The sequence below is a fragment of the Nyctereutes procyonoides genome, unplaced genomic scaffold (assembly GCF_905146905.1).
Source record: "Nyctereutes procyonoides isolate TBG_1078 unplaced genomic scaffold, NYPRO_anot_genome, whole genome shotgun sequence".
Taxonomy (NCBI): domain Eukaryota; kingdom Metazoa; phylum Chordata; class Mammalia; order Carnivora; family Canidae; genus Nyctereutes; species Nyctereutes procyonoides.
In genome coordinates, this window is record NW_026575139.1 from 3,065,321 (window position 1) to 3,208,837 (window position 143,517).

Consider the following 143,517-nt stretch of genomic DNA (forward strand, 5'->3'; position numbering starts at 1 on the left):
CCCACTCTCCTGAGTTATGTGAGGACACAATTTATCTTTAGCCCGAAGCCACCTGCTTGGTAATCTGTTTCTGTGTACCCGATTGATCCCACCATCCTTACATGAGCTGGAGAATCGGCTGACTTTATTTAAAGCAATCAGCTCACAGGGATAAATCGGCCGGGGCGGCCGGGCGCACCTGTCTGGGCAGCCACAGGCTTCAGGTGCCCCTGCCCCTCTCTGAACTGTGGGACCTGGACGATCTGACGGGGGCAGGATGGCCAGGGACACAGCGCCCACAGGCAATGCCCAGTGGGAGGGCGTTTCGGGCAGCCCACCATGAGTTGGGACTTTCCCCCGCTGGCCATCATTTTGACACCTTGATCCCGTCTCCTAGACCAACGTTTATGTTGGTGAACAAAAATCTGGAAGCGTTTATTCCCAACGTTGCGCGGTGTTGGGTACATTGGGAAATACACATTGTCTCGATGTGTTACTGGTCCCCCCGGGAATACGAGCCCCGGGAAGAACAGAGTCACCCTGTGTCCTGTGTTTGCTGGATCATTGTCCAGACCTGCCTCCCTGGCTCCCCGGTGACCGAGCAGCCACACAAGTGCACAGACACTCACCCCCCCCCGCCCCCGCTGGAATTCTTTTGCTTCCAGGTCCATTACGTATTTGGAGCCGTCTTCCAACTCCCCCACAGAAGTCAGGATGTGCCCCAAGACACGTCCCTGCATGGGCTGAATTACAAAGATAAACAAACACGAGTGATAATCCAGTAATGTGACGTGGGCGGGCAGCGGAATGTCAGTGAGGGGCTTGGTGGGCTTCCCCCAGGTGACACTGGCGGGACGTGGGGACGGGGAGCACTGGCTCTCGGCAGGCCACCTGGCCTTTTACACTCCTCCAAGATAAGGGTGCTGGCTCTACCTTGCAGGTGAGACATGAGGGTGGCTGACACGCAGGTGTGTGCACCTGCCGCTGAACCCCAAGGCTCTGCAGGGCCCCCTCGGTGCAGTGAGGATAGAACTAACCAAAAGCCTTAAAGACAGGTGCACATTGTTTTACTGACTTTTATTGTGGTAACTATACATAACATAGAATTTACCATTTTAGCCATTTTTTTAAAGATCCATTTATTTATTTGAGAGAGAGAGAGAGAGAGAGAGAGAGAGAGAGAGCGCGCACATGCACGTGCACGCAGGGGAAGGGGCAGAGGGAGAAGGAGAAGCAGGCTCCCCCATGAGCAGGGAGCCCCGATGTGGGACTCGATTCCCAAGACCCCGAGATCATGACCTGAGCTGAAATCAAGAGTGGAGCCTTAACAGACTTAGGACCCCCTCGGGGCCCCCCGGTTTAGCCATTTTAAAGTGCACACTTTAGTGGCATTAAATACATTCACATGGTTGTGCAGCGTCGGCACCGTCTGGTTCCAAAAACAGCAGCCCCGAGGCAGATGCCTGTGGTGGTTCTCTACGTGTCCGCGTGGCCCGCTGAGCATGGTCTGGGGAAGAGCTGAGCCCGTGAATCCGTAGCCCCAGCCCAGGGGGAGCCCTCGCCCGCCCGCGGGGCCCGAGTGGAACAGGCGGAGGAAGAAGAGCCCTCTCTGCCGAGCTGCACCTCCACTGTCTCCTGCCCCCCGACAGGTGGCTTCTCCTGGCTCTCCGGCCTGAGACGGCAGACGAGGGTCCTCTCCGCCTCCATCATCACGTGCGCCTTGTCCTTCTGGATTTCTGCCTACGTCCTACTGGTCCTACTGGTCCTACTGGTTCTGCTGCTGTAAGGAACCCGGCTGAGCTCAGCCCGCACCTGTGTGCCCAGGTCGAGGGTCGTTCCCACCCTCTGTCCCCAGCCCCCTGCAACCACTCCTCTAGGCATTTGCCTCTTCTGGACATTTCACCCATGATGCGCACACGAGCATCAGGCTGTCGAAGGGCACCCTCGTCGTCACGTGTGTCCACGCCCCTTCCTCTTTCACTCCAGTGGGGTATTCCGCTGTGTCAGAGGCCACATCTGGGGTGTCCATCCATCCTTTGAGGCTGCCTGGAGCATCTGGGCCCCTCGGGGGACTGACCGTCCCCTGGGAGGACTTCGTGAGAGGGAGCGGCAGGGCAGGACTTTGTGGGACCCGCGTGGTTGTACCCCAGAGCCCGGGACGGCCTCTGGTGGCAGGTGGACACGCGGCACACATATGCCCAAGAATGAATGAATGAGCACGTCTGTTGGGGGTGACGATGGCAGCGTGCGTGCTCCGTGCTCCCCGAGGGAAGTGGGCCATGGCAGCTGTCCTGACCACCGTATGTAGCCACCTTTGGGGAGAGAAAAGACGCAGAGCCCTGGAGGACAAGCACTGGACGGACGGAGAGCCAGGAACCGGTGGTGGCATCTGGGCTCTGCTGGCACGTGGACTCGGTCACTGCTGCCACAACAGATCACCGCACGCTCCGTGGCTTAAAACAGCACAGGTTCATTACCTAGTAGTTCTGGAGGTCAGGAGCCTGACGGGGTTTCCCTGGGCTGAAGTCAAGGTGTTGGCAGGTTGGTGTCCCTTCTGGAGGCTTCCGGGCTTCTCCAGCTTCCGGATGCCTCCTGTGCTCCTTGGCTCGTGGCCCCTTCCTCGGCCTGCAAACCGGCAGAACGTGTTGTCTCTGATTCTGCTGCCTCTTTGTGACTACGCGCAAGGCGGCCCCTCCTGTGTACGGGCTCCTGCGGCTGCATCGAGACCACCTGCCCGACCCCAGGAGAGCACCCCCTCTCAAGACCCTCAACTTAACCACCTCTGCAAAGTCTCCTTTCCATGTAAGGGAACACTTTCATGGATTCCTATTATTAGGATGTGGACTTCGGGGGAAGGAGGTGCACGATTCTGTTGACCACAGGAGCCCCTTGGCCTCTCTGAAACTCGGTTTCCCCATTTGCAAAGGCAGCCAAGACAGTCCCCAGCTCTAGGGAGTCGGGTACTTGAAGCAGGAGAGAATAGCAGGCTGTTGTCATCATGACAATTTCTTTCGTCCTGGAGCAGGTGAGGTGCCTGAAGTACACCCCTGTCTGACCAGATGCCCCGGGGGACCTTTCCACCCAGTGTCCCCTTGATCCTGAGTGTGGCCTCTGAGAGCCTCATCCTCCTGTCTTCACAGGTGAGGGACCCGAGCTTCAGAGGGGCCAGGTGATGTTCCCAACACGACGTGTCTCAAAAGTGGGGTGCACGCCTCCCCCCAGAATTCCTCTGACTCTAGAGCTGATGGCACCCTCCACTGCCTGCACAGACGATTTGGGTGAAATGCAAACGCTTCAGGGAATTTATAAATCCAATACATTTTGCATATTTTAAATCTCTCCTTTTAAGGAAGATGGAATGTGCAATTAATTTAGTATTAATTTAAAAGTTTTTGAAATGAAATTTCTCTGTAAAAAAAAAAAGGTGAAGCATAAAAAGGGAGAGGATCTGTTGATGTGACTGAAATGGCCCAGTTGTTTGCTTCCTCAAGTCCTTTTTGGGGAGGAGCGAGCTGCAGAAAGAGAAACTACAGGATGATAGGCAACATCTGGAGCTGCTAGAAGAAAAACATCTGTGTCTGCGTGTCCCCCACCCGAACCCGTGCACTCTCTTTCTGCAGCTGGCACACACGGACCCTGGCACGTGGCCGGGAAGATACACACGCGTGTGCTTCGACTCGGTGAAGGTCTGGGCTGACACAGCTCTCCTGGGACATTGGCCAGCCCTGAGCTGCAGGAAAGAGGTTTTCATCCCAACCAAGTCCTCCCCCCACCTGGGGCTCCCCTGGGAGTCTTTCAAACCAGCCGGAAAGCCTGAAGGTCCTGGGAGGGGACGGTGAGCACAACCACTCCTCTTTTGCTTGGAAATCACCCTTTCAGTAGTTCAAAGGGATGGTGTGTCAGCGGCCTGAGCTCTGAGCACAGGGCAGGACCACTCCAGGGGCTCGGTGGCACTTTCCTCCTGCAGAGGGGCCCAGTGGCACCCCGCAGGGCTTCCTGGCACCCACCACAGTGGGGTCGTCCTTATGGGGCCCATCGTTGCCGCTTTGCAGGTGTCCCTTGGGACCTTGGTGACCTAACCCATAGAACAGGGCGCACCTATTTCTACAGCTGGGTCTTCATTCACTCCCTCATTCGAGAAATAGGTGCTTCACCCCCTGGAAGCTCCAGGGGATGAAAGATAACTAGGAAGTGCTTCCTACCCTCCAGGGGCTCACAGTCTAGGGACAGGACCGGACCGACAGGCAGGCTGCTCCAGGAGAGCCCGGGATAAGCACCTTTGTTGATAGACTCATTCATTCTTGCAGAAACCGCGGGTGCTCCCCAGTGAGCAGTCCACGCCTGACCGTGGAAACGTCCGTGAAAATGTCAAACATCACTTGTTGAGTGCTTCGCAGCCAAAAACTTTTTTTCTTTTTAAAGATTTTATTTATTTATTTATTCATGAGAGACACACAGAGAAATAGGCAGAGTCAGAGGCAGAGGGAGAAGCAGGCTCCTTGCAGGGAGCCCGATGCGGGACTCGATCCCGGGTCTCTAGGATCATGACCCGAGCCAAAGGCAGATGCTCGACTGCTGAGCCACCCAGGGGTCCCAGCCAAAAACTTTGTGAATAGTCATGAACACGTTTCCTTGAGAATCACGGTTGAGCAAAGACACGCCGCGGCCGCTCCGGCCTGACTCGATCACGAGAAACGTGCGTGTTTGAAAGCCACGCTGCCGGTACAGCAAGTGGCGGGTCGCCTTTGCTTATCGCTGACTTCACTGACCACTCACGGCCAAGTGACCGTGAGGCACCGGTAGCTGGGCCCCCTGCCCTGGGAATGTGGGCATGAAGGAGACACAGCCCTGGGTCTCGGGAGCCCGCAGATGGCTGGGGAGAAGGAAGGCCAGAGCCCGGGCTTGGGGACGCCATCACCTGCCCACCCAGGCACCCAGCGCGTGCCCAGAGCGTCAGCCTCTTCGGGTACCACCGTCCATCTGCCTGATCATCCAGTGACTTTGGCTGCTCCCCAGGGTCCCCTCGCCTTTCAGGGCTACAGAGAAGGCTTCCTTTTGTGGCGTGGGGGACCCCAGTCAGACCCACGTCCCAGGGGGCACTCCTGGAAACCCGCTTTTAACCGGGTGGCACAGCCCAAGGGTCAAGAGGAAACCAGCCAATTTCTGCTCTTTGAACAGAATCAGCAGCTTCGTTCCAGGCACTGTCTCCTCAGGCTTGGCTCTCGCTCCAAAAGCACCATCTTCTCCATTTGGAGACTCGGCTCTTTTAGGAAGCTGGAACGTGCAATTAATTTATTCATTAATTTAAAGGTTTTTGAAACAGACTTTCTCAGTTAAAAAAAAAAAAGTGGAGGCGGAGAGGGGTGGATCAGGAGGGTGTTATGGGTTGATTGTGTCTCCCTAAAAAGATATGTTGAAGTCCTAATTCCCCATACTCCCCGACGTGACCCGATTTGGAAATAGGGTCATGGCAGATAGAATCTGTTAAATTAAGAGGAGCTCACGCTGCAGTTGGGTGGACCCCTCGTGTAACGTGGCTGGTGTCCTTGTAAGCAAAGAAGCCACAGAGGCAGGGGCGGAGAGTGCGACACGGGGGACGAATGCTCTGGGGGGCAGAGCGAGGTTGGAGTGACCAGCTGCAAGCCCAGGGATCAGTGGTGGCCGAGGACCGCCGGCTACCACCAGAGCCGGAGGAGCCAAGGAAGCGTCCCAGCATCCTGTGCTAGAGGTGCCGGAGGAAGCACAGCCCACCCACACCTGGATTTCAGACATCTGACCTCTAGGACCGGGACACAGTGGACTTCTGCTGCTTTCAGCTACCCAGTCTCTGGCCCTTTGTTACGGCAGCCCCAGGACGTTAGCACAGAGGGGCCCTGACCGTGCCCACCAGGGGCCTGGCAGCCTTGCGGGGCCACTGCAGGGTTCACGGTGGTTTCTTCTCACTTTGCACTAGGGGGTAAGAGGTGTGCGTGCTCCTTTGCACACAGGGGGACTCTCTGGCCAGTCTGGGACCTGGGGTCTGGGGCACACAGCTCTTCTCAAAGCCAAGCTGGTCTCTATTACTCATTCACCCACAAGCTCCGCCCCCTGCCCCCCACCGCGGGTGACAGGGCTTCACAAGGCTCCGGGGATCCCAACAGTGACGCCGAAGTTCCTCAGCTCTCAGGCATCTGCTATTGATCTTTCCTACCTGTTTGCCAAAGAAGGGGCGCGAAGCTGCACCCAGGCTTGCGGGGTCCGTGCTCGGGCACCACGGCTCTCCACCTGGCCTCCCTCCTGTGCACCTGCTCCGCGCCCCCTGAGGGCCATGGCTTCCTGTGCCCCTCCACTGGCCTCGAGGTGCTTCTCTCCTCTTTTCCTGACAGCATCTGCCCACCCCACCCCCCTTGCCCGAGATCAAAGCCTCACCTCTGGGACCTACTTCCTGCTTCGGTCCCAGGCCAGATGACACCCACTCGTTTCCAGAAATGTGCCTCTTAGCTGTTTTCCTGTTAAGACACCTGGCAGCTTGACTTGGCAGCTGCTGTCTCATGCAATCCTGTGCGAAGGGGTAAGAGTGGGGCGGTGTCTGGAGCCTCTTGGGGCAAGGGGTTCACAACCCAGTTCGCAGACCCTGTCCTTCCCAAGGGTCTTCTCTCCTCCCTTGGAAGGGGCAAGGACAGCTCAACGTGTCATTCATCTCCTACAAAATCTTCCAACAGAATCACGATTGAATTATCTAACTTTATTAGAGGAATTTTTATTTTTTTTAAGATTTTAGTTATTTATTTATTCATGAGAGACTCAGAGAGAGAGGCAGAGACACAGGCAGAGGGAGAAGCAGGCTCCCTGCGGGGAGCCCAATGCGGGACTCGATCCCAGGACCTTCATAACCTGAGCCGAAGGCAGATGCTCAACCACAGAGCCACCCAGGTGTCCCGATAGAGTAATTTTTATTTATTTTTATTTTTATTATTTTTTAAAAAAATTTTTTTCCAATAGAGTAATTTTTAATTAATATGCAGTCTATATGCACATTTACCCAACTACTCCCCCCAAATCCTTTATTTTTATGTATATACTTTTTACATAGAAATATGTATTATATGGTATTATGCATAATTTTAATATAATAAATTACATTAAGTTTAAATGGATAGGATATACATTATATTTTCCATGTATATAACATAAAGATACCGTATATAATATAAAACATCAGATATTATAAATAACAACATGAATACATATATAATATGAAAACAGAACCAAATCTGTGAAAATATAGAAATCTATTTTATTCATATTCCCAAGGGCTGTCACAGGAGGGGTCGGTGCCCAGGGTGGTGGACGCCAGAGGTGTTCTGTGCAATCAGGGAAGGCTTTCTGGGGGAGGTGATGTCTGAGCTAAGTCTCAGAGTGCACAGGCTTCTCCAGTGGGAAGCTGCCTGGGATGGAGGCTTTCCAGGCAGGGGCCAGGGAGGTGTTTACTGCTCAGTGTCAGGCCTCATGCTTGTCACTGGAGTCACGGAGGGAACCAGACCCTGGCCCCAGGGTGCTGACAGCACAGGGTGAGGAGGCTGTGTCCTGTGGAGAACTGGCACCTCTTCACGTTGGAGCAGGGAAAAGTGTGCAGGCCTGAGGACCTCTTGGTGGCAGCGGGGCTGGACAGGCCCCGCCCTTAGCTCTGAGTCTGGGCAGGGGGGCCCCCTCTCTCTGAGCCCTGTAAGTCGGGCCAAATTTTCCAAAAATGGATCTCACCTCTGCCTCAGAAACCGGGGAGAGGCTGCGAGCTAGGACCCATGGCTCCTCGGGCTGTCCAGGGGCCCAGGGGGCTGAATCAGCACTCTTGGGAGAGGACGTCCTGAGGATCAGGGCCGCGTCCCCCCAGCCCCCTGGACTCCCTTCGAGGTCGAGGAGTGAGAAGCACCGCGACCCAGCCGTCACCTCTGCAGTGCTTGCCTGCTGGGGCTCTCGGTCGTCAGGATGGCCTGTTTCCAGGCCAGGCCTCCGTCTGGAGAGCTGGCCAGGCTGGACAATGTCCTTGACCTTTTCTCTGTGGCCCAGAGAGCTTAGGCTTGGAGCCAAGAATCTCCTTCTGTCCCATTTTTCAGACCCCCAGCCTTCCGGCCTCCCTCCCTCTCTGGCTCCCGCCGGGCCGCCTGGGGTCCCCCCGGGGGGCTCCTGTGCCCGGATGGACTCCACCTGCGTCCCTGCCGACCCCTCCACCAGACACAGGCTTCCCCTTGCCCTCTTTCTCACTCCTTCTCCAAATGCTGGAGCAAGCCACCCTGGAGGGAGAGGGGGCCCTGGAAATGGGGACGAGGTCCCATCCCGGGCTCAGTTCACCTGTGAGTCCTGTGCCGCCCAGCCTTGGGTGTTCCAGAAGCCCGCCCGCGAGGTCGAGCAGTCTCCCCTCCCTCCCTGCTCCCTGACCTCGGGCCCCTGGCTCCCTCCCCATCATCTCCAGTCTCCCCCAGCCGTTGCCAAACCGTGGCTTGCAGGCCACCTCCGCCTGCCCTCTGGGTCTGTGAGTAAAGTTTTATGGGCACACAGCTACGCTCCTCTGCACCGGTGACTGGGCTCAATGCAGAGCTGAGTGGCTTCCACAGAGACCCCACCGCCCTCCGTGCCTGGCATTACCGCCTGGTCACCTACAGGAAAAGCCTGGGACCCCTGCTCTCCCCAGAGGCCCCCTCGCCTCCAGCTGCGTCTCTTGCCTCCCACCTGGATCTGGCCGGTCCCTCCAGCTTTGCCCTGTTCCGCTGGGAGTCCCTGGTTTCCTGGGCCGGGCCCGGCTGCCGTCTGGGGGCTGCCTCTGCGCTGGGGCTTGGGCTCCCCCGTGCCCGGTGGGGGGGTCCCCATGCCACCCGCTCTGTGCTGGAGGGCGGCAGGTGTGGTGAGGGCTGGCAGGTGGAGGGAGCTCCCACGGTCCTGGGGGGGTAGGGGGGCACGGGGTGGTGGGGAGAGGTGGCTCAAAGGCATCCGTGTCCGTGGGACAGACCCCGATCTACCCCAGACTCTGCGCAGGATGAGCCCCTCTCCCTTCTAGGGGTGCCCTGCCCACACCCCAGCGCCCCGGGGAGTACACCCTGTCACCTGATCCCATGTGATTAACCCTGAGGGCACAGAAGATAAAGTCCACAAAGGGCCATGGAGCAGGCAGGAGGGTCCTGGGCCCCTCCTCAGTGTCCCCTCTGCTCCGTGGGTTCAGGCCCCGTCGGCTCCAGCGAGGAGGAGGTGAGAAGCCGAGAAGGATCTAGTGACCACAGCTGAGTGGGGCCGGGCTGGGGCTGTTGCACGCTGCTGCTCCCCGGGTGCTTGGGCCCCGCTGGCCTGGGGCGCCCTGCCTGCCCGAGACCCAGGGTCGGGGTCCTCTGCGCCACTAGAGAGAGCCCCCCGAGGTGAGCCCGTGGGATGGGGCCTGTCCCGTTGCCAGACGAGCAAATGAACCGACGGGACGCCCGGTAACGATTGAAATCCCAGTGAACAGTGTCGGCGTCCGTGGGTCCCCAACCCGGCACGTTTCTCGCAGATGCAAGCGGGCTCCTGGCGCATCATCTGGCAACCCCACGCGGCAGGCCGGGCTCTGTGCTGGGGGGACCTTCGGGGCTGGCAAAGACCCCGGCCCCTGGCTGCCGACTTCCCCACCCTGTCCTGTCGCCTGGGCCCGGGAGGCCACTTGTCCTCTTATTCACAAGCCCTCGGGCCTCCCAGCTCCCTCCCTGTCCTAAAATAGCAGCTCTTGAGAACATGCTGCCCAGCCCCCCGCGGGCTTTCTGGGGGCCTGAGAGCCCCTCGGCCCAGGGCGGGGCTCCTTCCCCTCGCTTTTCGCTTTTCTTCCTCTGAAGCAGGCGCCTGAGTGGGCTGGCTCTGGTCCCTTCCCCGGGACTGCGACTGCGGAGTGGCCACGCCGTTCAGCCCTGAAGGGGCCTCGGGGCCGGCGGGGGGGGCTCCCCGTGGGGGCAGTTCGAGGGCTACAGGCCCTGGGAGCCCCCAGACCTTTGTGACCACACCTCGATGTCCCAGACTCCTAGGTGTGTCTTGAGGACGCCCGTCTGTGCTCGCCCAGGTGTGGCAACAGAGGTCCGGGGCGCGGATGTGACCTGGCTGAGGTCACGGGGAGCCCCTGGCAGACAGGACGGGTGTCTGGGTGAGTCCCCGGAGCGGTGAAGGTGCCTGAAGGCTCCGGGTCCTCCCTACAAGGGAAGGCTGGCCGGAAGCCACAGGGACCACCTTGGCGGGTCCAGGGCTCTCGGGCCAGAGTAGCTCCCATTCTCCCGGAGGGGCCACAGGCCACGGTCCCTGCCCGGCGGGCACCGCAGTCCTGGTGGCTCTGCGGCCCTGTCGCCAGCCCTGGCCACTCCAGCCCCGGGCCCTTGGGCACCCAGGATGGCCACTGGGGGGCAGTGCGAGCCAGGACACCTGGCAGGGATCCACCCAGAGGTGCCAGGCCCTCCAGCCCAGCCAGAGAAGGAGGCAGCCTGGAGGGGAGACAGGCCTCGCATGGGGCAGCACGGGCAGCCAGGACCCCAGAGGTCCCCGCCCTGGGGCTCTGGGGCCACGCTCCGCCTGGGCACCGGGGTGTCCCCAGTGTCCACCTCACAGCCTCTCCTCTGACGCACTCTCACACACGCACACTCACGCATCTGCTCGTGCACCCCCAGCACCCATGCTGTGCACGCCCACCCGGACCCGGGTACCCAGTACCCTCCTGGGAACGTAGGGACCGTGGGTTTTCCTTTTGTTTCTCTTCTTCCAGGCCGCCCAGGGGGCTCTCGGAGCAGGCCCTACAGCCTGATGGAGGAGCGAGCCCTGGCCAGGGCCCTGCGCTGGCTCCCCCTTTCTTGGGAGCCCCTTCTCCAGCCAGGCTGTGTCCTCTGGGTCCCTGGACCCCCACCCCCTTGCAGCTTGAAGCCTGCAGGGCCAGCATGCCCTCTGCAGGGCGGTGTCCCACCATCTCGAAGCTTCTCTCAGGGTCGGGGCCTGCTCAGGAGGAGGGTCTGCTCCCTACAGGCCTCCCCAACCCCAGCCTGGACTCTGCTGACTTCATTTTCTTCTCGAAGTTAATTCCCTTAGTGTACGGGGGCCTGGGGAAGCCGCTCACAGGCATCCCAAGCTGGTGGGCAGTGCAGAGGTTGGAAGCCGTGGATTTTGCCGCTGGAGGCCGGTGCTACCCGCCCCTCGGTCTCCTCTCCCTGCCTCTCCCCTCCATCCTTGCTCTGCACCACCCTCTCACACTCTCCCCCCCCCCCAGGCTTACAATGGCAAAACTGAACCCAGAGACGGGGAATCACTTGCCCAGGGTCACACAGCAAAGGAGGTAGCACCCTTCAGGTATTGTCTACAGACCTGCAGAGGAGGGTAGAGGGTGCAGCTCCCCTCCTGGGGACCTTGGAGAGCACCTCTTTGGGGTGGAGGTGAAGGTGGGGGTAGGTGGGTGGGAGCAGGCGCCCCCGAGCCCCTTCCCTTGCAGACTGCCGATTGCTCTGTTTTCATCTAGTTCTCTGACTATTCAAGTAAACCAACCCACCCCCAGCTCCTTCTTTGCTGGATTTTCTGCTGGATTTGGGGAGAGTTGTCTGCACTCCTCCACCCCAAGAGGGGGAGATGGGAGGCCCCAGCCCGGGGGTGCATCTGCGGCAGGTGCCTGGGCCACGTGGCAGGCATTTTCATACCCTTGCTCTTGTATCCATCTAAGCAGGTCCCATTGACCCAAGAGCCTTTGTTCATGGAGGAAAGTCTATGTCCAAGGCCCAGTCCTCCCAGTTGCCGGGCATCACCGGACAGGCCATCACCATCCTGATGTGGGGTGTTGTTTAGCTTTGAGGCCTGACAAGTGAAGTCACAGCTTCCACACCCGAGTGTGCCTCATGGGCCTTTATTTGGGGCTGGGGTCCAGGGGGCGAGGGGTGGGGGCTGGTCCCTGTTCTGATCTTTCCAGGCGAGTAGCCACAGGGAGTCCCTGCTCTTTCTCTTGCGTTCCGCGGGGAGGTGCCACCCACCCAGCCCGGGGTCACCGTTCATATCCAGTGGCCCTGTTTCCTGGTTCACCTGGGGGAAGGGGAGGCAAGGTCCCGGGGGACCCTCCTGCTCTCAGAGCCCCCAGCCCCCTCTTCCCTGCCACCCCCGGGGCCTGGAGTTAATACCATAGCCCAGACTGAGGTTCTGGCTCTGCCCCTCCGAGCTCCTCCATCCTGAGACGCTGCTGACGTGATGTTTTCAATTTCCCCAGGCCTCCGCCTGGCGGGAGCCTCCCCAGGGCTCTGATCCTTTGCCATCAATCTTTTTCACCAAGATTCGGTCTCCGTTCTGGGTGGGCTCACAGAGGAGGGGTGCCCCATGGTTTGGCACAGCGAGGGGACGGGGGGATGGGGGGAGGCCCCAGGGCCTTTCTCCAGCAAACACCCACCCGGCCCCCTTTATAACCAGCAGCCCCCCCCCCCCCGGGGAGGGGCAGGAGCAGAAGGTGCTGGAAGGAGCATAGACTGTGGGGAGGGGCTAGAAGCACGTCTGTGTGGGCTCTGGGGTCCTCACCCCCCCGGGTGGGCGGCTGTGCAGGAAGCCTTGGGGACGCCAGGACAGGGCCGCATTGCGGCTCTCCTTCTGCGCAGCTCTGAGAAGTGCTACAGCTCTCCGGGGCTTTGCAAGCTCTGCTCTCCAGCTGCCAACAGAGTTTGACAGTGAGGCACGGCTTCTACCAGACTCTGGCTCCTGGGGCCGAGAATCCTGCTTCACACGGGCTTCGGGCAGCGCCCCAGCTCGGAGCGCACCCGTTACAGCGTCCACATTACTCACGGGGACGGCTGGGGGGTGCTGGGGCTGCCATCAGACGGCGCTCCCATGCTCTGTGTGCGCTTGTGATTGCACGTCTGTTTGCATGGGTTCACATGTGTGTGTTTGTGTATTTGCACGCATGGGCGGTGTGTGCACATGTGGGAGTGGGTGAGTGTGTACACGCGTGTGTGCATGTGATTGCGTGTCTGTTTCTATGGGTTCACACGTGCATGCACATGCATGGCCGGTACGTGCACATGTGTGGGAGTGGGTAAGTGCATGTATACAAGTGTGTGCATATGATTGCGTGTCTGTTTCCATGGGTTCACACGTGTGTACACGCATGGGCGGTGCGTGCACACGTGTGGGAGTGGGTGAGTGCGTGCACACGTGTGTGAGCATGCGTGCATAGGTGCATTCCGCACTGTGTAGAGGGCACAAGGGGAAGAAGGCCGATGGGTTCCAACCAGCAGTGCTTTGGAAGTTGGTTTCTCTTTCCTTCTCACAGCCTGAGCCGTCCTCTCTGCGGACTGGGCCACTTCGGCTCCCTGGTGGCCCCGGCAGTGGTGTTTACCAGCCCCGTGGGGGGGCCCTGGCTGGGTTCGGGGTGGTGCTTCCCACATTGCTGAAAGGCTTGGTGGACAGAAGCATCCAGCTGTCTACAGCTTTCCTCCTCGTCCCAAAACCTCTAGCCAAGGCAACCGCCCCTTAACCATGACGCTGCCTCAATCTCACGGTTACAGGAGTCTGCACCCGAGAATCCATTACCTTGTTGGAAGCCGAAGGTGGATGAACTGGTGCATGTCCCGTGTGGGTGAAAGCCAGGAGGCCACCATCATGTCACCTGGGACCCGCCACCCACCCTCTCTTGGCTTCCATGTCACCCAGAATGAAGGGCCAGGGCCAGGCATCCCTTTGGATTCAAAATTCCATGAGTCAGAAACTCCCCCTGGACTATGGGTCCGTATATCCTCCCTCAGAGGGTGGTGCTGTCCAAAGACAGATGCAGCACAGGTGCTGGACGCGCATACCCTCGGGGCGGAAAAGGTGGGAGGAGAAGGTGTAGGGTCAGCTCCTGGAGCTAGCGGGGCCCCTTGGGGTTTGGGGTTACATGCCTGACACATGTAACTATTCAAACCCCGCCATACTTCGTGAAAGATGACCTCGGACTACAGGCAAGATGCAGTGAAAATGAGCGAAAGGCAAAACACTGAAGTTTCCAGGCTACAGCAAATCTAAACGACAATAGGAACTGAGCACCAAGAGGAAAGTGGGACACGTGCAGGCCAGTAGGTCCTGGGTGGCGGTTTTGATGGGATTCTCAAATTTGGCCCTGAGATTCCTGGCAGCCAAAGCGAAAAGGGAAATAGGATCAGTTCAGTTGTCCTCACTGCCCTCCGGGATAGGGCTTCCCAGCTCTCTTCGCATCAGGGCGCCCAGGAAATGTGTAAGACCCCCGGGGAAGGCAGACAAGGCTGCTCCCATCAGCCTGGCAATGACCGTCCCGAGGGCTGAATGCAGCAGTGTCTCCGCACACCTGTGTGGGGAAAAAGGCTCCCTTCACGGCAGTGGTCATTCGGTGCCCTGGAAAGCACAAGGATTTTTCCGGCCTTGGCTCTGAAAGTTGCTTTTCCTGAGAAGTGCCATCTAGGTGGCCCCGAAATGAAAAATGGGCGATGTCCCCAACAGCATCTAGACAGCAAACGCTGGGACAGGTTCCGTAAAGCTGCTCCTCGTAACCACCCCTGGCGAAAGCTCAGGGCACATTTCCAGACCACGGAGTCTGCAAGCAGACAGCGAGCTGTAGACTGTCATGCCTGTAGATCCATCTGGGATGCAGCAGGATGACTGTGCCGTTACTGAGCACCTACTGTGTGCAAGCCCTGGGGAGGAGATCTGTGTGCACCGTCCCCTTGCACTGGCCCGCTTTAAGGGCGAGGACCCCAAGCTCTCAGCACATCGCAGCATCGTCAGTGGCAGGACGAGGCTCATGCGGGCTCTGTGGCCCCACTCTCCCCCACTGTGCCCCAGACTCAGGGGTCACCCGGGGTGCGCCCCTCAGGCTGCGGTCCCAGGGCTCTATGACTCGCTGAGGACAGCGGACAAGGCAGTTCTGCTCACTACCGGCCACCCGCGGGCGCCTCCACAGCCCAGGCCTAGGTGTGGCCTTAGGGGGGAGGCGGGTGGCTCCCACGCGGGCAGAGCACACGGCCTGTCGTGGGGGTGGGGGCGCGTCTAGGGCGGGGTGGGGGCAGTGACAGAGCTCCACTGGTCAGCTTGGCCTCAGAAAACGGGGAACACACACGCAGTGAAGCGTGCCCAGGACAGCTGCCCAGGTAGGCACAAGGCAAAGAGCTCCCGGGGTGGCGAGCTCGCATATTGGCACCCTCAGGTTGGGTCCAGCGGGGGTAGACGGACCATGGATGGCTCACGGCAGACAAGAAGAGCAAGTAAGAGGCAGAGAACGTTCTGGAAACAGGGGAGCATGAGAGGGCCTGTGGGGGGCTCCTGGTGGCGGCACAGCAGAGGAGTGGGGGGCCGAGGGGAGCCGCAGAAGGAGGTGGGGCTGGGGGGCCTCCTGCTAAGGGGCTCCCAGGCCCCAGTCCTGGACCCTGGGGTCCACGCGTGTGTTCTTGGAGGGCCCTGAGGCCCCAAGGGAGAGAAACAGTCCCGGCCTCAAGTCAGCAGCTGCTGACTCACCAAGTCACTTGGAACAAGGTGGGTAATTTTATTTACCAGAAATGCTTCATGGATTTTTTTTTTTTTTTTTTTAAGAGGAGAGAGAAACCAATGCAGTGGAAGGGGATTCATGGTCTGGCCTGGGCCTCGGCCTGGCCTCCGGGTGGCGGGCTGTGCTGGGTGAGGGGACAGGAAGCCATGAGGCCAGGCTGGGGGAGCAGGAGGCCTGAGCGGAGGGCTTCGGGGCTGCTGGTGGGGGGACTGGGAGGCCCTGGGAAAGCCAGTGGGCTGGAGGGGACAGACCATTGTCTGAAGGGGCCCAGGCAGGCTGTGAGGGGGTCTGTGTAGACCCCTCCAGGCACGGGGTGCAGTCCTGAGCTCCTCTGTCACTCTTTGTCTACTTGGAGGGACCCTCAGGCTGAGCCTGATCACCTGGGCTTACAGGAACTCCTACCTGGGGGGACCCTTTTGTAGGCCATCAGCCGCCCTTTGTGATGCGACTTCATTGCTGGAAGAGATTGTCCTCACAGTGTTTTCCACCAGCTTCCTGGACCCCTTGGTGCTGGCACTCTAACCCCAGGGATCCCTAGGTGCTTGAGTTTGAGAAACGCCACTGTCTACAACACAAGCGGGCCGTGGGTCTGGAATATTCCTCCCACCTGGGTTCATCTTGTCTTCGCCTCGAGCCACCATGGGTCAGCTTCCTAGGCCTGGTTTCTCTCCAGGGCCTTCTCCCCTCCCAACCCGCACCCCTCGTTCTGGCCTCTGGAAAATGTTCTTGAATCGAGCACTGAGTATCCCCTCATCCAACATCCAGCTCGTGTGTGGCACCATCTGTGTCCCTGAAGGATGGCCCCCACCTGCCCCTGCCCTGGGGGTGTCCAGGGAGTGGTGACAGGTATCAGGCTAGAGGTGATTGCTCCAACCCGGTTCTCCCTGGACTCCGCCTCCTGGAACACCTCCCTCTTGACACCTCTTCCCCTCTAGGCTGGCTTCTTTCTTCTAGAAAACATGTTTCCATGTCTCTGTGGTTCTTCCTTAGTGGTTCCTGTGGTCAGATCTTCCTGCTTGCCTGTCCCAGGCCTGCAGAAAGGATTCAGAGCTGCTGGTCTGTAGCTGGGGAGGGTGAGAAATCTCACCCTGTCCTCGACCACCTGCACACCTGCTCCCCTCATCCCCATCTCCCCCTGCCCAGGTAGCTGAAGCATGGGCGGTGGTCTCACATCAGCACCAGCACTTTGTCTTTAATCACGTCCACGTGCAAGTGTGCACATGCTTGTGTGAAGGTGTGTTGTCCATACCCAGAGCGTGTACCCTTTTGTCTCCCTGCGTGTCCACAGGGAGGACCTGTGAGGGTCAAAGTGCCTGTGTGGTGTCTCTCCTTCGATCCTGGGTGTGCCTGTCCATGGGTCTGTCTGTGAGTGGCCTCCGGAGCCTGGTCTCAGCTCTACCCCCATTCTCTTCTTGGACAACAGAGATTACTAGAAAGCTAGGCCCTATGCTGGGATGGAACCGGCCTCCTCTTAGCTCTGGCCACATACTGTGCTTTGTGGCCTTGAGCTCATCCCCACAGCAAGGGGCTGGCTTGGCTTGGAATCCACTTGTGGCCTCGAGGCTCATCAAGGCATGGAGCAGCCGGAAGGGGCACATCTCATTGTTCTCAGCAGAAAGCAGCTGTGTGTACCTCAAACATGGCCAGGGTGGCAGCTCCCTGCCCTGTCCCTGGCCCCAAATGGGCCTCGTTGTGGGGTCCCCTGCTGCTGCTGGGTTCCCTGGGCAAGTCCGACCCAGCCTTCCCCAGCACAGTCTAGGGCTGTGGAAGGATCTCGGTCCCTTTGGGGACTCCTGCAGCACCATGTCCACCTTCTGCAGGGAATGCACCTGAGTGCACCCCTAAGCCCTTTGGCAGCCCTGAGATCAGGAGCCCAGGAGAATGGTCTGCTCTCTCACCTCTGCTGTGCACCTTCCTCCCCTCTCCTTCCCTCTGCACCAGGAGCCTCCCCATCCTGCCTGCATTCCCTGCTCTGGGTGCACACACTGCTCACAGAGCTCTGTTATGGCCCACGTGAGGTCCCTCCCTCCAAGTAGGGAAGGTGAGTCCCAGCTCCCAACCCCCAGCCCCACACGGGTAGGCAAGAGGGGCTCAAGAAGCAAGCACGCATAGTATCCGAGATCTATAGAGAACATATCAAGCTCAACACCCAAACAACAAATCCAGTCAAGAAGTGGGCAGAAGACATATGAACAGACATTTCTCCAAAGAAGACATACACGTGGCCAACAGACACATGACAAAATGTTCCACATCCCTCGGCATCAGGGAAATACACATCAAAACCACGGGGAGATACCACCTTACACCGGTCAGAGTGACAAAAAACTAGCAAGTCAGGAAAACAACAGGTGTTGGCAAGGATGTGGAGAAAGGGGAACCCTCTGATGTCGGTGGGAATGCAAGCTGGTGCAGCCACTCTGGAAACAGTGTGGAGGGTCCTCCAGAAGTTAAAAAGGGAGCTACCCTATGACCCAGCAATTGCACTGCTGGGGATTTACCCCAAAGACACCGATGTATTAATCTGAAGGGGCACCTGCGCCCCAGTGTTCACAGCAGCAACATCCACAACAGCCCAACTGTGGAAGGAGCCGAGCGGCCTATCAACAGATGAGGGGATAAAGAGGATGCGGTGTACATATACAATAGGATATGACTCAGCCGTCAAGAAAAATGAAATCTTACCATTTGCAATAATGTGGGTGGAACTGGAGGGTATTATGCTGAGCGAAATAAGTCAGTCTGAGAAAGACAATTATCATATGATTTCACTCATATGTAGAATTTAAGAAACAGCACAGAGGATCACAGGGGAAGGGAGGGAAGACTGAAGGGGAAGTCATCAGAGAAGGAGACAAACCGTGAGAGACTCTTAACTATAAAGAACAAACTGAGGGTCGCTGGAGGGGAGGGGGGGACGGGTAACTGGGTGATGGGCATTAAGGAGGGCACGCGATGTGATGAGCACTGGGGGTTACACACAACTGATGAGTTATTGAACTCTAGCTCTGAAACTAATGATGTGCTATATGTTGGCTAATTGAATTTAAATTAAAAAAAAGAATTAAAAAAAAAAAAGAAGAAGCAAGCGTGCCAGCGGCAGACCAGCCCTTCCGCGGGAACACCCAGCCCCCGAGAGAGCAGGGCCAAGGTGGGGAGGTGCTGCAGGTGTGGGGCTCGGGGACAGGCAGGAGGTGGGGCACCCCACACAGATGCGCAGGCTCCCAGGCCCTGGGCTCACCTGGCCAGGTACCCCCAGGAGGCAAAGGAGGGCCCTCCCCTGCTGCCCACCCATTCCCTGGAAGGCCAGTTCCAGGAACCATGGCCCTCGGGCATGGCCAGACCATTCTCGACATGCAGAAGGCTGAGGTGCTGGTTCCTGGAAGACAGGGGCCCACGGGGGCCTGCGCAGAGCTGGCTCACAGCTGGCAGGGGGCCAGGAACTGGCAGGGGTGGAGCGGGTCAGGATCCTGGCCTGGCACAGCTGGGGGGCAGCAGAGGGGGCCAGAGGGGGTCACAGGGGTCAGAGGAGCAGCAGGGCCACCGAGAAGCAGCCTGCCTCACTGAACGCCCACTGGGGTCCTGGCGGGGATTTGGAGGGATCCCAAGACCCCCACAATGACTTCAGGCAGGCCGCACTGAGGGGGCTGGGCACCCCAGCTCCTTGGTCCCTGTCCTGGGCACCCGAGCAGGTGTCTGCGAGGGGCACAGGCTGGAGTGTGACCCCTTCACACTGATGTGGAAAGCGAGCTGAGAGCTGAGACTGCACAGCCAGCCCCTGAGCTGGGACTGGTGTAGAGGCCCCACGGCCTCCAGTCCTCCCAGTGACCTGGCTGGAGCCGCCCCCCCCCCCCCCCCCCCCCCCCGCCAACCCCTGCGGCCAAGGCCTGCACAGAGGAGACCCGGCAAGTCTGCCCGGAGAAGGATGGTGGCGGGGCGGGCAGCCCCGGGGCAGGACTCAGGAGCCCAGGCCTGGAGGCAGGAGCCCCCTGGAACCCCCAGTGTGTCTGGGTGCGGGTCAGGAGGGGGCAGTGTGAGGGGAGGCAGCCAGCAGCCGCAGGTCTTGGCCACCTTCCCGGGAGTCTGCGCTTTATCCCGCAGGCAGCTGGAAGGTACCAGCAAGGATTAACATGCCCGGGCTGACCCTTCTGGTGTTCTCCTCCCAACACCAAGGCTCCTGTTGGGTCCGCTCTAATTGGTTTATGTGTTGCTGTAGCAAAGAACAAACTGATTCCCCTCCAGCTGTTTCTGCGTTGGCCTCCCCCAGCCAGGGGCCACCTGCTGTGTCCCTCAAAGCTTGCCGGGAGCAGTGGGGATGGTCCCTGTAGGTTCAGGGTCCCTTCCCCGGCCTGAGGTCTCAGAGCCGGTGCACACGTGCACACACACACGCACACATGCACACGCATACGTGCACACACGTGCCTGACCCGGGGGAGGTAGCAGCAGGTAAGGAACCTCCCCTTTATGCAGCCAGGTGGGCTCTCCACCCCCCCACCCCCCCACCCCCCCCCCCCACCCCGCCCCGTGGCCTTCGTTCTTCCTCCTGAAGAACTTGACCTTCCCGAGATCCCTGGACTTAAATCCTTCCGTTCAGTCCTTTTGGGTAAAATCCAAACTCCCTTCATCTGCCTCCCTATCACGTTAAAGTCAGAGCCTCTGCAATGCCTGAGTCCTTGTGTGCTCTTGCCCCTGGGCCTTTGCACGTGCCCTCTCCCACCCTCCTCCCCTTGCTAACCAGCAGGCAGCGTGTCCTCGTCCTTCTGGGATTCAGCCCTCCAGATGTCCTCCCCTTGCCCCTCCCACGGCACCTGCCTATTCCCTGGCTCTGAGGCCACCACCCTGGAGCAGCAGCCACGGAGCTGGAGCTGTGGCAGGTGCTCAGCAGGTGAGGAGAAGGGGCTGCAGCCTGGGTCCTCCCCCACCCCCCACCCCAGGCCCCGCGGGTCCCCTGCCCCCGCCGAGCTGCAGACACAGCAGCCCAGTAAACACAGAATCTAAAAGGGATCCCAGTCCTCGCTGGAGATTTGGAAACAACCTTAGGGGGTGCGGTTGAGAGCCTCCGGAGGTGTATATGAATCCCCCCTCCCCAGTCCTCATCCCAGCACCTGCCCGGGAGCCCCCTCCCCACAGCACCCACACCCCCGGCTCTGCTCTCCAGCAGCCCCCATGCTTGCTCGGGGCTCTTCTGGGTGAGCTAGGCTCGGCCTCCGGCTCCTGGTTTGTTTTCTTTTGGCTTTGCCCATTCCCCATATTTCTCTACAACAAAGGGGAGCCCTGGAGCTCACCCAGCCAATAATACTCACCCCTCACCCCCACCCCCGCCTCCTCCTCCCCCCCCCTCCAACCCCCCAGCTCCTTCCCTCCTGAGACCTCCCTCTTTGTGCCCTTTGGCCCAAATCTGCATCATAAAAAAAGCTTGAAACCCAGCTGTCAAATAGAGAACTTTCTCTTTGTTGGGGGGGATAGGGGGGTGGGGGTGGGGAAGACCGAAGGGGGAGGGAGCCCCCAAGGTCAAAATTCTCTTTATTCCATAGGGACACAGGGCGCGCAGGAAACATTCACATGTTAATAAATCATATTCCCATCGGGAATCCCTGAAACCCTTTACAAACCGCAGCTTAACCTTACACAACCCCCTGTGGACACGTCTACAAATAAGGAAACTGAGGGATGTGGTGGGGGTGGCGCACGACTCCAGAGGAGGCTACGGGTAGAGGCTTGTCACCGAGATGTCCACACGGCCTGTCCCCTACCCCAGGCTGCTTCCATACAGCCCCGCACTAAAGCCGGGCCGGTGCACATCCCGCGGACTCGTGGTCACGCAGAGTTCCTGCCTGGAGCACCCGGGGCGTTTCTAAGAGGCCGCCGTGCTGGCTCCCTGAAGCAGAGCAGGCGCCGCCTGTATACAACATGCCCTGGTCGATGGATCAAATTGTTTGAAAGTCCAGTCTCTGGGCTGTTGAAAGGAACCAACCTGGAGGGAGGCCCGGCCTCACGCTCCAGAAGCTTCCCATGTGTCCAGGCAAAAGCAGGTGCCGCAGGCAAGGGCAGCTCTGCCCACGCAAAGCTGGGTGGGCCAGGCCCCATCAGTAGAAGGGCCTGCTGGGCCGGCGGCTTTGTAAGGCCTATGGCTGCTGAGTTTCAAAGGCGAAGTCTGTTGGGGGTTTTGTTTTTGTTTGGTTTCGGTTTTGCCTCCTTCTGGATTTGTGGGTTGGATCCAAAGAAGAGGGCAGTTTTTAAAGGTTTGACAAAAGTTTTAAGAAATTGTTTCTGTGCAACTACAAAGCTGGGAGATTGGGAAGAAATCCACGGGCTGGGGCTGAAACACCCGCACCAAGACTTGGTCACTTCCTCTTTCCCTCCGACCATTCCCTTGTCTCTGCTCCGTGTCTCACGGCACCCACAGCATCTTAGGGGGCCCCGGGGCTCTTGGGGCCCCCCAGCCTGTCAGATGACCGGAAGGTGGGGGCAGGAAGGAAGGCACACTGTCATATTGGGCCTCCGTGCATCTTTGCGCAGTGCCCCCGGCTGGTCCCCGGGCCTGCAGGCGCTGGTCGTCACCCTTGCTAAGAGCCATGCCCTGGGATGATGCCAGCCTCTGGGGTGTCATGTCTAGATGGCAGGGATCCAGCCCAGGAGGGCGCACAGCCTGCCATAGAAGGTTCCAGGGCCAGGAGCCCCTACAGTAGGGGCCGGGAGAAGGACAGTCACAGGGCTGGGGGTGGGTTCAGGGCAGTCGCAGGCGGGAAGGAAGCCAAAGTGCATTGGTCAGGCTAAGTGTGGGACCGGGTGTGTCTGCGAGGCTGGTGTGGCGGCAGGAGCTGGGGACAGTGTTGTGACGAGAGCAGGGAGTCCACACGTTGGGGAGGTGGGCTGTGGCTGGGGAAGAAAGTTCTCCACACTTCACGGTGCGGGGCCCTGTGTTGGGCAGAAGCACCCCGCAAGGGTGAGCCCGGGCACGGCTGTCATCGGGGAAGGGGCTTATGTCTGGGGTGCCGTGCGCCCCGTCCAGGAGGAGGGGCCCGCCTCCCGTGGACACGACTGTGGATGCGGCACTTTTCAAACACAGATGACCGCCTTCCAGATGCTTCGTCTTGACCGGTGTGAGCTGCTCAGCTCAGCTGCGCTCAGTCACAAGAGCTGATCAGACCCAGACACTCACCAGGAAAAATGCATTTTCTCATTGGATCTGGGTCCTAGATTTTGTAGAATAAACATTTGTAAACTCTGAGAGCATGTGTCCCAATTAATTATGGCCTGGGCGGGCCTCGGGGCCATGTGCCTCTGAGAGCCCTGCTCATGGTCAGTTTTTCCTTTCTGCGTCCCTCCCAGCCTTGGCGGGGAGCAGCAGGCGCTTCTTGGGTGGGGGGTGGCGGGGGCTTTCAGCAATCCAAGACTTGGAATGAGCCCTCTCCAAGGACGCTGCTCTGGCTTCCAGGTGGCTCTGAGACCCTTCCGAGCACACTAGGGTTTGGGTGGGAGCAGAGGGGACAGGGAGCAGAATGTCAGCTTTCCAGTAAGACCCTACTTCAAATGTGCCCCATGTGGCACTCTGATCCCCCCAAACCTACTCCGCTTTCCCCCCCCTTTTTTTTTTCTACAGTACTTACTACCTTCCAACATGCTTTTTTATGGGCTCAGTGGTGCCCTCCCCCCCACCCCCACCGCCCGCCGCAAAAGCATATGTTGAAGTGCTAATTCCTGGTACCTTAAAATGTGACTGTATTTGGAAATAGAACCTTCACGGAGGTGATTAAGACTAAATGAGGTCACTAGGATGAGCCCTGATCCATGTGACTGGCATTCTATAAGAAGGGGAGATCAGGACACAGATGTGTACGGAGGGAAGACCATGTGAGGACACGGAGAGGACGAGGCTGTCTACAAGCCAAAGAGAGAGGCCTCACGAGAAACCAACCTGCCGACAGCTTGATTTGGGCTTGTAGCCTCCAGAACCGTGAAAAAGTAAATTTCTCTTGCTTAAGCCACCCAGTCTATGGTATTTGTCGAAGCGTCCCAAGCAAACTCATATAACACTATATATAATTTATTGATTTCTTAAGTTTATTTTTGATTTCCTGACCACTGCTGTTCCCCTCCCGTCCCCGGGGTAGAGATGTTGGATTTTGTCCTTGATGCATCCCAAATGTACAGAAGTTTGCCTGACATTCAACAATCTTTGGCACTTAGTAAATATTTGACATTCAGCAAATATTTGATGAACTTTTACCTCTGGCCAAGACGGAATAACAGGGACTAGATTTACCCTCCTGCCTGAAACAATTAGAAGTCTGGACAAAATATATGCAATCAACAGTTTTCAGACACTGGACGTCAAACAGTTCAAGAAAGCGATCCCTGAGGGGCGGGAGAAAATCCTGTGAGCCCTGGTACTGCTCCAACTTACTGCCTGGAGAGACCTTCCAGGCCACGGTGGGGAGGGGGCCCAGGCACAGGGATCTTCTTGAGTGGAGGAGATGAGCCGGGAGGTGAGGGGCAACGGGGGTCCATAGGCCGAGCGTGAAGAGAGGGATGCATCTAGACTCTATGGAGGGGTCCCTTGGGGCATTCAGTGGGGGAGGATCAGCACAGATGTGTGAGCAAACTACCCCAGGCAGGAAAAGAACCATCTGGATGGATTAGAGATAACAGTATCCACGTTCCTGCACGGTGGGGAATGGTCCTGGTCCTGTGCTGGATTGGAAATTCTCGTGGCTCATGAGCATTGGGTGGAGGACTCAGAGGGTACTGGCGCAGGACTGGGGTAAACAATGCTAGACGAAAACCTACCCAACAGATCTTAAAACCAAGCCTCAAAGGATCAGACTGCTTCCAAGTCACTATGCCTGAGAGCAAAGCTCAGCAATAGTTATAGGGACGCAGACTTACCCAGCGCCTGCCAAGGTAAAATTTACAACGTATAGGATCCAACAAAAATTACCGAGGTATGTAGAGATATAGGAAAATATGGCCATAATGGGGAGAAGACTCAATCAGAGATGATAGAGCCAGTAGAAAGGATTAAAAACAAGTATTATAACTCTATTCTTTGTTCTAGAAGCAAAAGAAAACACTGAATGTGTTAAGTGAGCACATGAAAGATAAAAGAAATGTAAGACAAACAAACGTCAAGGAACAAAGATACAATGTCTGAGATGAAAAATACACGGGATGGGATTGACCAACAATTAAACACTGTAGAAGAAAAGATTAGTTACCTTGAGGACTTGGGAATAGAAACCATCCAAAATAAAATATAGAGAGAAACAAAAATGTAAAAAAAAACCCCAACAATCCAGAGCATCAGGTAGCTATGGGGTAATTTCTTTTTCTTTCTTTCTTTTTTTTTTTCCTATGGGGTAATTTCTAGTAGCCCTAAAGGCAGGAAAAAATGTTTGAAAAAAAATAATGGGAGAAAATTTTACAAAGTTGATGGTTAAGCACAGAGACCCAAGGGACTGCAAGCACAGACACAATGAAGAGAGCCACACCAAGGAACCTCCTCACCTAACTGCTTATGACCAACGAGAAAGAGAAAATCTTAGAAGTAGCAAGGAAAAAAAAAAAAGCACACCATGAGCAGAGAGGAACAGAGGCAAAGATGGAGATGGGCTTCTCATCAGAGCAGCACACACAAGGAGGCCACAGGAAAACACCTGCCAGCACTGAAAAGAGGGAAACGGCCAGCTTTCTCTTCGATACAGTGCCAAAAAATAAATTTCAAAATTGAAGGCAAAATAAAGACATATTTAGACACACAAAGCTGAGAGGATTCAGGATCATCTGACCTGCACACACACGCAAAAATAATAATAATTAAAAGAAGTTCTTGTGGCAGAAGGACACGGATACCAGATGGATACCGGAACCTTCGCAATGGGATGAAGAACACTAGGAATGGTAACTGTGTAGATATATACATACATCATTTTTTTTCTAATTTGGAAATATGTCTTTCAAAGATAATTTTGAGCCACTTGGTTCTGGGTGGTGTCTTGGCACAGTGGCTCAGGTCATGGCACTGACAGCGTTCAGGAGCTCAGGGCCCTTCGTGGAAGGCACAGGATGCTGCCCACACCGGCCGTCCAGTGACCTGAAAGCTGAGGATGGAGAAGTCTGATAGTCTGGACCATTGCTGGGTTTTTTTTGTTTTTGTTTTTGTTTTTTGGTTTGTTTGGAGTATATTTTAAACCCATTCTAGAACACTCTAGGAGCTTCATACTCAAATGGCCCAAGGGTAAAGAGAAGACATTAAGAGGACATGAAAATGAGTCCTCCACCCTGTTCCAAGAATCCGCTGTCTCGTAGTCCCAAAAGTGCTTTGCTCAATACCGAGGCTGCATCTCCGCCACTATGGCACAGTCAACATGGAGCACCCATTCTTCTACAGGACCTTGTCGCCGGGAGAGTGGCTTCTTGCAGAGCCTACCTTAGCGGTGGGGCAGAAGTCATCCAGCACCTGTGTGCACCACCCTATGGTTCATCATCCATGAGGTTCAAGGCGGTATTTGTACAGTGTGGACTTCAGCAAGATGATACGTTTGAGTTTACGGTACCTGTCCCTGAAGACTGCTGAGGTGGTGACTGTCCATGCTTGGTATTTGATGTTCCTGTCTTTCCCTCCTCATGGATTCCATCTCTGGTGAACTGGTCGCGTAGAGCACATACAAAATGGAAGTGGAACCATAATCACATTTGGCAAGTATTAATGTACGCGAGGAGAGTTTTCTACAAGATAGAGCCAGCCCTCCCTGCCAAATCTAGAGGCTACACTGGTGTATACATAAAAGATGTTCAGCTTTTTAAAAATAAAGCGGTTGATGGTATTAAGATGCATGCTGCTTGTTTGTTTGACCGACCTAAAATAGCGGAGCCATATGCAATTAGCTTTTCGCCACCAGATCCATCTGTACATCACGAAGGCAGAGGGAAGAGGCTGAGTCAGAAGAAGAAGGCTAATGAACTGCATAATAATAGTGTTCATGTTGCTGGACTGTGATGGCTAAAGGCTGACTCAGGGAAGCAAAGAAAACAGCAGCTCCTGACCAGGTGCTGGGTGTGGTGCACCTGCTGGACATGGGCCCCAGTAGAGCCAACCCATGGTGGGGCCTGCCCGAAGAGTAGACTGGGTGACGTGGGGCACTGCTCAGCCACAGAAAGGGGCCAGCCCTTGCTCGACACTAACTCGGATCTCAAGGGCAGTGTGCGCGTGAGAGGAGCCAGTGTCTCAGAGGCAGGTGAGTGGTTGGCAAGCACCGAGGGAATTGGCTGGGGCTGTGTAGGAAACGGCACCATCACCATCTTCAGCCTGTGGGCGCTTGTTGAGCTTATGGGGCCTTTGGGTCATTCTGCATCCCAGGCCAAGGTAGCCTGTAACCGTGTTTTGTGCAGGTGACCTCTCCACAAGGCAGGGTGCTTGCCTCCACTTCCAGATGTCCTCCCTGAGATTCCCATGACCCTCTGGCTGGATGGCAAGGTGATGAGGAGGGTCACAGCCCCCCACTGCCACTGCATGTTGGGGAAATAGGAAACACCTGCCCACAGAAGACTCTTCAGTCCCAGAATCAAGGGAAGAAGGCGGTTTAATCTGAGGTAAGTGTGATCAGGGTCACATGCATGCAAGGTAGCATGAAAGCGAGTACAAATTCTGGGCAGAATTTCAACAAATTCATACCTTAGTGCAAGAGAGAACACAAGAAACTTCTTGTATCTCATAGATAGACAGGAGGATATATCCATGTGGGCCTTCCAAAGTAACCTGGTGCTTTCAGGTTCAAGGGTCAGGGGCTCACGACCTTGCAAAGTAAAACCGAAAGTTCGGCCCCTTAGCAGACCTATTATGCTTTCAAGGAGATACCCCAAAGGGCAGAGGTGGGCAGGCAGTTGCCTCCTTCTCCTTATTTACAAAAAAATGCTTGGTCATCTTATGATCCTCAGGTTCCTCAGACGTAAAATGGGCTCCTACCAAAATGGGAACCCTCTTACACTGCTGGTGGGAATGCAAGCTGGTGCAGCCACTCTGGAAAATAGTATGGAGGTTCCTCAAGAAGATAAAAATAGAGCTATCCTATGACCCAGCAATTGCACTATTGGATATTTACCCAAAGGATACAAACAGTGATCTGAAAGGGCACCTGAACCCCAGTGTTCATAGTAGTGATGTCAACAACAGAACTGTGGAAAGAGCCTGGATGTCCACCAACAGATGAATGGATAGGGGATCCCTGGGTGGCTCAGCGGTTGAGTGTCTGCCTCTGGCCCAGGGCGTGATCCTGGAGTCCCGGGATCAAGTCCCACATCGGGCTCCCTGCATGGAGCCTGCTTCTCCCTCTGCCTGTGTCTCTGCCTCTCCCTCCCTCTCTCTGTGTATCTCATGAATAAATAAATAAAATATTTAAAAAAAACCAGATGAATGGATAGAAAAGATGGGGTGTATATATACAATGGAATATTACTTATCCGTCAAAAAGAATGAAATCCTGCCATTCGCAATGGCATGGATGGAACTAGAGGGTATCATGCTAAGTGAAATAAGTCAATCGGAGAAAGATGATGATCATATGATTTCACTCATATGTGGATTTTAAGAAACAAAACAGAGGATCATAGGGGAAGGAAAACTAAAATGATAAAATCAGAGAGGGAGGCAAATAATAAGAGACTCTTAACTCTAGGAAACAAACTGGGTCACTGGAGGGGAGGTGGATGGGGGACAGGGTAACTGGGTGATGGGCATTAAGGAGGGCACATGATGTGATGAGCCCTGGGTGTTGTATGCAACTGATGAGTCATTGAATTCTACCTCTGAAACTAATAATGCACTGTATGTTAATTAACTGAATTGAAATAAAATACATTTTTTTTTAAATGGACTCCTACCGTTGTCCTCAGAGTGTGTTGTTGAGGGATTAAACGGTCTACCCAGAGTGGCTCCTCTGGCCATCCCACCTCCCTATTTGCGCTCCACATAGATGTCTGGGTGGGGACTGGGAGGGTCAACCAGCCTGGCCCAGTCCAGGGCCCCCTGCTCCACTACTGCTCACTGGCCCGGCCCCACTGGTGTCCTGGTCTGCTCTGCTCTGCATCACATGCAACCCTTGGACACGCTGCCCATTGATGAGGATGATGTGTTAGGTAATAAGACGTCTTCCAAATGCTCCAGGGGAGCGCGGCCTCCCGGCTCATGAGTGCTGGAGCCAGCTGTGATTGCCACTGATTGAGATTTCATACATTTAGTTTTTCCCTTGGAAAGCTAGACTCCCATAGAGATCACGGAACCTTCTACTAAGAGTTCTGCTGTCAATTTAAAATTTTTCTTGTTTGAGGGAGGGATGGCATCATTTCCACGTGCTAAGAAGCTGAAGCAAACATTTAGTGCAGATGTTTCTGTAATAGCCTGTGTTTCATTCGGATTGTGTTTCTGATCCAAGCTCTGTTGATCTGAGACCAGTGAGGGAGCTGGGGTCCTCTCTGAGTGACACCCACTGTGGCCCAGCCACTGGTGCTGACTTCCTGCAGGGGTGACATGGGGCCAGGCTCTTCCAGAAGAACCCCTCCATCATGCCTGTCTGTCCCTATCTACCAAAATGGAGGAGCCCATGCCTGGGGGTGTCCTCACATGAAACAAGCCATGGAGAGGTGAGCCCTCCTCTCACTGGGCCAGAAGCACCTCAGGGCTGAACAGCTGGTTCCTGTTCATTGAGTTTAACAACAGCAACCATCGTCTATTTATGTCAAGTTTCCTTTAACACATTCAAAGACAGCTCGTCTCATCTAGGAATCCAAAAAGAAAAACAAGTAGGCCTGTCCTCAGAAGTAGCGTCTGGACCCCACCTGGAGTGACACTGATCCACAGCCCTGAGATCTGAGGACTGTCCATACTGGCCTGAAGATCATTCAATCAGGCCTTTATGGAAGGGCATGTGTGTGCACATGGGTCTGGGGGTGGCAGCATGGTGTGCGAGTATGTGTGTCTGTGGAATTGTGATGTGTGGGTGTGTGCATGGTTAGTGAGTGAGTGTATGTCCATCTGTCTATGGCTGTGGGGTGTGCATGCATGTGACATGTGTATGTGTGTGTAGTACGTGCATAATGTGGGTGAATGGTTGTGCATAGGGGATGTGTACATGGTACATGTAGGGTATGTGTTTGTGTAGACAATATGTTTATGTATGTGCGAGTGTATGTATGAGTGTGGTGTGCGTGACTATTTCCATGCATATATACATGTGTGTATTAGTCAGGATTCTCCAGAGAAACAGAACTAACAAGATGTTGGTGGTGGCAGGGGGCAGGTAGGGAGAGAAAGAGAGAGATTTATTTTAAGAAATTGTCTTGGGGCGCCTGGGTGGCTCAGTGGTTGAGCATCTACCTTGGCCTCCGGGCCTGATCCCAGGGTCCTAAGATTGAGTCCTATATCGGGCTCCCCACAGGGAGCCTGCTTCTCCCTCTGCCTGTGTCTCTGCCTCTCTCTGTATCTCTCATGAATGAATAAATAAAATCTTTTAAAAAGAAAGAAAAGAGGAAAGAAGAAAGAAAAGGAAAGAAAGAAGAAAGAAAGAAAGAAAGAAAGAAAGAAAGAAAGAAAGAAGAAAAAATTGTCTCATGCAATTGTGGAGGGGCTTGGGAAGCCGGGACTCTCAGGCTGGGCCAGCAGGGAAGAGCTGCGCTCAGGTCCAAAGGCTGGCTGCTAGCAGAATTCCTTCTTGCTCGAGGGTGGTCAGGCTTCATTTTGGTCAGGCCTTCAACAGATTGGATGGGGCCCACCCACATTACAGGCCCAATCTGCTTTGCTCAAAGTCCACTGATTTAAATGCTAATCTCAGCCAAAGAACACCCTCCATGTGACAATCAGAGCAAGGCTTGGACAGGTGTCTGCCCACTGTGGCCTAGCCGTGCCGACACGTAAAATTAGCCATCACAGTGTGTTTGTATGTGCGTGGTGTGTATGCGCGCCTGCCTGTGGCTAATTGTGTGTACATGTAGGTTTATGCATAGATGAGTGTGTGTGTGTTGTGTGTAGGGCTGTATGAACAGGTGTTTGGTGCGATATGTGCATGAGTTTGTGTGTGCGTGTGCATATAAGTGGATGCGATGTGTGTGTGGTGGGTGAGTGTGTGTGTTTGCAGGGTGTGTAGGTGTGTGTGAATGTGTGTGCTGGGCTATTTGGGTCTTACTTCTTGCAGCTGGATGACGACGTAGGGGGCCCTGTAATTCCCCGGCCTAGAATAGGCTCTTTTCCCAGCGCCACCCTAGAAGCAAACATGGTACCCTTGGCCAAGACACATCAACTCTGTCCCCCGTTTCTTCATGGGCGTTGTAGGTCTTACTTCACAGGATTGCCAGGATTCCCTGTGTGAGTCCCTGGGAGCTTTCATTTTCTGTTTCGGGCCTGTAGGGAGCGCTGGATAATGGCCCCTACTATTGCTTTTATTAACATTATCAGGCCTGAGACAGCAAGGTGTTTGGGGAGGAGCCCTCAAGGTGAGGAAGGGGGGAATGGCATTTGCTGAGCACCCACTCTGTGTCAGGGGCCCATCTGGACCCTTCTAGTCTCACTGATGAGGTTAAAGATAAAGGTGGTGCCAACAATACAGATGATGAAGACGGAAGTGATGGCACAGACAGCTGCCTTGCTGACAGCAGGTGTTGCCCCAGGGTGGGCGTAGAAGGGGCTGGCCGGGATGGCAGGGTCCTCAGGGCTTTCCCATGGGCTGGGTAGCCCCTCCCAGACAGGCAAGCCGCAGTGGCACCATATGAAAAGAGTGTGGGACTCTGGGTGGTGAGCTCAGCACTTCTATGTCGTGCAGTTTCTCACAGAGACTTCTCTCCAGTCAATCGGAAATGATGCCTGAAACACCTGCCCCTCACCTCTCAGATGTCTGGCTTTACAAGAAAAAGATGTTTCCTACATGTACCTGTCCTGGGGGCAGGGAAAGTCTCCTCTGCCATGTGTTCCCCAGGGGCTAGCACATAGGGGTGACTTTGATGAATGGTCTAGATGACTCCCTGGGGTCTGGGTGCAAGTCTGAATGCAGTGTCTGGGGATTTACAATCGGATGTGTGTGTTTCCTTGGCTTGCTAGAACAAGATCCACAGACTGGGGGGCTTACATAGCAGAAATGTATTCCTCACAGGTCTGGAGTCAGGAAGTCCCAGATCAGGGTGCTGGTCAACCTGGTTTCTGGTGAGGGCTTTCTTCCTGGCTTGCACATGGTCATCTTCTTGCTGTGTGGGGGTTGGGAGGAGATCTCTCAGTCTCATCATAAAGGCACTAATCTCATGACTGGAACTGCAGTCTTATGACCTAATTACACCTCCTGCCACACACACACACACACACACACACACACACACACAAGCCTCATCTCCAGACACCATAACATTGGGGTTAGGACATCAGCATGGGAATTTTCAGGAGACAAAATTCAATCTACAGCAGAGGGAAAAGTAGATCACGTAGCTCGCATGTAAGATTTGCCTACAAGAGACACACAAGGAAGAGTCTTTTGTGCCCTACCAGGGCCATCTGCCCAGAGCTCCTAATGCCCAGTGTCCTAATTCCATAACCTCCCACTCTTTTGGACCCTTAAATGAACACTCTCTTAAAAACCCAAACTTTTCAGCCATAGCTTAAGACCTGCCTCCCACATGCCTACCTGCTCTCCTATAGAGGGCCCATTCTCCCACTCAGCTCAGGGGCAGCTGGCACCCGAACTGGGTGACTTTAGGGCTACAGTTTTCAGCTTGTGGGTGATGATGCATGAGTCATCAGGAAAGTCATTTCAGTGGGCCGTGACCAACACATTTTTTAATTTTATTTATTTTTTTATTTAAATGCAATTTGCCAACATATAGCGTAACACTGACACATTTTTTTTTTTAGAAATAAAACAGAATAGAAAAATCAGAGTACATCCCTGAAGCAGTAGTTATTGTGTGTTAGGGTTTTTGTCCTAAATGCAAAGCACATGTCTGCACAGGTGCATGGACTGTGTCACAATCTCTGAGTGTAGAAAAGAAAAGCTGATGCTTTGGGGGATGCTGAGATTAAAAAGATCCCCTTTCTGTTTTCCAATTGCCTCTAGGCAAGGCACAAAGATGGGGCATTTGAGGCAAGATCACCCTCTGGGACTACCTCTGTTGAACATCTCTTTTTACAACTCTGGAAAATGAGGCTGAGAGGAATACAGAGAGTTTCCCCGGGCCTTCCATTGGGTTCCTGACTCGGGCCTCCTCAAAGCCTCCTCCTGGGGATATAGAAAGGAATCCCTGGAAGAGGTAGACAGTGAACGTGGACCTCCAACAATTTTCTCCAGCAAAAATTAGCAGAACCAACATTTTCAGAACTCTGGAAATTGACCAAAGCTTGCAACAGTCCAAACAGCATTTTCAAGAAAAATGGCAGGAACTTAAAAAGAAGAACAAGGTTTGTAGCATTTTAACTGACCCTATGCCTGTCTCCTCTCTCCAGCTTTGTGGTAGTCTTGAAAATCAACAACTCCGGATGAGGATGAAGACTGGCAGCTTGGTAGCCAGTGGAAGGGACAAATGGAGTCGTAGTTACTTCAAAGCCCCATTACCAGAGAATTGTCATTACTTCACCAGTCTGATGATTTGTTAAAAGACCCCATTTGCAAGGCTGTATTTGTCTGACCAGACTGGGAACTCTCCTGGTAAAAGGAGACTATTTGTTGAAAGCATTTATAGGCAAATGTTTACCTTCATGGCTTCCAGAGGCAGTGAGTAACAGGTAACAGTTGGGGCAAACAGGCTAACCAGAAAACTTGAAAGGAAACGCTGGGAAATGAAATGTTCCTAGGAGCTTTTAGGTTTTATTTTAATATATATTAAAATATAATATATATGTTTATTTGTTTTATTTTAAAATATATTTATATTAAATATATATTTGTATATTTAATTCTTATAAACAAACAAATACACAGCAGCTGCAGCAGCAAACCCTGGGGTGGGGGGCATCTGATTTTCAGCGTCAGCACATTATATGATTTTAAATGTCTAGTTTTCAAATAAAAAAACTAGAACATGAAAAAGAGAGGAAGAATAAAAGACTACTTCATCAAACAACAGCAGAACACACATTCCTCATATGTTCACATGGAACATTCTGGATGGATCACATTCTGGGCCATAAAAACACATCCTGACTAATTTAAAGAATAGATCTCATTCAGTATTTGCTCTCAGACTACAACAGCATCAAACTAGAAATTGTTAACAGAAAGACAGCTGGATAATGGCTGAATACTTGGAGATTAAACAACACAATTCCACATAGCACGAGTCAAAGAAGAAATCTCAAGATAAATTTAAAAATATTTTTAACTCAATGACGTTGAAATCATGATTTATCAATATTTATAGAATGTAGAGAGAGCAGTGTACCTAGAGGGAAATGAATAGCATTGAATGCATATATAGAGAAGAACCATCTAAAATCAATCACGTAAGCTTTTACCTTAGGGAACTAGAAAAAGAGAGCAAGTTAATTTCAAAGTTAGCAGAAGAGAAGAAATAATAAAAATTAGAGCAGAATTCGGGGAAATTGAAAACAGGAAATCAATAGAGAAAATCAGTGAAACCAAAAGCTGGTTCTTTGAAAAGTTCAATTAAGTCAATAAGCCTCTATCCAGGCTAATTAAAAAAAAAACACAGAGTGGATATAGGTTATTAATGTCAGAAATGAAAGAGGGGAGGGACATCACCACAGATCCCATGGACATTGAAAGGATAATCAAGGAACACTAGGGGCAACTCTGCCCACATGTTTGACAACATGGATGAAATGGATCTATTCCTTGAAAGACACAGTCTGCCATTTCCCAACACAGTAAATGTGAGAAAATATAATAGCAAATGCAATGCATGGAATTATTTCACTGATAATATTAATAAAGGAGAGAAAATAAACCTAGAAAAAAGACACAAACTGCCAAAACTCATATAAGATATACAATATAAATAGGCCTATATCTATTAAAGAAATTGAATCAATATTTAATATCCTTCCCAAATAGAAAGCACCAGGCCCAAATGGGTTCCCTGGTGAGTTCTACCAAACATTTAAGGAAGCATTTAATCAGTTCTCTACAATCTCTTCTAGAAGATTGGAACAGAGGGAATATTTCCTAATTCATTTTATGAGTCCAGTATTATCCTAATATCAAAACTAGATGAAGATAGGGGTACCTGGGTTGCTCAGTGGTTGAGCATCTACCTTTGGCTCAGTCATGATCCTGGGGTTAAGTCCTGTATCAGGCTTCCCATAGGAAGCCTGCTTCTCCCTCTACCCATTTCTCTGTCTCTTTCTCTGTGTCTCTCATAGATAGATAGATAGATAAATAGATGATAGATAGATGATAGATAGATAGATGATAGATAGATAGATAGATGATTGATAGATAGATAGATAGATAGATAGATAGATAGATAATTACCTGATGAAGATATAAGAAAACTACAGGCCAATATTTCTCATGAACATAGATACTATAATCTTTGACAAAATATTAGCAAATCAAATCCAACAATGTATAGGAAAAGAATTATACACCACATCCCAGTGGAATTTGTCCCAGGTATACAAGACTGGCTCAGCATTCAAAAAGTCAGTTAATGTAATCCATCACATCAACAAACCAAAGAAGAAAAACCACACAATCAAATCAATGTTTGCAAGAAAAACACTGGAAGAAATGCAACATCAATTCATGATAAAAAAAAAAAACTTCCAATAAACTAGGGAGAGATGGAGAATTCCTCAACTTAAAGACTTTCTACAATTAAAAAAAAAAACAAACATACAGCTGGGACACCTGGGTGGCTCAGTGAATGAGCATCTGCCTTTGGCTCAGGTCATGATCCCAGAGTCCTGGGATCAAGTCCCACATTAGGCTCCTTGCAGGGAGCCTGCTTCTCCCTCTGCCTATGTCTCTGCCTCTCTCTCTGTGTTTCTCATGAGTAAATAAATTAAAAAATCTTAAAAAAAAGAAACCCTACAGCCAACATCATACATATTGGTGAGAAACTCCAAGATTTCACACTTTTATCAGGAATAAGGCAAAGATGTCCCCTCTCACCACTCCTTTTCAACATTGTACTAGAAGCTCTAGCTAATGTAATAAGACAAGAAAAGACCCCGAATAGCCAGGGGAATATTAAAAAAGAAAACCATAGCTGGGGGCATCACAATGCCAGATTTCAGGTTGTACTACAAAGCTGTGTTCATCAAGACAGTGTGATACTGGCACAAAAACAGACACATAGATCAATGGAACAAAATAGAGAATCCAGAAGTGGACCCTCAACTTTATGGTCAACTAATATTCAACAAAGTAGGAAAGACCATCCACTGGAAAAAAGACAGTCTCTTCAATAAATGGTGCTGGGAAAATTGGACATCCACATGCAGAAGAATGAAACTAGACCATTCTCTTACACCATACACAAAGATAAACTCAAAATGGATAAAGATCTAAATGTGAGACAAGATTCCATCAAAATCCTAGAGGAGAACACAGGCAACACCCTTTTTGAACTTGGCCACAGTAACTTCTTGCAGGATACATCCACGAAGGCAAGAGAAACAAAAACAAAAATGAACTATTGGGACTTCATCAAGATAAGAAGCTTTTGCACAGCAAAAGAAACAGTCAAGAAAACTAAAAGACAACCTACAGAATGGGAGAAGATATTTGCAAATAACATATCAGATAAAGGGCTAGTATCCAAGATCTTTAAAGAACTTATTAGACTCAACAGCAAAGAAACAAACAATCCAATCATGAAATGGGCAAAAGACATGAACAGAAATCTCACAGAGGGAGACATAGACATGGCCAACAAGCACATGAGAAAATGCTCCGCATCACTGGCCATCAGGGAAATACAAATCAAAACCACAATGAGATCCCACCTCACACCAGTGAGAATGGGGGAGTTAACAAGGCAGGAAACAGCCAATGTTGGAGAGGATGTGGAGAAAGGGGAACCCTCTTGCACTGTTGGTGGGAATGTGACCTGGCGCAGCCACTCTGGAAAAATGTGTGGAGGTTCCTCAAAGAGTTTAAAATAGATCTTCCCTATGACCCAGCAATTGCACTGCTGGGGATTTACCCCAAAGATACAGATGCAGGGAAATGCCAGGACACCTGCACCTCGATGTTTATAGCAGCAATGTCCACAATAGCTAAACTGTGGAGGAGCCTCGGTGTACATCGAAAGATGAATGGATAAAGAAGATGTGGTTTATGTATACAATGGAAGATTCCTCAGCCATTAGAAATTACAAATACCCACCATCTGCTTTGATGTGGATGGAACTGGAGGGTATTATGCTGAGTGAAATAAGTCAATCGGAGGACAAACATTATATGGTCTCATTCATTTGGGGAATATAAAAAATAGTGAAAGGGAAAAAAGGGGAAAGGAGAAAAAAGAGTGGGAAATATCAGAAAGGGAGACAGAACATGAGAGACTCCTAACTCTGGGAAACAAACTAGGGGTGCTGGAAGGGAGGTGGGCGGGAGGTGGGGGTGACTGGGTGATGGGCACTGAGGGGGGCACTTGATGGGATGAGCACTAGGTGTTATTCTATATTTTGGCAAATTGAACACCAATAAAAAATAAATTTATAAAAAAATAAGACAAGAAAAGGAAAGAAGATGTACAGATTGGCAAAGAATAAACAAAAGGATCTTTGCTCACAGATGACATGATTATCTATGTAGAAAATCCAAAAGGGTCAATAAAAAGATTTGGAATAAGTGATTATAGCAAGCATACAGGATACAATGTTAATATACAAAAGTCCATTGCTTTCCTATATACCAGAAATGAGCAAGTGGAATTTGTAATAAAAAAAAACAAATATTGGGATCCCTGGGTGGTGCAGCGGTTTGGCGCCTGCCTTTGGCCCAGGGCGCGATTCTGGAGACCCGGGATCGAATCCCATATCGGGCTCCCGGTGCATGGAGCCTGCTTCTCCCTCTGCCTGTGTCTCTGCCTCTCTCTCTCTCTCTCTCTCTCTGTGACTATCATAAATAAATGAATTAAAAAAATTTTTTTAAAAAACTAATATTATTTACATTAACTCCACAAAAATGAAATACTTGGTATAAATATAGCAAAATATGTACAAGATTTATCTAAGGAAAACTATTGAACTGAGTTAAAAAAATCAAAGAAAAACAAAATAGATGGAGAAGTACTCCATGTTCAAGGATGGGAAAATCAACATTATTAATTTGTCAGTTTCTCAAATTGATCTGTAGATTCGATGAAATCCCAACCCAAATCCCAGCAAGTTATTTTGTGGATATAGACAAAGTAGTTTAAGAGTTTATCTGGAGTGTTAAAAGACCCAGAATAGATATCTTCCTAGTTTTCTGTGACTGCTATAATAAAATACCACAGAGTGAATGGCTTATAAAAAAAAACCAAACTTATGCTCATAGTTCTGGAGGCTGGAGTATGAGAGCAGGGTGCCAGCATAGTCAAGAGAAGACCCCTTTCTGAATTACTGACTTCTTGATGTATTCTTGCATGGTAGAGGGGGCTAAAGAAGTATGTGGGGTATTTTTTTAAAATAAGAGCACTAAACCCATTTATAAGGGCTTCATTCTCATGACTTAATTACCTCCTAAATGCCTTATCTTCTAACACCATCACATTAGATATTAGACTTACAATATGTAAATTGGGGGGGGGGAGGCACAAACATTCAGACCATGGCAATAGCCAACACAATATTGAAGGAGAGGAACAAATTGGGGGACTGATACCTGATTTCAAGACTTACTATAAAGTTACAGTAGGTTAACTCGGAATGGATTATAGACATAAATGTAACATGCAAAACTATAAAACTCCTAGAAGATAGTACAGGATAAAATTTAATAACCTTGGGTTTGGTTTACAGGACTTTTTAGGTAAAATGCCAAAGGCACAATTTGTGAAAGAATTGATTAGTTAGACTTTATTAAAATTGAAAACTTCTGCTCTATGAGAGACAGTATCAAGAGAATGGAAAGGCAAGCCACAAGCTAAAAGAAAACATTTTCAAAGATCTGATAAAGCACTGTTATCCAAGACATACAAAGAACACTTACAGCTCAACAATCAGAGGCCAAACATTCCAATTTAAAAATGGGTCAAAAACCTTAAAAGATACCTCACCAAACAAGATACACAGGTGGAAAGTAACATATGAAAAGATGCTCCATGTAATGTATCGTTAGGGAAATGCAATTTAAAGTAACAATGTGATATCTCTACACTTTTAGAATGGCCAAAATTTGGAACACTGACAGTACCAAATGCTGGTCAGGATGTGGAGCAACATGAACTCTCAATCATTGCTGGTGGGAATGCGAAATGGTGCAGCCACTTTGGAAGACAATTTGGTGGTTTCTTACATAACTGAACATATTCTTATCATACGATCCAGCAATAATACTTCTTGGTATTTACCCAAAGGAATCGAAAACATATATTCACACAAAAACCTGTACCCCGATGTTTACAGCAGCTTTATTCATAATTGCTAAAACTTGGAAGCAACCAACATGTCCTCCAGTGGGTGAATGGATAAAAATAAACTGGTACATCCAGATATACTGTGTGATTCCAACTACGTGGCATTCTTAGAAAAGGCAAAACTTTTGGAGACAGTGAAGAGGTCAATGGTTGCCAGGGGTTGGGAGTGGGGAGAAGAGGGAATGACTAGACAGGGCACAGGGCTGTGAAACCACTCTGTATGAATAGTTTCTTCCTATCGAATCAAAAAGACAACCACTTAAAGCAAGAGTTAGAAATCTAAGTTGATGGACATACAGTGTACATTAATGTAATTTTTATGATAATAATAGCACAAAGCAAAGAGGAGGAAATGGGGTGGAGAGAAGCAAAGTTTTTATATACTGTTGAAATTAAATTAGTATTAATGTGATCTATATTGTTATAAGTAAAGATGCTAGTAATCCCAGAACAAAACCTCAAAGATACAGAGTAAAAGAAAAAAAGGGGGGGTGGGAATTAAAATTTTATACTGGAAAACATCTAGTTAACACAAAAGAAGCAGCAATGGAGGAACACAGGAACAAAAAATGACATGGAAAGCAAATAGCAAAATAGCAGATACATATACTACCATGCATTAAATGTAGGTAGATTAAACTTTCCAAGTCAAAGACATGCATTGACAGAATGGATTTAAAATATGATCTGATTAGTTTTAGTCTACAAGAGTCATACTTTGGTTTTTAAAAAATGGAAAGTAAAAGGATGGAAAAAAGATATGTCATGCAATCAAATGAGAGCTTGTGGGTATAAAAGCTGTACTTAAATCAGACATAATAGACTCTAGGACAAAAGTTGTTACTGGAGACAAGATTTTGTAATGATGAAAGGGTCAATCTATGAAGAAGACACAGCAGTCATAATCACATGCAACAAAAATGAAGAGATCAAAAATAATAGCTAGAGATCTCAACATTCCACTTTTTAAAAAAGATTTTACTTATTTATTCATGAGAGACACACAGAGAGAGACAGAAACATAGGCAGAGGGAGAAGCAGGCTCCCCACAAGGAGCCCAATGTGGGACTTGATCCCAGGACCTCAGGATCATGCCCTGAGCCGAAGGTAGATGCTCAACCGCTGAGCCACCTGGGCATCCCAACACTCCACTTTTATTGTGGGTGGAACAATAGAAAGAACAAGGAAATCAAACAAAAATATGAATGAATCAACTGGACCTAACAGATACCTACAGATAGATAGAATGTCTCACCCAACACCACCAGAAAATTCATCCTTCGCAAGTGTGTGTGAAATACTCTCCCGAATAGGCTATGAATTAGACTGTAAGACAAATTTTAATGAATTTACAACTTAAATCAAACAAAGCATGTTTTCCGACCACAAGGGAATCAAATTAGAAATCAACCACACAGGAAATGTGAGAAATTCACAAATACGTAGAAATTAAACAACATACTCCTATTTAACCACCAGGTCAAAGAAGAAATCACAAGGGAATTAAAAAAACACTCTGAGAAAAGTGAAAGTAAATGGAGGAAAATGAAAAGAACAATACTCAAAAACATGGGATGCAATTAAAGCAGTGCCCAGAGGGAAATTTATGATTATTGATGCTGACACTTAAAAAAGAAGGATCAGATCAATAACCTGTCTACCCTAAGAAACTAGAAAAAGAATAAACACAAAAGTAAATGTAAGGAAGCATATAATAAAAATTAGATTTAAAATTAATGAGAGAATAGAAAAATAGGAAAAAAATCAGGAAAGCCAAAAATGTGGGTTTTTTTTTTTTTTAACAGCCAACAAAATTGACAAACCTTTGGTTAGACTGAGCATGAAAAAAGAGAAAAGACTCAAATTACTAAAGGCATGAACGCAAGAGGGGAGTAACTACTGGTCTTTCAGAAATAAAAAATATGATAAGGGAATACAGTAAACAATTGTATCCCAATAAATTAGATAGCCTCGATGAAATGTACAGATTCCCAAAAAGACATAAACTACTGAAACTGACTCAAGAAGAAGTAGAAAATCTGAATAGATCTGTAACAAACAAGGAGATTAAAATAATTAATAATATTAATAATAATAATTAGACTTCTCACGAAGAAAAGCCCAGGACCAGATGGTATCTCTGATTAATTCTACCAAAAGCTTAAAGAAAAATTAATACAAATCATTCACAAAATTTTCTTTTTTCTTTTTAATTTTCTAAAAACATAGAAGAGCAAACACCTCCTAACTCATTCTGTGAGGCCACTTTTACCCTGATACCAAAGCCTAATGAAGACATCACAAGAAAACTACAAATTGATATCTTTTATTAATAGAGACACAAAGAATCTCCACGAAATACTAGCAAACCCAGCAACCCATAAAGAGGATTACCTAGGAAAGCAAGGCTGCTTTAGCATTCAAAAATCAATCAGTGTAACACACCATATTAATAGAAGGGTAAAAACAACATAATCATCTCAATAGATACAAAAGCAAGTTTGAAAAAATGAATACCATTTTATTATAACCCCTCTCTGTGTGGTTTCACTCAACACATTTGAAGTAGAAGAGAATTTTCCCAAGCTAATGAGCAGTACCCATGAAAACACACAGGTACCATTCTGCTTAATGGTGAAAATCTGAAAGCTTTCCCCCGAAGTTCAGGAACAAGACAAGAGTGCCCGTTCTCTTTACTTCTACTCAGCATTGTACTGGAGGTTTTAGCCAGAAAAATTAAGCAAGAACTAGAAATAAAGGCACTCCCATTGTAAAGAAAGAAATAAAATCATCTTTATTCACAAATGACATAATCCTGTATGTAGAAAATCATAAGGAATACACCACACACACACACACACACACACTATTAGATGTAGTAAATGAGTTCAGCAAGGTTCCAGGATACAAAAATCAATATACAAAATCCAATTGTAATTTTATACACTATTATTGAACAAATCAAAAATGAAATTAAGAAAACAATTCTAACTGTAGTAGTACCAAAAAGGATTAAATAATTAGGGATAAATTTAACAAAAGAAGTCGAAGGCTTTGTCCACTGAAAATTGCAAAACATCACTGAAAGAAATTAAACAAGCGCTAAATGAGAGACGTTGCATGCTCACAAATTGAAGGAGTTAACACTGTTAAGATGGCAATGCTCCCCTAATTGATAGAGAATAAGCACATTCTCTGTCAAAATCCTAGCTGGCTTTTCTCAGATGTAGACAAGCTCATCCTAAAAGTCATTTGGAAATTCAAGAGCCCAGAATAACCAAAGCAATCTTGAAAGAGTCAAAAAAAAAAAAAAAGTTGGAGGGCTCATACACCCTGATTGGAAAACTTACCACGAAGTTACAGGAATCACGAGGGTGATACTGGTATCAGGGTAGGTATATAGATCAATACGGTAGATCTGAAATCCAGAAATTAACCCCTCCGTGTATGCTTATGACTTTTGAGAATGACGCCAAGAAAATTCAATGGTCAGAGAATAATCTTCAATGAATGGTGCTGCTAGAACTGGATGTTCATGTGCAAAGAAAAAAAAAAAACCAAGTTGAGACCCTACCTCACACCATACACAAGATAAACTTAAAGAGATCAAGACCTCAATTTAAGAGGGTCTTAAGTTTTAAAAGCCTTAGAAAAAAAACACAAGTGGATGTCTTTCTGACCTAGAATTAGGTCATGGTTTCTTAGCTATAACATCTACAGCACAAGCAACCAAAGAAAAAGTATGGCATTTCATCAAAATTAAAGACTATTGTGTTTGTTTCAAGGACACTATCAAGACATCCTATCCAATGGGAGAAAGTGTTTGCACATTATACATCTGATTATATCCAGAATATATAAAGAACTCAGACAACTGAATTATGAAAAGACAACCCAATGAAAAATGTGCAAATATTTGAACAGACTTGTCTCCAAAGAAGATATACAAATGGCCAACAAGCACATGGAAAGATGCTCACCATCATTAGTCACTAGGGAAATGCAAATCAAAACCACGAGATGCCACCTTACACCCACTGTGGAGACCGTAATCAAAAAGACATAAAATAACTCATCTTAGTGGGGGTGTGGGGAAACTGGAACCCCCATACTTTGCCAGTGGGAATGTAAAATGGTGCCACTACTTTGGAAAACACCTCCTCAGAGACTTCATCGTGGAGTTGATATGTGACTCCGCTCTTTCACCCCTAGGTATATGCTTAAGAGATCTAAAAACATATATTCACACAAAACTTCTACTCAGTGTTCGTAGCGGCCTCATTCATAATAGCCAAGGGTGGAAAGAGCCCCCAAGTCTGTCAACTGATTCTGGGCCCCCAGGATATCAGGGCGGCTGCCCCCCTAGTCTGGGGACTATACCCTTCCTGCTCCAAGACCTATGTCTCTTGCTTCCCTTCCAACAGAGAGATCGCTCCTCTCGATCCTGCAGTCCTCAAGAATGTGGCACAGAGGAAGAGAGGACACTCAGGATATCCATGTTGAGTGGGAACATCATTCAAAGCAAAGTGGCAGAGGCTGGCTGGAAGAGCTGGGTGACAGAGTGGGTGCCCCGCAGGCTCCGGGGCCTGTAACTGCACAGCCCCATAATCCTGCTCAGCCTCGTGGACCTGGAGAGTTTCAGTGGCCCCTTCTCCTTGAAGACGAGGACATGGCCAGCCTAGGGCTCAGCCAGCACTGGGGCCATTCTGTTGCTGCAGCCAGTCTGCAAACGCACGCTGGGCACCCCCTCGTAGCCAGGCCTTCTGGGCCCTGCGAGGCGGGGGGAGGCTGAGTGCCCAGCCTGCAAGAGCTCAGGTCCGATCCGGCAGGCAGAGCAAAGATGTCTGGGGTTATCAGAGGCTAAGGAGGAGATCAGGGGACCCGAAGCTCCCAGGAGACCCCTGGAGGAAATGAGCCGTGGCCCTATTATGAGGCCACATGTCAACAGTGTGCGAGATGGGCGACAGAAGTCATCCCAGAGCTAACACGGGCCTGTACGTGCCTATATAAATGCTTTCTAGGCTGCGCGCTCAGGCTGGGACTTGCCTGTGGCCAGCTAAAGCACGCTGGCAGGACTGCAGCCTGGGCCGGCCTGGGCAGCGTGCCTGCAGCGCGAGATGTCCAATTAGAGGTCCAGCCACCCCGGGGGATGCTGATTTCCAGGTGTTGGGACCAGAAGGCGCAGATTTGATTTATGTGAAAGGCTAATGGGAGTCAGAGGAAGCCCAGATCACTGCAGGGAGGAGCTGCCCCTGTGGTCAGGGATGGGCGGGGGTGCCAGGGCCCGCAGTTCCCGGCAGGCCAGCAGGTGGCTTGGGGGTCCGCTTGGCTGCTTCACGCCAGGAGACAGGGCTGTGGCCAGCCACATAGACTAGAACTTTCTATCACCTGGCCTCTCTCTGCCCTCAGGGAGAGCCGCTTGGCCATGACAGTGGGCCTCTGGCCAGCCCAGCTCCCATGCCAGCACTGTCCCTGACATGCAGGGTGAGCAGGGCAGAGTCACCAGTGCCCCAGAGCAGGCCCTCTTCAGATCCTTCTAGGCCTCTGCTTCCTGAGTCAGCAGAATAGCAGCTCCAGGCCCTATTCCCCGGGAACTGTGACCCTACATGGCAACAGGACCTTGCCCACAGGCTTCAGTTAAGGTCCCTGAGATGAGGAGGTGACCCTGGGCTCAGTGTCATCATGGTGAAGAGGGAGTCAAGAGGTCAGGGTCTGGGGTTTGGGTATAAGAAGGATCCCACCAGCCACTGCCACATGAAGGTGGAAACCAACACGCAGACCAGACCTGAGCATCCACCCGGCTTGCACGCACTTCAGCCAGGAGCGCCAGGGAAGCCACTGAGGATGAGGCCCAGAAGTCAGTGACTCTGTCCCTGCAGCATCCACCGGGGCCCCGAGGTCCTGAGGGCACGTGGTCACCATCGCGGTCCCCAGGGCTGGAGCCAGCCTCACTGGCAGCCCCTGCCCAGCCCTATAGCTTCCCCAAATCAAGGCCACAGGAGGCACAAGTGGGGCAACAGTGCACTGACCTCTTACCCCACTTATGCGTCTTCTCGTCTTCTCCATTTGGGCTCCTTGACAGGCTTCCTTTGTCATGGGAAGCAGGGACAAGTTGCCGGTCCCCAGGCTCAGGAGGACACAGACTGCCCGATACCCAAGAAAGGAGCACACTGCTTGGGGCTGGCTCTGAAGGCCAGGGGGGCAAGAGTCACAGGACACGTGGAGGGAGACAGTGGCAAGAAGGCACGGCTGCTTCACACCAGCATGCACTTGTCACAGCCTTGTGTGGACACACCCTGGGCTGGGTGTCCTTGGGGATCCAGAGGGAGACTTTCCAGCAGGGGATGGAGAGGTCAGTGCGTGAAGAGGACAGTGCGGACAGGCAGTGGGACCCGGGGGCTGGGGGGGGTGCACAGGAAAGGCCCTGATCAAGTGCAAGGTCAGTGTCTGGCTGAATGGGAGCCCAGGGCAGGGAGTGGCAGGGGCTGCAGGTGGAAGAGGGTCAGAGGGGAGTCCCCTGGACTGGAGGCTGAGCAGCAGGGGCGGGGGGGGGGGGGGTGGGGGGGGGGGTGGGTGGGAGCTGAGGCCAGCCCCTGCAGGACTCCGTGCGAGGCTGAGCATGGGCTCATCTTATGGGGAGCCAGGAGGGTTCTAGACGGTTCTCTCTGAGTGGACAGGGAAGGGGCAGGGCTGAGGCTGGAGATTGAGGCGGGGAGGAGGCCCAAGCCCTGCCTATCCGAGAGGCGATGGCTCGGCCCACGGGCAGCGGGAGGCGTGCGTGGGGCCTGCTTTTCCCAGAAAAGCTAACGAATGATGGAGCTTTGGGAGAAGGCGCTGGACCCCACGTCCCGGAGGCCCGGCCCCAGCCCCGTCCTCCCGCAGGCCTCCCTCGGAGGGGGCCCCGCACTGGCCGCGGCCCTCGTGGCCTCCTGCTTCTTGGGCAGGTCGGCCGCGGTCCTCCGTGGAGCGGAGAGCGCCGCCTGCACGTCTCCCGGGGCCGCTGCGCCTCCTTCCGCCCCGGGCTCCCAGATTTCATTACCTCTAATGAGCCCGTCTGAGGCCCGGCAAGGCAATTAGGAGAGCCAGGCCTTCCCGTAAGCGCTGCAGAGCCAGGCAGGCAAGCGGCCCCAGCCGCCGCCCACCGCCTCGTAATGAGAGGGCGAAATCCGGGAATTAATGAGGACAGGAAAATTAATCACAGGCTGCCAGGCTGTGCTGCGCCCCGGGAGGCATTCTGTAGGTTTGGGGCCTCAGACCCCCGCTCCGGATCTGGGGGTGGGCTCCAGGATCGTGCCGGAAACACATCCGGAGCCTTCCTGGCCTGGCCCGCATCCCCGGGGGTGGTGGGGAGGGGGGCGCCCGGGCAGAGCTGGGCCAGGGCCGGAGCCTGGAGGACGGAGGCTGAGATCGGGGCCTGCCGTGTGCTGTGTGACCTGCGGCGGGGTGCTTAACCTCTCTGAGCTCCACTGTCCTCCATCTCTTAGAGGAGGAGAATAATCCGGCTCAGGTGTGGTGCTGATGAGACGTGGGGAGTCTCTCGCCAACCCCACAGCCGATCACCAGAGACGGGGCTCCCTCCCTCTGCCCGGGGGCTCCTGTTCCACCCACCCAAAGGATTTGTAAAGTACCCACGTGATGACGACCCGAGGCGGCATCCTTGGGTGTAGGGATGATGTGACTCCCCTAAATTAGCTCTGAGGATAGGGGAGGGCTGGAACGGAGAGAAGCGCCTGCTAAAAACATGGGGGTGGGGGCGGGGGCACAGCCTGTGCAAATGCCCGGAGGTTGGAAAGGGCAGGTGCATTCGCTTGCCCGGCGGGGCGGTGCTACCTGGAGCAGAGTGGGAGACACACGGTGGGGTTCTGGGTCGGGCCCAATAAAGGTAGGCACCGATGCCAGGCCGGGGACCTGGCTGTGTGGCCCGCGTGCATGGGGGGGGCTCCTCCCTCCGTGCCCCGCACCAGTCTCAGCCCCAGCCCGTGGTCAGCCTGGGGCTCACTGTGGAGGTCACGAGGTCTGTGTTTGGGTTGTCATCAGAAGGCAGTCACAAACAACAGCGCATCCAAGAAAGTGACTGGGGCGTTTTTTACTGGGGACAGTATTACAAATGTGTTTTCAATCCCCTTCCAAGAAAAAACGTTTACCTAAAAGACATTTTGCCTTCCAGGCTCCCTCCCCTAGAAGGGATTCTTTGTTCACCGCCCCGTAGGTTGGGTGCGTGAGAAGGGAGCGGCTCTGGCCTGCAGTGGGCACAGGTGAGGGTAGGGGTGCGGGTCGGCTCAGGTGTGCACAGGTGAGCACAGCTGGACCCAGCTCAGGGGTAGCGTGAGGGAAATGCCAGAGGTGTTGGGCTTGAAGGAAGAGGGGACGAGGAGCAGAGGGCCTCCGAGGCTTCCCTGGTACGTGGGAGCCACGGTCTGGGCAGGCAATGCCTAGGGTTCTCTGAGAACCTACATCAGGCTGGCCCTCCCAGGGGAGCAGCAGGAGTAGGGAAGGAAACCCCTCTGGGAGCCAGGAGGCTTCTAAACAGCCGGCTGTGTCTTGAAGGCCCTGCAGACTCCCTGGGCAGGGGCAGACAGAGGCTTCCGGGGGACGAGCATCCTGACTGCCGGGTGAGGAGGGCGTGGTGGTTGGGTGCAGGGTCCTCCAGAGCTAAGGGGGAGAGGCCGGGGGCTGAGCTGGGCTGATTCCAGAACCAGGCCTTCTTGCTGTGAGGCTGCTCTTGGTATCAACCCAGGAAAACCCCAACAGATGTGCTGTGCCCCAGACCCCCACCTTGCTGACCCTCTGCCCACAGAGGCCCTCCCAGGGGGCTTGCTGTCTTGTCTTGTGGCTGGGTGCCTGGGGTCTGCTGCTCCGGGCTGCTTGATCTCAAGCCCTGGGTGCCCTGCTGGGCTGAGGCCAAGATTCAGCAGGACCAGCCTGCACCCCACACGCACAGCCTGGGTGTGCAGAAAGTGATACCCAAAGGACAAGCATGGGGGACCCAGGAAGCGAGGCATCTCGAGGAAGCCTTCTGGGCATCCTCCAGAAGTGATGGGTGAACTAGTTCACAAGTGGCAACTCTGGCTTCCAGGAGTTTCCAGCTAACTCCTCCACAAAGAGGCAGCTCCTACCATGTCCTCTCCAGGAAGACTTTCTTGAGCCCCCAGCTGTGCTAGGTACCCCTGGCTCACGGAGATTCCTCACCGCATGCCCACCCCAGCCCCCATCTGCCTGGCACCTCTCCGGGGCGAGGGCCAGGGCCCAGCCTGGGGAGCAGACCACGGGAGGTGGAGCGGTCAGAGAAAAACAAACCTCCTCAGAGTTCTGCATTCACACGGGGCCCTTCCCTGCTGGAGAGGCTGCGGTTTGGGCCAGGCCTCTGCTGGCTTCTGGAAGTGGGGGTGGGCGGCCCAGAGAGGACAGGGGTGGGGGAGTGGGGGGGGTCCATGCTCATGCTAATTGAGAAAGCCTGTTGGCTGTGCCTCCATAAGGGTTTTCCCGATTGTTTAATAATGAAATGTTTTATGACATCAAATATTTCTCCTTATTAGCCCAGAAAGGTCAGGGCACTGAGCCTTCTGCATTTCCTGGGGCAATTGGATCTGAGCTAGTTCGTGATGGAGGCCTGCTACTGTCCCCAGTGGCTGGCAAGGGGACCTTGCACCTGGCTTGGCCCTTCGGCTCCTGCGTTTGGCAACTTGGTTGCCTTGGGGATGGCCGGCCTCAGTTTCCCCATCCCTATACGGAGTTGGACCCGTTGAGCTGGGCGGGGAGAGGTCGCTTTAGGTTCACTTTCTTGGAAGTGTGAATGAAGACTCATTCTGGTCAGAGAAGCCTCTTGGCGAAGGGTGGGCGGGGGTCCTCGCTCCTCACCCCGCCCTGGCCTAGAAGCCTCCATCCAGCCCTGGGCCCTCTGGGAGGCGGGCAGCAGAGGGGACGCCTTTACCGACCGCACTCTGGGAGGGAAGCTACAGCTCACCAGAGGTGGGTGCATCTCCTAATCCCCTGGACGTGACCCTTGTAACCCCTCCTCCCTAGAGACGCGCACCCCCCGATACACCCAGGTGTGCGGTATGGCCCCTTCCACGGGTAGAAATGAGTCCGGGTGGACGAGCATAGCAGGCAGCTTCACGCAGAGCAATCATAGCTGCCTTTGCAGAATGCACGCTCGGCGCCAGACGCCGCTCATCGAATGAGGCGGTGCTGCTGTGACAAAGCGGAGGCTGGGTGACGTGTCCACTCAGGGGAGCCGGGCCTGGAACCCTCTCACGCCTTCACTTTCGCCGCAACCCCTTGCTGGAAAGTGGAGCTCCCGGGGAATGGCAGCCTAAAGTCCTGTCTACACTGGATGCGGTGGGAAGAATTCGCTTGGAGCATGCACCGCGGAGGCTGGAGGCTGGTGGCAGCCGTGGGGAGGGAGCAGGGGGCCCAGGGCTCAGGAGACAGGCCTCGGGTAGGAAGCTGGGGGCCTGCCCTCCCCAGGATGAATGGGGTGACTTGCGGATGGCCGTCAACACGGACGAGAGAAACCTGACGAGCTCAAGAAACACCCTTTGCCCAAAAATCTATGGAAAATTCAACGGGAAGCCGAAGCTGCCAGAGACTCGGGCTCGTCCCACTTGCTTCTTCTGAGCTCCTTGGGCCCAGTTATTTGAGAACAACCACCCAAGATCAACTTTAGAGGCACTTCTCCCCGCGAAGAGAAGGCAGAGAGCTCAAGGAACACGGGCAGGGGAAAAACACGGAACCTTCTTTGACTTGCCAGGTTTACACTTTGAAATGAGAAGCAAATGTTGGGAAAACATGTCAGACGTTCCAGGCTCCGAAACCAGTGAGCGGCTTGGAGAGAAACAGGGAGGGCGTGATGACAGCCTGTGTGGGGCCGGCGGGGCTCCTGTCAGACGGGAGAGGGCCCCCCAATGAGTCGTGACACCGTCGGGCCACACGGGAGGGACCCAGCTTGCCCACAGGGAGGTGGCCAGGCTGTCATAGGGGAGCCTATGGGAGGACAGGTATTTTGCCCAAAGACAGGGTGTGTGGGGGGGCAGATGCAGATATGAGAATTGCTCCACTGTGACCACAAAGCTCTCAGGAGCAGAAGGAGCCAGAGAAAGTTCTGGAATTAGGGGATGCTTCCTTTGTGCCCCAGCCCCATGCCCATTTGAGCTCAGCTCTGACTACCTCAGAAGCGAGGTCCCAGGAGCAAGGACAATCTCTTGCTGTCCCCTGGGAGCAGGGGAAGGGCCACCTTCCCTTCTGTGGTTCCTGGGTTTGCAGGGAGCAGGGTACAGTGTCCCGGGGGCCCTGGTGCCATCTCCTTCTCGAGGGATCCTCTCGGGCCCTTGCACTTGCTCACGTCTGTATGTGGTCATCCTTCCTTGAGCTAATATCCCATGGGCCTCATGCCCACCGTCTACGGAAGGCTCCCCTGGGCGGCCCCAGACAGCCGGGCACATGCTTAGGGCCTACGGGGTTGGTTTTCACCTCACCTCCAGAAGTTTCTTACATTTAGAGCCAACGGGCCTGGGCGTGAGCTGCGCGTCCTGAGGGACTCTCATCTTGCAGGGATGTAGGAGGAGGCTCCCAGGAGGGGCTGATTCCCCGCAGCTCAGAAAGCTGCCCTGTTCGGGCCAGGGGTGGGCTGGGGGGAGAAAAAGCAGAGCTGGCTTGGCCTCCCGGCGCTGCCACCGTCCACCTGGGTGGACTTGGGCGGGACCTCTCGGGGCTCCAGAGTTCACGGGCACCAGAGGGGCCCCGCATCCCACTGGGGGTCTGTCCCCAAGGCCGTGGGCCCTCGCCTCTCACGGTTCTCCAGAAAGGCTGGCCCGGGCCCGGGGCCTTGGCTGGCTCACCGACTGGCCCCCCGGTCTCACCCTCATCAGGCAGATGTGATCGCTCCCGCCCGCTCGGGGCACCCAGGGCGCGTGACAGCAGATGCCACACTGATTGTGGCCGCTCTGGGGCAGGGGGCTGGACACATCGCGGGAGCACTGTTGGCAGCAGGACGCCGAGGGGCGGGTGCTTATGTCACGGGCACCCAGCAGGCCGCGTGGCCCTGGGCTGATAATTACTTATTATGCCAGCAAGAGCCCCCAGCCCTCCTAACGAGCCTCTCGGGGCTCCCTCTTGCAACAAGCCGAGTGTTTTTCTCTGCTTCGGTGGAGATGAATACAAGAAATATGTGCGTGTCTGGGGCGAGATGAAGCAGACTTCAGATAAACCAGACTTTGTAAGCCGTAATCGGAGGTACCTGAACACCCCTCCCCGTGCCAGAAACTTGAGGGGAGTGAGGGCTGCTGAGCGATCCAGGCATGGGGTGGCCAGGCCGGGCAGTGCCCAAAGATCCCTTTGCTTGCTGCAAGCTGAGCACGGGCCTCTTAGGGACCTGTGTTTCTATTAAGTGAGCCCGGCCTGAGAGAGCTAAGTAAGAAACTGAGGCATGAGCCATCTACAGATTTGGAAGTGCCCCCCATGACCCCAAAAGGACATGGTGATTCCCACCACAGAAGAGTCTGTCCAGGCTCCCAACTCCTCCAGCGTGTGTACAGTGTGAGCCTGGGAACAAAAAACCTGATGCTCCGGTGAAGAAACCAAACATTGTGGCCACACAGCATCCCGGTTCTTTGTCCTGGCAGCCTGGAGGGCCGGTCTAGGTAGCCCCACGGGACAGGTAAGAACAGACATGCAGACCAGTTAGCTGACTGGCAATTATCCAGTTAGCCAGCATGGGAACCTGGGGCCATCTGACCCCAAACCTTCCTACTGCCCCCCACAGCCTCTCCTGAGACTAGACATTTCTTTGGGAGGATCCTCTCCATCATACATGGAGGCCTTTGGAAATATGATGAAATTATGGCTCCCAGAAAAAATGTGCACATGCACACTTGGGTATCAGAGGGGCTTGTGAACACCATCACGTTTGGGTTGCAGAGGATCTAGGGACCCACCACTCTGGGTGTCACACAACTAAGGCTGAAGTTTGCAAATAGGAATCCTTACAGATCCCAGGAGGTCGATCTGGCTCCTTGGTGGCTCCCAATCAAATTCCAAGGGAGACGTTACAACAGATGGCCTGAGAACATCTAGGCCCCCCAAAATGGTTCTGGGATCAAAACATGGATTCACCAAGAATCAACCATTTTCTGCTTTAATTTCATTGCTAACCTGGTAGCCAGTGGACAGACAAACATCTCTGGATTTGGGTGAGGGTTTTAACTGACAGTCCCTCAGGCACCCACAGGAACGAGGAGACATCAGGTCTTTCCATAAAATCATAGAAAGGAATTCCTGATCCATGATCGTGTTGAAGGATGCAGGGACCCCGGACAGAGGGGCAGCCACTGAGCCTGCCCTGCCTTCCTCTGCCCAGCAGTGTCCTCACTCACTCATCAAGAGATGGGAGACAGCCCCCAGAGCTGGGGGGGAACTTGATCTCATGGGTGATTGGCCAACTGTGTCCACGGGAGTGGTGGACGGAGCAGGTTCTGCGTTGATGAGACTGGAATCTGCATCTTCATACGCTGGGGTGAGAGCACCGCTCTGACACTGCGCAAGGTGAGGGCAACGGCACTGCTGGAGGAAAGGTGACCTGCTGGGACCCCACACCAGAAGTGGACATCCCTGTTCCTACAGGGATGCCCGCCCAGAGGCCACCGTGGTCTCACGGACTGACTCACAGCCTACTTAGTAGCTTGGGGATGGTTTCACTTTGCAGTTAAGTAATCTTTAATAAGTTTGTTTAGAAAAGAAAAAGACAAAAAGCAAAGGGGATAACTACTTGTTGTGGCAGCGTTCTCAGGGAGGGGCCGGCCAGAGACGATGGTGTTCCTTCCAGGTTTCGCCACAACATCCACTAAGCTGCTTCCAAGATGTTTCTGGTTGGCGCCATCCCAGAGCCTATTCATGCTGGGGTCTGTGGGCTTCCTGCCACAGAAGTTGCCAGGGTCCTGGGTGAGCAGGAGAAGCGGTCAGGTCCGGAAGGGAAGGCAGATCCCAAGGTCATGGCTGTGCTTCGGGCCTGGGCGGTTGGGTGGGGAAGGGGGTGGATTCACAAAGGTAGGCTCTGGGGCTTGGTGAGGGTCCTGAGCCCCTTCTGTGTGGGGGGACCCTTATAGCTCAATGGTGACCAACCATATCCGCATTCATCCCATGCCCACAGTGGCTTCAGGGTGTAGACAGTATCAGCTCCACGTTCAGGAGTGGGAAATGTAGGCCAAGGGAAGTAAGGTGACTCTCCAAGGCACATCTGGCAGAGAGGATGTAGTGAGGGCTTTCCGGGCCTCCACCTCTGCTACTTTGCACCGTGATGCCTTCTGGGCCATATTCTGGGGCCGCACATTTTCCCATCTAGCAGTGCTTATGAAGAAAATTCAAGACAAAGATTTCCACTTCTGGAAGCAGGTCTCTACCTTCTTCTCCCAGCCCACTATGTCCTGGATCCTTCCTCAGCACCCAGCAACCCATACCCAGCACCCAGCACGATGCCAGGTACCTCAGCTGCTTCACCCCCTCTTTTTTAAATTGTAATTTTAAAATTGTTCTGAAACTTTCTCCCAGTGTCGTTTCAACTGGCTCCTCATCAGAGCTTGTCTTTCCATGTTTCCCAGTCCTTGACCGGAATATCAGAAAGTCTGGAAGAATCCATGGAGCACAGGAAAGATGAGTTCTAGATCTTTCCACCAACCAAAAGCATTATCTTTAACAATGAAAATAATCATAGGTTTGGGGATGGTTTCACAGAAAACTGTAGTCTTCCAAACCTGGACCCAGGCTTTGGGAGCTCCGCTCACTCTCTCACGGGCTGTGTCATGCTGCCTGTAGCACATTGTTCCTCTGAGACTCTATCTTCTCACATAAAATCAATAGAGTTGCTATAAAGACTGAGGAAGATAATGTGATAGTGGACTCAATGCTTGGCAAGTGTCAGGTACTTTGTCAAGATGAACACATGTCCTTCCCTTATTATAGGCAGTCAGGACCCAAAACTTCCATCCATCCATCCACCCATCCATTCACCCATCCATCCATCCATCCATCATCCATCCATCCTTCCATCCATCCAATCACTCATCCATCCATTCACTCATCCATCCACTCATCCATCCATCCATCCATCCATCCATCCATCCATCCATTCAACCACTCGTCCATCCATCCACTCATCCATCCATTGATCCATCCATCCAATCACTCGTCCATCCATCCACCCATCATCCATCCATCCATCCATACAGTCCTGGGCCCTGGATGGTTTCATAGCACTGGGTTTCTGGTGTCTGAACCCAGTGTTCTTACAACTCCCCACAGCTGCCTCTCAAATTCCACTTCCTGCTCCAAAACTGAGACTTTTCTAAGGACTCATTGGAAGGCCCTTTGCATTGCTCTTTGGCAAAGACTTTCCATGAGACCTTTATAGAAGGCTTCCCAGTATGGTTTGTCCCTCCTGCCCCCTCCCACCTTGCACACCCCCATTCCTTAGTGTGTTGCATTATGGAGCCTAAAGATGGAAACAGAACGGTTACCCTTTTCAAGTTGATGCCCAAAAGAAAACTGAACGAGGAAACCCACTGTCGCGTGACCCCTGTCACAGCTACAAAAGCTCTGGAGGCCTGGAGAGCTGGGCATCAGATGTTTATTCACTTGGTGCCAATCCTTAGTGAGGAGGACAAATTTAAGTGAAGAAATGAGCAAAACAACCCAAGATGAGCTGAGAGTGCTTCCTTTTCTCTTTTCTTCTTTTTTTTTTTAAGTGGTATCCAAGACTGAGGTTCTTTTCGATATGTCAGGCTTTTCAAAAAAAAAAAAAAAAGATTAAAACGCACCAGATTATTAAATAGAGCTGTTTCAGACTTAATTTAGCAAACTGTAACATTTTTATCATTTTTATAAAGCCCTTTTTAATGAAAACCGTCTGCAAGGAGACCAAATATCGAGGCTGAAATCATGTTTTCTCTGTATTTGTTATCCGTGAAGACGTCGTTACCAGATTTTACAGCAAGAATAAATTTCATTTCGGAGTTTGGGCCTCCGCAGCAGTGCCACACATCTCTGGACTTTCCAATTTACAACACAAGAAGCTAATCCCACTATAATTTTTCATCCTTGCCAGCTCCTGACCACAATCTCATACCTTCCTCGCCTCTTTGTAAGTGGAGCACTTGTAGCAACATTCGACTCAATGTGTTTATTTTATATGAGCCCAAAAAATGTTGTTCTAATAAGCATAAACATATTTTCTCGGTGACAAAACATTTTCATCCCCTTGGTCCTGATTTCACAGGTCACCACTGGCTGCCAGTTCCCACGAGCAGTGTCCCCAGTCCGCTGGGTGGTAGGCAGGAGGCGTCAGAGGTGGCTTTCCACGGCACCACGCGGGGTCTGTTTGGGAGCTGTGCCTGCCCGTCCGGCATCCCGGCCTGCCCTGGACACCTTTCCAGTGACACCTCGTTAACAGAGGTGAGACTTCCAGCCCCGGAAATCATGGCTGGGCCAATACCCTAATACTCCCTCGGAAGTGATTGCTCAGGTCCAAGACCCCCTGACCTGGCCGAGTGGCCGCCCCATGACTGCGGGCTTTGCTCCTTGTTGGAAGTTGAGTCAACTGGAGGATGCAGAGTTGCATGAGGTGGGCCAGGCCCTGAGGCTCCAGCCAAGTAAGGTCATGACTGGCACACATCGGGCTGGAATTAAGCTCTGCCTCGAGGGGGCCACTCACCTGGTTTGGTCCCTCTGGCTTTCCTCGCTTGGCTGCAAAAGTCAGCTGGGGCCATGAGGCCAGGTAGCCATTCCTTGGGTCCTTCTGGAGGGCATGCTCTGAACTCAGGGATCTCTGGCAAGAAGAGGATTTGACGAGGGTAATGGAGCCCAGAGCCTAGAAGGGGGACCTGTCCACCTGAGGTATGGTAGCCAGCATCCCAGCAATAGGCAGAGACTAGGGGACTGTCCCTTTCCGCCCAGCAAGCCAGCTTTGACTGGATTCTGAGAGAAGCATCAGTCCCCCTTCTGTGAGGATGGGATGGGAGGGGTCACCGTGACCAGGGCCGTCAAGAGGGCAGTCTCGGCTCTGGGTCGGGTCCCCACGTGCTGCTGGATGGGGGGGAAGGGTCTGGGTCACCCACATGGATGCCCCCTGCAGGGGCAGTTGGTAGCAGTTTGCTTTGAGGGCTGAGCTGTCACCCGAGACTGGAAGTGGGTGACGACCATCCTGGTCTGCCAAGGCCTGGGCTTTCCTGGGATGTGGGGCTTTCGGGGCTAACACCAGGAGAGTCCCAGACAAGGCAGGATGAGCTGGTCACCCCACCCGGGAGGGAGGCAGGTGGTGTCTATACCACTGCCTCTGGGGGCAAGTCACTTTCTGTAGGGGTCCGTGTTGGACGGGGCTCCCCTCTGCCATGGTGCGACACCCTTTGCATCCCCCAGCAGCATGGGGGTGTCCTCCCCACTACCCCTGTCCCCTGTAGTTAGGTGGAAGAGCATGTTACTGCCCATGGTCATGCTCAGGCCTCAACACCACAGGCCGGGCCACCCAGACACCTGATTCCCTGAGTAACTGGCCTCCCCAGGAGGCCAACCGTCCCACCTGACATGGGGAGACACAGAAGCCAGAGTGGGGTGGGACTTACCGAGGTCACCCAGTGAGCAAGTGATGTGGCGAGGACTAGATCCTCCCTAGGTCCCTGATCCCGGCCCGAGGCTGTCTCCACCCCAGGCCATGCCCGGGCCTGGCCCCAGCCAACCTCCCCACACGTTCTTCCAAGAAGTTAGGCCAACTTCCAGTTCAGCTGAGGTCACCTAGAACCCCGCGCTGCTTATGTCACATCCAGCCTCACGCTCCCCATCAATGCAAATACCCCCAACTGGCCCTACCGCCAAACTAGCAATCTTCCGAACCCCATGCTGCGAGAAACAAAGGTCCAATTCAGCCTCCCGGGTGGGAAAGGGGATCTCATTAAGGCCCTGGCAGCCAACGTGGGGGCCGAGGTATTGTTTTTAATGGAAAAACAAGAATTTGCTGTTATGTGTTAGATTAAAGGCTTTATCCAGGGGAATTAATCGGATTGCTACTGGCCTTGGGTCGCATAGCCTTTGACTTCACATCCTGGGAGAAGGCACAGACCGGGGCCGCGAAATTGGTTCATTTCTCTTTCTGATATTTAATGAAGCCCCAGACAGCTCGAGCACGGCTTCTCCTCCCCGGGGCGGCTGCGAATTACCTCTCACCTGCGCTCCCCACCGTCTCGGAGCAGACGCCAGCCGACCCCCTCTCCCCCCCGCCAGCCCATCTCACACGCCCTGCCAGATTCATCATCCAAAACCAGCTCTGGTCACGAACTGCCGCTGCTCAGAGGCCTGCTGGGCCTGCCCACTGCCTCCAGAATCGTGTTCAAACTCTCTCGTCCCCTGAGCTCCTGTTTCAACAAATTTTAACTTTTTACTGGAGTATGATGCACCAGCGGAAAAGTACATGGGTCGAAGGGGTACACATTACATTTCCATAAAGTGAGAGGCACACGCCTTCAGCCAGCCTCCTCCAGAGGAAGAAACACAAACACAGTCTGGCCAGTGCCCGCCCCCCACACCCCGAAACCCACCACCACGCCTCCCATCAGGTTAGCAGCCCTCCAGCCCACGGGTGATCATTACCCTGATTTCTGCACTTTTTCTTTTTCTGCTTATTGAGTTTTTACACTCGAAATCCAACATCTCGTCGTGGACTTCTCCGTGAGGTATTCAACAAGCTTTGCAAGTGTTGCATCTGGTACCTCCGCAGGCTGGCAAGCAGGACAGCTGCACGCTCCCCGCCGCCCTGCATTACCACTGTCCCTGACGGTCGGGCCAGAGACCCCCTCCCCCGGGATCCCCTCCGGATCGCCCTCCTTCCTGAGAGCTGACCCACGGGTGAGAACGTTCCCCACCCGAACCCCTCCAGATCGTGTGCCGGCCTTGGTTGGAGAGGGCGCTGTCCAGGCATGGGGATGGGAGGGGGTCCCTGGCTAAGCACTTGCTCACAGGGGGAGCTTCTTAAATGAACAGCAACTGTCATATAGTTACTGAATTCCAGTTTCTTTCCCATCTTGGGGGTGGGGGGGGGTTGGGGCCTTGCTTGGGGCCTTGCTACGAATTGTTACAGCTTTCAGGTGGCGGAGCATTCTGGAAAGAGAAGAAGAGACACCGAGAAGAGAGGGGGGCTGGGGGGGCACTTGAGTCTTTCAAGCACCCACGTCGTGCAAACCCCAAAGGGCAAAAAAAATGATAATAAAATAAATAAAATAAATAAAAACCTGAAGGGCGCTCTGCTGACCATTTCCCAGCCTGGCTGCTCTATGCCTCCTTAGGCAACTTCAATTCCCCTACCCGCTGTGGGCTCCGTGCAGCTTGCTCACCCTCTCTGAGCATCCGTTTTCTCCTCGGTAAGGTAGGCGTCACGAGTCCATCCTGCGGGGCTGTTGTGGGTCCCGGTGACAACGAGGCAAAGAGCTGGCCTGGGGCTCAGCCCGCAGAAGCACCCACTAAGTCACGGCCGCGGTTATAACCTTCGTGTCCAGTCTGCATCTGGCGGAAAGTCGGAAAACCTCATCCTGCCTTTGGAAGGAGGCTCCGGAAGTGGCCAGTAGGGTCTCTGCAGCCCCAGCCACCTCCCTGGCCTCTTTCCCCACTTTGCAGACCCTGCTGGATGTGACCCGACTGGAGGTATAGCCAGGAGCCCCTGCAACCAAGCAGGGGACACCCATTTTCTTCAAACCGGTCCAGATGAGGGCTCTGGCCCAGCAGAGGCGACAACAGCCACAGTGACTCTGGGCGTCCCCAGCACCCCGCCCCAGAGATCTGATGCCCCCAGAACACAGAAATGGCTCTGAAAGCTTCTGAGAGCTTTCCAACTCAGCTTGGCCCAGACCTGGGGTCCAGCTGCTGCTCAGGTGCAGCACAGACCAGGGAGATGGGCCGGGGGGCGGGGGGACACCTTCTCTCCACCACCCCCACCCCGAGGTGTCAGTGACTGAGAACACCCCAGAGTTCTGCCTTCCTCCTGCGCACCTGCCTCTCCTTCCAGCACAGAGCCCTCCCCAGAGGGTCCCCGTGAGACCCCAGCCCTCCTGGTCACTGGGGACAGCGGTGTGGCTTTCACCCCCCCGGGGGCCTACCAAGGTTGGTCTGTACTTCAGGCCAAATGAACGTCCTGCCCGCACCGGAGATGTTCCACATTACGAATAGCCCAGCATCAGGAGCAGAGGGACGATGCCAGAACCCTGAGGTCGGGTAGGACCGTCCCGAGCAGGACGCAAGCCCCAGCAGCCGCAAACGGAAACCACCAGGCCTCCGAGCACTAGGACCAGCCCAACAGATCTATGGCAGCCCGGGGAAATATCTGCAACATCTCTGATAGACGGAGGGGCGATACCCCTAGTGAACACAGGCTCGGGGCGCCCGGGTGGTCAGCGGTTGAGCATTGCCCTTGGGCTCAGGGCGTCATCCTGGGCTCCCGGGATCGAGTCCCGCGTCGGGCTCCCTGCATGGAGCCTGCTTCTCCCTCTGCCTGTATCTCTGCCTCTCTCTGTGTCTCTCATGAATAAATAAATAAAATCTTTAAAAAAAATGAACACAGGCTCTCACAAATTAATTAGAAATAGCTCTCGACGGAAAATGGACAGAGACTCTGAACAGGCAATTCGCAGAAGAGGAGGCAAATCAGCAGCAGACATCCGAAGGGCCTCTCAACCGGGAATATTTAGATGACAAAAGCAAACAATGAGATGTTTTTTGAACTTTTTTTTTTTTTCATCTGTGACATTGGCCCAAGACCCGGGGCTGACAGGGGTGTGCGGCATGGTGCCTGCGGACGCATCCACAGCCGAGAGCCCTGGGACAACATTGGGGTGGGGGGTGGGGAACAGCTTGGCAGGATATTCCGTAACAGAAAATGCACGGATGCTCAGACCCACCAATTGGGCCTGCAGGGACCTAACTTTATTTACAGGGATGGCTCTGTGTGTGTGTGTGTGTGTGTGTGTGTGTGTGTGTGTGAGCTGGACACGTGCTGCCCACTTGCTCCTTGTGTCTGTAGAACTCTCACCTGGGCCCCCACAGAAATAGGGTGATGTCCTTCCCCCCACCCCGTGAAGAGGTGTAGGCCGAGGATGGGGACAGGTGTCCTCCAGCCTGGCACCTGCTGTGCCATTGCCCCTCCCCACCCCCAGGCCCCAGGCCCCGGGCCCTTGCCCGTCGAGGACCAGAGCCTCACTCCCTTGCTCTCAGAGGCCGGCTGGTTCCCTGGCCTCATGTCATTCCTGAGCAGGTTTCCACACTGGCTCTGCGACCTTCCCTCCTGGGGCTGTGGCAGGGCACGTGTGACTGTCCCCGGGTGCAGCCAGCTCTCAGAGGACACCTTGGAAGAGCAGTTTCAGTGTCGGCTCTTGGGTCTGGGGGCTTGGGCACCTGGGCCAGGCAGGCTATCCCGTGCATGAGCTGGCTACCCAGGGTGCTCCCGGGGCCTCCGGCACCTGTTCCGGGGTGGGGGTTCAGGGGCCCGGCCACCCACTCCCACCCCCCATCATTATCTCCAACTCTGGGTCCCAGGATCGGCCCAAAGCGGCTGGTTGTTCCGGCCTGAGGTGGGGGTGGTGTCTGCCCCTTCCTATCGGACTGGCTGCAGCCTCCTGGGAGACACCCCGCAGCCCCTCCTGGCCACTGTGCCCCTAGGCGCCCACGGGTGCCTGCAGGAGTTCGAGGTCACGAGGTGCTGGAGAGAGGCGAGCCTGCGGGCCCGAGGAGGAAGTGGCCCTGCTCTCCCGCTGCAGCCCGCCGTGGCTCCCGGGGCACCGGGCAGTGGGGGGCACAGAACAGGAGCGCGGGCGCCACTCCGGGGGCCGTTCGGTGAGGCTGTCGCTGACATCCGCCACCGCGGGACATGGCTGGAGCAGACCCCGGGCCCAGGGAGCCCGGGGAGCCCAGGTAGGGGAGCAGCTGGGGGGCCTGGGGGGGGTCTCCAGCTGCTGGAACCACTGCAACTTGAAACAGCACAGATGAATTCTCTTGCGGTTCTGGGGGTCAGAAGTCCCATACGGAGCTGCATCAAGGCGTCCGCGGGGCAGCTCCTCCTGGGGGCTCCTGGGGCCTGTTCCCTGCCCCTCGGGCTGGTGCTGTGGCTCTGACCTCTGCCGCTCTCCCAGCCTCCCGGACTCTGACCTCCTGCCTCCCTTCTCCTCCCCTGTGGTGACACTGCCCCCGCCCCGGTGCTCCAGAACCGTCTGCCCCCTGCCGTCCCTGGTCCCACCCACAGAGCCCCTCTGCCCCGGGGAGCCACAGAGCCCCACATTCCAAGGATCAGGGCCTGGGCATCTTCGAGGGGGCGTTGTTCTGCTCACCACGGGGGCGGGGGGCTGTGCTTTTCTCCAGAAAGGCAGCTGGCAGGCTGCGAGGGGCTCTTCGGAGACTCGCGTGAAGCCCGTCTCCGGGGCTTTGACCTCCTTGTGAGGCCCGGAGAGCCACTGGCAGCTTAGGCCGCAGACCTAGTCCAGCCTGCTGCTCAGAGGCCTGTGGGTGGGGGACAGCATGAGCCCCAGTGGCCCAGGCGTGGCTGGTGGCGGGACCCCCCTCCCCGAGCCTCCAGAGCCAGGGCGGGGGCTGGGGGTCGCTGGCCGGCTCCGCGGCTGCTGCTCCCGCACGATGGGTCAACGTGCTTTCCATTAAGGCTGGAAGAGCAGGATTTCCAACGTCGTCTGGCACCCGGGGGACACCTGCTGCCCTGGGCCCTGGGGGGCTGGGAATCCCGAGGCTGCAAGCTCTGCCTATGGAGGGGAAGCCTCGGAAGCTGCAGAGGCAGAAAGGGGCGTGAGAGGGGGGCCACGTGTGCTGTCACCCTGTTCCCAGCCACCACAGCAGGTACCCTGACCACCCTAGCCACCCCAGCCACCCTGGCCATCCTGGCCCCCCCTGACCCCTTGGTCGCCCTGGCCACCCCAGCCACCCCGGCCATCCTGGCCCCCCCTGACCCCTTGGTTGCCCTGGCCACCCCAGCCACCCTGGCCATCCCAGCCACCCCAGCCATCCTGGCCACCCAGCCACCCTAGCCACACCAGCTACCCTGGCTTCCCTGGTCCCCTGGTCACCCCAGCCACTCTGGCCACCCTCACCACTCCGGCCACCCCAGCCACCCTGGCCACCCCAGTCACCCCAGCCACCCCAGCCACCCTGGCCACAGCAGGCATGCTCTGCTCTCCGAAGAGCCTGGCTCTCACTCGGGGACCCTGCTGAGAGAAGGCAGCCCGCAGGAGGGTTCCGCCCCGAGCCCTGCCAGGTGGGAAGGGCGAGCCGAGGTCACCAGTCACTCGGAAGGTTATTTGGCCTGGTGGAAGTTTCCAGGCTTAGCCTGTGTTGGGGCCTCCTCTGCACACATAACTGGTCCCTTGCCCCAGAAAGCCTTCAGTCTTTACCTTTCCTCGGAGGATCTCAGGCCGAGGGCTGGACATATCCTGATCAGACACCAGACACTCAGGTTCCATGGGGTTCGCTGAGCTGAGGACGACGAGCCCGTCTCCCATCGGTGGCCCCGTCCTGCTGACGGTGGGCTCTGGGTCCCGGCCTCAGGGGAGAGCTCCTGCTTCCCACACCTGAGTTTCAAACCCTTCCCTGAGACTTACACCCACGCTGGAGCTCACCACCACCCAGTCCTACCACCCCACTCCACCCCACCTGCTCCCACACGGTGCTCCTGGGGCCTCCTGACCCATCAGCCTGGCCTGTCCAAAGCACCCCCTCTAGCAGTGGGGGCCCCAGAGCCTAGACCCTCCCCGCAAGGCTGCCTCCACCACGTGCCCCATCTGCTTTGTCTCCAACCTCACAGAGCGTGGCTCACGCTTGCCCCACGCACGCAGCTCTTCTCTGTGGGTTCTGAGCTCCGGTTCGGCCCAGGCCTGTGCTGAGAGCAGCGCGCACACACCACCTGGCCCTCACGGCGTGATCTGAAGCCGCGGTGATGCTGCCCCGTCCTCAGAGTGCCCTTCCTCCAGCCCCAGCGCAGCCCCAGCGCAGCCCCAGCTGGTCTTGGCCCCCATGGCCCTTCCTCCCCGGGTCCTCTCTGGAAATGACTTGTCCCTGTCCCAGTGTGGTCTGCCCCATGCTATCTTCACTTCTCAGCGCCTGGGTCTGTACCTTGTGGCGGTGATCACTCGGGCGGGAGCCACTTTGCACGGGGTCCCTCGGGAAACTGGAGACCTTGAGTCTGGGCAACGTTGCCACTGAGAATGCCCTTCTAGCCCCGGTGCCTGGAGGATGCCCATGCAGTTACTGAAGAGAAGGGTGAATCGGGGTGATCCCTGGGGTGGGTGCCAAGACCTCGAGGCCCTGCTGAGCTGGGAGGCAGTTCTGAGGTTGTAGGTGCCTGGAGGAGGAAAGCTGGGCAAGACCTTATGCAGAAGGGGGCACTTGAGTGGGACTGTGAAGGACGAGTAGGAGTCTACGGGAGGCCAAAGTGGAGAAATTGGTGCCACATGAACATCTGTACTGCTGTGGACCAGGGCTCAGCGAACTACAGCCCAGAGGCCACGTTTCTCCCTGAGACCTATTTTCTGTGGCCCGAAAGCTAAGAACAGTGTTACATTTTTGAAGCCCCATAGAAAGTAAATAGCGAGGAATATGCAACAGAGACCATATGCAGCTTGCAAAACCTAAAATATTTACTCTTTGAGCCTTTACAGAAAGGCTTTCGGAGCCCTTCCTCCACAAGTGGGGGTTCATGTGGGCCTGTCCCTCTGTCACGACCTGGAGAGGATGGGAGGGGGAGCTAGAGCTGGTTGGCACATGGGGGCGCACGACCAGAGCAAGCCCCGAGCCCTCCCTGAGTGACCCCAGATGTCTCTCGCAGGCAGTGGGGAGGGCCCGGTGAGATCACGGCTGTCATGGGCCTGCACGGAGCCAGCCTGGGGCCTGCCATCCTTCCAGCCAGATTCGTGACCTGTGGGGCCTGGGAGGGAGCAGACTCCCACACTCGTGTTTGAATTAGCCGGATTTTCCACCGGCTGGCTGGGTCTGGAGGGACCTGACAAGATGACGTTCCAAGCTTAGTAATGTTTCAGCTCAAATGAGCTGGAATTCTGGTGGTTTCTTTTAATCCCACTGTGTTTATCCCAATCAGCAATCGAAGGTTGGCTAGAATGGTTGTCATTTTTCCTGTGATTAGAGCTCTGGCAGGCCGGCCTGTTTTCCAGGAAACGCCACTCTTCCCCACCTCTGCGTCGGCGAGCAGCATCCTCAGAGGCCCCGGGATGTCAGACCGGGACGCAGAGGACGGCGTGAGCACCGGGCCTCTTGTGCTACTCGAGGCTTAGCATCTGCCCCGGAGTCCAGTGGTGACCACTGGTCCCTTCTAGCAGGTGATGAGCCTCCCGAGGGCCAGTTTGTACTTCCTGTCTTATTTGGGTTCCTTGGGAGCAGATCTTAAGACAATGCTAACTGTTGGTTTGGAAGGGGAGCCCCCAAAACACCAAGAAAGGGAGCAGGGTGCATTTCCATACAACTTCCCTCGGGAGCGGCTGAGGCGACAACCCCCTTGGGATCTGGGGGTCAAGAAGGAGCACACATCCCCAAGCTGCCCCACTCAGGAGGCAGAGGGCTGGCATGCTTGCACTGAAGCTCCCGGGGTGTCCAAGGGATGTTAACCCCCCAATATTTCGGGTCAGTGTGCATGGGTAGAGCAGACATTTGCAGCTTCAGAGAAAGCCCTCAGGCAGAGCGCAGCTGCTGGCAGCTGGAAGGCTGCCCAGTACGTTCTGAAATGTTAGATCCAAGGAGGTGCAACTGAGTGGGCCCCGTGCATCTGCTCCAGCCGTGTTTCCATCCTCTCCTACTGTCTGCGGCCCATCCCACTGCCACATGCAGATCTGGTCCTCCAAAGTGTCATCTGGCCAAACATCTCCCTGTTTGATGGACAGGGCAGGGCCCAGCGTTCTGGGAACATATGCAGGGCTGTCACCTTGGTCCCCGGGACCTGCGTGTATCCAGACTCAGGACCCCATGGCTTCCCCCCCGCCACCCCATGTCCAGGGCTCAGTACGGAACATACAGTGTCCGTCCTGGAGGGCCAGGCTGGGGGCCGTGAACATTAAGTGGGAGCAGTAGTGGCTTCGACATGTGTGGGACCAGGCATGGCCTTTGACTCAGGGCAGGAAGGTTACCCCATGTTATCCTGAAGCTTGTGCTGGCTGGTGTGCAAGGACCTTCAGCACATCCTGGGCTGCCGAGGGACCCAGTCCCAGGGTGAGGCCCGTGGGGGCAAGGAAAGAAAGACCACGTTATAATCTTTGTAGCATAATCCTGGTTACAGAAACTGTGACAGCGACGTCCTCCCTCCATGACAGCCTGAGCCCAGCTCATAGGCCGTCTGCCTTCTGCAATACAACCTGTGCAGGGGCCACAGAGAATCAGGCCTGGTGGCTCTATGTTACAGGTGACAATGCTGAAGTGATTTTGCACTGAGTGACTGAGCAGACCTAGCTCCAGTGTTGGTGTCCCCGGAGGAAACGCTGGCTCTGTCCCTTTGCAGCTAACCCCACTGCACAGTGAATTCCCATAAGCCAGTGGCTTAGAACAGCACACATTTCCTTCCCCACAGTTTCCAGGGGGGAGAAGGCCGGCACGGCTGAGCTGGGTCTTCCGTGTGGCATCTCACAGGCCTGCAGGCAAGATGTGGGGGGGCTGCGTTCTCATCTGGAGGCTCAACTGGGGGAAATCTGCTTCTAAGCTCATTTAGGTAGTTGGTCAACCTCATGTCCTGGCCTCTCTGAAATCACAGCAGCTCATTCTTCAAGGCCAGTAGGAAGGTGTCTGACATCAGGGAGGGCCCTGTCCCACCGAGTCAGACTCACCAAGGATAATATTCCTTTTGATGAACTGAAGCACCAGTTCCTTCTGCGAAACCTTGTCCACTTTGTCACATTCTCTTGGTTAGAAGCAAGTCTAGAGGCTTGTCTAGAAGTGTACCCCTTCCCACGCCTCATGAATTCAGGTGGATGTTTCTGTCCTGAGTGTGCCCTGGGCCCTCTGTTCTGTGACTTTGGGTAAATTGCTCCCCACTCTGGACCCAAGTCACCAGTGCAGTGAGGGGGAGGGGGCAGCAATGCAGCCCAGGAGGGGCCTGTCTCTGAGATCCCAGTGGTGACTGAGGGTGTGAGCATGGTGGCCAGGGGACTGGAGGAAGGGATAGTCTCCTGCCTGCCTTTCTTTTCTCTCCCAAGGTCTATACTCTTTGCCAGAGAATATATATTCCCCTCTTTCTTTAAAAGAAAAAATAAGTAGTGAGCCACCTGGGTACAGAGGCCAGAATCAGGCTTCTGGGAAAGTACAGGTAAGGTGGCCCTAGGGGTTGCCATGAGATGCCAGCCCTGCCACCAAGGGGAATGCAGACACCATAACCTGTCGTGTCAGAGGGGAGCTGCGGGTGGTGGGCTCCAGCCACTCGTGTCCCAGGAAGCTCTCACACACACCACCCTGCAGCCTCATGAGGCTGCACCCTGCACCAATCATATTGGTGTTTCCAATTGGCATTTTCCCCGGAGGGCGCTGGCATCTCATGGCAACCAACATTTTGGGAAAAGTGAAGTCAAAGAGGCATAGGCTGGGCGAGGCCTGCCAGCCAGGAGCTCATGAAAGCCCCTTGCCCCCTCCGAGGCTCGTCTATAATGTGCCCTGTACACAGAGTTCCCCGAATTCTTCAGAACTGGGAGCTGGGTGGGTGGGCATGGGCCCGCGGCCCCTGGGTGCAAGCTCCTGGCTCGGCGCCCGTGTGTCTGTGTGGGGAAGCATTCCTTTTTTTGTGAGTGAAGTCCAACCTGTTACATTTTACAGTGACAGGAAACTTGTGACCTCGTTTAGTAATTACACGGGCAGGGACTCCGCACACCCTATAAAAGTTCAATGGCTGGTGGGAATTAGGTTGGAGGAAGCGCTCCAGCCACCTTTTCAAGCCTTCAGTGCAAGCAAGACCAAGGCCCGCAGCAAGGCTGTCTCGGGTGCCTCGAGACCCCATCAGAATCCTGCCTGGACCCCTACACAAAGTGTTTGCCAGGGGGTCCAGTTTGGACTTCGTTGGAAAGCCAAAAAATAGAGCTAGTACCTCTCTACCCCTCGAACTAGGGCCCCAGCTCCTTGAGACCATGCGAGAGCCACATCCCCATGAGGCACTGACCAGGGAGCCGGTTGTGGTCAGCAGAGCAATGAACTCCAAAGGTTTCCAACACCCAGAACCTGTGACGTGGCAAGGGGATTTGGCGGAGGTGATTAAGATAAGGACTCTGAGATGGGGATACAACCCTGGATTACCCTGGTGGGCCCCAGTGCCATCCCAGGGCCTTGACGACAGGTGAGCAGGAGGAAAGAGTCAGAAAAAGATGTTTTGGGGCTTTGGGTGCTCCTCCTGTAGGAATGCTTATGAGCAGAGCCAGGGAGCACCCTACACAGGATCAGGGTTGGGTCAGTGAGGAACACACCTACTGCTCCCACTGTCTCAGCACCCACCCACCCCTCAGGCCCCCAAGCCAACACGCAATGCCTACAGGGTCACCAGCTGCATCCATGCCACCCGATCCAACATCCCCAGATCCCTCCTCACCCTCCTTCCCCAGCCTCCGTGGCACAGCTGCTCTTGGCCGCCCCACCTGGGTCCTGCTTGCTGGCTCACCAGTGATAAGCCTTGGGGTGTGAGTCTCAGGATTCTTCTCTTCTGCTGCCCTGCTGTCCCCTGAGTGATCCCATGGTCTCCTCAGGCTCCACAGAAAAGGGGTAAGTGAGCCCTGCCCTTGAGGAAGCCCCAGATGCCAGGGGGATCAAGACAGAGGAAACAGCAGCACAGTGGGGCTTGGGCCACCACAGACCTAAGAAAGGGCACAGAAGGGTCCTGGAGGGGGTCCCTGAGCTCTGGATGCTCTCAGGAAGTGGCTCTGGGAGAAAAGCCCAGAAAGCAGAGAAAGGCGACACATCCAAGTAGATATAACATTCTGCATCACGGAGCACTGGGCTCTCTTTTCTTCCATCTGCAACCACTCCCTGAGAACTCACTGCTTGGCCTTGTATCCTCACCTTGACCTGCATTATCTAACATACTCATCACAGCTAAATCCGCCAAGATCTGTACAAATATTATCCCATTTTTACCAACCTAATGTGACTCAGCTCGTGAGAGGGAGAGGTGGGAACTGAACCCAGGTCTGTGTCACTTTCCTCCACACTGAGAAGAGCGAGGGGTCAGCGAGGTCCACGAGCAGAACAAGGAACTGGAGAGGGCTGCGGGGGGCACAGGGACCCCCGGGTCACTCCTCAGCCCAAACCGAGATGTCCAGATCAGAGCTGAGATTCAGGAGCCTGCAAATTCTATGAGAATCTTTTTAAGTTGTGTGCTCCTTTAAATAACTATCTAAAAACTTACATGGCCAGTTATAAAAGCAAAACTTCTCTTTAGAGACCTTTCAAGAGTCTTGCAGACCAAAGATTGTGGTGTCTGAGAGGGGTCACTGGTCTATTTGGGGATCTTGGAGGACTTTTTTCCTTTTAAAAGAGTAGTGAGTTAAAATAGAAATTTCCAGTTCCAGCCAAGATGGAATGGCCCCCTTCTTCCTTAGTCCCTTTTACAATGAAGATTACCCTGGGCATAACAACAGACTTGGAAAAGATGAAACAAACTGCCAAGGGACCTTGGGACTACAGGCACAGCATGGCAACAGGTCCCTAGGCTCTCTCTCTGCCTTCTATGCATCCTGTACTGGATGCAACCCAAAACACCAACAGGCATGGACCCCAAAAGCCCCAAGAAGAGCCCAAGAAAAAGCCCTGTAGCCAAAGAGAACAGGGCAGCTTAGCAGAGCAAACACCTCTTTGAAAATACCTGCCCCACTCCAGCCAAACACCAGAGAAACACCTGCCTCCCTGGTAGGGGAAGTGAACAAGGAGCTCCATCTCCACCCCGACCACAGCAACAGGACAGAGGGGGGCAGCCCAAGTACTCAGTTATTGCCCACATCCCATAATGGTGTTGGTGGGGTCCAGCTGAGATCTGAACATCCACCCCAACCCAGAATTCGTGAAGCAGAACGAGGTGATGTGAGGAGGTGCTGGTTGAGATTTTGCTCCCCCCACCCCCCTGCTGGTGCCTGTGGAGCTCAAGAGGGAGCCACACTCCCATTCCTACCCAGTACTGTGCTTTCAGTTGGGAGCTATCAGCAGGGTGAAAGGGAAGTTCTCAAACTGAACTTCCAGTCTCACCCTTTGGCACCAAGGTGGCATGAATGGGTGAATCACTTAGCTTGAGTGGTGATAAAGGCTCAAGGCAGGAAGCCGAGCACCCACCCCCACCCGTGCCTGCACCCAACACCTAAACAGAGTGACTGCCTGTGAGCAGGGAGATTAAATAGGATCCAGAGTTGCATTACATAATGCCCCAAATATCCTGGATACAATAAAACATCACTCATCATACCATGAACCAGGGCAATCATGATTTGAATGAGAAACAACAATCAACAGATGCCAACATTGAGATGAATCAGACGTTGGAATTATCTGACAAGGATTATAAAGCAGCAATCACAAAATGCTTCAACAGCAATTAGGAACATGCTCGCAACACATGAAAAAAAGAAACAGAAAGTCTCGGCAATGAAATAGAAGATATAAAACAGCATCAAAGGGAAATTTCAGAACTGAAAAAAAAAATACAATAACCATGTTAGGAAAACCTTACTAGTGGGCCCAACAGTGGATTGGAGATGATGAAGGAGGGAAACAGTGAACCAAAGACAGGCCAATGGCCCTCAAAGGGCCAATATGATGTAGAGAAAAGACAGATTGGAAAAAAAAAATGAACAAAATCTCAAGGACCTGTGTTGAGACAATTACAAGGGTTTTAACACTCACACTGCTGGAGTCCCAGAAGGAGAGGAGGGAAAAAGGTGGAGCTGAAAAAAAGATTTCAAGAAATAATGGCTGAAACTTCCCTTAATTTGGCCAAAGGCATTTAACCTATAGATTCAAAAAGCTGAGTAAATCCTCAACAGAATAAACCCAAAGAAATCCACACCAAGAAACATCATAATCAAATGCCTGAAAACCTAAAGACAAAGAAAAATACCTGGGAGAAGCCAAAGAGAGATGATCTATCACATTTAGAGAAACCCCGATTCACGTGAAGGCAGGAGGACAAGAGGCACTGACCCCTATAGTCTGTACCCAGAAATGTTCTTCAATAATGAAGGAGAAATAGCTGAGAAATCTAAATTTAAGGTATGAAACTATAAGGGTGCCTGGCTGGCTCAGTCGGTGAAGATGCGACTCCTGATCTCAGGGCTGTAAGTTCGAGCCCCACATTGGGCATAGAGATGACTTAAAATATGAAATTGTAAAACCCCTAAGAGAAAGCAGAAAGAATTCTATTTGACCTTGGGTTTGATGATGAGATTTTAGATACAGCACCAACAGCCTGCTCTGTAAAAGAAAAAGGTGATAGATTGTATGCTATCAAAATTAAAAACTTCTGTTCTGCAAAAGCTATTGTTAGGAGAATGAAAACAAACAATCTATACATTGGGGGAAATATTGGCAAAACACATATATCTGGATGACTTGTATCCAGGATAAAAAAAGAATCTTTAAGAACCAACAATAGAAAAACAAACAACCTAATTAAAAGATAGGAAGAAGTTCAGAACAGACTTCTCATCAAAGAATATGTACACACAGTAAATAAACATGAAAGATGGGACGCCTGGGTGGCTCAGTGGTTGAGTGTCTGCCTTTGGCTCGGGTCATGATCCCGGGGTCCCGGGATCGAGTCCCATGTTGGACTCCCCACAGGGAGTCTGCATCTTCCTCTGTCTGTGTCTCTGCCTCTCTCTGTGTGTCTCTCACGAATAAATAAATAAAATCTTAAAAAAATAAACATGAAAGGTGCTCACTACATGTGTCATTACAGACTCGGAACTTAGAACAACAATGAGATACCAGTACATACCCATTGGATTGGCTGAAACCCAATGCCAATTGCTAGTGAGGGTGCAGAGCAACAGAAGCTCTCATTTGTTGCTGATGGGAATGCAAAGCGGCATAGTCACTTTGGAAGACAGTTTGGTGGTTTCTTAGAAAGTTAAACATAGCCTTACCATATGATCCATCAAACTCCTCAGTATTTACCCAACTGAGTTGAAAATATATGTCCGCACAAAACCTGCATATGAATGTTTATAGCAAGTTTTTTCATAATTGCCAAAAACTAGAAGCAATCAAGATGTCCTTCATAGGAAAATGAAAAAAACAAACAAACAAACAAACTGTGGCTCATCCATACAATGGAATATTATTCAGCAATAAAAAGAAACGGTCTATTGAGTCATAAAAAGGTATGGGTTAACGTTAAATGTCTAAGTGAAAGAAGCCAGTGTGAAGAGGTTACCTACTGCATGGTTCCAAATATATGACATTCTAGGAAAGGCAAAACTATAGGGAGGATACAAATATCCATGGTTAAGGTTGGAGGGAAGGGCCAAATAGGTAAGGCAAAATGGATATTTTAGGGCAGTGAAACTACTTTGTATTATATTGCAATGGTAGATACATGACACCATACATTTATCAATACCTATAGAACTTAACAGCACAAAGAATAAATAGTAATATAGGAAAATTTAAAAATCATTTAGGAGGTTGGAGCATCCCAGGATAGAATGCAGAACATGACAAGTCACTCTAAATATACTTTGAACATATGACACAACTTTACTGAGGAGAAGGAGGGTAGTGGGGTGCTGACCCAAGTTACTTCAAACATAGTGGAGTCTGTAAGCCTGAAGGCAAAAAGAACTGTACATCAGCCTCATCTTCTGGTTCAAAGTGCTGTTTCCCATGGAGGTTGGAGGTTAACAATTGTGATACCACTATGCATGCCCACGAGAATCGAACAATGCAGTAAACAGATGGCAGATGGTGGCAGCCAAATTTCTCACCGTTGGAATGGGAAGTTATAGACCAGCAAGGGAAGGAGTCGAAAATGATCCATGTGGTGGTGGACTAGAGGCAGAGATGTCACCACGGACTCATGTTTAGTGTAACAGAAGTACAGATGGCTGCACATAGACATGTGTACAGAGTTGCATACACGTGGGTCAGTATAAGCAAGCACATCTCCTTGCTCTATCAGCTTAGTGAGCTTAGAAGCAGTGATGATCCAGTAGCAACAAGCGCATCTTGCACCCAGATGTCTGCTTCGGCATCATTATTCAATAAAAGGAACCAGCGCAGCTTGGGGAAATGTCTACTGTAGGACTGGGTCGACGAAGTACGAGATGAGCCTAGAGCATTTGTAGTGTCAGAAAGTAAGAAAGTGCCTTAAAAAAACCAAACCAGAAAACTCAACAGTGATGTGAAATATGTCAATGGGATAAAGTGGTCAACTGAAAGAGCTCCCAACAGTCAAAGCTGAAACAACCCAAATGACAAAATAAGTAATGTAGTGTTCGATTATAACCTAGAGTACAAAATAAATATTCAAGAATCCATATTGATATAAATAAATGCATAGATGCATAAATGCATAAAGTAATGAATGGAGACAATCTCCTGTGTAGGATTCCAAACAATGATATAGATATTAGTCCTTAAGGAGGTGGAACATATTTCCTATTCCTCAGATTATAGGCTGCACACAGTGACCTTCTTCCAAAGAGGACAGTGTGAAAGAAAGATAAAGAGAGTAGCTTTATAGCAAAGAAACTTGACAAACACTATCTCAAGCCAGGTATGTGGTATCATGGGAATGTCACTTCACCTCTGAGGTCTTCCTCTCCAAAACACATTATCCCATGCTAATCATGAAAAAAAAAAGCATCAGAAAAATCCCAATACCTGAATTGCTTTACATTTTTAAGGTCTTCAAAAAATAAATGAAAATAAAATACAAGGAGAGTGTGAGAAACTGTCACAGCTGAGAGGAACCAAAGAAGGCATGACAACTAAATGGAATGTGGAGTACTGGATGGGATTCTAGGGCAGAAAAAGGACAGTAGAGACAAGCGAGGAAGTCTGAATGATATATGGACTCCAGTTAACGACAACAAGCTGATATTGGTTCATTAATTGTGGCAAAGCACCACACTAATGTAAGATGTCGGTAGTAGGAAGAACTAGGCATGCATGGGGGTATACAGGAACTCTTTGTACTCCTTTTGGAATAATTCTTAGGAATCTACAACTGTCCTAAAATTAAATGTTTATTTTTTTAAATTCAGACATTTTTTAATAGAAATTAACCAAGTCTTGGTACATATAACAACGTAGATGTGTCTCAAGGGCATTGTGCTCAGTATGAAAAAGCAATCCCCAAATCTTACAAACGATGGAATTCCATTTATATAACATTATTAAAACAAGAAAATATAGAAATGGAGAACATAGGGCACCTGGGTGGCTCAGTCAGTTAGGCAACCAATTCTTGATTTTGGCTCAGGTCATGATCTCAGGGTTGTGAGATTGAGCCCTGCATCGAGCTCTGTACTGGCTGTGGAGCCTGCTTGGGATTCTCTCTCTCCCTCTTCTTTTCTCCCTCCCCACTGCCTCTCCCTCCTCTTAAAAAAGAAAGAAATAGAGAACGTAGTAGTGGTTTCCAAGGAACCGGAATGAAATGAGTTGCGTGAATATAAAGGGATACCACAAGAGTACTCTATGTGTAACGAATAACTGGTTAACATGTATAGGATCACACTGCATAGAACTACACACAGACAAACACACACACATTAATGCAGGTGAAAGCTGAGTATGATCTGTAGTCTGGTTAACAGTATTTTACCAATGTCAATTTGCTTTTTTTTGATATTACCTTCGAGTTATTATTGAGGAAGCTAGGAGAAAGATATATTGGATTCTATGTACTATTTTTTGCAACTTCCAGTGAATCTACGATAATTTTTTAAAGTTAAAGTAAAATTAAAAGTCTGAATACTCCAATAACAATGAAATAGCTTATAACAGGCTGTTCTTTCTCCTGACAATAATTGCACTGTGGACAACAGCTGTTTGAAGACACTTAAGAACAACCAAAAGTGGGCTAGGGCACCCAGTTGGCTCAGTCAGTTAAATGTCCGACTCTGATTTCAACTCAGGTCATGATCTCAGGGTTGTGAGGTGGAGCTGCACATCAGACTCTATGCTCAGTGGGGGAGTCTGCCTCTCTCTGCCCCTCCCACTGCTCTCTCTCAAGTAAATAAATTTTAGAAAATATTTTAAAAATGGGCTGTATCTTGAGAGGATATGACACTCAACACAAGAGAAAACCCCAGAGGAGATATATGTGTAATGGACTTCCTCTAGAGGCACTCTCCAGTTTACATGGCATGCAGGAATGAGCTCAAGCAGAAAGAGGCAGTCTAAAGAGGCTGAAAAATCAAGGTCTGAGTTCAGAGAAACCATAGGAGCCAGAAAGCAAGGGAGGAAATCTAGGAAAAGAGAGAGCCACAGGGGTGGAAGGAAGTATCCCATAATCTGCATACAAATTCTTCTTCCAAACCTTGGCTGAATCCTACTAATTTATAGACACACCAAGTAAGACTCCAAAGATCTCAATGAAACTCAAGCCCAGACACTTGAAAGATGGCAGCAGAGATTTAATCAGCTGCTGAGTTCAGGAGAGACAGAATTTGAAGTTCAATTTCCACAATGTCAATTCTTCAGCTGAAGCCAAAGAAGGGCTCTGCCTTATATGTAAAGGTCATGGCCCAGCACTAAGGGTGACCTGGTAGGCTGTGGAAAAAACTGGAATAAACTTGCCCTTCCAAAGCCCAAACCCAAACTTCCTCAAGATCAGGGTGATTGCTAGTAATGTAGCTGCCTGCTAAAACAAAAGGCTTCAGAAGAGAATAACAGAATCCAGAGGCTCTACAAATACATTACCCACAATGTCCATTACTTAATCTAAAATTACTAGGCATGCAAAGAAGTGAGAAAATGTGATACCATAATCAAAAGAAAAAAAATTGCTCACAAGAAGCAAACTGACAAAAATCCAGATGCTGGAATTACTCGAAAACAACTTTAAAAAAAACTATTATAGAAATGTTTAAAAGTCTTACAAAAGATGTACAAAGTGTGCACCTGTTCCCACTGTGATAGATAATATCAAGACAGAAAGGAAAATTCTACAAAAGAATCAAATGAAGACCCCAGAACTGGAAATGCAACATCTGAAATGAAAAATGTATTAAACGCCAACTGAACCCTGAAGAAGAAAGTATTGGTGGACCTGAAAACAGGTCAATAGAAATTAGCCAAACTGCGGGTGTTTGGCTGGCTCAGTTGGTACAGGGACTGTTGATCTCAAGGTTGTAGGTTTGAGGTTCATGTTTGGTGTAGGAATTACTTTCAAAATCTTTTAAAAAATGAAATTAGCCAAACTGAAACCAGGAAAGGAAAAAGATTTTGAAACATTGAAGAATCTCAATGGCCTGAGGGACACCATCTAATATCTGTGATTGGACTCTTAGGAGAAGAAGAAAGAGGAATGAAAGAGAAGAAAAAATATTTAAAATAAGCAGAGTGAAAAAAATCAAAATTTCATAGAAAGTCTTAACCCACAGATTAAGAATCTCAGTGGGCCCAAGGACAGTAAATATTAAAAAAAAAAACACATAGGTATTCTATAGTAAAACTTGTAAAAACAAAAGATCAAAAGAAAAATCTTAAAAATTGTCAGATAAAAAAAGCACATTACATACCAGAGAACATGATAATATTAAGTGGATTTTCATCAGAAAAATTGATATCAGAGATGGCAGGTAACATCTTCCAAATGGTAAAAGAAAAGAAATCCATTCTAGAGTTGTGTATCCAGCAGAAATATCTTTGGAAAAATAAGGAAAAATAACAACATTCTTGGACATATGAAATCCAAGAGAATTCCTGGCCAACAGACTTACATTTTAAGAAATACTGATGACAGTTCTCTATGCAGAGGGCAAATGATAACATGGAAATTCTGATATTCAGAAAGGAATGTGGAGTGTTGGAAATGGTTGCTATGTGAGTAAATATAAAATGGCATTTTTCTAACCCCTTAAAAGACAATTAATTATTTAATAGATAGACAAGAGGGCTTATAACTTATATAGAAGTAAAATGTATGACAATAATCCAAAAGATTGCAGGAAATAAGTAAAATAATACTGCTGTAGGCATCTTATGTTATATGTGAAATGATAGAACAGTCATTCAAACTGGAATGTGATGGGTTAAGAACACATATTGCGATCCTAGAGAAGCAAGCAAAAAAAAAAAATACAAAGAGGTAGAACTGAAAACTCATTAAAGGGAATTAAATGGAATACAAAAAGTAATCAATTAAAACAAAAGAAGTGAGGGGGGAAGAAACAAATGAATAAATTAAGGAGGAGGAGGCAGCAAACAAGTAGCAAGACCGTAGACTTGAACCTAACCACATCAATAACTTCACTAACTGCAAATGGATCAAACCCTCCAAGTGAAAGGCAAGGATTATCAGTTGAGACAATAAAAGAAAGATGTAGGATTTCTACTTTCAATCATGGTGAAGTAATAACCTACTAAAAGACCCCACACACATAACACACACATACATACCCCTTACAGAAACACTGCAAGATTTGGACATAATTTTTAAAAGTCTGAAGGTGCTAGGGGATGAAAAAAAGCATACGTATTCTAGGAAGCCCTCAAAACATCATGGCATGGGACACAGGGTGACAATAGTGGGGGAGGTTGTGCATGGGAAGGACGGGAAGTGGTGGGAAATCTCTGTACTCAGTTTTGCTATGAACCTAAAAGTGCTCTTAAAAATAGAGCAATACTTAAAAAAAAAAAAAGCACATAGGCATATGTCAAAAAGACAGAAACCAGCTTAAAGGAGCTCTTACTGGCCAAATTTAGAACAACTGGAGCACAAAAATAAATAACAATAGTAATGGGCTATAACCCATTAAACATAATAAAACCCATCATAGCTATACTAAAATGAACATGTACATAAATAAACATGGGGAAGGGCAAGCTGGACCTTCAGAAGAATGTCAACTAATAAAACAGACGGAAAGAAAAATGAAACCAGAAAGTCCTCGATGCTTGCTAAAACTACTGGCTGAAGGGTCAGTGAGGAATAGGATACTTAATTTCCAAGTGTCCATGGAGCTCCTGGGTGGCTCAGTTGGTGAAGCATCAGCTCTTGATCTCAGTCCAGGTCTTGACCTTAGGGTCATGAGTTCAAGCCCCACGTAGGGCTCCATGCTGGGTGTGGGGCTTACTTAAAAAGACAAAAACCAAAGTGCCCTTGTTACTCACTGGATTGTGTCCTTCTAAAACTCCCATGTTGGGGCCCTATCCCCCGTTACCTTAGAAAGTGACTGCACGGTGAGAGAGGTTCCCAAGATGCCATGAGGTCATGTGGGCCAGACGCCAATCCAATAGGACTAGTGCCCTTACAGGAAGAGGAAGAGACACAACGGGGGATGCCCACATGGAGGAATGAGATCAAGCCAGGAGAGAGGCTTCTGGAGAGACCAACCTACCCATCCCTTGATCTTGAACCGCTAGGCCCTGCAACGATAAGGAAATACCGTTTTTGTTGCTGAAGCCACCCAATCAGGGATATCCTGCTACGGCAGCCCACGCTGACTGGTAGAGTCATATTACTTATGAATTATAAGAGGAAACCATAACTTCACAGTAGAGAACTTGGCAACCCCAAGTCAACACAGCTGTCAAAGTGAACATCGTCAGCCTCTAACCGGCACCTCTCGCCTGACCTGGTGCATGACAAGGATGTGTCCCCTCACCAGTACCCTCCCCTTAGGAGTGCATAATCTGAGCATGAAAGAACTGGCCTGCACTCTTCAAAATTCAATGACGCAAACGACAAAGACAGGCTGAGAAACGGGTCCAGGTGGAAGGACACCATGGAGCGCTCGGCGCCACCCGGCCTTGGATCCTGGACTTTCAACACCATGGCTGCCCTGGACACTCTGTAACAATTAATGAAAGGTGAATATGGGCTGTGGTTGGGATGAAGACATTGTATCAGTACTGAATGTTCTGATTTTGGTCTTTCTTTTGTGGGTATGAAAAATAACCTCTTTCTCAGGATGCATACACTGTGTATAAGACAGTCGTGATGTCCCCAACTTTTCTGCAAATGGTTTAGGGGGGAAATTACACACACACACACACACACATACACATCCTTATATGTGTATATGTTATATATGTTTATATAGATATTTTTTACACATGTGCATATACATATAAACCTGTGTTTATAGATCAACACACATATGTGTTGCTTGCGTACATGAGAGAGAAAGGAGAAATGCAAGAATAATCAAGCAAATGTGATAAAACTGTTACAACTGATGAATCTGAGTGAAGGGATACGGGAGTCCCTTAGACTATTCTCACAAATGTATATCAAAATCAAAAAGTTACCAAAAAAAAATTTAAAAATGAAAGTGATGGGGTGCCTGGGTGGCTCAGTCAGTTAAGCATCTGCCTTTGGCTCAGATCATGATCCGGGGTCCTGGGACTGAGCCCCAGGCAGGGCTCCCTGCTATCAGGGAGCCTGTTTCTCCCTCTCTCACTCCCCCTGTTTGTGCACACACACACACTCATTCTCTGTCAAAGAAACTTTCAAACATCTTTTTTTTTAAAAAGGGAAAGGAGTACCTACCACACACGGGGAGGATATACTCGCAGTACCTATGTCTGGAAAAGGATATGTATCCAGAATATATTAAAAACTTTCAAAAAAAACTTTCATATTATTTTAAGATTCAATAATAAAAAGAAAAAAATCCAAGGAGCACGAGGGTCGAACAGACACTTCACTAGAGAAGGTTTGCAAATGGACAACGAGCACGTGAAAAGATGCAAAGGTGCATTAGGCCAGCGATCGGGGAAATACAAATTAAAACCACAATGGGATACCACTGCCCATCCTACAGAATGATGACCAGCGACGAGACTAAGACGGATAGTGTCAAGTGTCTGCAAGGATCTGGAGCATCCAGAACTCTCGTACATCGCCGTAGCAGAGGAGCAGGGCTCCTAACTCTGGGAAATGAACAAGGGGTAGTGGAAGGGGAGGTGGGGGAGGGGGAGGGGGTGACTGCGGGGGGCACCTGACAGGGTGAGCACTGGGTGTTATGCTATATGTTGGCAAATCAAACTCCAATAAAAAATATACAAAAAATAATAATTTAAAAAAAAAGGAGAGGAACAGGGCAAAAACACTGGAAAATTGGTCAGTGGTCTCTTACACAGTTAACCGTACAGCTTCCTTATGAGCCAGCAGCTCCAGTCTGGGGCCTTCAGCCAAGAGACGTACAAACTTGTACCCACGAGAGGGTTTTCATGTGAACGCTCATAGCTGCGTATGTGCTCATAATAGTCCCAAACTATAAACTGCCCAAGTGCCTGCTACCAGGAAAACCGTGATTTATGCAAACGTGAAATACCGTTAAGCATCCTAGGAAAACTTGCACAGAAACAGTGTGAATGAACCTCAAAGCGGGTTGCCAAATAAGAGAGGTCAGAAGCAAACACCTGAACGGGTGGATTCCCGTGAGGCTCTAGGGCGGGTGCAGCCAACCTGCGGCGATAGAAATCAGAACGGTGATTGCCCTGGACGGGAGTGGGATTGGGGCTGCACGCGAATGAGGGGACTTTCTAGGGGGACGGCAGTGTTCTGTTCCGATTTGTGAGTCAGTGATCTGGGTGTAAGCATTTTCAAAAGCGCTCAAGCTGTTCACCTGAGATCATTTCACTGCACGTAAATTATGCGTCAATTCTAAAAGACTTTTCAGTTATTTTTTTAAAAGGACTTCCTCATTAAAATAATGTATTCATTGAATTAAATTGAATTGTCGGAGTCTTGCTGGCTTGAGAAGGCTGTCTGAGGATGAGGGACAGAGGGCAGGACCCCTGAGACCCCTGCCCCGCCCTCCCACGTCCTCAAAGCCCTGGAGACGGAGCTGGCCCATGGACTGTGGGCCTCCGCCAACCCAACCATCGGCCGGGCCGTCCTCAATGGGAGCCCCCAAGCCTTTCTGCTCCCCTGTTTCCCCATCCAGGTGGGGATCAAGGTAAAGACACCCAAGGATGCTTCTTATTTGCCACCAGCTATGTGGACTGGTCATTCTTGATTCAACTTCATCTCACTTTTCCATGGAATATGAGGGAAAGCTTCTTGGAACCCCTTCATCGGCTCTAACGGGGATGGGATAGTCTGCTCACCCTAACATCAGCTCAGACACACGCTCTCGTGCAGAGCAAAGCAGGATGGTTCCCCACCCCCCATTATGTTCAGCTCTGGGTTTGTCCCAAGACATCCCTCGTGCTCCCTCCTCGGAAGGGGCAGGAGGACAAGGCCTCTTCCTGAGTGTAGCAGGTGGCCTGGCACACGTGTGACAGGAAGTACACACGAGGCTGTGCAGAGCTGCTCCAACCCAGGTCCATGTGAGTGGAAGGGGACCCGGGGGTGCGGGGAGCAGGGCTGTGGGTGCCTGGGCAGGTACCGTGCACACCTGGCAAGGACCACCGGAGGGGCTGGGAGCCCAGGGAGGTGGTTCCAGGATCGGAGGCCAGGCTGTGTCAAAAGGCTGTGCAGGCTCTTCTGGAGGGGCCCATGTGAACACGGCCAGGTGGTGAGCCGGCCAGAAGCTGAGTGTGAGTTGGAAGCGGGGGAGAGGCCTGTTCAGGCCAGCGGAGGCAAGCTGGGGGTGAGGCTTCCTTTTGCCAACGGGATGGGCTGATTCCAGCTTGGCTTCGGGGGGCAGAGCGAGGGCGGTCGGTGAGGGTCCATGTAGGGCTCTTAACCTGGCCTGGGACCCGCCTTGCAGTGTGACCAAAGGTAAGTCACTGCCCCTCTTTGGTCCTCCGTTTCTTCATCTTTGAATTGAGGAGGATTAACCAGATAATATGCAAGATCTCTTCCAGCTTAAAAAAAAAAAAAAAAAGCCGTGATTTTCCTGTGTGACATGTCAGAGACAAACAGTCTTCAACTATGGATCTAAGGAAGAAGCTTCCAGTATTTGTGTCTCTCTGAGAGATGGGCCGTGAGGAGACAACTGAGCTCCCCAACACTGCTTACCCTGTGTTGTGCAGAGGACGGAGAGGTTCTGGTGCTGGCCCAGGTCTCTGAGGCCTCCGCACACCCAGGACATCTGCCCTCAGTCTCCTGGTGTGACTGTGAGAAGTACCCAAGGCTGGCCGCTGGCCTCTCCGGGAGTCTGGCCCCAGTGGTGAGGCTTTGGCCATCTCCAGGGGCTACAGACAGTGTCTAGGAGCTCCTCGGCCCAGGCCCCCAGGGGGACGCGCAGGCCATTCTGAACCCCGTCGCCTCCCGGCTTTGGAGGCCACCCCCAGATCTGCTGCACTTTCCTTCCATTGGCAAGATGTTGGACAAGGAGCGCTGGACACCGGGGTCACTTGAGGCCGGGAGGACTTGGCCCCGCGCCCCGACCCTGGCACCGAGCTACCAGAACCGGCTGCGCCACCGCGTTTTGAGACACACGAGTGTGTGCCCGGGAGCTCGCCGAGAGGGAGAGCACGCGGACGCATTGCCATTTTCCGAATGGCTTACCAAAAAAAAGGTTCTTTTCTTTGGGGCTGGCAAGGATGCCAGACGTGCTCGCATCTGCATCCTTGCCAGCGTGGTAACCTATTCGTGCTGGGGCTACAACCCAGTGGTAATTTATTTGCTGTTTCTTTGAAAGTCCACCTCCCTGGCAGTCGGGCCAAAGCCTTAAATCCTGCAGCTCCACTCCGGGTGGAGGGCCCAGGGCCTGGTCCAGGTAGGACCCTGCTCCACAGCCGAGCCCTGGCGCTGCCACCAACTCCCTTCTCATGACTCACTCTCCCCTCCAACCTGAGTCTGGCCTCCCACCATCAGAATCCCTTGCGGAGGACTGCAAGGAGGTGGCCTGCTCAACCCCCACCTCCCCATGGTATTACATGGAAAACAGTGAGTGCCAAGTTGCCATGAGGGCGCCGTCCTTCTGGGTCCCTACTGCCCTCCGACACAGCCTGTCGCAGCAGCCCATTTCCTTCTGGGAAGATTGGGAAGCCTTTGGGGCCTGGATTGTCAGGAGTGGCCTCCCTGTGCACCCTGGGCAAGTCCTGTCCCCGCAGGGAGTATAGGTCATCTTCCAATGTCTACAGGTCTTCCTTTGATGGCAGTAGCAAAGCCCAGGGCCCTCGGGACATGAATCTCCTGCCCCTAGGAGAGGCTGACTCAGCTCCCAGTGAAGGTGCTGTGGTCAGTCTTCGGGGGAGGCAGAGATTGAGGTGGGACATTGCTGGGGAAAGAGAGGGACACTGTTGATGCCCCAGGCTTTAAAGTCAGATTCCTCAATTAAATACCCATATCATCTCCTTGCAGAAGAAAGAAAGGGAGAAAGAGGGAAGGAAGGAAGGAATGAAGGAAGGAAGGAAGGAAGGAAGGAAGGAAGGAAGGAAGGAAAGAAGGAAGAAGGGAGAGAGGAAGGGAAGCTCACTACTTGGATTAAAGACCTGCAGAGCCCCCTCTCTGTCCCTCAAAGCTTTCTGGAGAGTTCACAGACAGGCCTGGCCTTGGTGCTCTGCCTCCGGGTCTGGCCTCCCTTCTGTCCACATCCACTCCTTAGCATCCCCAGCAGGACCAGTTGAGGGACAGGTGAAGAGTCTGGCTTCCTTGCCTGAGGTCTCCCCCTCTTTTCCCTCCTCCCCTTCTTTTGTTCTCTCCCTTTCTTCCTCCCACTGCCTTAAAGCTCCAGAGTGAGATGTTTGGTTTAGTTCAAGGTTTGTTCCTGAGACTGTAAATCTGATGGACCTGAGGATCTTGAGAGGGGAGAATGACCCTGGGGCACCCAGGTTTCCCCTACCTGTAGTTATCATGTGTCATCACGAGGGAGAGACCTGATTATGGAAGAAGGTGGTGGTGTGATCACTGAAATAAATAAGATGCAGCAGTGTCGGCTGGCAATCAGAGGAAGGAATGAGCCCAGGAATACAGAAGCCAGAAGAGGTAAGAGAAGATTATCCCCCAAGAGCCTCCAACCTGCAAACATCTAGTTTTGGACCAGTGAAGCTATGGAGGACTTCTGGCTTCCAGGACCATCAGAGGATAAACGTCTGTTTTAAGCCACCAAATTGGTGGCAATTTGTTACAGCAGCCACAGGAAACTGATACAATGGCTTTCTGGCATTGGTCAAACCAGCAGGGCAGGTTGGTGCTGCCTGGAAGGAAGAAACAATGAGATTAACCAGCTTTCTGCCTAGAACCACTATTTTCATTGTCTGTGTTTCAAGTAGGCTCTACTCCCAGCACGGAGCCCAACATGGGGCCTGATCTAACAATCCTGAGATCAAGACCTGAGCTGAAATCAAGAGTCGGATGCTTAACCGACTGAACCTCCAAGGCGCCCCTGCTTAGAACCACCATGAGGTCAGGTCCACAGTAAGAGGAGGACACCTATATGAACACAGTGGTCTGGGGGGGGATGAGCAGGGCAGGATTGCAGTTCAGGGCTCCCAAGACTGCTGGGGTTTGTAGAGTCAGGTTGAAATGAGAAGGGATCGAATCCGGTAGAAGAGTTGCTGCAGAATCTCTGGGTTTTTTTGAATAACATGCTGTGTATATGTGCCAGGCAAGACTCCACGAGACTAGGCGAGGAACAATTCTGGATAGCTGTGGGCAGGACAAGTTCCAGAGCTCACAAATGGTTGCTTTCCAACTGGCCAGAGTGGAGGGACTGGGAAGGCCACACTTTAAAAGTAGAACTAAATCAGTCTGAGAGGAAAGGCCACATAGTTTATAAATATCTCCAAAAGGAAAAGCTTATCCACGTGAAAATTAACTCCCCACTGGAATAAAACTCAACATTCTAAGTGCAAAAGACAAAACCAGCTGTTTAGCAAAACAGCATCATAACATCCAGGACCTTAGAAAGGAAGGAAAGAAGGAAGGAGGGAAGGAAGAAAGACAGACAGACAAACGTTACTCTTGAAAGTGTCAGAAAAATAGATCCCAAACTATAGCAGAAATGATGGAATTAAACAAAAAATTTAAAAATTGATTAGAAACATGATCGTAAATTTAAAGAAAACCATGTACATTATGAGGAAACAAATACAGAATCTCAGTGGAGAAAAGAGAACTATTCCCAACAAAATTAAGTGAAAATTCTAGAACTAAGAAATGCAAGCATCTAACCTGACATGTTCACTGGATGGGCACAACAGCAGATTAGTTGTCCACAGCTAATATCACACAGAACTGTGAAGAAGACTGAATGCTTTTCCTCTGAAATTGAGGGCAAAGCAAGGATAGCCAACTTCATCATTTCCACCCAGCATGCGCTGGAGGCCCCAGCCAGGGCAAACAAAAGATATAGAAGGCACAGATAAAGCAGAAATATGAAAGTATATATTTGCAGACAACATCTTATCTACGCAGAGAATCCCAAAGAATCTGCAGCCAAGCTCCTAGAGCTAAGTGAATCTACCAAGCTTACAGGTTAAGAAGTCCATATACAAAAATCAGTCGTTTTTCTGTAGCATGTGAAAATTGAGAAAACTGTAAAATGGCAATTAACAATAGCACCCAAAGTAAAATACTCAGGGGTTAATCTAATAAAATATGTGCAAGATCTGTACACAAAATCTCCAGAGTACCGATGAAACAAATAAAGATCTACATACGTGAAACGATGCCCGTTAGTTAGAAGATCAATTATTGCTGAGCCTTCAAATCTCTCCAAGTTGATCTATAGATCCCAGAAGTATGCTTGACAGATATTCACAAGCTTATTCTAAAATTCATATGGAAGGCGAAGAAACTAGAAGAGCCAAGATAATTTTGAAAAGGAAGGACTAAGTTGGAGGACTTACACTACCCAATCCCAAGATCTATTATAAAGCTATGGTCATTAAAAAATAATAATAATAAAATAAAAAAAATAAAGCTATGGTCATCAAGACAGCATGGCTCTGGTGAAAGCACAGACATATAGATCAATGGGAAAGCATAGAGATTTCAGAAATAGAAAAGAGACTCCCACACATGGGGCCAGTTTGGATGTAGTTGAAAAGCATTGCAATGGCTAAAAAATTGTCTTTTCAACAAATGGTGATGGGATCATTAAGCATCCAAATGCAAATATGAAACTGGCCTCATACCTCATGCCTTACACAAAAATTAGCTCAGAATGGACTAGAGACTAAATATAACACTTAAAACTATAAAACTTCTAGAAGAAAATATAGGAGAAAATCTCCATGTCCTTCCTTGAGTTCATCAAAGCTTTCTTATGTATGACACCAAAATCACGATTCACAAAAGAATAAAATTAATTGATTGCATCAAAGTTAATAATTCTAACATTCGAAAGGCTGCTTTATTAATATTAATAAAACAAGCCACAGATAGAAGAAAATATTTGATAAAGTCCTGATAAAATTTTTCTATCCCAAATATATAAAAACTCTAAAACCTCAAAAAGTTTTTTGAAACGCGCAAAGGATTTGAGCAGATACACTTCACAGAAGGAAAATAAGCACAGATAAAGATATTCAGCATCACTGAGCATCAGGGAAATGTAATTTAAAACCACAGTCTGATGCCACAGTATGCTTATTAGAATTGCTACCATTTTTTAAGGGGGAAAAAAAAACCACTGTAATATCATGGTGGCGGAGAGGATGTGAAGCAACTGGAACCCTCATTTTTGCTGGCTGGAATGCAAATTGTTACGACCACTTTGTAAAAAAGTTTGACAGCTTCCTACAGCTTTAAACACACACTTGCCACATAACCCAGTGATCTCGCTCTCAGGTATGAATGCAGAGGAAATGAAAATGTATGGCCACACCAAGACCTGTATGTGAGAGTCCGGGGTGGCTTTCTTCACGATTCCCAAAGATCAGAAATGACATAAATACCATCCACCCAGTGAATGCACAAGGAAACCGAACAACATCCTTAAGACGGACCACTACCCCCAAACTGAAGCCACCTGCTGATCCCTGGAACAGACATGATGCAACTCAAAAGCATCATACTAAGACTGGCTGAGCTAGGAACTCAATGAACCCACCGTCCCCCCAAAGCCACAAACATTCCTGCAAAACAGTGAAGTCCAACCGTGTTGGAGCTCTGGAAATGAACTATAGGCAGAGAATGACTGAAAACCACCTATCCAAGAAAGACAGCTGAAGCTTGGTGACAACAGTGGGCCTGTGGCATTTCAGACTGGGGGCTGATCCCACATGCCATCCTCTCCCACTTCGGTGCTGCGGTTCTGTTAGAAGCTCGGAACCAGAGAACAGTCAGCAGGTTGACCTGCAACTCGGATCCGCAGGGAAATCTCCGTCGCCCGGGGGTGTTGTTGCTCTGTGATTTGACTGAGACCGAGGCTCTGCAAATAAAGCCCGGTGCCCGGAGTGTTACTGAAAAATATAGGAATCTGCTGGTCACATCGCAGTTGCCTGAGGCTGTGATTTGTGTCGGGGCAAATGAGGCTGGCCCAAAAAATTGAAAAGCAAGACCTGGATAACCAGGAAGCCAAAGAAAACTTGGAAGAGGTCTGGCATATTCCTGAGAGCCTTAGCGGTCCTGTGTCTAGCAGGGCCACGTACCGACCTCTGGCTGACTCACAGGTCCTGCACAAACAGGAAGTGAAAACAGGGACAATTTCTAAACCACCTGAGGTTTGAAGATGTACCTTCGCTCACAGATAATCTTGACAAAGGACAGGAAACAAATTCTTAAAGCAGTTAAGGAACTCTTCCCATCGATCACTGCCTGAGCGCTAAATTGTACTCACACAGGGAGGAACCCTAGGAAGCCAGGCTTGAAAATATAAACAAGAACTTAAAGAAAAAGCAAGCAGAGAACTCAGTGGCTTGCACTAGAAAGAATGTAGCATTAGTCCAGGAGAGCCACCAAACCAACAAGCAGCAGAAGGAAAAACAAAAGCGAGCAAACAACAAAAAAACCCAGCAACATCACCAGTCCCCGGAGGCAGAGGGGCTGATGACAGAATTGTTACAATATGTTCTTTAAAATGTCCAGTTTTCAACAAATATTATGACACATGCAATGAAAGAGGAAAATGTAGTCCATACACGGGCAAAAGAGCAGCCAGCAGAAAATGTCCCTATGGTGACCCAAGGTTGGATTTAAGAGACAGTTTACATCTGTTAGTATAAAAATGTTCAGAGAACTTTTAAAACTATTTTTAAAGAATGAAAGTACAATAACTATGTCTCACCAAACAAAGAATATCATAAAAGAGATAGACAAAATTGGAAACAAACAAAAGAACCAAGTAGAAATTCTGGAGTTCAAAAGTATAATACCTGAAATGAAAAAAATCTCTAGAGAAGCTCAACAACAAATTTGAACTCACCTAAGAAAGAATTAGGGGCCAAACGTTAAAAAAAATCAATACCAATTCTTCACAAACTCTTCTTCAACACAGAAGAGGAGGAAGCACTTCCCAAATCATTCCTTTAGGCCAACATCATCCTGATGCCAAAACCAGAAAAAGACAGCACAAGAGATCAATATCTCTTATGAATATACATGCAAAGTCCACAACAAAATACCAGCAAACCCAATCCAGCAATTATTCAAAACTGTTACAGCATGACCAGGTGGGATTTACCCCAAGGATGCAAAGTTGCTTCAACATCCAAAAATCAATTAATGCAATTCACATCAATGGAAACCAGGGGATCACCTGACTATATGCAGAAAAAGCGAATGACAAAATTCGACATCCTTCATGATGAAAATATGCAACAACCTAGGAATAGGTGGGAGCTTCTTCAAAATGACAAAGGTATCTGGGAAAAATCTGCAGCTAAAATTATATTTACTGGTGAAATCCTGGATGCCTTCCCCCATAAGATCATGACCAAGATAAGAATGTCTGTTCTTACCATTTTTATTCAACTTTGTATTGGAGGTTCTAGCCAAGGCAATTAACAAAGTAATTTTAAAATCCATATTACAAAGGAAGAGGTAGGGATCCCTGGGTGGCACAGCGGTTTGGCGCCTGCCTTTGGCCCCGGGCGCGATCCTGGAGACCCGGGATCGAATCCCACGTCAGGCTCCCGGTGCATGGAGCCTGCTTCTCCCTCTGCCTGTGTCTCTGCCTCTCTCTCTCTCTCTCTCTCTGTGACTATCATAAGTAAATAAAAAAAATTTAAAAAATTAAAAAAGAAAGGAAGAGGTAGGGATCCCTGGGTGGCGCAGCGGTTTGGCGCCTGCCTTTGGCCCAGGGCGCGATCCTGGAGACCCGGGATCGAATCCCACGTCGGGCTCCCGGTGCATGGAGCCTGCTTCTCTCTCTGCCTCTCTCTCTCTCTCTCTCTCTCTGTGACTATCATAAATAAATAAAAATTTAAAAAAAAAAAAAAAAAAAAAAAAGAAAGGAAGAGGTAAAGCTATCTCTCTTTGCAGCGGACATAATCTTATACAGAGAAAATTCTAAGGAACTTACTTAAAATACTATTAGAACTTAAAAATGAATTCATTAAGGTTACAGGATGAGAGATCAATATACAAAAATCAATTGCATGTCTATAGTTGCAATAAATAATCCAAAAATGAAATAAGAAAACAACTCCACTCATGACAGCATCAAAAAGAATGAAATACTTTGGAATAAATTTAACCAAATAAATGCAAAACTTGTATTCAGAAAACTACAAAGCATTGTCAAAAGGAATTAAAGCAACTCTAAATAAATGGAAAACATCCCATGTTTACAGACCAAAATACATAATTCTGTTAAGATGGCAATGCTCCCCAAACTGATCTGAGTTCAACACAATCCCTATCCAAATTCCAGCTGACTTCTTTGTATGAAATGACAAGCTGACTATAAAATTCGTATTCAATTCAAGGGACTCAGAATACAAAATAGCTAAAAACTAATTTTAAAAAGAAGAACAAAGTAGGATTTCAGAATGTACTACTTCCTGATTCCAGAATTACTACAAAGCAACAATAATCGTCATAGTGTGATAACTGGCATATGGATAAGTATACATATTAAGGGAATAGAATTGAGAATTCAGAAATAAATCCATGTGTCTAACATAAACTGGCTTTTGACAAGATCACCCAATGGGGGAAAGAATAGCCTTTCAACAAATGGTGCTGAGACGACTGGAGAGTCACATGCAAAAGACTGAAGTTGGACCCCTACCTCACACCATATTCAAAAGTTAAAATGGATCAAACTGGGATGCCTGGGTGGCTCAGTGGGTTAAGTGTCTGCCTTTGGCTCAGGTCATGACCCCAGGGTCCTGGGATTGAGCCCCATATCAGGCTCCTTGTTCAGCAGAATCTGTTTCTCCCTCCTCCTCTGGCCCTGCTAATGCTCTCACTTGGGCTCTCTCTCTCTCTCTCTCTCGTAAATGAATAAAATATATTTTTTAAAAGTATCAAAATCTAAATGTAGGAGCTGAAATTCCAGAAGAAAACATAGAGGTAAATCTCCATGAAATCCAATTATGGCAGTGAATTATTAGATATGACACCAGAAACAAGAGCAATAAAGGAAAAGATAGTTACATCAGACTTTGTCAAAATTAAAATATTTCATGCTTCAAAAGATGCTACTGAAAGACAGCTCACAGAATGTGAGAAAATGTTTGCAAATCATATATCTGATAAGAACTTACAGTAGCCAAAATGCGGAAATATCCCACTTGTCCATCAACTAACAAATGGATGAACAAAATGTGATCTATCCATAAAATGGAAATAAAGCACTGACATCTGCAGCAACATGATGAACCTTGAAATTGCAGTGCTAAGTAAAAGAAGTCAGTCACAAGAGGCCACACATTATATGACTCCATATGTATGAACAGTCTACAACAGGCAAAACCAAAGAGATAGAAAGTAACTTAGTAACTGCTTTGGTCTAGGGTGCTGTGGGTGTGGAGGACAGGAGGGTGATGGCTAAAGAATACAGGGTTACTTTCTGAGGTGTGAATGTTCTGCATTCTTGACTGCAGTGCTAGCTGAATTTAATCTACAAATACATTGAAGACCATTGAACAGTTTAAATGGATAAATTGTAGGGTATGTGAATCATATTTCAAGAAATCTAGTTTTAAGAAGGAGGCAGTTATAAACTGTGCAGAATGCTGCTGAGATGAAAATTAAAATAAGAAGGCTGGCCATGGGATGTGACAACCTGGAAGTCACTGGTGGCAGAGCGTGAGTGATGGCTCATCAATCACACAACACATGCTTAATGGGAGCCCCAAGATGGAGAGAAAGAAAGAATGTGGCCGATAAAAATAGTTGAAGAAATAATGGCCTAAATCTTCCCAAGTTGGATGAAACTATTAATATATACATCCAAGAAGCTCAGCAAAATCCAGGTAGATTAGACTCAAAGAGATCCACACCTAAACACATTACAGTCGAACTGACCAACGTCAAAACCAGAAAGAACATATTGAGAGTAGCAGGAGAGATCCATTGAAAACGTACAAGGGAACTTGCGTGAGATTAACAGCCGACTTCACCTCAGAAAGTGTGGAGGACAAAAAGCAACAGCTGCAAAACATTGAAAATAAAGACCGTCAATGAACATCTATTTAGCAAGACCACCCTTCAAAAAGGAAATAAAAATAAAGCCACTCTCAGATAAACAAAGACCTAGAGAATGTGTAGCCATCATATCAGCTGGATCAGGAAGATTAAAGTGCATCCTCTAAGCTAACAGGAGAGGACACTAGGTGAGTACTTGGATCTTCATGAAGAAACAGGGAGCACTGACAAAGGCAACACACAGGTAAATATGAAAGACAGTATAAATGCACTTTTGTAATTATTTTTCTCCCATCTATTAAAAAGACAACCACAGGGGATCCCTGGGTAGCGCAGCGGTTTGGCGCCTGCCTTTGGCCCAGGGCGCGATCCTGGAGACCCGGGATCGAATCCCACGTCGGGCTTCCGGTGCATGGAGCCTGCTTCTCCCTCTGCCTGTGTCTCGACCTCTCTCTCTCTCTCTGTGACTATCATAAATAAATTTAAAAAAATAAAAAAATAAAAAGACAACCACATAAAGCAATAATTATGAATTTGTGTTGGTGGATATACAAGGTACATGGTTGTCACTTATACAGCACAAAGGAATGGCGAAGAAATGGAGCCATAAGGGACAAATATTTTGGTGGCATTAAAATTAAGTTTGTATTAATCCAAACTAAACTGTTATAAGATTATCATTTTAATCTACAAGCAACCACTAAGAAAATAACTTAAAAATATGGATTAAAAGAAATGGCAAGAGTTTGAAATGGTACACTAGAAAATATCTATTTAACATAAAATAAGGCAGTTATGGTGGAGTAGAAGAACAGAAAAAGTATAGGACACATAGAAAATAAATAGCAAAATGGCATGCATAAATATTATCTATTTACATTAAATAGATAATTACATTAATTACATTAAATACATTAAATATCAATAGGTTAAGCACTCCAACTAAAATTCAAGAATTGGAAGAATGGATAAAAATATGATCCAACTATATACAATCTAAAAGAGACACATTCTAGATCCAAAGATACTAATAGATCAAAAGTAAATGGATGGAAAAAAGCTATCCTTTGCAAATAGTGACAGAGAGCTGGGGAGGCTATAGTAATATGAGATAACATACATTTTAAGATAAAGGTCTTGCTATAGAGGGAGGGATGACATTTTATAACAATAAAAGAGTCAGTTTACCAAAAAGATATAAGAATCATAAACATATATGCACCTAATAACATAGTTCCAAAACACATGAAGAAAAAATTCAGAATTGAAGACGCAAATAGACAATTCAGTAAGAATAGTTGATTTCAACACCTCACTTTCTATGATGGATGGGAAAGGAAATAAAACAGGAAATAGAGGACCTGAACACTATGAACCAGCTAGACCCACCAGAAATCTGTAGCACACCCCACTCAGCAGGAGCAGAATCCACACTCTGCTCAAGCACACATGGGAATTTTTTGGGACACACTGTATGTTAGGGCGTTCAAAAAGTCTCAATAAATTCAAAAGGACTGACATCATACAAAGTATGTCCTCTGATGACAATAGATGAATGACAATCAGAAATCAATGATGAGAGGAATGTCAGTAAATTTACCCATATGTGAACTTAAACAAAGCACTCCTAACTAACAATTGATCAAAGGATAAATTGCAAGGGAAATGAGAATTTATATTGAGATGAATGAAAACAAAACCACAGCACACCAACACCTGTGAGATGAAAAGAAAACAGTACTAAGAAGAAAATGTGTAGCTGTAAATGCCTCCATTGAACAAATAAGATTTCAAACCCATAACCTAACATTTTGCCTTAAGAAATTAGGAGAACACTAAACCCAAACCAGTACAAGGAAAGAAATTAACAAAGACTGGAGTGAAAATTAATGAAAGAGAGAAGAGGAAAACTATGGAGACATCAACGGAACCAAAAAATCAACAAAACTGACAAATGATAGCAAGCCTGATGGAGAGAGGAAGGGAGAGAATTCACATCAGTAAAATCAGGCATTAAAGAGGCGACATCACTACAAACCTTACAGAAATAAAATATATTCTAAGGAAATACTATGAGCAATGATCTGTCAGCAAATTTGATAACCAGGGTGAAATCATTTCCTAGAAAGATGCAGACTCCAAAAATGGGGGAGAAAGAGAAAATTAAAATATACCTCTAACAAGTAAAGAGAATGAGTTAGTAATCACAACGCTTCCCACAAATCAAAACTGCGAACCAGCTGGTCTCATGGGCCTCACTGGCGAATTCTGACAAGTGTTTAGAGAAGAACTCATGTCAGCCCAAATCCACCCCAAACCTGGAAACAGAAGAGGTGGGAGCACTTCTCAATTCATTTTTTACAGCCAGCATCGCCCTGATACCAAAACCAGACAAAAACATGACGAGGAAAGAAAAGCAACATCCTTTGTGAATACAGATGCGAAGCTCCCCAGCAAAATACTAGCAAACCGAATCCACCAGCATATGAATAAAAAGGACCATACACCATGCCCAGCTGAGATGTATCCCAGGAAAGCAAGGCTGGTTAGATCACAATAACAACACACAAAATCGATTAATGGAAGATGATCTTTTAAGAGGAGAAGGGATAAAAGTCACATCATCTCAATAGATTAAAAAAAAAAAGCATTTGACAAAATCTAACAACCATCTGTGATTAAAACAACAAACCACAACTCTCAATAAAGTTGGACTAGAAGGGAACTTTCTCAGCCTGATCAAGAGTATCCAGGAGAAAGCTTCGAGAAACATGAGACTCGACGGTGAAAGACTGGATGCTTCCCCCGCCAAGATCAAGAACAGGACAAGGATATCTGCTCTCAGCACCCCTAGTGAGGGGTGCCCCCAAATATTTATAACAGTAATACCAAAGATCTCTGAGCACAGATCACCATAACAAAGAGCAAAATAATGGACGAGTTGGGAATGTTTCGAGAATCCCCGAACGCGGACACAAGACATGAAATGAGCAGATGCAGTTGGATACGTGGGGCCGACAGATGAGCTCCACGCCAAGTTCCCACGAACCTTCCCTTTGTGAGAAACACAGTCTCCGTCAAGCACAGTGAAATGGGCTGTGCCTGAATGTTCTCAGTCACGGCTTCAGGATCCAGTCTCTGTCAGGACAAGGCCATGTTTTAGGGCTTGGGGTTCCCTTGGGGCACGTTCATGGATTGAGGCCAGGGGCTCCCTCAGCACTCATGGTTTTAATGGGATCGTCTCCCTCAGGAGGCGGATACAACTCTAGAGCTATGGGCACCATCCGAGCAGGGCCTTAAGAACCGACCATAAGCTCTTGCTCCAGAGTGTGGTGATATGGATCGATGGGCTCTTGAGGACTGTCATTTCTCTCAGCACCTCGGGCACCCTGCATCACCCCCATACTGGGCAGGTCCCAGCTGCCAGCCACCCAGAGAAATCTCCCTGGCTTTGCCTGATTCCTGGGGGTTTGTGGCAATGGAGGTGGGGGGTGGGGCTCCTGGGTAGGTGAGGGCTAGGGGCGCCTCCTGAGGTTGGGGGCCACAAGAGACCAAAAAAGAGCAGAGGTTTCAGTGTCACTCCCAAATCTCTTCCCAAATCTGGATTGAGGACATGTGGTTCAAATCTCCTGTTTGGGTTTCAGTGCTTAGCACTTGGCAAGAATTTCTGTCAATCCTATATATTCCAAATAAATCCGCCTGCAAGCCGAAGCTGGGAAGGGTTTTTTTTTTTTTTTTTCCTTCAACACTGACATCCCAGAGTACTCGAGGAGCCCAGACCATAAGGGCACAGAAAGTACTTTCTGGAGATGTGCTCATCACTGCTGAGGCTTTTTGCTCCGACCCCCACTGCAAGTGGCCTGACACTTGCTTGTCATTCTATCATTCATACATGCCTGGCATTTTATCCGGGGGATGCAGGTCTCCCAGGTGTGGGCCAGCCCAGGGCAGCTGGGGGCTTGACCTGGCCCAAAGCTTCCCACCCTGATCCTCCATCAGCCCCACATTCAGCTGCACTGACCAGGGCTCCAGACTTGCAACTGGCCGCCGTGCCTTTGCACCTGCTCACCCTTCTGCCTAGATTGGCCTCCGGCTCCTTTCCCGGTTGAGTCCCGTGTCTCCCCGAGGAGGACCAGCACGGTGGGTCATGGTCACTTCCCTTGCAGCTCAGCAAGCGCCCCCTCCCACAAATGGGAATCCATCAAGGAAGCTCCCTGTTTCTTTTTCTAAAGAATGGGGTCTTCATGGCCCCCACCAACGGGGCTGGGACTAGGGTGAAGCGAGGGAGGCCCTTCCTTGGGGTGCAACATTCGAAGAGACACCAAAACACTCAATAATTGAGATCCACAATACTCAATCGGCACAGCCTATTAGAAAAATCAAAATTAATGCAAATATATCCACGATGATTGAAATATCAAAATCGTACATAAAGATGGAATGAGTCTATCCGAGGCTTTCTCGGCCACGGGCTCCTTCCTGTACTGTCGGGGTGGCGCAGCTCGCCCTACAAGGGGGCGCCCCCCGGGACCCAGAGCTGGGAGGGCGCTGTGTCAGCCACGCAGACCTGGCCCATGGTGGTCCTCGAGGCCCTTTTCCACGGATCCAGCACGGATGGATCAGGGGCCCTGTGCTCCCCTCGTGTCCGTTCTCTATCTGCAGCCCGTGGCCCGCCTCAGGGCCTGTGAAATAAAGCAGCCTGGAGTCTGGGGACATGAAGGGTTCTTCAAGGGCGCCTCAGAGGACAGTGGCAGGGAGGAGCAAAGGCCCGGGGGCAGGGCGGCAGGGCCAGAGCAGGGAGTGGGGTCCGGCCTCACCCTGACCATCTGTGGGGTCTGCGCAGAAACAGTCTTCCCTCCGTGGGGAGATGCTCCCCACGCTGGACCCCTCGCATCTCAGCTGCGAGCCCCACAAACATTGCAGGCAGCGAGGATCAAGGGATCCTTGATCCGGCCCTATCCTGCCTCTGGTCTCCGTGTCCTCATCTGGGCAATGACCCGGGTCCCCTCCTCTGTGGGAAGGAGGCTCCTCGCTTCCCTGCTCTGTTTCTGTTTCTTCAGCTCTTCAGCTCCCGCCGAGGTCATCTGGCGATGGCGCTGTCACCTCTTCTGTCCGTTCCTCTTCCAGCCCTGTCTCCGTTACCAGCCTCGCCCAGCTGCATGGGGTCCATCTGTCCCGGCCACCCAGGCAGTCGCCCCTCTGGCCAAACGCCGCCCCCCTCCACTCCACATTTTATCCACACCATCCAACGTGGGCCACGCTGTCCTTTGTGGGCCCCTGGGCGTCTGTGTTGATGGAACGGTGGAAACGCCCATTCTTGGAGCCTTCTCCGTGCCCCCCCCCACCCATCGCCACCTTCCCAGCAAACACCCACACGTGCTCATGTTTTGCAGTCGGGCTTTTTTCCTTTTTTTAAGTCAACAACTGTGAAGCAAAGCAAGGCCTGTCTTTCAGGCCCCTTTCTTATTTATTTTTTATTTTTTTGTATTTTTTTATTGGACTTCGATTTGCCAACATGTAGTATAACACCCAGTGCTCATCCCGTCAAGTGCCCCCCTCAGTGCCCGTCACCCTGTCCCCCCGCCTACCTCCCCTTCCTCTAACACTTGTTCATTTCCCAGAGTTAGGAGTCTCTCATTTCAGGCCCCTTTCTTTTTTTTCTTTTTTTTTTTAATAAATTTATTTTTTATTGGTGTTCAATTTGCCAACATATAGAGTAACACCCAGTGCTCATCCCATCAAGTGCCCACCTCAGTGCCTGTCACCCAGTCACCCCCACTCCCACCCTCCTCCCCTTCTACCACCCCTAGTTCGTTTCCCAGAGTTAGGAGTCTCTCATGTTCTGTCTCCCTTTCTGATATTTCCCACTCATTTTTTCTCCTTTCCCCTTTATTCCCTTTCACTATTCTGATCAGCCTCCTGTCATCGGAGGCGTCTGCAAGATTTCAGCCGCCAGCCGTCCTGCCGCCAGCTGTCCCGGGACCGCTGCTCTGGGACTGAGAAGCTGGGGGCCAGCTGCAGACGGCCGGGTAGGGGCCTAGATGCTCTTCCTCAAAAAGCACGTTCTGGGGACATCAGCCTGGCCTCTCTCACTACCTGCCCTGTGCCTTCCCCACATCCAAACTGTCATTACATAGGAGGGACATGTGGGTGCACACACGCACACACACACAAAATCCCAAGTTCCACAGCAGGAAGCCCAGCCCACCGTGTGTCTCCCCCACCACCCCCCACCCATGCCCTCACCACCAGGATCCGTGGGGAGGGCGGGGTGGGGGGTAGGCCAGGGCCTGGGAGCCCGCAAAGAAAACCTGTCACTTGATACTGTGTCCTTTGTTGTTGTGAAAATACCTCTCTGGGAAACCAGGGATAGCAGTTTGCGCTCCAGACCTCTCCTTTGCATTGGCAAATATCTAGATGGATATTTTACCAAGACATCGCTCAGTATTGTCCTGCGACTTTCTCTCACTCATGGAAATATTTTCACATTAGTACGCGTGCATCTACCACATTCTTAATTGACTGTATAATATTCCGTTGTTGGGAAGTATTATTTTGTTGAATGGATTCCTCTGCCTAAGAGCTTTTTCTTGGCTCTTACCAAACATGATGGGAAACATTCTCGTAAATACACACTAGCACGTGCATTTCTGCTACTAGTTCTATGGGGTGGTTTCTGAGAAGTGCTCACGCTTGGTTAGAGAGTGTGCATATTTTAAAAGGTGTTAGGTGACACTAAATCACTCGATCATGTGAGTCCTCAAATGAGAAACAAAGCAACACACACACACACACACACACACACACACACACACACGCATCTCTCTGGGAAGAGGATGGCTGGGCCCCGGAGAAACCGCCCTGGTGGATCAGGCCAGAGACTTGCAAATTTCAAGGGACTGTCCAGGCAGAGTGAGTCTGTCTGTCCAAAGGCTGTCGGGGGCGAGACTGTCTCCTTCGGCCCAGGCTCCACTCCCAAGGGCCCCCTGGAACCAGCTGGTTGGATGCAGATTCCAGAGACTTCAAGGTGGGACCATGGTGGAGGCTGGCCCTGCAAGGCTTCAGAGACAGACCTCATACCTGTGCACTTGAGCCCCCGGGAATCCGTGTCTTTACTCCTAGGAGCTGTGGCTTCTTTTTCTACAAAATGGAGAAAATACATCTACCCTGGATGGTTTTCCCTAAGTGAAAAAGAATCAACGTGTAACTTGTAAATGCCAAAGAGCCATCTAGGTGTCATTCTTATCAATCACGTTTAAAAAAAAAAAAAAGATCATTCCTATGACATAAAATAAGTTTTTAGTCTGTTCATTCCATCCCTTCCGTTTTATCTATTTTATCCATCTCACCTGATCTGGTCTGCCCCTCCAGCTCACTCTCCTTGGTGGGTGGTGCCTCTGGGGGTCTGACAACAGTAACAGGGGTGGGGGCAACTCAGTTGGTCCTTGGTCCTCTGGCGGCCCTTGGAGACACGGTGCTGGGGAGGTGTCTGGCTGGGCAGGGCTCTGGTCAGAGTCACAGACCAAGTCTGTCTGTGAGAGGACAAAGGTCCTGGAGAGTCCCGGGCCAGCCGCTGCCTCTGCTACATGCCCAGCTACATGCCTCGCTGAGCTGGGTGTCCTCACAGAGTGACATCCTGGGAGGGAGGCCGGAAGGCAGGGAGGCTGGTCTTCTCTAGATGGTGGTGTCTGAGGCTGCTGGACAGAATCAGAGTCCAGAGGCTTCCTCATGTGGATGCTGACACCCATCTATCAGGTGGGAAAACCAAGGTTCAGAGAACCCCAGCTCCATCTCCAGAGATCTCCCATTTGGATCTCATATACCTGTCGTTAGGCTCAACAGGGAAGCCCCCGGGATGTGGGACCGGCCCTGAACCTGGCACACAGTCCTGGGAGACAGAATCATGGCCACACAGACACAGGCTCTGGCACAACGGGACTTAATCTCCTCCCCAGCGCCCAGTGTGGCCCACAGAAGTGGCAGTAAGTGCTGGCCCGGGTGTTGGCTTGGCTGCCGGTGGCTCAGCTGGGTTTGGTTCAACCTGGATTGTCCCGATGCTGCAGCAAGAGCCAGACCCCAGGACCCCGGGTGCTTGGGCCACGGACACAGTGTGAGGGCATCACCTCCATCCCAGCCCAAGAGGGATGGCAGCCTGGCCCGTGGCTGACCATCTTGCTGAGCATTATTACCAGAGCAGCCCCTGCAGGGGCTCAAAATTGGTTGAGCCTCCTGGTGGGAAGATCCAATTTTCACCTGGGAAAAAAGGAGGGGGGGTTGCAGCTTATTGAGGTGCCAAGCATCGCCATCCCATTTGCGCCCGAAAGGCCAGAGGCTGCCCGTTTCCCTGCTGAGCAGGAGGGCTGCCAGCAGGAGCAGGGGCCAGGCTGAGCTGTCTGAGCTGGTCTCTGAGGTCCCCAGGGTTCACACACCAACCCTCTACACCCTGTCTGGGTCTCCACTTCTGTGCCTACAGAATGAGGGGGCTCTGTGCACTCTCCAAGCCCTGTCACTCTGCTCTGAGATACCCCCGACTCCTGCTTTGAGCTTAGAACATTCAGCCACTCAGCGAAACTTCTGGGGTACCTGCTCCGGGCCAGCGGGTTAGTTCTACCCAGGGCTGATGGCAGTGAGTCACTGAGGATGGGAGAGAGGAGGAGACCAGCTGCAGTGGCAGCTCTGAGAAGGGGCATGTGGCCCAAGCTAGAGACCGTCAATTCTTCATTCAACACTTATCGAGTACCTTCTATGTGCCAAGCTCCCTAGGCAAGAGCCAGCCCTGGACGAGGCCCCTGGCCTCCTGGAGCTGACACTCTAGCGGTGGGACGCCATAGAGAAATACACGGATGAGCAAATGAGGTAACGTCAGACCACAATCATGCTGTAAAGAAAACAAAATAAGAGGGGCCTGGGTGGCTCAGTTGGTTGAGCGTCTCCCTTTGGCCCAGGTCATGATTCCAGGGTCCTGGGATCGAGCTCCACATCGGGCTCCCTGCTCCAAAGGAGGGGGGTCTGCTTCTCCCTCTCCCTGTGCTCCTCCCCACTGCTCATTCTCTCTCTCTCTCTCTCTCTCTCTCTCTCTCTCTCTCTCTCTGTCAAATAAATAAAATCTTTAATAAAAAGAACAAAAACAAAATAAGGAATGGTCGAGGCATGGCATGGCTGGCAGGGCAGGGCACTCCCTCCAGCTGGGGTGGCCAAGGCGGGCCTCACGGAGGAGGTGATGGCTAGGAGGAGTCCTAAACAGCTGCCCCATGGGTTGGGCTTTGGAGTCAGAGGCCACAGGACTTGCTGGTGGCCGGGGTATGGGCAGCAAGCAGCCTCGGGAATGCACTTGCATTTTTGGCCTGAGCAGATGGGGTGGTGGTGTCATCTGCGGCAACAGAAAACTGGAGAGTGACCGAGGTTTGGAGGGTTGGTGAGTGATGTGTTCACTCTTTTGTCCTATTGTGCCTCATGGTTCGGGGGTGTGGTGCTCCTCCCCTCTGAGAGGAGCTCTATGCCTCATCCACTTGAGCGCACATTGGGCTGGGCACCCCTCTGTCGGGCACCCCTCTGCCTCCCCCACAGAGGCTGGGAGGGGGTGGGATTGAGTTCTCTCTCCTCCCCGAGTATAAAGGAACAAGGGACGGCAGAGACGGGCGTCCTCCACCAGACCTGCCCCTGAGGCCTCAGTTTACCCATCTGAAACTCTCCAGTGTGAACCCCATGTGCTCCATGCACGTCCTTGGTTTTGCTCTGCAGCTCTGTCCACAAGTGTGTCTGTACCCCTGTCCCTCTCGTCTTGAGAAACTTTTCCCTAGAGAAGGCAACTTTAGAATTTCTCCCTTCCATCATATTTTTTTTTCTTTATAATGATATAGTCTCTCAAAGTAGCCTTCTATTTTTACTTTTCCTTTGGCAAGATAATTTTCTAGCCTTTTCTCACCACTCATGTCAATTTCCTTTGTTAATTTCCAAGCCTCTTTTTTTTTTCCCCCTGCAGGGGCCTCACCTCTTAGCACTTAATTGATTTATTCTATCACATAATTCCATGGTTTCATCAATAAGTAATTTCAGAGCCACTGTCAATTTCTATTTTTTATACCATTTGATCTCTCAGAGGTGAGTATCCGGATTAGACACGAGATGAGCTTTCATTATCGCGTAGATGTCAATTTTCCCCCTGGCCCCTTTCATGGAGGCAAGAACATCTTCGGGACTTTCTGTCCTCCCTTGTAATTAGTCTCCGTTTTATTCACTCTGCTGACTTCAATCCTGTGGGTTAAAAGTGTAAATTAACACATGTCTCCTGCTTCAGCTGTTATTCTAACATTCGGGGATTTTACCACACGGACCCTCGCTCCCCCCACGTTACATCCCGGATGCCACCGGGGGTGATTTTATCGACATTTAAGTGGGATTTCTTTCTACACCCGCCCCGAGGATGCACTTTTCCCGTTGCACACCTCTCGCCGCCCCCGTGCGCGGTCAGGTCCTCGAGTGTGGGAGGCACAAGAGGTCGGGGACGGCCAGGGGTGAAGGTGACCTTGGGGGTGGGCATGGCAGGTGCTCGGGAACCCTCGCTGGACTCCGTGCACACAGCGCCTTAGGGCCCGCCTTTAGCAGGCGGCTTGCAGGCCCGGCCGGGGCACCACGGACCCCCGATGGACTTCTGACCACCTCGAGGAGAAATCTGTCAAAAACATTCTAGATTGGGATCCCTGGGTGGCTCAGTGGCTCAGCGCCTGCCTTTGGCCCAGGGCGTGATCCTGGAGTCCAGGGATCGAGTCCTGCATCGGGCTCCCAGCATGGAACCTGCTTCTCCCTCCTCCTCTGTCTCTGCCTCTCTCTCTCTCTATGTCTATCATGAATAAATAAATAAAATCTTAAAACAAACAAACAAACAAAAAAAACATTCTAGATTGCTTTCAGCTTGCATCGACCGGCCCTGCCTCTGCCTCTCCGGAGCAGATTATGCTAAGCTGAGCAAGCGGCATAGTGAGGCCCACGTCCCTAACCCACCTCGTGATCCTACCTGCCGGTAGCCCCCTTTGCCCCCCGCTGTCCCAAACAGGTCCTGCTGCGGGCGGGATGGGAGTGTGTTCTGCGCCTTTTATGTTTGTTCCTGAGCGGCCGGGGAGCTGCAGCCCAGGCCCATGGTCCACCGCTGATCCCCGGGGCAGCCAGACACCCCCACGGCCCCTGGGCCGCCGTTCCTCTGGGCCTCTCACGGCCTCCCCTGATGTCCCAAGCATCACAGCAGATGCCTTTGGCCACTGCTGCGACATAAGCCACCAGGCTGCACGAAAACTCAGCCCCGCTGAAAGTGTCGCCAATGCTCCCCGCGAGGAGGTCGGTGGCTCTGTGACATCACAGGTGGGTCCCTTTAAGAGGACTCTCAGGGCAAATGTCCTTCTGGGCTCGGGGCCTAAACCATCCAGATGCCTCCTGACCGGTTTGGCCTACCTCATCGTCATGTGACTCACGTAAGCATGAGTGGCGACGATGATCATGTTTCTCTCTTCGGCTTGGCCATTAGGGAGCTCAGGAAATAGGGTTTCAGGGCAGGCATTTGGTGAGCCCAGCTCCAGTCGCCGGCTCCATTTGCTGCCCTGCTCGTGTGTTCCCCTTGCCTCTCCTTCCCTATCCACTTCTCATTCGTTCATTCATTCATTCATTCCCTTACTGAGCACAACCTCATACTGACACTGTGCAACAGCAATTACCAAGTGACTTGGTGCTCAGGGAGGTCATAATCCAGTGACACTTAAGAATCAACAAGCAGAGGCGCCTGGGTGGCTCAGTCAGTGAAGCATCTGCCTTCGGCTCAGGTCATGATCTCAGAGTCCTGGGATCCAGTCCCGCATCCGGCTCTCTGCTCAGCAGAGAATCTGCTTGTCCCTCTGCCTCTGCCCCTCACTCCTGCTTGTGCACGCTCTTAAATAAATAAATAAATAAATAAATAAATAAATAAATAAATAAATAAATAAAATCTTTAAAAAAAAGAATCAGCGAGTAAACAAGCAAGACTCTTTCAAATTAGTGAGGAGTGCTAGGTGTGAGCATAAATAGGATTGCAGGATTGCCACAGTCATTGGCAGGGGTGGGTACAGGTGGACGGGGAGGGGGAGTTCTCTTTGAAGAAAATGCATTGTAGCTGACAGAGGCTTACTGAGAAGGAGCCAGCTGACCCGCAGGGGCGGCAAAGCCTCACGTAGGCAGAAAGGACCTCAACTGTTCCGGGAAGAGCAAGGAGGCCCGCAGGGCTGGAGCCAGGAAGGGAAGGGGACAGAGGCATCGGTGGGACCTTGCAGGCTTTGCCAATATCCGTGTGGTTTAGGTAACCTTGAGCATGCCCTTCCTGAAATCCTCCTCTGAAAGAAATAAGCAAATCAGCCAACTCACGTACATGTGTACGGACACTCGACAACTCTCCGCCTTTTGGTCTCCCGTGAGCAGCTTGTCGAACGCGATGGTGCAGTACGTGTGTGTGTGCAGGAAATGACACCTCTGCACCTCAGCGTTGGCCTTAACAGGACAGGAATCCAGCAGCATGTTCCTGGTGGCGCTGCGGGGACGGTGAGTTGACCCTGGCCGCAGCCGAGCCGGGCCTCCTGCGGGAAGGCCCCACACAGGTCGGCTCCCGTTACCGCGTGTGTACATTTGACATGTGGGACTGGTTAGGGGAGCGTGAGCCTGGCCGTGGCTACTGACATGATGAGTTACATAAGATCCGACAGCGAAAGTTTCTGTGGACGTCTGGCAGGACGTATGTAACCTAATAAGAATCCATAACCTCTTTAAGGCGCATGGAGACTTTGCCCCGCTCTTGCCTCCTTTGATGGAGAATGACCTCAGCTTACGAGAACCCTCCTTACTGGAAATGCCTGTGACGCACATGACTTTTCCTCCCGCCGTGGAAATTGTTGAGGGTCAGCATCCCGTGGCCCCGGGAGGTGGCCAAGGGTGTCCGGAAGCTGGGGCCCAGAGAGGGGATTTGGGCTGAGTTGGGCCATGGGCCCGAGACAACTGTTTCCTGGGTCTCCTTTCAGGGAGGTGGGGGGGGGTGCGGGGGCGGGGGGGGCATGGTGGCCAACAGAAAAGCATTTTCCTCTCTGCAGCTTGGCAGGAAGAGGAGCCCCAGAGAAAGGGACCTCGGCTGGCATGACAAAGCCTTCCTGTCCCCTGGGATGTGGATGGGGCAGCCCTGCCAGGTGGTGAGCTCCCCATCTCAGAGTCTGCAGCAAGGTCTTAATGCCTCTGCTGACGTGTTTGGAGGCCGCGGGCCCCTCTGTCCTGGGGGGGCTGTGTTCTGGTTTCCCGTGTAGTCCAGTGACCCTCTCTCCCTGCTGGGCCCCAGTCTCCCTTCTGAAAAATTATGGGGAGGGCCACCTGCCCCACCCTCAGCCCCCCAGGCTGAGCGGCAAGGGGTCCTGTGGGCCCGGGGCTCCCTGGGTCTGCCGCCCCTACGGGGCCCGAGCAGGAGGGGGGCCCCTGCTTTCCAAAGCCAAGCTCTCAGCCCGGGCCAAGCCGGAGTCGGAGCGCGCGGTGCCTGTCCGCGTTCCCCTCGCCGCGCCGGCGGCTAATTGGCCACAGGACGGGATCTATGGCGCGTACCATAAACATTACTTCGGCCTGGAACCGTCTCCTGCCGAGCTGTCCATCCCCAGGCGCTGGGCCCAAGCAGGGCTGGGGCCTGGCACACCGAGGCTCCCACGGTCACCACCAGCACGGCTCCCCCTCCTTCCCGGGACTGGCCTCCTTGGCCCAAAGTCTCTGAGGGGCAGCAGGGAACACGTCTCGGTAGGTCTTCGGGGCTCAGGGACTCAGGCAGGCAGAGCCACTGCCCCAAGGTCACACAGGAGGCAGCGTCAGACCCCAGGTCTGACCCCAGATCTGCTGGTGTCCTGTGATAGTGTCCTGGGCTGCCCTAAGAAACCATCCCACGCTGCGGGGGCTGAAAACCGCAGAAGCATAATTGCTCGCGGTTCCAGAAGCCCGAAGTCTGAAGCTAAGCGTCATTCCAGGCCCACGCTCCCTCCTGAGGCTCCAGGGTGGCCCTTCCTCACCTCTTCCAGCTTCTGGTGGCCGCCAGCGTTCCTTGGGTTGTGGTCACACCACTCTGACCACTGCCTCTGTCTCCAGACGCTCTCCTGCTCTTTGCCTCTTCTTCTGTCGTGTGTAGGGACTCCCGTCGTGGGTTTAGGGCCTCCCCAGGACGACCCCATCTCCAGATCCTTTCCTGCATCAGCAAAGACCCTGCTTCCCAATAAGGTCACATTCCCTTGCAGGTTCCAGGAGTGGGGTGGGGGGGCATGGACGTATCCACGCACCATATGAGGCCCACGGTCCTGCTAGAACCTAATTCAAGTGGGAGGAGGAACCTGTGTTCAACAGAAAGGCTTCGGGATGCCGGGTGGCTCAGCGGTTGAGCGCCTGCCTTCGGCTCAGGTCATGATCCCCGGGTCCCGGGATCGAGTCCCGCGTCGGGCTCCCTGCATGGAGCCTGCTTCTCCCTCTGCCTGTGTCTCTGCCTCTCTGTCTCTGTGTCCCCCATGACTAAATAAATAAAATCTTTAAAAAAAAACCCCAAAACCAGAAAGGCTCCAGCGTGCTGGCTGTGGGGGACGTGGACAGGGAGCCTTGGCACCCACCCTGCCCCATCCCCGGCCCCAGCCTCCCTCCAGGGCACCTGGCACCCTCTAGCCTTGGGCCTTCAGGGATGGGGCTGATGCTGAGGGAGGAAGTGGGGACCCAGGTGGGCGGTGGTGGGCCTGACCCCGTGTGGGAGGAACACTGGTCAGGTTGCTATTCGCAGGGCAGCACCGGGCCCACACTGGGGCCAGGGGCTGGGTGGCCTGGTGGGGACGGCACTGGATAGTTCCTGCAGCCACCACAGCTCAGGTCCCGTGCCGGTCCTCGCCAGGCTGCGGGGTGACCCCAGTGCCGGAGGCCCAGAGAGGGCCTTCGATGGGGAGCGATGGGCCGAGGCCCCAGGCTCAGGGGCAGTGCGGGCGGGGGGCAGGCCCGGGCAGGGAAACAGAAAGAGCCCGGGGGCCACCTGGAGGCAGCGAGGTGGCGCCGGGCCTAGGCTTTACGGGCTCTGGCGGGGGGCCCGTGGCGAGGCCACCTTCTCCCGGTCCAGGCAGACAAGACGCCCACCCGGTGCCGTGTGGGTCCGTTCAAGCTGCTGTAACAGAGACGCCGCGGACTGGGGGCGGCCCCACGACACACCTTTATCCCTCGGTTCTGGACGCGGGGTTCGGGGTCTGGCGAAGGCCCACTCCCCGGGCACAGACGCTGTCTTCTCCCCGAGTCCTCGGGGGCGGAAGGGGCTGCGCAGGAGCCCTGTGGGGTCCCTCCCAGGAGGTCACGAATCCCGAGCCGAGGGCCCCGCCCTCGTGCCCCAACCGCCTGGCAAAGGCCCCCCCTCGGCCAGCGCTGCGGGTCAGGGAGCGGGGACCCACGCTCGGTCCACAGCGGCGGCTCTTGGGCCGGCCCCGCGCGCTGGCGGGGAGGCGGCGGGCGCTCAGGGACCAATTCCCCGGACCTCGTGTCCTTGGCTGCAGAGGACATGGTGGCCCCCGAATCCAGGTGGCCGAGGCTGTGCTTGCCAGGAACCGCGTGTGCCACAGAGCTGTGTGCACGCTCACACGTGAGGGTGTGTATGTGTGTGGGGAGGGGGTGCCCGTGTACACCTGGGCCTGTGAGGGGCCGTATGTCTGTGTCTCTGTGAGTGTGTCTGTGTGTGTGTGTGTGTGTGTGTGAATGTGCCTGTGTGTGTATGTGTGAGCACGTATCTGTGTGTGTCAATGTGTGTGTGTATCTGTGTGTCTGTGTGTGTATCTGTGTGTGTGAGTCTATATGTGTATCTGTGTATGTGTGAGTGTGCCTGTGTGTGTGTCTCTGTGTGTATCCGTGTGAGTGTGTGTCTGTGTCTATATGTGCGTGTATCTGTGTGTATCTATGTATGTGTATACCTCTGTGTGTCTGTGTGTGTCTGTGAGTGCATCTGTGTGTGTGACTGTATCTGTGTATGTGTGTGTGTCTATGTGTGTGAGTGTGTGTCTGTGTGTCTATGTGAATGCGTCTGTGTGTGACTGTATCTGTGTGTCTGTGTGTGTGTCTGTGTGTATGTGAGCGTGTATCCGTGTGTGTCTGTGAGGGTCCCTGTGTGAGTGTGGCAGTGCTTACGTGTGTGTAGTATGTGGGGATGTGTACCTGTGTTTGTGTGCAAGTGCGTGGGACGCGTGTATGTGAGCGTGTGCGGGGAGGGTGCACATCGCCCCCAGGACTCCTCCCGGCACCCAGGCGCCCAGCCCCAAGGAGGAGGCGGCCTTCCCCTCGGGCCACAACTGCGGGAACAACAGGCCAGGTTGGGGTCCCACGCACGACTGAGACCAAGGGTCAGAGTGTGGGGTGCCCCCGGGGGACCCCTGTTCCTGCCATCTGTTCTCCGTGGTGAGGCCGCGGGGCCCAGGGGGCCCGAGAAGTCTGCCGCTGCCCCGGGGTGCTGGTGGGCTGGGTCCCGCGACTCCCGCCCAGGAAGAGGGGCTTGTGCTGGGGCATTGCCGATAGCGCAGGAGCTCGGGGCTCGGGAGCCACCACAGCTGCCGCAGCGAGAAGCCAGAGTCGGTTCCGAGCCGCTGATCTCTCCTTCCCCGGGGACGGTGACAGGCCCCGACCCTTCCGCGGGCCAGCCCGTAGGCCTCAGCCCCCGCCGGTCCCCAGGGCAGAGCAGTCGGCATAAGGCATCAGGAGGCAGAGTCCAGAGCTGAGGGTCTGGAGGTCCTACTCCAGGGGACTCGGCGTGGTAGGGCGCACGGTCGGGGGTGCACGGTCCCCACCCCACTGGGACACTGACTGGCCAGGTCTGGGGGGCGCAGAAGGAAGACACGAGGTGGCGGCAGAGATGTGGTGTCCAGGTGTTCCAGACAGTTCTGGTCACGGGGCCCCAGGTCAGGCTGGCACAGCGTCACCCGCAGCCTCACAAGACCGCGGAGGGAGGCGGCAGGGCCATTCCTGCCCCCCCGGGGTGCCCGACATGCACAGCCGGCCTTTGCGGTGGGAAGACATTCAATCCGGCGTCCCTTTTTTTTTTTTGTATATTTTTTATTGGAATTCAATTTGCCAACAAATCATATAACACCCAGTGCTCGTGCCATCAAGTGCCCCCTCAGTGCCCGTCACCCAGTCCCCCCACCCCCTCACCTCCCCTTCCACCACCCCTTGTTCGTTTCCCAGAGTTAGGAGCCTCCCATGTTCAGTCTCCCTCACTGACATCTCCCACTCAGTTCCCCTCCTTTCCCCTATGATCCCTGTCACTCTTCCTTATATTCCCCGTATAAGTGACACCATAGGATTGTCCTTCTCCTACTGACTCACTTCACTCCGCATCGTCCCTCCAGTTCCATCCATGTGGAAGCACATGGCAGGGATTCGTCGCCTCTGAAGGCTGGGGAACATTCCAGCGTATGTCTACACCACATCCCCTTTATCCATCATCTGTCGACGGGCACCGAGGCTCCTTCCGCAGTGCGGCTGCTGAGGACTTGGCCGCCGTGAACACCGGGGCGCGGGTGTCCCACCTTTTCCCTGCACCTCTGTCTTTGGGGTAAATGCCCAGCAGTGCGATTGGACAAGGCGCGGGATCTGGAAGGTTTAAAGCGCCCCGGGTGGGAGGCCGGCTCCCCCACAGGCACAGCCTAGAGCCCCCTTTCCGGTGGGAGCGGGGGTGGGGGTCTGGATGTGGGCAGTCGGGGGATCCAGAGCTCCGAGCGCGGTGGGAGCCCCACCAGCAAGCCTTCAGGAGGCGGTTCTGTGGGCTGCATTCAGCTTTTAAAGAATTTTACAAAGTGAGAGCTACACAGAAAAGGGGGTGACTCAGGTGGGCAGGCGGTGCCTTTCCCATCTGCAGACATGCAGGAAACCTCCCACCAACGAGAGAACATCCCCTGGGCCAAGGAGCCCCCTGACCCTCTACGTCCGTACCCCCCGCAAGGGTCACCTGGAAGTTGTCCCCCGAGATTCCTTTGCCTGGTTGCGAGCAAATATAAATGACCGCACGCAGTGGGCCTCTTCGGGGTTGGCTTCTTCAGCTCCACCGAGGTCCGCGGGGTGCGTCCTCGCCGCGTGCTATTCCTCTGGCGAAGGTAACGGCATTTCTTTGGTGGCCCACGCTGCAGGCAGATCTCGGGGCTCCCCCCACCCCGGGGCGGCTCCTTCCCTCAGGCCTGCAGCTCTGTCCACCTGCACCCCAGGCTGAGGAGAGCGGAGCCTCTCAGATGCTGGGTCTCCCGCCGGGACTCAAGAGCCCCCACCCCCACGTCCAGGCCCGGTCCTGTCAGCCAGGACTCAAGGTCACAGCACAACATCCCACTTAGCCGGCTGGGGGCCGAGGGCCACTTCTTTACTTCCCTGAGCCTCAGTTTTTCTACCTGGAAAATGGGTATGTTAATGCTGACAGCCACATTGAGATGCTTAGCACAGAGCCTGAAACCCAGGAGCGCTCCCCCAGTGCTCCCTCCCAGGCTCCCCTTGGAAGAACCTCCCCAACCATATTGGCCCTCCACCCCTGTCCCCCAAGACTTGGGAAAGTTGCAATAATTGACTGACAAGAGTTGTGGCCTGGCGGATGAAACCAATTTGGTGCTTCCCCCAAATCCGGGGAGCTCAGGCTGGCTTCCCCTTTGTGACCCATCAGAGGGCGAGGGGGCCCCCAGGGGGTCCTTCGGAGGCCAGAGGGGCCCTGGGACACCAACATCCAGACCCTTGGAGCACCCCCCCCCCGCCCACGGACAACAAAGCCTCCCCACCCGTTGCAAGGTCGTGATCCTGGCCCCTGTGCTGATTAATTACTGGAAGCCTCCCTTCCCTCAGCTGGGGTGGGGGGGACGAGTGTGCGTGTGTCAACAGAGGGAATATTCATGAACTCTGGGGGCGGGCGGTTTTGGAAGACAGATCTGGATTTCTGAGGGAAAAGACACTAACAAGATCTCGGTGGCCGGCCAAGTTCCCTCGCCAGACTCTCGGGCAGAGCCTGAACAAGGAGGCCGCACAATCGGAGGCATCCGGGCCTCTCAAGAAACCTGGATACCCCGGGGCCAACTATTTGGTCTCCGCCGATGAACAATTTAATGAGGGTTTTTAGAAGGGCCAGACGAGGTGAATGGCTGATCCCAAAAAATAGCCTCAGCTGCCACTTGGGCAGGAGAGGTTTAAAAACAGAAACAGCCTTCAAAGAAGGATGCCCCGGTCGCGGGCCTGGAGCATTCTCCTGCGATGGGCTGGGGCGGCCTGTTCCCCAGGGAAACTTGGGTGCCCCCGCAGGCAGCCGGGCGCAGATATGGGGCTCTTGCACCCCTGCCTGGCAGAGGCCAGAACAGTCTCTTGGGCAGGTGCCTGCCAGACCCCTGCCCTGGCACCTGCTGCACTCGGACACTCAGCCCGAATTTCTCCTCTCCAAGTTCTGGCCCCCGCCTAGGGCCACAGGACAGGGGTGAAGTCAGCCCCGGACCCTCCCCTGCAGCCTCTCCCGAAGCCGGAGCGCCCCATCGCCTCACCTGGCCAGCCGTGACCAGCCGTGACCTCCTCAGCTCCTGAACCACCATCCCCTCTGTCGCCTGAACCCCCTCAGAGCAGGCACGAAGGGTCCCAGGGAGGCTGTTCTAGATGGGGACAGGGTCTCAGACCCTCGTGGAGTTAAAGGGAACTTTCTGCACTGGATTAGTTAAAACCAGCAAGAAAGACTTTAGTCAAGCGACGCCTGGGTGGCTCAGTGGTTGAGCATCGGCCTTGGGCTCAGGGCATGATCCCAGGGTCCTGGGATCGAGTCCCGCATCGGGCTCCCTGCAAGGGACCTGCTTCTCCCTCTGTGTCTCTCATGAATAAACAAATAAAATCTTTTTTTAAAGACTTTATTCAAGACTACTGTAATAGGGGCAAGAGCGTGAACCCCAAAAGCAGCTGGGGGTGTACAGGCAAGGAGCAGGGTGAGGGGTCAGTGGACGGGCAATCAGTAAGAAGACCTTGGTCAGAGGCCATGGGTGCGAGGGTTCCCTGATGTACGATGTAATAAATACGTGAAACGTACAGTTTACATCATATGGAAACTGACGTCTGGGGATTCTTTGCTAAACTGGGTTCAGCCGACCCGGGGTGGGCTGGTCAATGCCCAGGAGACATGAGGGCTCAGAGCACCCTGGAAAGTTTGGTCAAGGAGGGGGTCGTCCCTGTGGCCCCGCAGCCCCCACCCCGCACAGGGCTCTCGGACCCACTGCCCCCTGGCCTGGCTGGGCTTTCTTGACCCTCACAGCGCGGCCGGCATAGCCCAGAGGCTTGGACAAGCTTGTCTGAACCCAGGGGGAGCCAGCAATCTTGGGTCCCCCGTGGGGCTTCTAGGGTCTCCCCCTAGACCTGGGCGCCACGCCACACCGGTCCTGTGGGTGCCTCTGGCTCTGACTGCATTTCTGATCTGTCCCCATTTGCCACCCTGTGTGCTCCCAGGCGTGGACACGTGCTCGTCTCCACAGGATCGGGCTGGCATGATGGAGGCGGCCTCCAGGCCGGGGCTTCTGAGACGGGGCTGCGCCCGTCCCCACTGCCAGCGGCTCACCGAGGGGGCTCATGCCCCAGAAGGTGCCAGAGCCACAAGATGGAAGGGGCCTGGGTCCCCGGGTCCCCCATGGAGGAAAGTCACCCGCAGACCAACAGCATCCACATTGAACTGTTCAGGAAGTGAGACCTAACAGTGTCACAGCAGGCCACTGAAATTTGGAGGCTTTGTTTGTTATCATCGATTATAATTTCCCAAATATGGCATGCCGCAAATGATTAGCCTCTGGCTGTCCCTGAATATAATCTATTTTTCTAAACCCAAAGTTGGGAGTTTGTGCTTTCTCTGCATCTCCCCAGCATGCAGCTGATCCCCTGGGTGGGTGGGGGCATGCACCTCCCAACACCTGGTGTTTGTGCACTGGTTTCCCCGACCCCACAGGAGGGTCCCAGGAACGGAGGCTGAGCCCTGGGGCCCCGGGGGTCCCGTGGTGGCTGCTTACAAGAGAGGCAGCTTACCCCGCCACCTGCTCCATTGTCCTGGCTCTGCTTCTCCTGCCTGTCCTGGAGCTGGTGGGCGCCTCTTTCCCCTCGTTTCTTATTCATATGACTTTCATGGGAAGAAATTTCCCTGACAGCTGTTTGCACAGATTTTTCCGAGACAAGCGGTGTTGTTCGCTTCTCTTTCTCTAATCATCTGGAAATACTGTGTCTCTTGGCATCCCTGTCTCCCCTGTCTTCCATCCTCCAGCTGTCCAGCTCAGAGCATGCTGGAAGAGATTTGGCTCTGGAGGAGGATGCAACCCCCTTCAGAAGGTTCTGGAATTTAGAGGGCTGCCTTTCCTTGAGGCTGTGTGCGGTAGAGGGTACAAGGGGGAGAGGGAGGCGGGCTCACCGCTCGTGTCCTGGGCCTCGCCTCTGCACCCCGAGGTGCAGGAGCGGAGAGCAGGGTGGGCCTAAGGGGCAGGGCTGGGGGTGGTGGGGAGAAGACCCCTCTGGATCAGGCCCCTGGCTTCACACCCCCGGCTTGACCACAGATGTGCAGAGTCTCCAAACTGGAGGAGGCCTCAGAAGCAGGAAGAATGACTATTTGGAGCTTGTACCCCTTTGTCTTGGGGGATCTTTCTGCTCATTTTACAGATGAACAAGCTGAGGCTGAGGGAGGTCACTGGGCCTCACGCAGGGGAAGTAAAACTCTCGGGGGAGAAGTGACCGGTTCAGGACCTCAGGACGCGGCCCAGGGGTACCAAATGGATCCACACCCTGCCTCCCCTGACTACCCCCCCCCCGCCTCTTCCCCTGACGAACACGCCCACGGTGGTCAGGGGGCTAGCGGCCCGGCCTCCATCTCTGAGGAGGGGAGCCCCAGTTCCTCCCAGGTCCTGGCTGCTGCGCCCACTCTTCTCCAGGCTCCAGGGGCTGGTTTTGGATGCTCTGTGCTCGCTGCGTCCTCAGGAGCCCTGCTCTCCTTCCAGCATCTTCCCTTCTTGCTCACACCGGTTTCACTTGGTCTCCACTCCAGGGAATCAAACTCTCTACCCCGAGACCCTAAGAGCCCCACCTTTCTCACCCCAGGGCTGTTGCCCCCACCGAGAGAACACCTTTCCTCGCCCACCACGGGCAGCTGTGATGCCCAAGGGGATCTGCTCTCCCCCCGGGGTTGTGGAGGTGTGGGCTGGGCCCAGGCCAGAGCCTTTGACCTTGCAGTACCCAACCAGTGTGTGGTTTATGGGACCCACAGAAAGGGGGGCGGGGGGAAGGACAAGGAAAGGACGCCTTCTCAGGAAAAGACAACGCCTATGAGGAAGACAACACGACAAGATGATTTTTTCGTGGAGCCGAGAGGCGGAGACAAATGGGGTCTGCGGGGACTCTCCCCACCTTCTCGTGCAGCTCGTGCAGCCGCATAACTTTGTTTCAAAGAACATTTTAAGGCTTTAGCCAGGCTTAATTTGTTCCAAAGAACAAAGTTTAAATAGTTTGTAGGCGAGAACTTGGTGAAAATTTGACATTTGATAAGAAACTAATTTTGGTTGCCTTTTTAATACTTTGAAACACTAAAGTAATAAACAACATCTATAAATGTCAAACTTTTCTATTTTGACTATGTTGCTTTGATTTTTATCAACATTTTTTATTAAAAATCTACTGGAAATGAAATAGAGAAGGGGAGGATCGACACAAGAAGATAAATTTTACAATTTATCGAGATGTAAGAGGCAGCATCTCATTTTTTTCTCAGCACTGGGGATTGTTAGTATTTTTTGTCTCCCTGCGGTTATTATGATGTTTTTATCTGGTCTTCGAGTCTAGGAAAGTGTGACTCTATGGGAATGGGGATTAAATTGCAGAATGAAGGCAGCTGTCAGGTTGGCCAGGCGGGGGGCGAGAATGCATTTCCATGCTCTAGCCCTTTGGACAGCTGCAGGAAACACATGGTTGTACCCCTTCTGGGGAGGCTCCGACAGAGCCATGGCCTCCCCTGGCAGTCCTAAAGTTCTTCTCTGGACCCCTGTAAAATCCCCCTGATGTGGGACCCCCATACTCACCCTCCATCTGGGACTCTGTGTTGAATTGAAGCCTTCCATGGCAGCCCAGTTGTTCCTCCAGATGCATGGGTCTGACTCTCTGTCTTGGTTCTTTGTGCCCAACACAGAGGAAGTGTCTGCAGATGCTTCAAGGAGTGGTGGATCATGGATGGATGGATGGACACAAATGGTTGGATGAGTGATAGGTGGATGGATAAATGGTAGATGGATGGATGGATGGATGGGTGGATGGATGGATGGATGGATGGATGTAGAGATGAATAGATGGAATAATGGGTGAAGGGAGAAATTGACAGTTAGATGGGTGGATGGAGTAATGGAGTGATAGAGAGATGGCTGGATGAATGGAGAAATGGATGGAAAGATGGAAGGAGTGATGAATAGATGGGGTAATGGAAGGAGGGAGAGATGGATGGGTGGATGGATGGATGGATGGATGGATGGAGAGATGAATAGATGGAATAATGGGCGAAGGGAGAGATAGATAGATGGGTGGATGGAGTAATGGAGTGTTAGAGAGATGGCTGGATGAATGAAGAAATGGATGGATGGATGGATGGATGGATGGATGGATGGATGGAGTGAGGAATAGATGAGGTAATGGAAGGAGGGAGAGATGGATGGACGGATGGATGGATGGATGGACACAGATGGTTGGATGGTGAAAGGATGGAGAGATGAATAGATGGGATAATGGATGGAGGGAGAGATAGCTGGGTGACTGGCTGGCTGGAGAAATGGTGGATAGAGGGACGGAATGATGAATAATAGAGGGAGTAATGGAAGGACAGAGGCATGGGTGGATGGATGGATGGATCCATGGATCGATAGAGAGATGGATGGAGAGATGGAAGGAGTGATGAATAGGTGGAGTGTGGACGGAGGGAAAGATGGATGGATGAGTAGATGAAGTGTTGGAGGGATAGAGGCCTGGGCGGATGAAGGCAGGGAGGGAGGGAGGAAGAAAGGAGGGAGAATCAGAGTTTCAGCCCTGCCCGCTGGCTGGCAACCTTAGAACCCCGACGCTTTAAGGCTTTTGGCAGGCCTAGGAACCTCTCAAGAGCTTTCCAGTTCTGATCATCTTCAGGCTTCCAACGTGATGAGCAAAATAAAGGGGGTGGAAAATAACGTTCCTGCTCCGAGAAGCAGCCCCCTAAAAGAACAGCCACAATCATTTCGTGGCCCGTCCTGATATGCAGGACCATATGTGACCACAACCTCGAGTAAACCACCGAGAGTGAGCACCGCTCCCATTTACACACAGGGAAGCTGAGACTCGCAGAGGAAGGGGCCAAGTTCAGATGGTAAGTGCTGCGCAGCCAGGACCTGACCCTGGGGAGTCAAGCCTTGGGGACCTCCTCCCCCAGGGAAGTCCTCCCTGCCTCCAGGGAGCCGCACATCGCTGGGGTCCGGGGTGTGTGGGGGTGACACGTTAGCTCTGGGTCAATTACCGCAGTTTTGCGGGGAAGAAGGTGGAGCCAGAGAATGCCGGACAGTATCAGACGTCTTGCCAGAGGCGGGGCGCTCTGAAGCACCGTGGGGTCTGCGCGTTCACCCCAAGAGCCCAGGGAGCCGGCCCGCCGGGCACAGTTCATTGTCAGGCCGGCGGCGTCCTTGGTCCGGCCCCCAGGAATCAGCTGGTCCTAAGGCTGCCGCGTGAAGGTGGCAGCGGCGCTACGTGGAGCCCAAGTCAACAGCAGCAGAATCTGTGGGTCTCCTTTGAACAAACACTGCAGTGTGGGTGCCTCGGGGGCTCCCGATGGGAAGGGTGCGCACATGGAACCCCACGGGTCACGTCCCCTGTGCCCAAGGGTTATGCTCCTGCTTGAGAAAAGCCCTCGGGGCTCCCCCCTAGGAACCACCTCTGCTTCCCTTGAACTCCAAGAAACACCTGCAGCCAGAGGGGGCAGCTCAGAACTCCCTTTAACGGACCCCTGAGCCCACCAGCTGCTCAACAATGAGCAAAACTTCCAGAAGCCCCAACGGCTCCAGAGTAGCTTGCGGTTTCAGGGGGCAGGGACCAGAGGGACATCGTCCACCACAACCCCACGTGGCTTCGTCCATCACCCCCTGGGGCGCCCAGGGGCCGCGACCCCACGGTTAGGGCCCCCGTGAGCTGGGATGCCAGCCTTCTCTCCACCCAGGGGAACGGGCCTACTTTTCTCACGTTGACATCATATTACAGCAACCCCAACCCTCGGAAGCTCGTTGCTCCTTTTAGCAAAACTAATAGATGATTTCACCTGCGCCGAGACTGGGGTTGTCCGCAAACTGAGGCCAGGCTGTGATCCTCCTCAGACAGGTTTTCAGGGGCCCCCAGAGCATCGGGGAAACCTCCCCCTCCAGAGGGGTTCAGGCAACAGGGCAGGCCTGGCCTCGGGGTTGTGTCTGGAGGGCCGGTACTCCTGGGGTTGTGGGGGTTTTGAGCTCAAAAGGGCCCCAAGCAGGTGCTGCAGCCTGCATGGCAAGGCCTGGGGCCCCGGGGACCACCCTGCTGGACAGGGCCACGCAGCCTCCCAACAGCCTCCTGGCTCCATGCAGCCCTGCTGGGGGCTGCCTGGAGCTGCCTGAGGTGCTGATGGTTCTTCCAGACTTTTCTTCCAGGGCAAAAAATGGCCCCACTGTGTGGAGAGGAGACTTTGGGGTTGGTGATGGGAAGGCTGTGAGCCCTGCCTTCTAGGGTGGCCATGCACCTGGTGACCCCAGAGACGGGGGTCTGTCTGGGGGGGCCCGGAGCGGGGCTCGAGGGTGAGGGACGAGTCTACTGTGGCCGCTCTAAGGCCTTACCACAAACTGCACATCTTCAAACGACACAGACACCATCCGAAGCATCTGGAGGCGTGAAGTCGGCAATGGCTCTCCCTGAGCCGACGTCAGGGTGGTGGCAGGGCTGGATCCTTCTTAGAGGCGTGGCCCTGCAGGACCAGTGTGGGCGGGGACCAGGCTGCAGGAGGCGAAGGCCCGGTGGCCCCTCAAAGCAGCCACGCTGCCGGGACCCTACGCTGGGGTGTGTCTGGGGCCACAGACAAGTGTCCTCACCTGAGGGGCCAGAGCCACAGGCGCACAAGGATTGGGGGTCGGGTGGGGCAGAGGGTGAGGGATCAGGTCAGCAGTCAGGGGCCAGAGACAGCCGAGGCCAGCGGAGGCTGAGGATGGATTTCAGGTAGAGGCAGGGATCCTATCCCTTTCTTCCCTCCCTCCTCTGAGTGTCCAGCCAAGGGCTCAAGGTGACATCCCTGCACTCCTGAGTCCCCGGGCCAGTGCAGGACATCGTGACAGAGGCCAGTGTGGCCAGTGGCCCACGGGGCTGGCCCGGGCTGCCTGGGTGGGCAGGAAAGGCGTGCAGGGGCACGTGGTACCCGAGCTAGCCTCCGGAAGGAGGGACCGGAGCTCCCCAGGTGCAGGAGGACAAGGTGCGGGGACCTGCGTCCCAGGCTGAGGTCCCAGCTGGGGGACAGGCCCACCCCGCCAGCTGTCCCTGCTCCGTCTCCCCGGCTGGGCTGTCTCGGCCAGGGCGTCCTCGGGCAGGCACCTGCCTTGGGCAGGGGGAGCGAGGGGGCGAGGGGGGGAGCGGGCCTCGGCCCCGAGAGGAGGTTCACGGTGTTCCGAGGCCAGGCAGGGACCGGGCATCTATTTTTAAACCCAAGTGGGGCCCCTTTCTTCCCGTCTCCAGGAGCAAATGTTCACTCCTTTATGAGCAGCCTCAGAGGCCCCGCACCCCCTGGCCCCCTCGGCCCCCCTCGGCCCTTGACTGTTGCTATTTAAAAGCTTCTTGGTCCGGGCCAGAGAAAGGGGTAATTGGGGGCCTGGGAGATGAAAGGGCCCAGCCCCGCCCCGTGTGCCTGCCCTCGCTGAGAGGTCAACAAAACCCTCCTTGTGGCCCTGCCAATTATAGGCACTGAAGGGGGCCACTGGGCCAGACAGGAGACGTGACTGCCCCCCTCCCCGGGGTGAGCTGGGGTCACCGCCGCCCGCCCGCGGGGCCTCGGGCTGCCAGGGTCAGCCTAGGAGAGTGGCCCCAGGCCGAAGCCCCGAAAGCCCCCAGCCCTCGGGAAGGCGCGGAGCTCGCCCCACCTCGCTTGGGGACACGGGTCTGCCCGTCACGGGAGGAGCCCAGCAGAGTCGTCCCCTCGTCCCCTCGTCCCCTCGTCCCCTCGTCCCCTCCGTGCAGGCCGCTGTGGCTGGTGGTCCGAGGCCGCTGAGCCCAACTGCCCCGGATGACGGCAGGGGGAGCCGGCCGCCACAAAGGGCCCTTTCTGGGCCCGCCAAGAGCCTGTCCTCGGCCACCCAGCAGCTGGCCTGAGGACTGCAGGTGGCCCAGAGTGTCACGGCCTGTCCCCTCGCCAGCCCGTATCCTGCACCTGCACCCAACTGTCCCGGGGCAGGAAGAGAGGCCCTGGATGTGGCATTTGGGGTGCTGGTTGTCCCAGGCCCTGACGTGGCTGCCCCCTGGCGTCCCCGGCCTCCCGACTGGGACTGTTCCCACTCACTTCTTCCCAGACCAAGAGTGCCAGCTGGGTCCCTGCTAACTGAGGCTCCCTCTGTGGCTCTGCCTCTGCTTCTATGCCCGTGTGTTCTCCGGCTCTCTATCTCTCTGTCTCTCTACCTGTTGCTCCCGGTTTGTCTCTGTCCCTCTCTGCGTCATGGGTTCCCCAAGGGGCTCCCGGCCCCAGAGCCATCGGTGTCACCCGGGCACATCTTAGAAATGGGTATTTGCTCGGACAGCACCCCAGACTCACTGCGGTGGAAAAGAGAAAAGTGGCACCCCCGTCCCTGCCATTCCTGGGAAACTCAGGGCCCTGGGGACTTCAGGGCCAACATCTAGGGGCCCATGGTGTCATCCCTGGCTCTGGGCACATGCTACATGTCATGGGGCCCAGTGAGTCTCTTGAACTTCTGGGGCCTTGTCTTCGTCTGAGAAATGGGTGCTGGGAGCTGGAGTCTCCCCCCACAGGCCTGAGAACTCAACGCCTGCCACCCCGAAGCCAGCCCCGACCCCCAGTCCTCCCGGTGCTCGCCTATGCCCCCCGTCCCCCCCCTGCCCGTCAGCATTGTCCCCCCGTCCACTGCCCTCCCCCAGCAATGTCCTCCCAGGCTCCTACCTGTCAGGGAACCCTGGGCACCGTCCCCCTCCTTCCAGAAGCTGATTTTTCCTTGGCCCAAGCAGGCCCCCCACCTCTCTCTGCTACTCCGTCTCCCCAGCCGACCGCCCCACCTTTGGCCAGGGTCATCACCTCCCTCGGCTCCACCATCCCCACTGGGGCAGCCAGGTCACCTTCTGGAAACTACCCGACCCCTCGTGGCTCCGAGGTGCTCCCTGGGCCTCGGAGTCCTCCCCAGTCCTGCCAGCCGCGCCCCTGCTAATCCCAGCAGGTGCAAGCTCACTTCCTGCCCGCTTAGTTCCAGCTGCTCCCTCATCCGAGGATGCCTGCCAGTGTGCGGCGAGCAGAGTGGGGGCATCAGAACTCGTCGTGGGCGCAGATCCCTCGGGGCTCCCACCTGTGGGGACTCTACCCACCTCCCAAACTCACATCAGTTGATGCCTGGCTCCATCTGAGACCTGCTGCACAACCCGTGCAGTTCACTTCCTATCTCAGAGCCTCAGTTTCCCCACCTGTGAAATGGGCTGCAATGTTAGCCTTCCCCCTAGTTTGCAGAGACTAGTGAGATGACGCAGGTGGGATGCTCAGCGCCAGCAGGTGCCCGGCACAGTTCCCTTGCCGCCACCCTGGAACGTCACAGCCTTTGTGAGGATGTCAGCAACGCAGGGGGAAGGCATCCGAAGCGACACCTTTTCCAGAGCCACGCATCTCAACCACAGACGCTCCCAGCATGCGCTGCCAATCTCTGGCTTCCCGGGGCTCCCGTTCTTGCTGAAAACCATGCACCTGGTGGTGGCCGCTCCTCCCGGCACCGCCGGGCAATCGTGCCGCTCACCCTGGTGGGACAGCTCAGCCCAGACTGAGCATGTGCTGCGTCCCCAGGCCGACCCTCCTAGGCCCCCGGGGAGAGGCTGGGCCACAGAGGCCTGGGGCCGAGACGGTGGGAGCCGGAGGCCAGGGTGCGGCCGGCAGGTGGCCGGAGAAGAACTCCCCTCTGCTTTCTCAGCAAAAGGGGCATCCGGAGGGAGGTGCAGCCACGGGCGGGTCAACCGCTCCACAGATAGGCCCAGAGGGAAAAAAGTGCTGAAATGACGCAGGGAGTCGAGAGGACACGATGCTCCCTGGAGGCTGGGCAGCCTGGACCGCGGGGTGACCAGAGTGTGTGGCCCGCGCTGGGAGCCCGGGGGGGGGGGGGGGGGGGGGGGGGGGGGGGGAGGGAGCAGCCCGCAGGAGCCAGGAGCTGTACGTGCACTGGGTGCTCGCGGCAAGTCTGCGACCCCCGTACCCCCGTGGCAGCCCGTTTTATAGGCGAGGGGCGTTGGGCGGGGCGCGGAGTCGTCCCAGGGCGCGGCCACCCCAGCTCCCCTGGCAGGGGGGGCGCAGTTCCCCCAGGTCCGACCGGGTTCTGGGTCCACGGACAGCCCTGCCCATTGACGGGGGCGGAGGATGGGCTTCGGGCAAGGCTCTCCGCCTCCGGGGCTTCTTCCCAGCCCCCACCACTGGCCGTGACCCAGACCCCCCCCCACCAGGGAGAGTGACTGAGACTCGCAATGGTGGGTAGCGTGAGGCCAGAGGGGGGCCTTGCCTGAGGACTGTCGTACAGCGCGGGCACCTGCCCTCCTGGCCACAGGACTCCGCTGGCAGCCACCCCAGGGGTTGGACCCACACCCCCCCAACGGGGGCAGGACTCTGCTCGGAGATGCTGAGGGCTTCCAGAGGGTCAGTGGCACAGCTACGACACTGGGGTCCCCCAAATCTTGGCGTCCGACTGTCCCAGGAGAATCCCAAGCAAAACACCCCACCTGGGGGGCCACTGACCCCGATAGTCTCAGGGTCCCTGTGACATTTGTGCAGCAACAGGCCATAACTCGGGGCCCCGGGGCAGAGTGGGCGTCTGTGTCCTCTGAGTGTGGGGGTCTCTGCTGGCCTCTTGCCGTCCACCTGCCCGAGGGCGGCCACCTGGCTGGGTCTGCGGGGGAGGGGGCGTTGACTGGCTCGTCTCCAGACAGTCCCGTCCCGTCCCTGGCAAGGGGCCTGCCACCCCCATGGCCGAGTCTGCCCTCAATTTCCTCATCTGTGAGATGAATGGCTTCCCAGAGTCCATCCGTCCGTCCTTGCTGCTGAATTACGAGGGCCATCCACCTGCTGCTCGCCCCTCTGTCCCTCACAAATCTCCAGCCACGGAGGGCTCTAGAGCTCAGGGCCCCAGGCCCCTGAGAGTGTCCCCGGGAGCTGGGTGGCTCTCCCTGTCCAGGTGCGCACGTCGGTTTCAAGGGCTTTTTAGACCCTTGGTTAGACCCCCACACGCCCTTCGGCCCCATGTGAGAGTCGGGGCTCCCCAGCCACTACAAGGCCCTGACCCTTGCGGCCTCCAGCCTCTGTAGAGCCCATGGTCAGTTCCCCGGGTGGACAGAGGGGACACGGAGAGGGTGAGACATGCCCCCAGGCTTGGGGCAGGGGCGACGGTGACCCCTAACAGAGAACCTTTCCGGAGCATTCAGTACCCCCAGATTCCCTCCCTGCTGTGGGGTAATGCCTTCCTCTGGGGGTCTCTCACTCTGGGTCGGGGCTCAGCCACTTGCTAGAGATGGCCCAGACGGCGGGGCGACCCGGGCCACACACCGGCCACCTCCTGGGGGAGGTGAGGGGCCACGGGTGACGTAGTTTCCAGTGGCAGCGGTTCTGCTAGGTGTGGGGATGATGGGGGCGGAGGGGGGGAGAGGCCGGCCGTCCTCCAGCTGCAGCGCGCTGGGGAGGGGCTGGTGATGTCATCCTGGAACCCGTGGGAGGATGATGATCTGCATGTGTGCCCCGCGCCGCCCGCCCGAGCAGGGACACGACGTAGGGAGCCGCTCTGCCACGTGGGCCGGGGAGCTCAGCCGCAGAGGCAGGAGGGTGCGTGGGGCGTGGGGTGTGGGGCGTCGCCGCAGGGGCAAGGCCGCAGGTGTGCGGAGCCTGGGCGTTCGCCGCAGGGGGTCGGAAATGCGCAACACGGGCAAAGAGGTGCGGGGAGGGCTCGGCTGGCCTTGACGTTAGTGACCGTGTCCCCCACTGTCCCCCGGGGACACCCAGACCTCACAGCCCCTTCCTTCCCTCCCTCACATTCCACAGTCCATGTCCAGAGGAAGAGGTCCCTCCTGGCAGCCGGGACCACAGGGCGAGTCACTGGACAGCAGGACGGGGCCGAGCTGTCCGGGGGCGGCGGGCTGGAAGCCCAGGACACCGTGGGCGGGAGGCGGCCACAGAAACCTCAGAGCTGGCACGAGTGGCCCCACCTGGGGTCACTTACACCACCTGCCCATGGTCCCCGGTCCCCATCCCTATGTCCTAGAGCGTCTGGACCGTGGGCGGAGACACTGCGCCTGCCGGGAAGGCACCCCGAGGAGGCCTGTCTGGGTGCCTGGAACCTGCTAGAACACCCCCTGCCAGAGGAACTCAGCATTCCTCATGCCGTGCCTGAGGCTGCCCCACCAGCCCCAGGCCCCGGGAGCCTCTGCTCCTGCCCAAGGCCTCGTTCAAACACACCCACCCCTCTGGAACCGCCTGAGCTCCCCCCTCCCCGCAACAGGGCTCCTGAAACCCGCATCATGTAGAAATAGGGCTCAGAGCTCAGTCAGGGAAAGCAGGGTCCAGCTCGTAGCGGCACCTCCTTCCAGGCCAGGACCTTGCCCAGGCTGCTTGTCAGTTTTTCCATCCGTGAAATGGACTGAGTCAATCACGGGGCTGCTGGGAGGGCAGAGCAGGGCCTGCAGGCAGCCTCCGGGAGTCGGGCTCGAGCTCACGGCCCTCTCCGGGGCTCGCCTGTCTCTGGGCCCCAGCAGCCAGCCCAGCCCAGTGCCCAAATGCCCTTCAGGAGATCCAGACTCACTCCCTGACATCTATAAACCCACTTACATTTCATGCGGGGGGCTCCCTGCAGCCTTGGGCTCTGGAGGACCCCTTCAAGTCGCCCAGTCAGAAGCGGGTCAGTCGGCAAGTAGGAGAACCCGGTCCCCATTCAGCGAGGATGTTGCTGCCCTTGGGGTCGGGAGGGTGTTCAAGGTGATCAAATCCTTGTTTCTCCCTTGTTTCCTTATCCACATCCTCTACTTTCTCTGCAGTGACCGCTGAGCTCTTGGAGCTGTTTCCATGGCAGCGGTGTGCTGCTTCCTGCTTCCCAGGACCCCCTGGCTACCACCTCCAAGCGCTCAGCGGGACGGGGGGCCGGTGAGACGAGGATGGGGGCAACGGAGGAGGTTTGCCCCTGAGCTAAGGGAAGGGAGAGGCCGTGCTCCCTGGTCGGTTCCAGGTGAAGAGCAGCGCCCTCCCGGGAAAGGCCAGGAAGGCCGACCGGGATGCGGCCCTGTGCCCCCCGAGCCTTGCCAAGCCCCGGCTGTCCACGGAGCCTGGTCTGGCCGACCCAGCAGAGTCTGGGCACAGCTTCCACCCCAACGGCGATGGCCTGCTGGCCACCGAGGCCGTGAGGTTGCCAGGCTCGGCCAGCTCTGGCCATAAACACTTCCTACCAGCACGAGTGGAAAGAGGCTCCTGTCCCCTGGGTCCCTGACTCTGCTTCCAAGTGGCCATTGAGGAATTCTGGCTGCAGAGGTGGGCAGCTCCCAGGCTGGCGGGACATGCTGTCCAGGGGGCCCCGGGCTCCACAGCGCCATACACAGACCATGCTTTGCGGTTGGGTGACGTCCAGAGTTCTGCAAGAAACGATGTTCATGTGATGCTTCACCCCTGGCAATTTGCTCGTGGTTTTTGACGGGTGCTCAACGTGTCTCAGAAGGCCGTGGTTCTGAAAACATGAACGGGAGGGCAGGGCGGGGCCTCCCGCCTTCAGGGCTGGGCCTGTGCGCAGGATTCTGTGTCCACGCAGCTCCTGGGGCATCCTTCGAGGGTCACAGGCCTCTGTGGCTGCCCTTCGTGGCTCCCTGCCCCACCTGGCCAGGGCCAAATCACCACCTCCCCACAAACCCATTTGTCCTCCTGGCCCCTGGTCTCACCTGTAGTTCCAGACTACACGTTAAGGCCTGAGCCTGCGACCCTAAGGTTCCTCCCCTAGTGCCCCAGCCCCAGGGTAGGTTCATTCTCCATCTTTACTGTCTTGACACCTGCTGGACCCATTAACCTCTCTTGCTCCCTGTACCGAGCCACCTCCCTCTCCACCTGGACGGGACTGCAGCCTCTGCCTCACCTCCCCGCTCGGCCTCAGTCCCCTACTGCTCCCCAGGAGTATCCAGGTGCATTCTGGTGGGAACACCAGAGCTTCTCTAGTCAGTCCCATCTGTCATGAGCAAAGGTCCCCTGCCCTGAAATGTCCAGGGCCCCGGACCAAGGACACTTACTCCCCGAGCTGCCCCAGCCTCTTGACACAGCGGACAGGTGAGTGTCAGACCCCTGAAACGGCCCTCAGCACCTGCTATGAGTCCAGCAGGCCATCCTGAGGTGTCCCGCTGGCTCTGCTGGCCTTCCAGAGCCCGGGGCATCTGCAGCCAGCACCCTGCGCAGCGGGAGGAGCTGCCTCAGTCAGGGGGTCCGTCCTGCAGCCCCAGCAACAAGAGCGTGTACCTCTCGTGCCCTGTCTGGGACAGGAAGACCCCGGGAAGGGGAGACCGCCTGGAAGAGCTGCCTGGGAGGAGTGAGGAAGTGCTTCCCGGTCATCTGTCCGGTCCCACTGTCCACATAATGGGGTTTCACGAGGAGTCCGACGGTCCCCAGGGTCCGGCAGGCATCCTTCCCAGTCCTGGGACCGAGCACTGGCCGGTGAACGTTATCCAGCCTGTGCTTCCTGCCCAGCCTCCCTGAAGCCTGAGCTCTGCAGGTGGTCATGGGTCCCTGCCTCCACCATACCCCGTCACACGGTCACACGTCCCTCCTTCTGCCTCGCGCTGCAGTTCCACTCGCAGGTCTGGGTGCGCCTTTCCTGCCTGGGTGCCGCTCCTCCCGCATCTTTCCCCGGGAGCCTCTCCCTCCTCCCCACCCCCCTGCTCCTCCCTCCTTTCCAACACCTGCAATTATGTCAAGGTTCCCTGTTCCCCAGTGCCCATCACCCAGTCACCCCAACCCCCTGCCCACCTCCCCTTCCACTATCCCTTGTTCATTTCCCAGAGTTAGGTGTCTCTCGTGTTTTGTCATCCTCACTGATATTTTCATTCATTTTCTCTCCTTTCCCTTTATTCCCTTTCAGTAATTTTTATATTCCCCAAATGAATGAGGGCGGCACTTGGGATGAGCACTGGGTGTTATGCTATATGTTGGCAAATTGAACTCCAATAAAAAAATAAATAAAAAATAAATATAAATAAACAAATAAATAAATAAATAAATGAATAAATAAAATAAAATAAAATAAAAATAAAAAGATTCCTTGTCCCCACACCCCGCACCTGACCTCCTCGGGCCCAAGGGGATCAACCCCCCTTGGTTGAGTGGGGGAGTGAAAGAAGAGGCACCATCAGGCAGATGCTGATACGCAGGGAAGGTCCTCCCCCGAATCAGGAGCACAAGCCCCGCGGGGGAGGGAGGCAGGCTGGGCACCTCGGCCGTGCCAGGGAAGCCTTCGGACCGGCCACTTGCTTGCAGGGCCCAGCGAGGACTGCCACTGCTCCGAGGCAGCACCCGGCACGCGGCACCCTGCAAAGGCCAGCTGCCCCCCGCTGCCCTGCTGCTAGATACACCACCCTTGGGTGGAACCACGGAACACACCTGCGGCTCCCCACCTTGTCATCCTGGCCCCGGCAGGGCGGTGGGCAGGGCGGTCTTCTTGATCCCGCCTTCCGCTCAGGAAGGAGAAGCCCTGAGTGGCTCCCAGGCCCGAGGATTTGAACCCTGTGGGAGTTTCCTGTTGATGCTTTGACAAAATACCACGATCTCAGCATCTTAAATCAATACATGTGCATTCCCTGGATGATAAATGGAGAGCAGGAGTTCTAAATGGTTCTCGCTGGAATAAAGTCAATGTATCGGCCGGACGGCGTTCCTCCGGGAGGCTCTAAAGTAGAACTAGTCTATCTTGGCCAGCTTCCAGAAGCCACCTGCCTTCCTTGGCTCGTGGGCCGTCCCTGCATCTTCAAGCCGGCAGCTTGGCTTCTTCCGATCTCTCTCTGACCTCTGCTGCTGTTGTCCCGTCTCCTTCCCCACTGCTGACCCTCCTGCCTGGTCTTACAAGGATGGCTGCGATGCTGTGGGGCCTGTGCACACAATCCAAGATCATTGCCCCATCCCAAGGTCCTTAATGACCACATCTGCAAGGTCCCTCTCGCCCTGTAAGGACACAGAGTCACAGACACTGGGAATGAGGACATGGACATCTTGGTGGGTCGAAAGCTATGTCACGAACATAAGCACAGATTCTGAAGCCTAAGGACCGGAGTTCAAATTGCAGCCTAACCACTTAGCAGCTCTGTGATCCTGGCAGGTCATTCAAATGCTCTGGCCGCAGTTTACTCATCAGTCAAAAGGAGCTGACAATAACAACCACCCATTGGAGCTGTGGTCAGGATTCAAGACGGCCAGATTCCTAAAATGCTTGAAATCTTAGCATAATGCCTCCCAGGTGGATCCAAGCTGTCCCGAGTGACAGGATTTCCTTCTTTTTTGTGATGAAGGGATATTCCATTATATGTAGCTCCGTGTCCCCTCATCCATTCATCCAGCAGTGACACTCAGGCTGTCCCTGTGCCCTGGCTACTGTGGGTAATGCTGCAGTGGGCACGGGGGTGCAGGTATCAGTTCAAGATGGTGATTTCATTTCCTTTGCACATACCCAGAAACTGATGGCTGCATCACGGGGGAGGTCTATTTTTATTTTTTTCAGGGGACGAAGGGGCAGAGGGAAAAGGAGAGAATCTTTTAAAAAAAGATTTATTTGAGAGAGAGCGCACATGCATGCATGGGTAAGGGGAGGAGCAGAGTGAGAGAATCTCAAGCAGGCTCCCCACTAAGGGGACAGCCCAGCACAGGGCTCCATCCCAGGACCCAGGAGATCATGACCTGAGCAGAAATCACCAGTCCCATGCTTGACTACTGAGCCACCCAGGCACCCCTGTTTTTGATTTCTGGAGGAGCCTCCATACCGTCTCCCACAGTGGCTGCCCCGGGGTGCACTCCCACCGACGGCGCACACGGGCTCCCTCTACTCCACCTCCTCACCAGCCCTGTCGTCTCCTGTCTTTTCCACACTAGCCATCCTAACAGGCGGGAGGTGGGAGCTCGCGGGGGTTTGGGTTGGCATTTGCCCGGGGATGAGTGTGGCTGGGCATCCTTTCGTGTGCCTGTTGGCCATCAGTATGCCTTCTTTGGAACCGTGTCTATTCAGATCTTCTGTCCATTTTTCAGTCAGATTTTGTTTTTGCTGTTGAGTCCTGGGACTTCTTTAGGTTATATATATATATATATATATATATATATATATATATATTATTTTATATATTTTTTTGACAATGCCATTATGCTGTGCTCACCACAAGTGTGGCTACCATCTGTCACCGTACAACCCACTTAGGACACCATCGTTTGTATTGCCTTGACTCCTTTATTTATTTTGAATATCAGCTCCTTATCAGGTATATAGCTGGCAGATACTTTCTCCCATTTAGTAGGTAGGTGGCCTTCTTGTTTTGTTGATGCTTTCCTTTGCTGCGCAGAAGCTTTTTTTCTTTTTTATTTATTTTTTTTATCTTGATGTGGTTCCGCTTGTCTAGCTTTGCTTTCCTTGCCTGTGCTTTGGGTGTCAGATCCAAGAAATCACTGCCAAGACCCATGTCGAGGAGCTTGGCCCCTGTGTTTCCTTCCAGGAGCTTTTGTGGAGTTTGTGGGTTACATTTCAGTCTTTGATCCATTTTGATTTAATTTTTGTGAGTGGTGTAAGAGGGGGGTCCAGTTGCATTCTATTGCATGTGGAGATCCAGTTTTCCCAGCACCGTTTATTGAAGGGACTGTCCTTTGCCCATCGTGTGTTTTGGTGTCCTTGTCGAGGATTCGTTGAGCTTATATGCATGAGTTTATTTCTGAACTCTCTATTCTGTTCTATTATTCTGTGTGTCCAATTTTATGCCAATACCACACTGTTTTAATTACCAGAGCTCTGTACTATAGTTTGAAATCAGGGAACGTGATGCCCTCAGCTTTGTTCTTTTTTCTCAGCATTGCTTTGGCTATTTGAGGTTTTTTATGGTTCCCTTTGAATATTAGGATTGTTCCTCCTATTTCTGTGAAAAATGCCATTGGAATTTTGACAGGGATTGCATTGCACCTATAGATGGCTTTGGGTAGTATGGGCAGTTAACAGTATCAACTCTTCCAAACCAGCACCATAAAGTTGCATCTATTTATGTCTTCTTCAATTTCAAAGCAAAATTCTAAAGAGCCAAAGAAACTCATTTGTTAGAAAGGAACCTCCATAAGTCTATCAGTGGATTTCTCAGCAGAAACCTTGCAGGCCAGGAGAGAGTGGGATGATATATTCAAAGTGCTGAAAGAAAAAACAGAATGGTCATCCCGGAACACATTACTCAGCAAAGCTGTCCTTCAGAAATGAAGACGAGATAAAGACTCTAAGATAAACAAAAGCTAAGGGAGTTTATCACCACTGGACCAGCCTTATAAGAATTGCTAAAGGGAGTTCTTCAAGCTGAAATGAAAGGATGCCAATTAGTAAGACTAAAACATAGGAAAATATAAAACTCACTGATAAAAGTAAGTATGTTGTCAAATTCAGAATATTCTAATACTGTAAGGGTTGTGTGTAAATACTTAACTCTAGTATATGGCTGAAAAGACAAAAGTATTAAACACAAATATAGTTACTGTGATTTGTTGGTGAATACACAATATTAAAAGATATAAATTGTGATATCAAAAGTATAAAAGATTGGAAATGAGTAAAGGGTTAGAGTTTTTGTATATGATCAAAAATAAGTCGTTATCAGTTTAAAATCAACTATTATAACTAAGATGTTTTATGTAAGCTTCATGGAAATCACAAGGGAAAAGAAACTTGTACTAGACATGCAAAGATAAAGGAATAAAAGTATACCACTATAGAGAATCATCAAATCACAGAGGAAGACAGCAAAAAAGGAACAAGGGAACACAGAAACTACAAAACAGAAAATAGTTGGGGTACCGGGCAGCCCGGTTGGCTCAGCAGTTTAGCGCCACCTTCAGCCCAGGGCCTGATCCCAATGACCCAGGATGGAGTCCCACGTCAGGCTCCCTGCATGGAGCCTGCTTCTCCCTCTGCCTGTGTCTCTGCTTCTCTCTCTCTTTCTCTCTCTTATGAATAAATAAATAAATAAATAAATAAATAAATAAATAAATAAATAAATAAAATCTTTAAAAAATAGTTGGGGCACCTGGGTGGCTCAGTGGCTGAGTGTCTGCCTTCAGCTAGGTCATGATTCTGGGGTCCTGGAATCAAGTCCCACATCATGCTCCCTGCAGGGGGCCTGCTTCTCCCTCTGCCTATGTCTCTGCCTCTCTCTCTGTGTCTCTCATGAATAAATAAAATCTTAAAAAAAATAAAATAGTTAACAAGATTACAATAGTTAGTTTTTACTTATCAATATTTACTTTAAATGTAAATGGATTAAATTTTCCAGGCAAAACTGGTAGAGTTGCTACATAGAATGACTGAATGGATTAAAAAATAAAAAGAGTCAACTGTATGCTACCTACAGGATACTCAATTCAGGTTTCATGGGCTGAAAGTGAAGGGATGGATGGATAAACACATTCCACGCAAATGGGAACTACAAGAGAGTTGGGATTGCCAGATTACATCAGACAAAACAGATCTTAAGTCAAAAAGTGTAACAAGGCACAAAGAAAATCATTATAATAAATGATAAAGGAGTCAACTCATCAAGAAGATATAACAATTGTAAACATACATGCATCTGACATCATAGTACCTAAATGTATTAAGCACATATTAACAGACCTGAAGGGAAGAATATACAGCAATGCAAAGCTACTGGGGGTCTTCAATACTCCGCTTTCAACAATGATTAGGTCATCCAGAGAGAAAATCAATAAGGAAACATTGGATTTGAACTCCACTTTAGAATTAATGGGTCTCTCAATCATACACAGAACACTTCACCCAACAGCAGCAGAATATACATTCTTCTCAAAGCTCACAAAGAACTTCTTCAGGATAGACCATAAGGCTAGAAAATAAATCTTAACAAATTTAAGAAGATTGAAATTATATCAAATATCATTTCTCACCACATGGTATGAAACCAGAAAGCAATAACAGAAGGAAAATTGGAAAATTCACAAATAGTGGTGATTAAACAACACATTCCTAGGCAATCAATGAATGGCTCGAAGAAATCAATAAGAAAATTAAAAAAAATCTTGGGAAAAATTAAAATGGAAATACAACATATCAAAACTTATAGGATGTGACAAAAGCAGTTGTCAGAGGGAAATATAGAGATGAATGCCCACAGTAAGAAAAAATAGGGATCTCAGATAAGAAACCTAACTTTACACCTAAAGTAGCTAGTAAAAGAACACACTAAGCCCAAAGTGAGCTGGAGGGAGGAAAAAATAAAGATCTGAGCAGAAATAAACAAAATAGAGACCAGAAAGACAGTAGAAAAGATCCACAAAACTTGGAGCTGGGTATTTGAAAAGATAAACAAAACTGACAAAACTTTAGTTCAAGTAAGAAAAAAAAGAGAAAAGACAGAAAGAAATGAAATTTGAAATAGAAGAGGAGGTATTATGTTTGATACCAGGGAAACACAAAGGATCATAAGACACTCCTAAGGAATCTGTATGGAAAGGAAAGTAAAATTGTCATTGTTTGCAGATGGCATGGTATTATCTGCAGAAAACTCTACAGAGTCCACTGAAAAACTATTAGAACTAATCAATGAATTCAGTAGAGTTGCAGGATACAAGATCAATATGCAAAAATCTATCGTATTTCTGTACACTAATCATGAATGAAAAATTGAGAAAACAATCTCATTTACATTAGCATCAAGAAGACAAAATACCTGGGAATAAGTTTAATCAAGGAGGTGAAACCTGTATACTAAAAAGTAAAAGACATTAATGAAAGAAATTGAAGAAGGTGCAAATAAATTGGAAGCTATCCCATGGTGCTGGTTTGGAAGAGTTGATGCTGTTAACTGTCCATACTACCCAAAGCCATCTATAGGTGCAATGCAATCCCTGTCAAAATTCCAATGGCATTTTTCACAGAAATAGGAGGAACAATCCTAATATTCAAAGGGAACCATAAAAGACTCAAATAGCCAAAGCAATGCTGAGAAAAAAGAACAAAGCTGGAGGCATCACGTTCCCTGATTTCAAACTATAGTACAGAGCTCTGGTAATTAAAACAGTGTGGTATTGGCATAAATTTGGACACACAGAATAATAGTAGCCACACTTGTGGTGAGCACAGCATAATGGCGTTGTCAAAAAAAAAATATATATATATATATATAACCTAAAGAAATCCCAGGACTCAACAGCAAAAACAAAATCTGACTGAAAAATGGACAGAAGATCTGAATAGACACGGTTCCAAAGAAGGCATACTGACGGCCAACAGGCACACGAAAGGATGCCCAGCCACACTCATCCCCGGGCAAATGCCAACCCAAACCCCCGCGAGCTCCCACCTCCCGCCTGTTAGGATGGCTAGTGTGGAAAAGACAGGAGACGACAGGGCTGGCGAGGAGGTGGAGTAGAGGGAGCCCGTGTGCGCCGTCGGTGGGGGTGCACCCCGGGGCAGCCACTGTGGGAGACGGTATGGAGGCTCCTCCAGAAATCAAAAACAGGGGCGCCTGGGTGGCTCAGTAGTCAAGCATGGGACTGGTGATTTCTGCTCAGGTCATGATCTCCTGGGTCCTGGGATGGAGCCCTGTGCTGGGCTGTCCCCTTAGCGGGGAGCCTGCTTGAAATTCTCTCCCTCTGCTCCTCCCCTTACCCATACATGCACGTTTACTCTCTCTCTCTCTCAAATAAATAATTCTTAAAAAAAAAATCCCTCCCTTTTCCTCTGCCCCTTCTTCCCCTAAAAAAAATTAAAAATAGAACTCCCCTGTGATGCAGCCATCCCGTTTCTGTGTAAATGTGCAAAGGAAACGAAATCACCATCTTTTTTTTTTTTAAGATTTTACTTATTTATTCCTGAGAGAGAGGCAGAGACACATGCAGAGGGAGAAGCGGGAACCCAACGCAGGACTCGATCCCAGGACCCCAGGATCACGCCCTGATCCACCCAGGCGCCCCTGAAATCACCATCTTGTACAGATACCCACGCCCCCGTGCCCCCTGCAGCATTACCCACAGTAGCCAGGTCACGGGGACAGCCTGAGTGTCACTGCTGGATGAATGCCTGAGGGGACACGGTGCTTACATACAATGGAACATCCCTTGGTCACAAAAAAAGAGGGACGTTCTGCTATTTGGGACATGTTGCATCCACCTGCGGGACATCAAGCTGAGTGAGGGAAGTTGGACAGGAAAGGCAATTGCTATGTGCTGTCGCTTCTGTGCGGAAGCTAAAAAAAGAAAAGGCAGGGCTCAGAGAGACACAGAGTGGAATGACAGGGGCCAGGCCCGGGAGGCGGCAGCCGGGGGGCCGGCCTCCCGGGTCCGCCCAGGATGTTCTGGGCGTCTGATGGACAGCACGGGGCACCGGGTGACGGCGCCGCCACCGGGGCTGCAAAGGTGCTGCGCGCCTGCCAGCCTCCCCGCCCGCGCCGCAGCGCCAACTCCGGGGGGATGTGCGCGTCAATTAACTTGATTACAGTAATCATTTCATAATGTATAGGTATATCAAATCATCACATTGTACAACTTGAACATCTGCAATTTTATTTGTCAATTATACCTTCAGAAAGCTGGAGGATTAAAAAAAAAAAAGAAGAAATCCTAGCTAAAAAACAGCGCGCTTGGAACCGTGCCTGGCGCGTAGGTGGGCTCTCATGCTTAGCACGACCTGCCGAGGTTGGCCTCGCTCTCAGCTACTGAGAACCAGAACCCCGAGCAGCCCCGGCCCCCCGGGAGCTGGCCCTGCGCGCCCCGCGGCCCGTGTCGCTCTCCCGGAGGACCTGAATCATCTCACGGACACCGCGCTCAGACAAGGCCCCTCGGAGACAGTGATGGAAGGGGAGAAGCAGGGCCACCCCAGAACTTCACTAAAGCGTGGATGGAAACGAGCTGGCCGTGCTCCCCTTCCACCCCGCACCCCCGCCCACTAGCGAGCAGCCCCTCTCTGGGCTCAAGGGCGCGACACCTGCGGCTCTGTCTTCCCCGCTGTCTGCAGATCAGGGTATTCCAGCCCCCTTATGACAAGACAGGCCCAGCTTGTTCAGCTGCAGGTGGGATCCCGTGGCATGTGGCTGAGGACACGGGCACAGCAGCTGCGTGGCTCTGGACACCGGGCTCCAGCCCTCTGGGCACCTCTGAAAGTTAAAGAGCAGGAGGCAGTGGCCCGGCCCGAGGAGCTGCCCCTGGCCCCGGCCCTGGCTCTCCACCGCCACACAGGACGCCCTTGGAGGAAGAGCCTGGAGCAAACCGCCCCCACTGTCCCCAGGCGCAGAGGCAGTGGGCCCTGCCCACCAGGGAGGCCAGAGCACAGGTGCTCGTGCACCTTGGCCTTTTTAAATTAAAGTTTTATTTATTTATTCATGAGAGACACAGAGAGAGGCAGAGACACAGGCAGAGGGAGAAGCAGGCTCCGTGTGAGGAGCCCGATGCGGGACTCGATCCTGGGACTCCAGGATCTGAAGGCAGACGCTCAACCACTGAGGCACCCAGTGAGGCACCCATCTTGGCCTTTTATCTTCATTTTGTATATATGGAAACTGTGTCAGAAGCATCTTCCCCAGGGATCCTCAGAGTCCCATGGCATCGGGTGGATGAGGAGAGGCACCCCGGGAGATACCTGGTAACCGAGGGCAGGTGGGTGGGCTTGGTGGCTCCTGGGGACAGCCTCACTATGTACAGGAGGATTTGGTTTCAGATCTCCTAGCCCCAGATGTCTCTGTTGGCCACCACTCTCCCCCCGCGTAGTGGGGAGGGCTTCCCTCCATGGGGAGAGCGGGTTCCTCAGGGTGACAAGCGAGAGGAGGAGGGACAGCAGGGCCCCACTCTGGGGGAGGACCCCACAGGAGGCTGGGACACACCTGCCCCTCACTGGCCTGGCTGTGTGTTCTGGAAAGTGGGAGAGGCATCCAGTGATGGGGAGCTGGAGTCCAAACGGGGCTCTGGGGGCTTAGGAAGCGCGGGCCGGGGCGCATAGCGGGGTGCGGGCCCAGCGTGGACGTGAGCGCTCCATGTGAATCCCTACCAGCCACCGCATCCTGTGTTCCATCGTGGGGACCTGAAGGCCCTGAGAGGCCAAGGGCCTGGCTGGGGGCACACAGCACCTGCTCAGAGGATCCGGCCACTGGGGGCCCAGGTCCCCTGCTGCTCATCCAGGTGTGGGAGCTCTGGAGCCCCCCCAGGACAGCAGCTGACCCCTGCAGGACACTTCACAGCACCGGGGAGCCCCAGGGTGGGCTTTATCCTTTCCACAGCTGAGCAGGAGGCAGGCCAGCTGCGGCCCCTCCCTGCGGAGTCCCCGGGGCAGCCCCTCAGGGCAGCGCTGCAGCTGTCTGCCAAACAGATGTGCACGCCCCCCCCCCCCCCGCTCACCCCCAGACCCGCCGGGCTGGAGGGGGAGCTCAGGGGGGGAGATGCACAAGGCCTCCAAGCAGCCCTAGGTGGCCTGATGCCCAAGCACACAGGAGTCCCCACACCTGGGGCAGGTCCCTAACCGTGAGTGACAGGGCGCATGCATGGTCCCCCAGCAGCTGCCCACCCCAACCCGGCGCCCGGCCCCCGCGGAGCAAGCCCACGAGGCCGGCCCCCTGCAGCCTGAGCTCCGGGGCCCCCCTAGCCCCCCTCGGCCCCCCAGCCCGCCGCCCCCGCAGCCCGCAGCCCCCGCCTCCTGCCAGGCCCCAGCAGCCGGCGGTGCGTCAGTGACTGGGGCTGTGCGCACTTCATTTATTCAATAGCTTTGGGCCTGAAAAACACCGCGAAATTGCATCCCATTTTCCCCGAGCCCATTAGCAACCAGCGGCTCTTCTCCGTGATTCTGCGAGGCACCCTGGGCCGGCGGGGAGGGGGCTGCGTTCAGCTGCCCCCCCCGCAGCCCCAGAACAATGGCCCGTCTTAGTCACCATCAGAGGGCGGCCCCGCCTCTGCCAGCTGAGCCCTTTCTGGCCTTTTCTCTGCCTTTAGTGGCCTTCCTTCCTCCACCAGCGCTCCTGGCCGCAGCCCCACCCCGGGGCTCCCCAGCCTGGCTGCTCCGACCACCTGCCACCCCAGGTGCGAGGATCCGGGTCCCCGGGGGCCCGTCAGTTAGAACAGTAACGGCCACAGCCAGCACCTTCCTTGCCCGAGGGTTTGCCGGGCGTGCACTGTGCCCACCTGAGCTGCATTAAAGCCCCCTCTCCCCCGCCTTTCCACTGGGGACCCCGACTTGGCACGGAGCACCTCCCACCTGCTGGCCCAGGACCTCAGGCAGGTGGCTGTCCCAGGCCCAGGCTGCCTTGTTTTCAGCTGACAGAGGGAAAAGTGGTGCTAACAGCTGCCAGGCAGGGGGCCCGGGGCATTTGGGGAAGGAGGATGGAAGGGGGCCTTGTCACCGGGCACATCCCAGGGCCGTCGATGCATCACTCCATGCAGAGGCCGTGACCTGAGGGTCTCTCTCTCCCACTCTGAGGGTGGCCCGGGCCTCTTGGGGTCTCACGCCTCTGTCTCCTGGCTTGCTCGAGGCTTGGGACACACCAGGCGCAGTGAGGTCTCCGTCCAGAGCACTGGGGTGCTGGGGTACCGCTGGCTAGGTGGAGGCTGGATGCGTGAAATATTAATACACACCCGTGGTGGTTGTCTGGTTCCAGGTTACGTTCAAAGCGCCGGGGAGCCCGGGAGGCCAGCGAGCCCCTAGCTGAGGCTCCTTGCGGTGAATCACAGCACTCGCAGGGGAAGGGGACATCAGAGGGACGCGGGGCAGCTGGCCAGTCCTCCCCGGGAGGTGACGGGTGTCTAGCTCCAGGGCCCCTCTGTGGCTCACGTGTGAGGCAGGAGAACAGGGTACCCCCCCCAAAGTGACCCCCCATTGGAGAGATGGGGCACATGCCGTCTCTGTGCCCCAGGCCAGGGAAGAGGCAGCCTGAGTAAAGCGGGGGCACCCCCCCCCCGCCGCCGCGTGCTGTGTGGCCGCCAGCCCCCTTCCTCCTGGCCTGGCCTCAGGAAAGTGTCAGCGCGGGAGGGAGATGCCAAGTGGAGGATGGCAGCAGGCAGGAGACAAACAGCCGCCCCACCCGCCCGGCCAGGCCTCTGCAGGGAAGGGGCCCTGGGCCCCGCGCCCCTCCGAGGGCTCTGGTCACCGCAAGGCCCCGAGCGCAGCCGCCTGGTGGGCACAGCCTCATCCCCCGAGCGGCCGAGCCAGGCGTGGGGCGGGGGCAGGACAGGCCCAGCAGCCGGCAGAGACCTGCGAGGGCCCGGGCCCCGGCCAGCCGCCCCGCGCCGTGCCAGGCACCGTGTGCCACCTCTCTCCCAAGGCCCCAGGCCAGACAATGGGGAAGGCAGACTCCGAGGGTTTGAGTCGCTTCCCCATGGTCCCACGGCAAGTCCGTGGTGGAGCTGGGCCTGTGGCTCGGGCCCTGTCAAGGACACCTTTGTCCGAGTCCCGATCTGCTGTTTAAGCTTAGGTGGAAAGTGGAGCGTGAGTGGCTTCAATCCATCGGCCACTCGGTCCCCCTTCCTGACGCCTGGAAATGTAATTGTCTCCGTCTTCTGGAAAACAAACTTTCTTTCTATGAGAGAAACTCCGTTTTATTCTCGGGGTGTGTGTGACCCCAGCCTGGCTCCGTCAGATGTGTCGCCTTCCCGGCCACCCACCAAAGGGGAGGTGGGGCCCTCTGAACAGTCCTCAGAGCAGGAACAGTGCCCCCGGAACCCCGGGAAGCATATGAGCTTGGCCATTAAGGGAGCTGGATGTGAGGGGAAGAACCACCCACCTTGGAGAAAAGAGGCCTCATCACCAAGAGGCCAGAGTGGGGTCACCCTCATTAGTGACCGGGAGAGGATGAGAGTCCTGTGGCTTGGTGGCATCACACAGTGACCCCGGGAACACCCGCCCAGAGGGTGGGTTGCTTTAGTCTCAGAAAGAACCAGGGAGAAGCCCCAGTGAGCTGGTCCACTCTGACCCCAAACCTTTCTTCTAGCCCACCCGGTCACGCAGCAGTCACCCATCACCGGTGTCCACGGCTCCTTGCCATCCCTGCCCGAAGACGTTTCTGCTGCCTAACTCCCCTGGCCACTTGGCACCCATTTGGGCTCCCTGACCTTGGCTCAGACACGGACAATGACCCCTCTCCCTCACGTGACGTCTGCGTGTGTACGTGAGCCCCGGGGGGGGGGGAGGTGTAAGGTGTACACGATCGATCGCATGTACCCATTCCTCAACCTTCCGCAAGTCAGTGTGGGGCTGGCGGGGTAGAGCTGGGACTGGAGCTCGCGTAGGGAGACAGAGGAGCTCCCGGCCGAGAGAGGCCTGGCCACACCGCCCCTCCCTGAGGTTTGGGGTGCAAGCTCCGGGGAGGCCGCCCTGCCAGGCACGGTGCCCAGAGCCAGCCGGAATCACAGCGCTGACCGCCCCCGTCTGTCCTGCACTCTCCGACCCCGAGTTCATTTGCATCGATGCCTCTGAGAGTCCCCAGGCCCAGTGCCCCCCACTCTGTCGTGAATTCTCTAGCTCCTCCCCGGTGCCAGGCTCCCTGCTGAGTCCCCAACTATCAACACCTAACTCAGTGACCCCGACTCCACTAGAACTTCTGCCTCCGGACTCTCCCATCGAGGCATCCGCCCAGGCCTCCCCACTTCCAGAAGCCGCGGGAGGGAGGGTCTCCAAGACAGCAGTCAGGCCCCAGCGGCTCAGCAGTTGACCTCTGCTCCGAGGACCAAGAGAGGTCAAGGATAAGGCAAGAGAGCGGGTATAGAGTGCACGTATCACCATCTTAACCACAAAAATAAGGGGGGATGCCCTAGCTAAGTCTCAGGGTCTCAGGTCCCAGCCCGAGGGTCCTGAGATGGCGCAGTGAATCCCTCACCTCCTTGCCCGTGCATGAACTCATCCACTCCTCACCGCAGCCCCATTCGACGGATGGGAAGCCCGAGGCAGCAGAGCTGGAGCAGTGCTCTCACGGTCACACTCGGGCTGTCGGGGTGCAGTGCCTGCACCCCCACGACGCTGCTGCATGCCCTTGCGGTGGGGTGGGGGATGTGTCTCTCAACAGTCTGCTCCCCGGGGAGACCAGGAGAGCCCCTGTGGGCCCCGGTGTCCCAGGTAGGACAGGGATCCCCTGAAGGGACAGCATGTTTAGGGCGACAGAAGCTTCACAAACAATGAGGTCTGATTCTCGGATTCCAGTCGTTTCCCCTGGGGAGCCCTGATTCCCCCAGGTAGCTCCTAGAAACTTCCAGGGAAGCTTCCAGCTGGATGGTACATTGGGAAGAGAAGGGCAAGAGGCGGGGGTGAGGAGTCCTGCGGGGGGGGGGGGGGGTGGGGGCGGGCCTGTGCTGTCCCACTTCCCAGGACTTGGGGAATGCAGGAAGAGCCGCAGGGCTGGGGGCTTCCCTGGGCGATGGGGGGGGGGAGGGAGCTGGGAATGTGGCGGGGGGGGGGGGTTGGACAGTCAAGGGGAGGGTGGCCCAGGAGTCCCAGCAGCCGGGTCCGTGTGGGGTGGGGAAACAGGAAGGGACGCCTGGGATTGTGGTGTCCCATAATCTGATTCAATGACGCCCATTTTACAGATGAGAAGACTGAAGGGCGGTGCAGGCAAGTGGCTTCCCAGGGTTCACCTGGGGCCAGGAGCCTGACAGAGCCACCACCGGGGGGTCGCCGGGGCCCTCTCCCACGGCTCTGAGTGCAGCAGCCAGCCCTGCCCGCTGCGCCCGGGGCACAATGGCAGAGGCTGGTGGCGTGGTGTGACTTAGAACAACGGGCAGCTCCAGGGGACAGTGAGCAGGTGGGAGGGACAGGCTGGGGCTGCGGTGGCACCTGCCCTGAGGCTCTCCCCGGGGAGCCAGCCCCTTGGCACATCCGTCTGGGGTCCCTACAGGAAGTGTAGAAGCTTATGGGGGCAGCTGACATGACCTGTGGGGCGGGGTGGGGGGTGGACCTTGGGGACCACCCTGTCTACGCCTCTACAGCCACCCCCACCCCCAGAAGGTGACTTCAGCAGGCCACGGACCTGCCACCAACAGAGCTGCTCACAGGTGCAGCGTTGTCCCTAGGCTTGGAGGAGAGGAGGTTGGTGCGGGCGGGGGCTCCGGGGATGCCTGCCCCAGGTCTGGGGCACCCTCGATACCCTCGGTGACCTGCTGTGGAGCTTTGCTTGGGACCCGAATGCAGCTCTGAGCTCTGTTCCTCGTGGTTCTGGTCGGGGGTGTCTCTGGAAGTGAGGGGGATGCCGGGACTAGCACTGCGGGGTGGTCTGGACCATCAGGGGCCGTCCCCAGGCCCGAGTGCCTTGGGCTGCAGGTGTGCGGGGACTTCAGGAGCTGTGGGGACCCTAACCAGCCATGGGTCACCAGGAGGAAGCCCCCAGTTTAATGAGAGCCTAACCCAGTCAAGCACCCCACGAGGCACTCTGTACTAAGAACCCATCCTCGTCCTGCTCAGGAGCGGGCGATAGTGTGCCCATTTCACAGATGAGGAAGCAGAGGCTCAGTGCCAGGAAGGGACAAGGCTGGATTCAAATCGAGGTCCTCCCCGGAGCCTGCACCCACCAGCCTTATTCTACCAGGTTTTTATTTTTTTAAGTTGACCTTCTTTTTTTTTTTTAAAGTAATCTCTGCACCCAACCAAGGGCTCGAACTCACGACCTTGGGATCAAGAATCGGATGTTTTTCTAACTGAACTAGCCAGGCACCCCTATTGGTTTTTTTCTTTCTAATTTAAAGACATGAGCCCCTCTGGGGTCCCCCACCAGGTGCGCAACGAGCTTGGGTTGGAGAGGCGACCTCATGCCTCCTTCCCAGTCAGTCCCTGTCGGGAGAAGCGGGTTTTTTTCCCCAAGGGAGAGTTTGCCCACCTCAAGGGACTGGGGGGAAGGGGTGGCGGGTGCCAGGGGCCCGCCGGAGAGGGGTGAGGGTCCATCCAGCAGCGAGCAGCGGGCTCCCTGGGGGCTCCACTGGGTGGGAGGGGGCCCGGCAGGCCAGAGCCACTTCCCACCATGGGTGGCCATGGGTGGCCGTGGGTGGCCGTGGGTGGCCAGGACAAAGACGAGGCTGCCCTGGGTGCGGGGCCCCCTCCGGCAGGTGGGGACAGGCTCTCAGGAGGGCTGCTGGGGGGGTGCAGGGGAGAGGGGCTGGGGGTGCAGGGGCCCCGACTGCAAGCTGTGGGGGGGGGCCGATGGCAGGCGGGGGCCCAGCCCAGACCCAGAGAGAGGCGGCCCCGCGCGGGCGAGAGGCTCAGGGGAGAACAGTGAGTCACGGCCCGGCCGGGGAGCGCGCAGGTTCCGCAGGTTCCGCAGGTAATTATGTAATTTAGGGCTCACGCCCGTGAGTCAGCCCGGCGGTGGCTGCGTCGTGACCAGCAGCCGCGGAGGCGGGGGCTCGGCCTCTGCCCCGGGAGGGGGGCCGCGGAGGCGGAGGGGCGCCCGGGCAGCTGCCTTCTGGGCCCTGGTGCCCACCTGGGGGTGCGCGCTGGCACGGGGGGGGGGGGGGCTGCTGGGGCAGGGTGCCCTTCCACACCCCCCCTTGGGCCAAGGAGAACCCCTCCTCCCCGGGGGCAGGTGGCCTTTGTTTTTAAACCTTCCACTTAATGAACATCATCTCTGAACATATAGAGACACAAACACATTCAGATCTTTATAATGTGTATTTATTATTCAAATAGCCCAAGACATGCCAAGTGCTTGCGAAGGGAGTTCCTGAGCCCCTGGTTGGGGGGCGGCTGGGGTCGTCGGCTCTTGCGTTCTGGTTCACTGCCACTGGGAGTTCCCTGCGGGCCCACTGGGTCCACCCACCACCACCCCGCGCCGCCCCCCCCCCCCGGGGTGGGCCTGTCCCCGGATGGATCCACCCCCTGGTCCCCACCCAGGGTCCCCTGAGGGGTGAGGAGTGCAGGGCCTTCTGTTCTTCCTGGGGGAGGCAGGAGAGGGTGCTGGTGAGGCAGGGCTGTGGGTCTGTCCCCGCGGAGCGCATGGGTGCCATCTGTCTTCTGCAAGAGTGGGACCTTCCGGGAGTCCCGGGAGGAAGACGCTGACACTCCAGGAGGGGAGGGTTCACGGCAGCAGAGGCCCCTTGTCCGGGAGGCAAGATGGGGAGTGAGGAGCAGGACCCAGAGCCCAGGCTGCAAACCAGCGGAGCGCTTCCCTGGGGTCCCCGGAGGGCGCCCGCGGCTCTGAACCACCCGGCCCAGCTGGCACGGGCCTCTGAGTGACACAGAGTGACACAGAGTGACACCTGTGCCTCTGCTTCCTCACCTGGCACCTGGCATTCTGGACAGAAGGGGATGCAGACCCCGGGGCCCCGGGGGGTGGCAGGCCCACCTCCCCTCTGCTCCTGCTCTTCCTCCCATCGCTTCCTCCCCCAACCAGCCCCCTCCCCACTTAAGCCCCCCTTCTATGTTTCCTGGCTTAAACCTGCCACAGACACCACCACGCCCGGAAAGAGATAAATAAATAAAAGAAAAACAGCCTCAACTGTGAAAAGCAGTCCAGATCTGAATTTTTTCCGGCCTGAGTTAATTACACTTTAAATTGGCATGTTTACTGATCGGGGATTTCAAGTTAACAGAGCCACCCCCCTCCCCAACTGTTTGTACAGTAAAACTCAGCAGGCTGGCGGGCTCCCCCAGCCCTTGGCAGGCCCCGCAGCTCCCCTGCCAACGAGAAGCATAACAGAAACATCTATTTTTGAGTGTTAGAGAAAACGAAGATATCACAGATGGTGGGAAGCAGCATTCTGGAAGGTTTCCCACACTCCGGGCTCTGTGCACAGCGGCTTGCCCCACGGAAGACCGGAGCCTTCACTCCCGGGGGAGCCTGGAGCCAGGGCCCCACGGTCCCCCACCCCGGGGCCTCCCCTGCTCAAGCTCCCCGGGCAGCCCTCCTGGGGCAAGGCCGTGTGGGGTGCAGGCAGGAGGCCCTGTTTCCCTCCTTCATTCACTCCATGCGCACCGTGTGGGGTCTGGGGGAGATGGCTCCCTGTCCTGAGACCCTGCCTAATAATGAGCTTGGGTCTCCCCTAGACCCTGCGTGCCCTGGGCAAACCCCGCCTCTGCTCCCTGCTCCGGGCCCAAATGGGAGGCAACCAGTGGTCCTGCCGGTGTGCGCACTCACCTGCCCCAACGAGTGCCCCAGGGTCAAACGGGCTCCCCTGCCCACAGCCCCCTCCATCTGGGCGGAGGTGGCCCGGTGCAGCTGCCACCAACCTGAGGCTCCATGCCCTGGGCACCTGCCGAAAGCCCGATCCCGAGTGCCTGCAAAGGGAAGACGAGGTCAACGAGATCACACGATACTTTCCCTGGGCTAGGTCCTGTGGGCCCCACAGTGCCCAAACCAGAACAGCCCCTGTCCCGGCAGAGCTTGCCAGCCGGGCAGGGGATAACCTGCTGATCAAAGAATCAGGGGACTTGATATCGGACTGCAGGTTGAGGCCCTGTGTGTGCGTGCGTGTGTTGGGGGCAGGGGTACATCAGGGAAGGCTTCCTGTAGGAGGTGGCAGGGGAACTGGGCCTCTCAGGAGGGGCAGGCATCTCAGGTAGGGGTACAGCAGGAGCACAGGCACGGCGCTTACAGGTATGGTAAGCACCACCACACACCAAGGCCACGGGGTGGGCTTTCAGGTGCACCCATTGGGGCCCAGCAGCCATAACGGCCCCAAAGTCCTGCCCGATGGTGGGTCTCGTGGCCTTGGGTGACTCCTGTTCTCTCTGCTGCCCACTCCAGGGCTCCGGGGCCTGACCCACAGCTGCTGGCTCACCTGCCAGCGTGTCCTTCCCGGTGGTGGTGGGGGGTCCCTCCCCAGGCCCAACCCCACACTCGCGCTGCCCCGTGGGCAGTGGGTGGTGCGGGCTCCCTTCCGCGTCCTGGGGGTAATGGGAAAATGATGAACGAGCCTCCTTCACACCCCTGCTTCCTGGCCCTGAGCCGGTCCCCCCCACCCCTGCCAGTGACACAAGGCCCCTCGGCCTCTGCGGGGTCTTGTCAGCCACCTTGGCGGTGCTTGGTGGACATTTATGTCCGTCTTCCCTGGATTCTTCTTCTCTCTCTGCTCCTTTATTTCCTCGAACAACACGCTTTTGTTCATTCATTCTGCAAACGCCCTCCCAGCCCCGCTTGTGTGCTTCTCCCCGGCAGGGAAGGGAGCGGGGTCCCATGCACCCTCACGTGCTGAACACCTACTTTGCGCTGGTGTCTGGCCAGGCTGCATCCAGGCGTTAGCTGAGCACCTGCTGCAGCCAACAATGCCTGCCGGGCCAAGGCCCCGGCTTCTAGAAGCTCTGCCGTGGCGTGGCCGCATCACACCCCCTTGGGTGTTGAGGTATTGAATCCTGCTCGCTGTTCCCACAGCCCTGGGTCACCCCAGTTTCACAAAGAAGGAAACCTACTGGGACGCCTGGGTGGCTCAGCGGTTAAGCCCTGCTCTTGGCTCAGGACGTGATCCTGGGGTTCAGGGGTCTAGTCCCGGAACCCCCCA